General features: G+C 38.8%; 8 protein-coding genes and 1 non-coding gene across 11 annotated transcripts; 4 read left to right on the top strand and 5 right to left on the bottom strand.

Annotated features, from left to right (window-relative positions):
- Positions 1 to 33,443: 33,443 nt before the first annotated feature.
- Positions 33,444 to 34,410, bottom strand: LOC119777516 (hepcidin antimicrobial peptide). The gene is made up of 3 exons (XM_038276421.1): positions 34,133 to 34,410; positions 33,955 to 34,032; positions 33,444 to 33,790 (listed from the first exon to the last, which is right to left on the bottom strand). Exons 1-3 carry the CDS (start codon positions 34,217 to 34,219, stop codon positions 33,686 to 33,688), a joined length of 270 nt encoding a protein of 89 aa, XP_038132349.1. The 5' UTR covers positions 34,220 to 34,410; the 3' UTR covers positions 33,444 to 33,685.
- A 12,157-nt stretch (positions 34,411 to 46,567) lies between these two features.
- Positions 46,568 to 72,662, bottom strand: LOC119777446 (upstream stimulatory factor 2). Of its 3 annotated transcripts, XM_038276323.1 has the most exons (11): positions 72,446 to 72,662; positions 71,937 to 71,977; positions 71,062 to 71,162; positions 64,572 to 64,691; positions 61,777 to 61,930; positions 59,078 to 59,165; positions 56,614 to 56,652; positions 52,379 to 52,437; positions 51,756 to 51,850; positions 51,540 to 51,668; positions 46,568 to 48,672 (listed from the first exon to the last, which is right to left on the bottom strand). In XM_038276323.1, exons 1-11 carry the CDS (start codon positions 72,478 to 72,480, stop codon positions 48,583 to 48,585), a joined length of 951 nt encoding a protein of 316 aa, XP_038132251.1. In that variant the 5' UTR covers positions 72,481 to 72,662; the 3' UTR covers positions 46,568 to 48,582. The 3 variants fall into 3 exon arrangements, with proteins under 3 accessions (XP_038132251.1, XP_038132252.1, XP_038132253.1); XM_038276324.1 differs by lacking the exon at positions 56,614 to 56,652; XM_038276325.1 differs by lacking the exons at positions 71,062 to 71,162; positions 71,937 to 71,977; positions 72,446 to 72,662 and adding an exon at positions 64,805 to 64,962.
- A 1,777-nt stretch (positions 72,663 to 74,439) lies between these two features.
- etfb (electron transfer flavoprotein subunit beta) lies at positions 74,440 to 81,755 on the top strand. Its single transcript, XM_038276322.1, has 7 exons — positions 74,440 to 74,597; positions 76,389 to 76,547; positions 77,302 to 77,460; positions 77,565 to 77,627; positions 78,765 to 78,923; positions 80,846 to 81,061; positions 81,148 to 81,755. Exons 1-6 carry the CDS (start codon positions 74,544 to 74,546, stop codon positions 81,014 to 81,016), a joined length of 765 nt encoding a protein of 254 aa, XP_038132250.1. The 5' UTR covers positions 74,440 to 74,543; the 3' UTR covers positions 81,017 to 81,061; positions 81,148 to 81,755.
- Positions 81,756 to 83,019: 1,264 nt separating this feature from the next.
- Positions 83,020 to 90,765, top strand: vsig10l (V-set and immunoglobulin domain containing 10 like). Its single transcript, XM_038276321.1, has 12 exons — positions 83,020 to 83,234; positions 83,412 to 83,741; positions 84,312 to 84,584; positions 84,666 to 84,932; positions 85,084 to 85,326; positions 85,429 to 85,710; positions 87,009 to 87,101; positions 87,479 to 87,703; positions 87,793 to 87,912; positions 88,138 to 88,178; positions 89,547 to 89,633; positions 89,732 to 90,765. Exons 1-12 carry the CDS (start codon positions 83,162 to 83,164, stop codon positions 89,804 to 89,806), a joined length of 2,109 nt encoding a protein of 702 aa, XP_038132249.1. The 5' UTR covers positions 83,020 to 83,161; the 3' UTR covers positions 89,807 to 90,765.
- Positions 90,766 to 94,000: 3,235 nt separating this feature from the next.
- Positions 94,001 to 94,154, top strand: LOC119777528. The gene has a single exon (XR_005279927.1). It is a non-coding gene; the product is annotated as a 5.8S ribosomal RNA (ribosomal RNA).
- A 12,948-nt stretch (positions 94,155 to 107,102) lies between these two features.
- Positions 107,103 to 114,815, top strand: lim2.5 (lens intrinsic membrane protein 2.5). Its single transcript, XM_038276320.1, has 5 exons — positions 107,103 to 107,260; positions 110,552 to 110,764; positions 112,804 to 112,953; positions 113,149 to 113,283; positions 114,661 to 114,815. Exons 2-5 carry the CDS (start codon positions 110,587 to 110,589, stop codon positions 114,720 to 114,722), a joined length of 525 nt encoding a protein of 174 aa, XP_038132248.1. The 5' UTR covers positions 107,103 to 107,260; positions 110,552 to 110,586; the 3' UTR covers positions 114,723 to 114,815.
- Positions 114,816 to 116,850: 2,035 nt separating this feature from the next.
- Positions 116,851 to 118,323, bottom strand: LOC119777419 (free fatty acid receptor 2-like). The gene is made up of 2 exons (XM_038276289.1): positions 118,238 to 118,323; positions 116,851 to 117,886 (listed from the first exon to the last, which is right to left on the bottom strand). The coding sequence occupies exon 2, from the start codon at positions 117,877 to 117,879 to the stop codon at positions 117,001 to 117,003; it is 879 nt and encodes a 292-aa protein (XP_038132217.1). The 5' UTR covers positions 117,880 to 117,886; positions 118,238 to 118,323; the 3' UTR covers positions 116,851 to 117,000.
- Positions 118,324 to 123,599: 5,276 nt separating this feature from the next.
- LOC119777424 (free fatty acid receptor 2-like) lies at positions 123,600 to 124,511 on the bottom strand. Its single transcript, XM_038276293.1, has one exon. It carries the CDS (start codon positions 124,509 to 124,511, stop codon positions 123,600 to 123,602), a length of 912 nt encoding a protein of 303 aa, XP_038132221.1.
- Positions 124,512 to 137,702: 13,191 nt separating this feature from the next.
- LOC119777420 (free fatty acid receptor 3-like) lies at positions 137,703 to 138,614 on the bottom strand. The gene has a single exon (XM_038276290.1). It carries the CDS (start codon positions 138,612 to 138,614, stop codon positions 137,703 to 137,705), a length of 912 nt encoding a protein of 303 aa, XP_038132218.1.
- Between the last annotated feature and the right edge of the window lie 5,565 nt (positions 138,615 to 144,179).

Here is a 144,179-nt window from a genome sequence, read left to right as displayed (position 1 = left end):
TTTAGAGAAGCCAATTAACCTAACAGTCATGTTTCTGGACTACAGAAGGAAGCTGGAGTAGCCGGCGTGAACCCATGCATGCTCCCTGTAGCTAGCATTTGCCGTTCAGTGAAATTACTGCTTATAGTACATGAAACAGCCTGAAATAACTCAGCTGATTGATCCAATTGAGCTCTCTTGCACAACTACTTGGTAGCGAGTTGTTCCGTTCATTTGCTATGCTTATGTTCAAATGCTAGGCTAGGATGACTTGAATTCAAAATTAGATTACAAGACCATCATTTTTATTGTTAATATAGTGGCTGACTATATGATAAATGCTTTGAGAGTTTAATGCATAGTTTGATATTTCTAAATTTTTCCTTTTGGGCACTTTCATTTTTTTTTTTCTAGCTGATATCTGAATGGCCTATGGAACTCAAATTTAACTAAAGACATTTGATGGTGCACAATAAAAGACAATGGTTGTTCATGAATTGTGTAATAATTAATTGACCTTAATGTCAATTTAATTTACTTAGATAAAACTTGCACTTAATTTTATTTTCTTGAATGAATAATTAAATTATGTTTTTTTATGTTCAGAAATGCTTCATGAAATACAACAATAATTATATTATTTATTTACTATCAAATAACTTCTTATCGCATATGCACAAGAGATTTGTATCCTAATTATAACTTTAATATGATCATTTAAGTTTACTTTTCTGTGTTTTTATTTACACACACAAACTTAGTCCTGGTTAAGCAGATACAGCTAAATATTTGATATTGCAACTTGCATAAGTGTGACGGAACGACATTTCTTCCAGTTAGCAAGCATTTGCTACTTTGTTTTAATCTCTCACATAAACTCCCAGTAACCTTCACCAATGTTTATTTTTTTTTGACAAAATCTTAAAAAGTCTAAAGAGCATAAATCAGGTAACATTTGTAATAAAAGAACCGAATCCAAATATTAACTGAAATACAGGAGGATTAATACAATATAAGCTCTTACTAAAACTAAGTCTGGGGGGTGGAGGGGCGTCATTGTTCAAGATAAAAAGCAACACAATCTGTCACAAGAGCAGGAAGATGAATCTGAGCTGCAACATAAACATTGAACTAGAGAATAATGGTAGTAAAGGCTATTGTCCCAAAACTAAGGACTCTGGTTTTTATCTCAGTTGGGATGGTTTGTGTGAGGTTTTCTAAATTTAATCCAAGACCTCAAGCATAAGTCAAGTATTAGGTCTTTAGAGGGTCAGCCTAAGTCAGGAGTCTCCAACTCCAAAGCTTGAGGGCAATTGTCTTGTAATTTCCAGACACCTTCCTCCTCCAAAACTGGCATCAAAACGCCTAATCATTTTCATATGCAGGCAATCAGGTTTAAATCAATCCACAACCCACTTATCTGATTTAACTGTAGTATAGCATTATTTTCCCATTAGTTTATGATTAAGGCAAACATGTTTGTTTTTCTTTTTACATGAAATGGCCTTTGTGTCCATTTCAGTTGAACATTGGAAACCAAAAAAGACCTGCAAACAGACCTGAAAGTATCATTGAATTTTACCCTTTTCTTTCTTCTTTGCACACTTTAAACCCGCATACTTGCTGAAAGCCCACAGGATCAACAGGGGGCATACACATACCTGCTCAGACCAAAGTCATGTACCTGTCTTGTAGATTACCCGACATCTGTCTTCTCCATATTCCGATCTAATAACACACTCACACACATACACACAATACTACATCCCCTTGAATCTACCTTTTCCTCCCCTCTTAAGCATCCCAGGGCCACATTCCCATTCTTCACAGCTCTTTGGCTGGCTGACCTTGGAACAGCAAAGACAGACAGGATGGGGGAAGAAGATGATATTCATCTTCTGTTGGTGTGCCAGCACAACCAAACAAGCTTGGGGAAACAATGCCTTGCTAGGGAGTGCTGCAAGCATCACCAGCCAGAGTGGCACGATCCGTCAAATTACCTGAGCTATGTGGCTCCATATTGAGGAACTGGCTGTAGGCCTGTGATCGAGCATACACACACACACACACACACACACACACACACACACACACACACACACACACACACACACACACACACACACACACACACACACACACACACACTCTAACACACAAAACCGGAAGTCCCCATTGCCACATGGGATGGTGGTCTTTTTCATGGCATTTACTTTTGTTAACAACTTGTCATCTGTTTGTGAGAACTTTATGTGTTTAACCTTGCCTTACTCCAAGGTCTCAAGAAAGCTTTCTCTTCCACTCATCTTCATAAAACTGTTTTCTGTATTTTTTTTTCCAGCCTTACCATTTTTGAGAAAGGTTTTCATCTGGCTTTTTTTCTTTTATTTCATCAGTTATTTTACTCATGTTAAACAAACTCTGAATTATGCCATTCATTTTTTCCCAATTTCAAATTTCAATCTTTAGGGTTTCATAATGGTATTACACTCTATAAGTCTCATTATTTCCCTTCATCAATCTCTTCATTCCCATCTCTAATTCCTGGACTCTTTTTGACTTGCTGCTATTTCCTTTTATGGGGAAAAAATGACACCTCTTCAGATTCCTTACTGATGTTTTTTTTGTGTGTGTGTGTGTGTGTGTGTGTGTGTGTGTGTGTGTGTGTGTGTGTGTGTGTGTGTGTGTGTGTGTGTGTGTGTGTGTGTGTGTGTGTGTGTGTGTGTGTGTGTGTGTGTCTTTTTCATGGTAATCAGCTTGCAAATCAGTGCAGTGTCAGGAAAAGTGTTGAAAAGGTTTGGATCATTCTGTCTTAATCTGCAAGGCGGTAGAATAGTTTCAGACTACAGAAAGCACTGTTGAGTATGAATCTATGTTTTAAAGAAGACCAGAAGGCAATAAGGATTATATTCAAATGGAGAATGTGTTATATAAACAAATGAAAGAAGAAACCCGGTCACAACATAGCAAAGAGGCTTAAAAGTATAATACTATCCTTTAATGATTTATTGATTAATTCCAATGCAAATGTCTTGTTTGGATAATTTTATTTTCATCTATATTATTTAAAAGTCCTTAAGTAAAGTCAAAAATTGTAAAAAGGCAAGTCAGAACATGTTTACAAAGCTGAAAGTGGCAGAAGAAGATGCAGAAATGTGTGGAAAGCAAAACCTGGATAAGTAATGCTGTATACAGTACAGCGTTAGAGAGATGTTTGGCCAAGGTAATGTTTGCGGCTAGTGTCCACTGTGGAGGACTCCAGAATAGAGCACAGTGGTTAAAAGACGTAGATATACCATAATATTGTCCCAGAACATGGTCCAGTCAATACAATGTCAGTTACTCAACTCCTGACTTCTCTTTTCCAGGACATCACAACTTTTTTCTTTTGTATGTCTTTTTGTATTATATACACTCTTTTTGTATTGTCTGTCGTATTTTTATCTTTGATGGCACCTTGCTTTAACTCTTTACGCTCTTTGTAAGCTACTCGAACCAGAATTTCCCTGAAGGAGTAACCCCAAGGGTTAAATAAAGTTGAGTCTAAGTCTATGAACGCCTAGCAGCACAAATGACCCTACTTTAATGAGACAGACCCACCCTGAATGGCTTACTGAGGGGCGAACGGTCGCAAAATAAACTTTTATGATTTTATTGGTAATAAAGTGTAAAGAAAAATATGCGGTCACAGTTTATAGGTAACCCAAGTCACACTAACGTGGGTGCAATACTAATGCCAAAGACTAGATTGGAAGTGACACATTCATAATTAATCACCTCTATTCTTTGTACATTTTGAGGTCTTGATTGATTAACAGATGTATGAGGTGCAGAAAGGCATCGGTAAAATCACCAGAGGAGCTAAACAGTACACAAATAAACCTCTGCACTGTCTGGGTTTATAACAAGAAAGCCTGAAATCAATGCTGCACACATGGGTCCCGGAATGCCTAAATCTGTACAGGGTTGACAGTATTATAAGAACCTTTATTGCAAACCGCATGGGGCTAAGAAAACCAACCTTGAGGCCAATTTCAAGCCATTTGTTAAAAATCTCCATCAAACTTGGAATATACCAAGGAGATACTTACCCAGCCTGCTGTTCTGCATTGCCTCTCCGACAATTAATAAACCAGGCAGGCTATGGATAAGGACTTAGAAATGGGGCCACTGTTGGCCAAGCTATATGCAAAGAGTGTCAAGACATTAGCCCCATTTACACTACCCCCTGAAAATCAAACCATCCCAAGTTCGGACAGAGCTTTGATCAGTTAACCATGCCGACCTTGGTTCCTTATGACCATTTACACATCACGCTAGCATGGTTCCTCACCTCTTAGAGGTGATCTACAGTACTACTGCTCTCTAGTGTAAACAGGCAAACCAAAGTGGCATAGCCCATAATTTAGTAAGTTATGTTTTGTTATCATTGTGATTGTTGTGTCCACTGAGATGTTTTGGTTTGGAGTTTTTGTTTTTGTTCTCTCACCTTCATTTACAGGGTGTGTCAGGCAGGTGAATCTCCTAGCTGGCACTCATCAGCTGCAATCAAGGAAGCAGTATTTAGAGGAGTGGATTCCCTGAGGCAGATGACAGATGGTTACCTAATACCATTGTTTATCTCCTGCTTAAGGCTGGTTCCTGGCTACTCCTTCCTGGCTGTCCTCCTGATCCTCCCTCAACTGTGCTTTCCACTCCTCCCAAAAGACTTCCTTTCTAGATACTCTATGGTCGATCTAACCTGCCTGTCCACCCTGCGATGCAAATTAAAGGATCGGATCACTCCAAGGATTTCACTCTCTCTCTGTGGATACTGTTGCCCCACCTTCTCAGCCTGTTTCCAAGCCCTGTGAAGTAAGTCTGCCCTCACTGTTCATCTCATCATCAGTTGGAACTCATACTCATCACCTTATCTGTTTTGCAGTGAGACACCGCATTGGATTTCCCTCTTACTGTGCATCCAGTCAAAATAATAAAAACCCTTCAAGTACACTCTTTTTTTCCTGTTGTACGTATTACTGCTGCGCCAGAGTCATGATCCGCAATCATGTCAGTGATTGAAATAATGGTAGAGAAGCTAGTATTTTTATGAATGTCTGAAGTTTCATGGTTACAGAGACTGACAGTAAGGAGATGGCGCGGTCTGCTCATGCGCTCTTTGTTATCTGTTATCAGACCTGTGCCAAAACTGAACTGCACCGTTCACCTACTGATGAACTAGTACCATGTTAGTGCGGTGCAGTTGTGTCTGGTGCTGTCCAGTGCTGTTCTGTGTACCATTTACACTTAACAGTCATCTAGGTTACTGTGCTCAGACCGATCTCAGCAACGTTTCAAAAGGGTAGTATAAATGGGGGTGTAGACAAGGTGTGATGCTTGACACTAGGATCTATAGCAGGGACAACATAATGTCATTTGAACTGAAGGAATGCTACAGGATATAGACAAAACTGAGCGAAGGTAGTAATCCACATAGAGGGGATTACACTTACAGAGGAGAGAATAGAATACACAGAAGAGAGCTACAAGTACCTTGGACTACCACAGCCAAATGGCAACCACAAGGACACCACAAAGGAAACAGCAATAGCCAAACACCTGTAACGACTAAAGAAAGTCCTGAGAAAACAACTCCATTGTAAGAACAAAGTACTGCCAATCAAAAGCTATGCCTTGACTGTAATTAGGTAATACATTGGCCAGATAAGGAAGTTCAGGCTGTATATACCATTCAATAAGTACAAAGAAGGAGGCAAAGGCCTAATGAGCATCCTGGGCATCATTTGAAGATGACAAATACAAGTACCAAGAATACATCAGGAAGATGGCCCCAGGGGGTGAAGGGCTTATAGAATATCTCAGACAATTGAAGAAAGTGAGGTGTACCGCAGACAGATAGCTGAAGTGGGTGATATGACCAAATCCTAGCAATGGCAAGAGATGGGCAGATCAAAGGACACACAGAAGGATTGGTTATGTCAGGTTGGGAAGAGGTTTGAAGAGGATCCAAATGCAGAAACTGAAGCTAAAGTGGTTTCTTGCAGATTTAATAACAAAAAGGGTAACAGAAGCAAAAATCCACAAACATAAATCCACAAAATCCAAAAGAAAAATGAAAACCAGGAATACTCACAATAAGGGGGCAAATAAATGAAGACAAACTAGCTAACAGTGACTGAGCAAGAGGTTTATAAATGGGAGAAAGAAACAAAGACCAGGCTAATCAGCAGATTGGGAGCAGGTGTGGACAAAGGAGTCTAGAAGGGAGCTAGAAAAAAGGAGACTGGCACAAGAGGGTAATCAAGAAATACCAAATAACTCAGATACAATCAAATATTACCAGAATGACAAATAAAATGGAAATAAAATCAATGAAAACTCAAAGATAAAACTTAAACAGAAACAAAACCATGACTGATCATGGCAGGACAGGAGCAGACAGTAAGTACCAGAGCAATTTAGGCCCATATTTAACATATTTACCAAAATATATCCCATCTCCAAACTAAGAAAAAAAGGCCCCAGAAACAATTCAGCATCTGACATGACAAAACCTGAAAAAAACCATGTCGGTAGTACAATATACTGACACATATGTACAGAATACAAACTGGAGGCCCCCAGGACAAAATTGAAGCCACCTCCCAAAGTGATGGAGAATGAGCAAGCTAAGATCCTGTGGGACTTCCAGATACAAACAGACAAAATGGTTGTAGCCAACCAGCCGAACATTGCAATCATTGATAAGCAGCAGAAGGCAGCCCTAGAGATCAATTTGGTAATTCCAAATAATGGAAACATCAAGAAAAAGGAACACAAGAATTTAGACGAATACCAAGGGCTCAAGGAAGAAGTAAACAGTGCCTGGAAGGTGAGGCAACTGTAGTGCCTGTGTTCATCTGAACTTGGGGCTGTAACCTCGACAAGGGAGAAAGTGGCCCAAACAGATCCCTGGAAAAACATCAGACCTCTCTGTCCAGAAATGCACAGTTCCGGGGATAGCTAAGAAACTCTGAAGAACCCTAAAGCTCCCAGACCTCTGGTACAGGACCCAAGCTTAAGATGAAGAAGCCACCCACTCTGCCAGAAGTATGAGGAGTGGTTGAGAAAGAGTATTTAGGGTATACATTCTCTCTAAAAGAAATAAATACCAGTAACATAAAATTTCATAAGTCTAACTTTTGTATCCGTCTTCTGTGCAGAAAAAAAAAAGCATACCACAATAGAAATGTAAAAAGCACCACTCTGTGTTAGTGATAAATTTCTAAGACTGAAAAGAGCTGTCTGTGTTTGTCTTGCACTGATAGTCACTTGGAGAAATAGCTAAAGGCCATTATAGTTAACAAGAGTTGAAGCTGTTACTTTACATCCTCTGCGAGAGTAATGGAGAGTATAAAAAAGGAAGGTAAAGGATACTTTTTTACAAGTGTCTTTCAAGGACCTTTTTACCACAAAGTATTAAATGAGACAAAGTGGAGAAAAAAAGGCCATCTTGGGGATTTTTCCTTAGAGGAGTTTTGGCCTTGGCAGCTTCCACACAGCCTGTGCATAGTGGACATTGCAGTCAATTCCTTTCTGGTGTGTGTAAAAAGGAGTTGATTGCCATTTAAAGATTTTTTTAATATTAAGTCATAACTTAAATATGATAATGTTATACGGTAATAGACCTTCTCATACAGTTCATTCAACTGGCAGATTTAAAACTAAAGTAGTCTTCCATCTTTATAAGTTTAAGAAAGGACTATGATGGTACAAATCTGCTAGAATCAGTAACTTCTTTGGATGGGCTTGGAAAAATATATTTCAGTGCATCGAGAACACAGAACACAGTGTGCTACCTATTACTCTATGTGAAGCAATAGAGCTTGCTGTCTCACTGAGTGATATCATAAAAAAATACATAATAGCATCAAAGTGGTTCATTATCATGGTTACAGCATATCAAGGTGTCCAATGTGGTGTTTAACTGGTTGTGGCAGTGGTAGCTTACAATGAAGCATAGATCATTTCCTGGACAATTTTATACTAGACTGGCCCTACAATCCAAATGCAATGGTTAGAATCTTATTCACGTCCACCTCCGCTGGAAGCTTTTTAAGTTTTCATAAAACTGTTGGCACAGCAAATGCTATTCACCTGCCGTCCTGCTGCAATCAAAATTATCTCACCAAGCAGCATAGACAATCCCCAATCTCCACACCAATAAATACTGGGCTGATTTTAGAGTTGAGGCTTTGTTGCTTTTTCAGGGAGATTTAAGAAGTTAGAATTTCAGCCTTCAGCCCAAATATGTACATGCTGGGTTTGTCCCACTGTCAAAGATGGTCAGTGAGCTTAATCCCATCTGATTTTACTTACTGAAGTGTGTGCACACAGCTCTGAGATAAGTTAAAATTCCTCTCATGTATCCTCTTATGCTAACCTGATATGGATGGTGTGTTTCATTTTCCACAGAGGGACTTTAACTGATAGCAAAATCACAAAAAACTCCCCAAATAAGGGGAAATTCCTAAATTTGTGGAGAAAATTAAACTAGAGATGGAATGAGTATTGCAGCTGCAATAGTAGCCTAAAATTAAGCTTTTGAATTTAAATCTATATTGAGATTTGACTAAATAAAACTGTATCGAAAAATGTCAAAGAAGTCAGAGACTTGTGAAAGTTCATGGTTTAGTTTGAAGGAGGTCTAATCTGCCAATGACACTATCTTCTGAATTAGTAAAGAGCAATAAGATTAGAAGTGGGAATCTGTATCCCTCCAATGATCACCGGGATTTTCAATTGTCAAACAAGGGTTTAAAACTAAATTTAAGGTGAAGCAGATCCACAGATGATAAAAGTGAAACTGATGGAAAATTAGAAACATTTGGTCACATCACACACTGGATGAGTCTAAAGAGACATCATAATGTGCGATTCCCTTTAGTTTGCCCTCTAAAATTAGCATTTTTTTTTTTTTTTTTTTTTTGCTAAGATCAAGCAAAACGTATTTTTTGTTTTGCATTATGTTGCAATAGATTATTCACATAAATCTTCACAGGGCCACTTTACCAAAAATAGATGATAAATGTTTGGACAAAATGGTCCCGGTATTTGGAATTTTGCTGGAGAATGTTGCTACAGGCCTGAATCAGCAGGAAGGAGGGCTGCTTGCTGTGACTGAGGTTAATAAACTCATCCTCTGGTCAATTTTTTTATTCCTGTAACATAAAATGAACAATTTGGGAGAATTTGTTTTCATGTTGATGTAGTTCAAGTGTGTATTCCTGTGAGAACAAATACATTTCAGCAGATGATATAAGAACAAATGAAGACATTTCACAGATTTTTTTTAACTGTAAAGACAATGCTGTGATCACACATCGTTACAGATGTGTTTTCGAATGATTATTACTAGCAACACAGCTTTTGTTATGATCCTCTTCAAAGAAACACATTTCTGAAATACCTCTGAGGTCATTTGAAAAACAACCAACACTGGGTTGTTCTTATTAACGTGATGCTTTCAGGAGAAGCTAAGGGAATCCCTCTAAGGCTTTTTCTTTGGGAATCAGTTCCAAATTGAAAAAGAGGATGCAGAGAATATGGGACTTGTTTACATATGAGACCACACTAAAGAACTTAGAGATGGATTTCCTAAATCCGAGTGGATTTTCCATCAGCAGCATCTTCAAATACATTGACGCTTTGCTTATTATTAGGTCTGAAGCCTCCATGCTGAGTTTTCCAAAGATGAGATTTCTAATGGGGTTTTTGACATGAATTTTAAATCAGTATTCTCTTGCAACCTCAATGATCCAAACTTAAATTTTCATTAGGTCTGTTGTTGAGAGTTTGATCTCTCTGCCATCATCTGTTGAGGTAACAGCATCTGAGCTAATGACTTAAAGGACTTTAATAGGCTAGTGAAGGACAGATTTGTTTTGGGAATTTCTCTAGAAGCTCTGGAGATAATTTTACAAGGAAGAACTCTTCATAAAATGAAGAATACTATGGATAATGCTGAACAGTGTCTTCTCTCCAAGGCTTCTCCACATCCAATGCAAGACAGACCGCTACAAAAGATCATTCCTGCCAGCAGCCAATAACATCAACATCAACTCGTTTTAAAAAATGATAAGAACTAGTAAAAAAATGTAATTTTCCATCAGGAAAAATCAAGCATTTTTCCATTAATATCAACTGAATTCATATATAAAGAGCACACAGTTTTTTCCCAATGAACACTTGTCATTTATAATTTTATCACGGATTTTCAGGTGAAATGAATTTCATCCTTATAAGCTTATCTGTTTCGAAAAAAATATATATATTCTTATTCTTGTTTTCACAATTTTTTTTTTTGCTGTTTGTATTAAACTAAGATTCAATTGTGATTTTACCTGAAGAAAGTATAACTGGGGCATTTTGTGTTCTAAGAAAGTAAGCTAAACAATAAGGCATGTGAAAAACTTTCCCAACAGCCAAAGAGAGGAAATGGAATATGAATGCTGGATCGATGGATGGGGAAAGCCAAGCTCATTTTTAACTCCAGTAGAAGGTTATTTGTGCAAAATCCGAGGACCATAGGAGACAGGGTAAGGGAGTGCAGTGGATGCATGTACATGCATTTGCCTACAGATATGATGGCCTCAGCAGAAAACATACATCTCCTGGGACTCCAAACTGCTGCTAATATCTTTCCTTCCCTGTTCTGTATCTTCACACGTAACCTTACAAATTACCAGCCTCACAGTGCTCAAGTCACCGTGGATCTGTGGAGCATATACAGAGAGGCGGCAAATCGGAACCATCCATTACTAGGCGGCAGACTTGTTTCAGGCCACCGGCCACTCGTGGTGATGGATGTGAATGAAGGCCAAGAGAGAGACAAAGAATGAGAGAGACCTTTAGGGTGTAAGAAGAGATTAAGTAAGTCATCTACAGCATTATAGTATTACATGAAAAGGCACTGATGCATAATCACAGTATAAGTTAATTCCTGCTAGAGAACATAAATTCTGGACTAATTTAACTTCTTAAGTCTGGACATGCTCTCAGAGTTTTGTAACATAATCCTTTTCTGTAGACATGATGGTCATACAAAAAAGAATTTCCACTCAGTAATTACAAAGAGCTTTTTGGTATAAAGTTAAAATACCTTTAAGAAAAATCTTATATAAAATTAACATCTAATTAAAGGCACCTTTACATTATCAAGTAACATCTATTTTAGTGTCTCAGCCCAGAGTGGCATGTTTAAGATGAAAAGCCAGAATGATAAATCCATGCTATATGATTTTGTGGAACTATTATATTGACTCAAGGCACACAGGGGAAGCCTATACTGTTGGAAGCTGGAGAAGTACCTCTCTTCTCCAGCAGAGTCCGCCGTGGATCCTCCTGAGCAGAGCCCTCTGCACAGCTGCTGCTCGTTACCATCATCAGGAGGACCCTCTACTTAAGCTGTCTTCAGACCTTGCCTCAACGCCGCAGTGTTGAGCCAGTTGGTTAGCACCTAAGCCCAGAACCTCTGAGAACTTTGCTTACTCTGAGATTCTGACAGGATCCTAATCTTGTCTCTGTCTCTCCAGGAAAACCTGATCTTCCTTCGTGAAGCTCTGGTAGAGCTTAACCCGCCGAGCCTGCCCTCAGAGCCAAACCTGAAGACTTCCCCTGGATTCTCTTGCAGCTCTGGACCAAGAGCTGGAAATCCAAAGTCAAGGTCTGCTGCCTTTCTAGAAGCAAGACGCTGAAGCAGCTAACGGACTCAGCTAATCAGACTCTCTCCAGTTCCAACAACCTTCCTCTCCAAGATCCATTCAAGGACCCACAGGTACAAACCAGAGACTTTCAAAGGACAAACCGCTAAAAGCCCAGCTAACTAACTGTCTTCCTCACAGACTCCGGTGAACCCGTTTGCCCAGGACCAGAACCAGAACATACTACCATTGGATTGTATTCAATAAACTCTGTTAACTTTTCATCTGTTTCCTGTGTCGTGGTGTTCTGCATAATTGGGTCACATTCGTGTACCGATCATGACAGAACACTGCGGCCAAACACCAGGCCCAGCAGAACACATCCGCCGTCGATTGGAGGAGCAAGATGCACAAATTTATGGACAAGCTCAGACTCTCCGTGAGTTATACTGTCTTGTGGAAACTAACAATCAAAAGCTTCAGAGCTATGCTAATTTCATGAACAGTGCTAACGCCACACCGGCAGCGCAACCTTTTCCGGGTCCGTTTCCCCCTCCGAGGTCACCAGCAGTGACGTCATCAGAGTTCCGCCCAAGCCTTCCTGAAAAATTCTCTGGTAATATGAAGGATTGCAGAGGATTTTTATTTCAGTGCAGATTATTGTTCCAGAACTCTCCAAACAGCTTTTCGACGGACTTTAAGAAAATAACCTTTATCCTCTCTCAACTAACAGGAAGAGCTTTGGAGTGGGCCCAGGCCAGATTTCCCTCAGATGAGAGTCTCAACTGCCGATACTCTGATTTCATTTCTGAATTCTCCCAGGTTTTTAATCAGGAAACTGATCAAACAATTGACTCTCGTGCTCTTTTCAGTATTAAGCAGGGAGATTCATCTGTGGCTGATTTTTCGATCAACTTCCGGCTTAAGGCAGCAGCTTCCGGATGGAATCAAAGTGCTCTGAAGGGAGCTTATTTCATGGCCTTAAATGAGAATATTAAAGACGAACTGGCAACTCTCGACGAACCAGCCTCCCTTGAGGATCTAATTAAACTAACAATTAGATTGGATAACAGAATTAGAGCCAGAAACAGCTCTAAGTTAAGAAATTCTGGGTCTCACGCCTCTACTTCTGCATCAAATATTGTGACTGTTTCTTCTCCTCCCACAGACCGACCAAAAGCCCAGTCCCTCCCTCTGCCTTTTCAGGCTTCATATTCAGGTGGTACGGAGGTCGAACCTATGCAGGTGGGACACACTCGGCTTACTCCTGAGGAGAGACAAAGACGTTTTTTGAGCAGACTTTGCATCTATTGTGGTGAAAGTGGACATTTCATTGCTTCCTGCCCGGCAAAATCAAAAGGCAGGGCCCGCCAGAGGATCTGAGGAGTCTGGCGGGCCAAACCAACTCTAAGAAATCTCCTCGATTGATGCTGCCTGCCACCTTGTTTTGTAATAATCAGAACCTCTCTTTTTCTGCCTTTATTGACTCAGGCTGTGAACGGAACCTCATAGACTCTAACCTCGTTCAACAATTGATGATTGAAACTGTTCCTCTTTCTCAACCCCTCCGTGTCTCTGCCATTGATGGGAAAAATCTCCACCAAGTTACTCATCAAACCCAACCCCTCGAGCTCCTCCTCTCAGGTAACCATCGTGAAACTATCACATTTTTTGTTATTCCCTCCGCATGTTCCCCGTTGGTGCTTGGATTCGAATGGCTGGAGAAACACAACCCACGCATTAATTGGACTGAACGTCACGTGGAAGCATGGTCTACGTCATGTCATGAGACTTGTCTCCGGTCGGCAGCCCCCGTGGTGGGGCCTCCTAGGGGTGGGGGAGAGATGGACTCTCCTGACCTATCTTCAGTTCCCTTTGAGTACCATGACTTGGCCCCGGTTTTCAGTAAGGTCAGTGCTACGTCCCTTCCACCACATAGACCATATGACTGTGCTATTGAGTTGTTACCTGGAGCACCGTTACCCAGCAGCCGTTTATATAACATCTCCAAGCCAGAACGAGAGACAATGGAGAAGTATATTAACGAGTCTTTAGCTGCTGGAATTATTCGCCCGTCCTCTTCTCCTTTGGGTGCTGGTTTCTTTTTTGTTGGCAAGAAGGATGGTTCGTTAAGACCATGCATTGACTACAGAGGGTTGAACCAAATCACCATAAAGAATAAGTACCCTCTACCTCTCCTAGCCTCTGCTTTTGAACCTGTTCAGGGGGCAACAGTCTTCACCAAATTGGATCTGAGAAACGCATATCATCTCCTCAGAATCAGAGAAGGAGATGAATGGAAGACTGCTTTCAAGACACCATTAGGTCAGTTCGAGTACCTGGTAATGCCTTTTGGTTTAACAAACGCCCCCGCCTGCTTTCAAGCACTAGTGAATGATGTTCTCAGAGACTTTTTAAATGTGTTTGTCTTTGTCTATATAGACGACATACTCATTTATTCACGGAACTTAACTGAGCACAAGAAACATGTCCGCCTAGTGTTACAGAGGCTACTGGAGAACAAGTTATTCGTCAAGGCAGAAAAGTGTGAGTTCCACCAACCATCAGTGACCTTTTTGGGGTTTGTGCTCGAGGGCGGGCAGGTTAAGCCTGCTGAGGACAAGATAAAGGCGGTTTTGGACTGGCCGATTCCTGAAAATCGAAAACAGCTTCAAAGGTTTTTGGGGTTCGCCAATTTTTACCGTCGTTTCATTAGAAATTATAGCCAGACGGCTCAACCTCTGACCTCTTTAACTTCAGTTAAGAGGAATTTTCTATGGACTCCCGAAGCTCAGTCTGCTTTTGACAAACTGAAATCTTTGTTTTCCAGAGCACCAGTGTTAATTCAGCCCGACCCTTCTAAACAGTTCATCCTGGAGGTCGATGCTTCGGATTCTGGTGTTGGAGCCGTCCTTTCCCAGAGACTCGACTCAGATCAAAAGATTCATCCATGTGCTTTTTTCTCCCGCAGACTCTCATCAGCAGAACAGAACTACGGTGTTGGAGATCGAGAACTATTAGCCATTAAGTTGGCGTTGGAGGAATGGAGACACTGGTTAGAGGGAGCTGAGCACCCGGTTCTAGTCTGGACTGACCACAAGAACCTTGCTAGCATCCAGTCTGCCAAACAGGCCAATCCTCGTCAATCCAGGTGGTCCATTTTCTTCTCCAGATTTAATCTCGTTATCTCCTACAGACCCGGATCAAAGAATGTGAAACCAGACTCCCTCTCGCGCCTATACTCCGTCGATCAACCCGAGACACCAGAGCCAGTCCTCCCGGCCTCTTGTACTGTGGGAGTCGTTAACTGGGAGATCTCCGATCTTATTAACTCCGCCCTGGCTACGGAACCCGACCCAGGTAACGGTCCGGCTAACAGAACTTATGTTCCGTCTTCCGTCAGGTCCAGGCTCATTCAATGGATGCACACTGCCAAATTCTCGGCCCACCCTGGAGTCAGTAGAACCATCGCTCTCATCACTAGACGCTTCTGGTGGCCCACTCTCCACAGGGACGTAAAGGAATATGTGCTGGCCTGCCCCATTTGTGCTAGAAACAAGGCCTCGCATCAGCCACCCTCTGGTCTGTTACAACCCCTTCCGATTCCTTCACGTCCATGGTCCCACATTGCCATAGATTTCGTCACTGGTCTCCCCATCTCTCGAGGTATGTCCACTATACTCACCATCGTTGACCGTTTTTCCAAGTCCTGTCATTTAGTCCCTCTCAGGAAGCTCCCCTCGTCGTTCCAGACTGCTCAGCTTCTCGTGAAACACGTCTTCAGATTACATGGCATTCCCCAGGAAATCCTATCAGACCGTGGTCCTCAATTCGTTTCACAAGTTTGGAAAGCCTTCTGTTCAGCTCTGGGCTGTAAGTCTGCCTTGACTTCAGGTTATCATCCACAATCCAACGGTCAGACCGAGCGCATGAATCAGCACCTAGAATCCACCCTCCGCTGCCTAACTTCCAACAACCCCACCGACTGGAGCCAGTATCTACCTTGGATCGAGTACGCCCATAACTCCCAGAGATCAGCTTCCACCGGCCAGTCACCATTTCAGGTCAGTCATGGATACCAACCACCACTTTTCCCCGCAGATGAAAAGGAGATAGCAGTCAAGACCATCAACCAACACATCCGTCGCTGTCGAAGGATTTGGAAAGAAACCTTCACCACCCTCAACAAATCATCAGAGACCACCAAACTTTTTGCCGACTCCAGGAGACGTCCCGCTCCCGAGTACGCCATCGGACAGGAGGTATGGCTGTCCACCCGAGACATTCCCTTGAGGGGAATGTCTCGGAAACTGTCTCCCAGATTCATCGGTCCATTTAAGGTTTCCCAGGTCATCAGTCCCTCCGCAGTCCGTCTCCAGTTACCTCCGAGTCTTCGCATCCACCCCACCTTTCATGTTTCTCAGGTCAAGCCCGTAGTCTCTAGCCCTCTGTGCCCGCCATCCGACTCCCCACCACCCGCCCTGGAAGTCGATGGTCACCCGGCTTTTACCGTCCGTCGCATCGTGGACTCCCGTCGACGAGGTCGCGGCTGGCAGTACCTCGTCGACTGGGAGGGCTACGGACCTGAAGACCGTCAGTGGGTTCCCGGCTCTTACATCCTTGATCCTTCCCTGATCGAGGAGTATGAGCGTTCCTGCCCATCTACTTCCTCCGGACCGCCAAGGGGCGGTCGTTGAGGGGGGGTACTGTTGGAAGCTGGAGAAGTACCTCTCTTCTCCAGCAGAGTCCGCCGTGGATCCTCCTGAGCAGAGCCCTCTGCACAGCTGCTGCTCGTTACCATCATCAGGAGGACCCTCTACTTAAGCTGTCTTCAGACCTTGCCTCAACGCCGCAGTGTTGAGCCAGTTGGTTAGCACCTAAGCCCAGAACCTCTGAGAACTTTGCTTACTCTGAGATTCTGACAGGATCCTAATCTTGTCTCTGTCTCTCCAGGAAAACCTGATCTTCCTTCGTGAAGCTCTGGTAGAGCTTAACCCGCCGAGCCTGCCCTCAGAGCCAAACCTGAAGACTTCCCCTGGATTCTCTTGCAGCTCTGGACCAAGAGCTGGAAATCCAAAGTCAAGGTCTGCTGCCTTTCTAGAAGCAAGACGCTGAAGCAGCTAACGGACTCAGCTAATCAGACTCTCTCCAGTTCCAACAACCTTCCTCTCCAAGATCCATTCAAGGACCCACAGGTACAAACCAGAGACTTTCAAAGGACAAACCGCTAAAAGCCCAGCTAACTAACTGTCTTCCTCACAGACTCCGGTGAACCCGTTTGCCCAGGACCAGAACCAGAACATACTACCATTGGATTGTATTCAATAAACTCTGTTAACTTTTCATCTGTTTCCTGTGTCGTGGTGTTCTGCATAATTGGGTCACATTCGTGTACCGATCATGACATTTACAGCTCCATAGCGGGGCGTGAGCCAGTAAAACAATGACAAGTCCTATCTATCCACCCCAAGGTGGCTCTTCTAAAGTCTGGAGTATTAAACTGAGCCCTGAGATAAAGAGGCTTCTCTCACAGTTTAGCTGTGGGGGGAAACGTGCTTATGTATTCCATTCGTGCTGCATATTGTTTGATTTAATCAACATGGACCAGGAGGTACTGTGCAGCTCTCAAACACGTAGCCCTCCCAGGAGTAATATAAGAATGAGCACCACTGACATATGATGTATGCAGATTTTAGGACAAAGCTGTGAGCAGTAATAACTGAGGGGGAATACGATTTTGAGATTGGCTCCGAAATTCAGCAAAACTCTCAAAGACTTATACGCGAGTCAAAAGTAGACTTGTTCCGCAGTGTGTATACCAGGATCTCTAAATAAATTAAAGTGTGGAAGTAATTTATGAAAGTAATTTGGTTCAAAAGATAAAACCGGTGTACAGTATAGAATGAATTCATAACACTGAGATATATATATTACAAGGTTTAAACCTGTTCCTTTTGATGATTATTCCTAACAGCCCCTGGAACACAAAATTCACTATCTCTGACAATTTAAATATATCATATAATAAAAAGAATTATTACTCTAATCTATACAAAATCCATAGTGAAAAGAAAGTGTGTTTATTGTATAGTGCATGTTTTTAATAATTGGTCAGGGCTGCTTTTTGCATGAATTAGTGGACCAGTGTGGCCTGAAGGTGATCAGCCTTTGGAAGTGCTATTAAGGGTGAAACGGTTGATTTAATGGCTTTAAACTCATTGCGTCTGCAGTCGCTCCTCTACTTGACAGCACCTGACATGCTCTCAATGGGGCGTAGATCTGGTAAATCTAATGTGAAGCTCTATGTTAATTAAAGTAGGTATTGGTACTTTTAGCAGTGTGGGTGGGTGCCAAGTACTGTTGGAAAATGAAATCAGTATCTCCACAATGCTTGTCAGCAGGTGGAGGAAAGAAATACTCCAAAGATACATGATAAAATTCTGTAGTGGTTTTGGATCAGATAAGTCATTGTGGACCAATATTAGATATTACTATCTAATATTGGTCTAATATTAAGCATAGATAGATACTTCTGGAACCATCACTATTGAGACTTTACACTGGACTTTAAAGCTACAGTGTGTAATTTTCAGCGACATCTAGCGGTCAGACTGCAGACCGCAGCAACATGAACATCTCCCCCCCACCGCTTCTCCCCCCCAACAGTACGGCGAGCGTTACGGGACAAAATGTCTTCCATGACGTCCGCATCACCTACCTTCTCAAGTGATGAGGTTTGTTTACATAGATAATTTTACAGATAGTATTTCATTAGTCTGTGTAGGGTATAGATTTCATGTAGACTTAAGATAATAAATATACCCGTTATTTTTTCTACGTCGTTGTGACGTTTTGGTTAGCTGCTTTGCATGGTGATATAAACAGACGAAGTAATTGTAGTCATTAGTTTAACAGCGAGATTGTGTTCGCTGGAAGAATATATATTCCCCGTTTACAGAGTCCAAGTCATTTTGGTGGCACGGGGGTTACAAGGCGAGGAAGAGGGAGAGGACGAGGGCGAGGGCAGGGAGGCCGTGCAGCTAGGGCCAGGCGAGGGAGGGGTGCCAGCGGGGTGAGAGCAGAGGAGGAAAGGCTTGAAGATCTCCAAAGGAGCCGGAGAGAAGTAACCGAAGTATATATCCAGAAAATTATTTTACAGAAAATTACTGAATCATTACCTATGAAACGTCAGGGACGTTGCTGAATAAGTATACTGGAGAGTAACAGCATCATCACGCAGCATGTTATTGTTTTAGACAGGTCTGAGCATCCTGTACTCCAAAAATTGCAGTGATATTAGACAATTGTGTGTGTAGGATTAATTACCTGTCCAAGAGAAAACTGGCAACTTGAGCGTCACTTTGAAAACCTTTTTCCTCCATCAGTGACTTCCATCGTGTAAATGCCGTGCCAATGTTGATCCGTGTTTTTTGTCGTTTCTTGTCACGCTTGCGTTTATTCTCGTCGTGTTTCCGCTTCTTAGATGACGGGGGTTCGGTGTCCGCCGCTTTTCGTTGTGATACAGAGTAGGCATGATCCTCCATTCGTCTGATGTTTGGCCACACAGTGCCAAACAGTTTGCAAAGTCACTCACGCCTGCCGCCTTGTTCACCTTTCTTGTTACTGAGGCGCAGTATACCTGCTTCTTCTTCTTCTTTGGTTTCAGGCAGACTAAACGCTTCTCAGGCATAATACTGCCATCTACTGTTCAGTACCGTCTCAGTTCATCTCTGTCAACTTGCCGTAGTTATTTTCGAGCGTCATGGGAGATCTCGCAATCGCTAGTTTGTTGCCTCTGCGCTTGCCGTAGCGCAAAGATGTCAGCCTCCATGGCTGCGAGACCCGCTCCTATGTAATTATAAATAACGAATTCTAAGGCAACGCAAATATTATGGTTAAAAGGCTGAGCTCATAGGTGATGATAAATAACATAGTTATGTATAATATATTAAATTTCTGACTTTATATGCCTGTAATTATTACACACTGTAGCTTTAAGTAAGACAACATTTAAACAAGTTTATATTAAAAAATAGCATTCAACGTTTTAAATTGCATTTAACTGAATTTGAAAGGAGATACATTAATTTGATTCAGTTTAAATGGTTAGACTGGTTTAATTCAGATTAGTTGTTTGTTACAAAGCAACTTCAAAGGACATTTTTGATCCATATTAATAAACTGAATCAAAATGGAATGAGATGCTATATCTGTCGCCAATATCCTGAATATGTCTTTGCATTGTGGCTCTTACAGTCTACTGGGAATCTCTTCCAAGCTCTTAGATAGTTTCATATTTACAATCGCCTAAAGATATATGTTATTCCTTTGTATGTGGAACTTTTTTTTTTTACAAATTTTTTTCTTCCACTCAATTTCCCATCTTGCATACAGTGCTCTTTGATCTTCCACCTTCTTTAGCTATGATCTATTGCTACTTACTCTAATTGTGAAGGGTGTTTCTAACTTTCTGGTGAACAATCAGCAGTTTCTATTCATTAGACTAGGGACAGGGGACTCGGGCCCTCCAGGACCCATGTCCAAATACTTTCAGATTTGTTCCTAATCCAACAAACAAAAATAGATTATTATCAGGACTCACTGGAACCTGCATAAATGTACCCATCCCTGGTTTAATCCATTAATTACCCCAGCTGTCAGGATTTGGTTGTGGTTTGAGGACCCAAATGCAGAGGTAGGGAGGCAGAGGTGAGTTTCTTGTTGATTTAATGAAATGTTAACAGAACACTGAGGCAGGAATCCATAAATCTAAAAAATCCATCCATTATCTGACACGCTTTTCCCAGTTGGGGTCGCGAGGGGTGCTGGTGCCTATCTCCAGCTGTCAATGGGCGAAAGGCAGGGTACACCCTGGACAGGTCGCCAGTCCATCGCAGGGCAACACAGAGCCAAACAGGACATACAACCACTCACACACTCACACCTAAGGAGAATCTAGAGGAGCCAAACTAGAAAACATGGAGCAAAGTAAAACTGAATACTCAAAAGAAAACATAACAGAACCAAGACTGTAACACCAGCATAAATTTGATAAATGAAAAGTTCCACATTTTCGTGTAAAGAAATTATTCTAAAATAACTACTTATAGGGTATTTATTAGCTGTAAAACAGCTAATAGCACAGGAGAAAATATTCCTTTTTCTGTTTTCAAAGATCCACTGTGTGGGGAGTATGCTAGATACCTGTGCCTCTCCGCAGATGCATTACCTTACCCACAAAAGTCATCTCATATCTCAGTGAAAGCTTTAAGAGAGAGCATATAACAGTTTAACACTATACATTTTTCCAGTCTTCCTGGTGCTCTAGAGGCCTTGGAAAGTGAAAAATATTCCACACGTCTCAGCCAAGAAGGGACTTTACATACCAATGGGATTGTCAGACTGTTGCAGGTTTCCAAAACACTGGACTTATTTTCAGAAATAAGTCTGTCAAAACCGATGCACACCAACTCCACCTCATCCGTACATTTTCAGCATCCATGGACTGTGAGGATGAGGTGGAGCCTAAGCTATTCCAAGATAGAAGAAACTGTTGAGCGTCTGACAGCAGTGTGCTGGAAGATTTGATAGGTAATGTAAATCAAGGAGTATTTCTCTGCGGAGAGGGGTGGATAAAGACGAGCGATTCTATCTAGTCAAATCCCAAGAATGCAGGTTTGAATAAGAATGAAATGGATGAAGCTCTGAGAAGCCATTATAGAAACGGTAATCTTTCAGAAAGAAAAACAGGAAAATTGCACTACTGCTGTGTAAAATATAAGGGCCTGTCATCACTGTACACTGACTTCAGCTTTGGTTGAACTTATAGGGCTGTGTTTTCTCCTCTCACTTGAGCTTGCCAGGAAGAGGTGTACTTGTGTGGGTGGAGTGTCAGGACAGTATTGGTGACTTCAGGTCTTATCAGCACCTCAGAGCAGAACTGAGAGGGTAGGCGATTTTGAGGGGGATGCTGGAAACCTCTGCTTAACTTTCTGAAGCTGTCAGAAGCTTAATTCCATGGGAACTGTGTGGATAGATGCTGCTTGCCAAATTACATACATCTCTCTTAACTCCTCCCTTTAGGCCCCCCCCCCAAAAAAATTTTCACACTGCTCTATGCTTCAGAGTTTTTCTTAATCAGACTTTGCTCACTAACCCAACTGTCCCAATTGATATGGACTATGCTTTTTTGGGTAGGGAGCATGCATTCAAAATTTGTTATGATCTGCATCTGTTATTGCAATAAAATCCTAAATTTAAAAAGAAACATGAAAAATGAGGGAGCATTATTTGACTACGCTCCACCAACAGGAGACTGGTGGGTGGGTAGTGGTAGGGTAGAGCAGCTCTTATTACTCCCCTTGGCTAATTAAAACTAACTACTCCAGGTGCCGTATGGCGCCGGGCGAGGGAACTGCCGGGCGGCTTGTTTGTGTTGGTGGTTCGCCTTCATTACTGCCCCCATCCATTCTCCTTAGGAGCCCACTGCAATATCGACTCAAATCCCGCCACACAATGTGCAGTGTAAGAGGAAGGGAGGGAAGGCGATCTAAATGCAAATGCTTGGGTGTGATGCACTATAAAAGTGTGCAGCGAAGTGATATGTGCAAGCAGGTAGAAGATCCTTTCTTTAAGCAAAAGAGGTAATGTCTTGATTATGGTTTCTGGTCAATAACTGGATTGGGGTTTTAAATGCTCACTGAGTGCTTTGCGATGGTGGAGATTGTTTCTCGGCAGCAAAGAAGTCAATTAACATATTTTCTCCTCAACCTTTGAGTTATACAATGATCAATACAAGAAAGGAAGAGTGTAAGAGTGCTATGTCTATTCCCATCTCTGTCTTTTTAAATCACAGCAGGTCTCAAGTGTCTATACACCATCCTGACATTTCACTGACACACACACAAATGCACACTGTGCAGCATGAAACCCACACACTGTGTCGTGCATTTCCATAATGATAATAAATTGCTCCCTAATACTGCTGGCACCTTCACAAATGTAAAATATGTCTGACTTTAATTCTGGATAATCAGTTTAATTAAAAGGTACCTTGCAGATTGCATTTTTTATTCCAATTGCAGACTTGGCAAATGTACAGTACTAAAGATTTTTTTTTTCTTGTACATATTTTATCTCCACGTGTAGTTTATATTTTTTATTAATACTTCTGTATTTTTCGTAGAATATTTCCTTTTCTGAATTTTCTTTAAGGGTGATTAATATTTTAATCATTTGTGCTTTTCTTCTGATGATATTCTGTATTATTTAGGGACGTATCCTAAGGATACACAATTTTCTTAGTAATTTTAATTTGTGTTATCTATGTCCATACATCTATCCATCCATCCATCCATCCATCCATCCATCCATCCATCCATCCATCCATCCATCCATCCATCCATCCATCCATCCATCCATTTATTTTCTGAAACTGTGTTATAGGGACTTAAAAGTTTATCATTAAACATTTGAAATCTGACAAACATAGAAATCTGAAAAAAAAAATATTTTTTTATGAAGGGGAGAAAACATAATGTAACCTGGCCTGATATGAAAATGCTGTGTTATTATTAACTCCAGATTAATATTCTTTGGTTCAATGTAACTAGCCGCCAGTGGTAGGACCAAGTCAAACTTCCCAAGTGACGAACAACTGTTAACCCTATATAGACACATATCCAGTCCATTCGCAAGTTCTGTTAGATTCTATGTTTTCAATTTTTCATGTCATTAAAAACTCATAAAGTAGCATTAATGGATTGAGGAAACAGATAAGGAGGATAAATGCTTTAGTTGTACTGTTTCTATTTGTTAGGTAAAGACAATCAAATCGAAGATGAGTCACAAGTATTCATGTCAAAATCGAGATGCCTCTCTCCTTCAATTAAACCAAGTCAAGTCTCAAGTTATCAATTCTTTGGCTTGAGTCTGGCTTGAGTCAATTCCTGCATTTTGTTGCTAGGCTATCCTGCTGCTTGACATGTAAAATAGAAAAAAAAAATTAAGCTGAAAGCCTTTCAGAAAAAGGACATCATATTTACAGTCAAACATGCAACTGGTAGTGTGATGGTCTTTGGTTATTTGCCTTTTCAATATGCAGAAAACTGGTAGAACCACTGGTTCTGCTCTCTGAATAAGGTCCAGTTATATTGGTCAGATTTTGATACGATTGAGGTGTTGAGGCATGACCTTAAACATGCCTTAAAACACAGAGGTTTGGCTATATTATAATAACTCAGAAAAGAAAGTGGACAAACATTCCTTGCAGAGAAAAGTCAAAAAGGCATTAGCGATTTTTTGGAAACACATGCCGACAGTCTTTGGGGCCAAGACTGGCAAAAGTTTATTGGAATCTAGGGTTTCTATTTTCTAAAGGTGAAAAATAACTGACAGGTGACTTTTGCATTTGCTCAGGTTATCTTTGTCCAATACGATTTTACTGTCTGAAACCTTTAAGTGCGTGAAAAAGCAGAAACAGGTAAATCTGGAATTGTAAAAGTATGTTTTAATAGCATTGAATCATGCAGTCTCGAAATTCTATTGTGAGACAAAAATGTTGAAAATGACAAACTCTACTCTGACCGTAGCTTAGAAGCAATTTGTATTATTGAGAGGCAGATTGTTTTCCGAGGATTTCTTGATCACAGGATTGCCTTGGTGGGAGAGACAATGAACTTACAAAACCTAGTTGAAAACAGCTGTTTTTAAAAATAATCTCGAAAATGCCTCCAACAATGAAGGATGTTCAGGTATTTTCAGCTCTTTATGGATCTTTTGTAGTTTTCGTATCTCATACCCTGATTAATCTTCTTTAACAAATCTAAAAACATCTACTCAAATCAATATATGTGACAAAATATAAATCTGAGATATTATGTTGATTATAAATTGAATGATAATATTCAACAAACAATGCATATCCTCATTCATTATTGAAAATATGCTAGTTTTTCTTCTCTGTTTGAATGATTACAGTGAAGTAGAGTACTCCATTAGAAGCAGGAAAATTAAACAGCCCCCCTGAGAGAAAAGATGGGTAGCGGTGGACCACAACAATTCCAATTAAATGTCTAAATTAGCTTCAGTAATAATTGACTGATTGAAGCTTGGTGATGGGGGTGTGGTGGCTAGTCTTGTGGCATCTTTGTATTGCTGTGAGGACAGTCTAACCTGATCTTTTTTGGGATATTTACCCTGTAGAATTTTTGATCTGTTTAGAGTTGATTGTCCTGTGGCTCGACTCTGAGTGAATGGTTTGGATTGCTGGTTGCTGCACCTTGCTTTTGAATGTTTTAGAGGTATAGTGGAGTGTAAGGGCCAAGTCCAGTGTAGTGGTTGTATGTGGATGGTTGGATCCTGTGAATTGCTTTGTCTTGGCATTGTAGCAAAACCCTCTGCCAATGTCTGTCTTTGTGCCTGCAGCCCTCTTAGATCATGGCATCTTTCTAACCCCTATTCCACACTATGCCTGAGTTCATTGTCCTTGTCATGTTTCTCTTGTACTCTTTGCATTTTTATCTATAGATAATTGACTTACACCGTAACTTTTGTAATTAACTGTTCTGTTTTTCTCAGCAATACCTAATTGGATAATCTACAGTTTGTTCAGTACGTCCCCTAATACATATCACTCATATATTTAAAATTATTTCTTAATTACTGAACCTAATTTTACAAATTTTTACTATCTGAGAGTTAAAAAAAAACAACTGTCTACTTCAAATAACATGTGCATCCTTATGTCCAAAGCAGGTTCTTGAGGTCCAATGATCAAGGACTGTTGGTTGCACATCATAACAGGTTAGCAACTAAAGGACAAGAGTTTTTGACTGATGCCCATAAACAATACACCTATTTTAAGTCTCTGAGTTTAAGCTTTATAGACTCCCTGATTGCTATTATCAATTTGTTTTTTTGTTTTCACACCGTTCCGTGTTTTATATTTGTTTTAGGCATGTCACCCAACCATGTAGTGAAGCTTTTTGTGATATTAATCTTAAGAGGAGAAAAACATAAATAGACTAACATCCTCCCTTTAAACCCCTGGTTTTCAAAGTGGGGGGAATGACATATATCTTCCTCTGACAGACATCAAGCCCAGACTGGACAAACTGTAGAAGCCATCAGGCCCACTGCTCCCATTAGCATGGTATGTCTATGTATCTCTCATGTAGCCTACATTTGTTGTTAGGCCTGCATTATATAAAATGCCTGCATGTTTAATATGGGACAAACTTTTATTTGGTTCACAAATCTTTCTGTTTTTGCAAGGTATGAAGAGGTTCATCGTTTAAAAAAAAGTTTATAAAGGTTATTAAAATTAAAGTGGTGGGTCTGTGTTATTGTTATATTTTATTCATTAAATTAATGAATTAATGTTTAATAAAATATAACTGTGGCTTCATCTTAACAAAATAAATGTGTTTTTATTTAGGTGGTTTGTTCACTCCTTTTTTAATTCTGACGCTGTAGCTTGCACATGAGTTTTTACGCATGTTTCATATGAGGGGGGGCCTCTCATTCATGTAATCTTTGTATTGTCTTCTCATTTAGTAGCTGTTTTCTTTTGTCCAATCTGATGGCTCAACTTGATGAAAACTCACATGCCGTTCATTTGATCAAATCAGCTGTGCAAAAAGGGTAATGTCCTACCTTTACTTTTTTACAGGCAATCTAATTCTGCAAGGTAGCCACAAGCATCATACTGAGAAGAAAAGAGATGAAAACTGAAATATTATTTTTATATAAATCTTCTGAAGCCTCTGTTTTGTTTTGTTATCTCTGGAGTAGTCTGAGAATCTGGGCAAGGTTTCTCTCATTTGACATATCTGACATTCTTCTTGGCAGACATTAGATAGATAGAGGGCTGGGGGGCAGCCCCTTGTCATGTCACTCCAGTTATATTCCCATGGGTTTGGATCCAAAGATGTGCATTATCACTATAAAGCTAAATGGTTTTTTGCAGTATTCCTCTGATTGCTGTCTTGTTGAACTCTAACTTTTCACAAAAACTGAGATTCTTTGGACTGATCTCTGACAGTCCTTCACAAGATCCTTTTTTTATATAATTTCCAGTAGAATTTCATGTGCCACTGAGAGAAGAAAGTTCTGAGTCATTCTGCAAAACAATAAATCCTAAACTGGATGATCATTGTACTGAAAGTTGTCATTTCCAGGCTTTTAGGTTCACGAAAGAAACTCTAGACACTGAAACCACAAGATTGTTATTTATATGCTAAATGAGAAGGATTCCCAGAATTCTCATTTGGGCTATGTATGATACCTATAGTGATTCAAATAACTTGATTAGATTAATTTTAGAATTATTAAAATATATTCTCACACAAACATGTACCGTTGGTGTCCCGATATAAATGTATTCCCTCCTAATATATATATATAGACCCTGGACAGGTCACCAGTCCATCACAGGGCAACACAGAGACACACAACTATTCACGCACACACCCACACCTAAGGACAATTTAGAGAAGCCAATTAACCTAACAGTCATGTTCTTGGACTCTGGGAGGAAACCGGAGTACCCAGAGAGAACCCACACATGCTCAGGGAGAACATGCAAACTCCATGCAGAAAGACCCTGGGTGGGGAATTAAACTCAGAACCTTCTTGTTGCAAGGCAGCAGTGCTACCCACTGTGCCACTGAGCAGCCCACATATTTACATATGTAGGTAAATTATGGACTTATGTTGGATCTAAGCTTTCTTAGTTTTGACAGCTTGAAATATCTGCTGTTAAAGATATCACCCTGTAGTGCACATATAACTCAAGAACCTCACTTCTTCATAGCTAAATCCTTTTTCAGATTAAACATATTTTAAAAGGCACAAAACAGGCTTAAATTGGAGCCAACCAAACTTTTGTTCAGTTTTTCTGAAAACGTTTCAACACCTCTGAAGGGGTTTTTGTCAATTATTTTTCAATTCTAACTACTTATTGTGTATGGGCTATGTTAGGCTATTTATTTTCTCTGGAATTAGTTCCCTGACAGAATTGTAAATGTTGGAAGCTGAAACACAGTCCTCCTCTTCAATCTGTGATGTTTTTTCTTTTCTTTTTATGTTTTTTTTTTTTTAACAAAGATTGCTTCCTTCTCTCTCTTTCAAACCATCTGTCTTCTCTGTCCAAAATCAGAACATTTTGGATGTCAAATGAGTGTTTATGAGGTCCAGGTGTACAGCAGAATGTTACCCATAGTTCTTGGCTCTCTGGTGCTGCACCTGTGTACTTGTTGTTTAGTTTCTCCAATAGGGGTCTGAACAGGGTTTCCTGCATTGGACCACATAATACCGCTCAGCTTTGGCTTGGGTGTTCCATCTTTTGGATGAACCTGTTTTGTTTGAGAGTGTTGTTGGGCTTAAATTTCACTGGTATGTTGTCTAGGAAAAACATTTTCAGTTTCTCAGAAACTCCTGGTACATATGGCATTATGTATTTTTTGCATCTCTCTGTTTTTTTCCTCTGTCTTAGATTCAGTGTTTTTAGTCGACCTTTGCTTATTGATGTGGTCGATAAGCAAAGGTCAAAAATCTGGTTTAGTAAAGTATTCCTGTCGTTCAGAGATTGTGTTCAATGTGGGAATGCAGATGAGGAGAGAGGTTAGACTGAAGTAAAACAATGTTTTCACCTGGTGCCAGTCTCAAATGCAGGACTTTGGAAATAAAATCTGTGGAGATTTATATGTGGTGCAGAGTGTTTACAGCTAAAGGAGCCAAAATTATTGCATTGCCCACACACAACAAAAGACTCCAAAAATTCAGGCGAAGTCGGACAATGCGTTGGTCATAGATTTGAATCTGGCACGGAATGTGCTTGGGGGGACTCCATGCTCCTTGCTACTGAAAAACCTTGGCATTGCAACTACAGTACAGATTGCTCTGTGCGAGACAACAGAAAGAAACTGAATGAAAGGCTGGTTTTCTATTCCTGATATTCGATTCTATTCCTATTTAAGCCTTTTTTGGTGTTGCCATGACCCAGATAAATGATCATTTACACGAGCATCTTTAGTCAGAACAACTTCAGCAACGACTGGGGTAGAAAAATCTGTTTTCAACCAAATTTCCTTTATTTTCTTACACTGGAGGTTGTGACTGGTACACACTGCTTGCCACATCATTATCCGTCCTTACAAGCTATCTGTATTGGTTACTATCCTACCTTTCCACTAGGGGGCTTCAGTTAATTTCAGTTGACTCTTGACTGTCTTTGTGGTCGACCACCTACCTCCAAAGCAGGTCTTTATTAGGCTTCAAATGCTCTTAAAGGAACACTTTTTGATCTACATCAGCAGGTGTTATACTTTGTGAACTATGTATTCATGTCAGCATGTTTGTTGCCATCACACCTGAATTAAACTTCTTCTGAAATGTAACCCTGGTGTTTTCTTGGAGTAGGAAAACATTCTTCACATCTTCCTCCTGAGCACATGAATCCACACATAGATTATCAAACTCAGCGAGTTAACTTTAATTTAAATAAAATCCAATAAACAAACTTGCCTGAGGTGAAAATGCTAAACAAAGATGAGACAACGCAGGCACCATTGTGTCTCTAATGCCGTTAGCAGTCGTTCTTGATGGGTCATTAAAAATTCTTATTGAAGTTCTGTTTGCCCACAGCGATGTTGATTTTCTTTTGATGGCTCTTTTCTCCTTCTCAATTGACTGTCTAGGACAAATTAAAGACTCATCCTGGGCTACATTAAGTAGGCCAGCAGAGTTTATTGGATGTACTCTGACCGGCATTGGACACTTCCAGGGTTTATTTAATTCTCTACTGCCGAAGAACGAAGTTGTATCGAGCAAAAGCAAAAATACTGTGTTTGTGGTACATTTTATAAGACAAGATTTTAAGCCCTCTATATTACAAAATGTCATTTAAGACAGACTACAGAATACATTTACACCTGCATAAGCCCATCTGTTGGAAACACACTTCCACTGTGATGTAACACTGTATTCCATGCATAATAAAGACACAAATAAAACCTTGAGTTTTAAAAAGTCATGTATACTCATCGCTGTTTTTCTTGTGCGACTGAAGCTCCTGACAGATTGTCTCCTCACACATAATGTAAGCAACTGAAAACATGGTTCTGAACATGAAGAAGTGAAGGACATTTTCTAAATCATCCATTTGTGTCTGTATAGTCATATTGCTTGTGACATTGGATTGTTACTGATAAAAGGATATATCACTCATGGGAACATGTACTTAAAATGTTATTGATGCCAATTCTACATTTTAAAGTACTTTACGCATATCCCAGGGAGGTTGTGGAGTGATTGGACTTTTTCTCTGACTTTATATATAAAGGTGAATACAGTCTTGTCTCTCCACAGTTTGGTCCTGCAAACATTACATCACTCTTTTTAAAGCAAATTTGTCTGAAGTTTATGAAACTACGGCTAATATCTGCTTTTAATATTTGTGTTAATGTATAAAGAAAAAGAACAGGAAAACTTATTTTTACAAATGTTGATAAATATGAGATTGACTTCCTGTCTAAATTGAGATAATAAGCAACCTGTATAGGGCAATGTTGACAGGTCTTAGATTTTATACAAAAGAAAAAAACAAGAGGCAAGCAAAAGAGTAGATAAGATGTATAAGTGCAACTTTCTGGAAGGCTGTACAACAAAACAATATTTTTCAGCACAGGTGTTAACACTGGTTTAAAAAGATGCCTCCACCAAAGGATTAGGTTGGATTTGTAAAAAAAAAAAAAAGAAGAAGTCAAGGCAAAAGGGCAAAGAATATCTACAGTTGAATAATTGTGTGAAAAGATTGAGGGGGCCTGGGGAAATCTTGCTGCATAAAGGCCAAAGCCAGAAACTACTGTTGAATACATGTGACCTTCAAGCCCTGCCGTAGCACGTCATGGGAAACCATTTTGCAAGTGGTCAATAAAGTGACAGCTGATCTATCAACTCTGTTATACATTGTGCAAGATTGAAAGAAATGTACATTGTTTTCAAAATAAGTTAAAATCTCAAAATCTGTGATCTACAAAAGCTTTAGGTGCGATGTACTTATACCCTTTGCTACACCTGGATGTATGTATGTAGGGAACTGCTTTCAGAAGTCATGTAATTAGTAAAGAGCATAACAATGTTTATACTCAGTATAAATGCAGCTTATTTGTAAAAAAAAATGTGTAAACCAGTATCTCACCTTAAAACTGTGTGAAAAACATTAAACTTGAAGGTGTATGAACATTTGTAGGCATTCTACATCAACTTAATGCACATCTTGCAGGTCATATTTTTATTTCACATGTCGACAAACAAATTATATCCTATATTAATATTTTAAAAAATGATAAGGAAACTGTTGACTGATCTGTTACATAATTTGGCATAAAAATAAGATGACTGAGGTTGAGCTTTTCAAAACTTACTATTGGAGAAATTGACAATTAAGAACTATTCCTTCAAAATTTAAGAGATAAGAAGTTCCCCATATGATGCAGAGCATATATGCTCTAAATTTTTTTTCAAATGGAACGATAAGTGATGAGAGGCTGTGATCTATAGTTAATAAAATAAGATCAGACAGAATTCATTGGTCAAGCACTTTTAAAAACTCTTTATTATTGAACACAATCTCACATCTCAGCATTGCAAGCTGATGCAGTGCAAAGCGTAGAACTTGATGAGCGGCAGCTTTCTCTGGGCTTCTGTTCATTTCAAATGGACAGAGATAAAGTAGAAAACTTTCAGACAGTTTAAATTCTAATCAGCATGAATAACCCGTATTTCCTGAAGGATCAAAGGCTGCAGTTTTCACAAAAACACTAGCTGAAACCTACACTCCCTCTTGCATTAATTCGGACAGAAGATGTGATGCAGCTCAGCGATAAACAGACCTCTGTGTTAACTCTTAAAAATGGCTGTGAGTGAAAAACTCCAAGTAAAGATGATTTTGTCCAGAAATGTTAAACATTAGTCATGTTTGGTGATGCTTTCAGATACAGCCCTAATTTAAATCATTCATCATAATTTTATATTCTTTTTTTTTTTTTATAAAGTACTAATATTAAACCTTTTTGGAAATCTAAGCTATAATATTATGCACAGGGAAAATGTATGTCAAACAATGCTCTGAGGCAAGGGTCTTCAACATTTTCCAGGCCAAGGACCCGCAAACTAATGGCGAGATGGAGCGGGGACCCCCTAATTATATACATAGTATGAAATTGTGTTATATCAAATTGGTCCTATAGTCACCCTATTACATATGGAGTAATGTAATGAAAGTAATTTCGCCCTGGGATTATTAAAGTATTTCTGATTCCTCGTTGACGGAACAGGTGCTGTGAATGAAACGGTGCCCAGCTTAAAAGAGCTCCCGTGTGTCGCTGAATGTGTGCATTGATTACTGAAAAACATCTTCTGCCTCCATTTATCAGTTTACTACAGTGTGTTGAATTAATGTTAATGTGTATTTAAAGACATTTCAGTTAGTGGAAAAAATTGCAGGGGGGAATATAAAAAAAAAAAGTCTAATCAACCAAAACTTAAACGACCCCCATGCAGCACCTCTGTGGACCCACTAGGGGTCCTGAACCCCCTGTTGAAGACCTCTGCCCATAAGAGAAGATTTTGAAAATCTGTACATGAAAAAAAAAAAATATTTAATTGCGGTTTCTTTGTTTTTTGTGTGAACTTTCTTTATAAATTCTCATCAGAGGTAAACAGTCACCCACTGACCGGGAAAGCTCACTCTCAGTAGTTGTACATTCCTGACCCAATTTCAGTTTTGAAAATATCAACCACACGTGTTTCTGAAGCAAGTGGTAAGAATACTGGCCAGAGTTTGGTTTAAAGTTAAGCATACTGAGGTCACATATAGTTAGCCCTTTTAAAGCAAACTGTTATTATTCCTTTTTTTTGTTGTAAATCATAATTATTAATTATTTATTTATTAAAGCTGTTGTTATTTAAATCAGATTTATTAAAAACAAACTTGTAAAGCTAGTTGGGTCAGCACGTTAAAATCAACCGTAATGATTAAAAAAAACTGTCTCTTTAGTACTTTTTCTTTTTATGGAACTCCAATGAGACAGTCCATTGAAATTTTAAACTAATTTCTGACAAACAGCAACAGTATATTTACTTTTATCCAAAAATAAAAGGACTGCGGAAAAAAAAAAGGCAAATCCAAATGACTTAAAATATATTAGAGAGTCATGCAGTCTGTAAAGGAAGGGAAGGGTCTCGCCTTTTTCAGGATATACCTACTATACATCACATCAATAAAGAAACTGAAAATCCAGATATGTGACAAAAGAGGGCTTAAGTACAGATCAAAGAGGTTACAGCAGTACTTGTAAAGTTGAAATTGAAAGACGTTGAAACCTCAAGGTATGCATGGGTCTGATATCAGATAAGAGCTTGCAAGAAAATCCCTAGATTAATGTCTTTGCAGCTTCACAAAGACCACCAGAGCAAAGGCTCTCTTGAAAGATAGTTTTAAAACCATCTTTTGAGAGGTTTTATCAGAAAATGTCATATCCAGTGTCTGACAACAGATTCTTATTAAGAGATATAATTTTTGTAGTATTTGGTGGAAAGGGTCATATATGCAAAAACACAATTTTACAAATAAAGATGTACAAATCGCCTGCAATACACATTTTTTTCATTTTCACAGATATTTTACAACATTTTGTATTTAAAGTTCACCAACTATTCTCTAAGCTCTTTCACAATTTTTGTTGCATTATTTTAAATAAATGACACTATACTCTTTGGTCCATGGTTAAGATTATTTATTCAACATGAAACAATAATTTTACAGTAAAGAAAAAAAATCCCATATGTGCAACATTCTTAAAAAAGATAAAGTATACAAAATAAATAAAATAGATTCTTCACTTGATGTTGCTCCATTAATCATTTTGGTTGTCAAAATATATTTTCATAAATGCAGCGGAAGGAAAGGTAAAGAAAGATAAAACAATAAATTAGAAGTTGGTTTGCATTGCAGGTGACCCTCAGAACCTGCAGCAGAAACCGCAGCCTTTGTTCTTGCAGCATTTGCAGCAGTAGCGACATAAGGAAAGGTGACTCTGGCGCTTTTCCCTGACATGTTTTGGCATCTGTGTGGAAGACAAGGGACGTGAACAAAACTGTTATCAACAACACTTCGTTCACTATCTGTGTTTGAGGACAGACAAGGCAGCTCCGTGGGGAAAACAGCATCCACTTAAATTTTAATTTGCTCATGGTAATTGGTTTAATTCATTCAGCCAATTGAACATACCATCCACGATTCCATTGACATCTCTTGATGTGCCTCAACTGGAGTGTCATTGCCCCCTGCCTCCTCCAGCTCTCCAACCTGTTGATAAAATATGCACATTTAGAAGTCACATCTATCCTTCCTGACAAAACATTTAGAGCTTATAAGTAACTGAGGTGGGTTTAAGTCAGATTCTTACCCCAGTGAACGGGATGGCAGAGCTTTCCAAGATGCAAATAAAGGCTAGCACGAGTGTCACTGCAACTGCAATGCTGAATGCCTTCATTTTGGTTTGTTTTTTTGTTATAAATCCTTTAAAGATTAGAGCTGATGGGTCTTTCTTCACATGGGTGTTAGGCCAACACAAAGCAGCACCGTGTCCTGAATTTGTTCTTCAGCTTCAGAGATGTATGCAGATTCTCAAGTGGTTTCTTCAGATCTTTAGTTGATCCTTTCAGCTCTTCTGGCATCTGGTGCTTGAATATGCAGAGAGCATAGGTATTTATACACTCATGGGCCTAGTGTTGCCTCATCTCTACTGGAGGCCCTGCCCATTCCTGGCAGCTGTTACCTAACTCCATTGGGGAAGTTTTGGCCTTCTAATCTCTCTTCATCTTTTTGCACTTCTGCAATACTGCTGGGATTTTCCTCTGAGCTCTCTCTTTTTTTAAATATCTGTCTTTCAAATGACACCATTTTCCACAGAGAGAGCAGATAATTCCGCACTTGAACAAGCCAATCATTTGTTACTGTAATACACATTCATGGGCAATATGCATTCTCTAAAAGAGACCATTGATAAAGCAGGTCTGACAGGAGCACTGGAGATTTCCCAGCAAAGGCTGACACTGCACAGGTCAGTCTATTGCATGGATGACTGACCTGCACTCATTTCAACCAGGATATCATTCGTGACAGAGAACCAGCCACTTTGGAATATCCATAGCTCAGTCTAAAGGATGTAATTACAACCTCTCAAATGGACTAATTAGCCCAGATTTTCAACATGTTCTGTTTTTGCATAATGTGTGGGAACCTGCAGTTGAACCAAATTAAATCCCTTTGAAAGCAGCGACTGGTGGTCAGGATTAAAAAAAAAAAAAACTCTATATGAGAGTCAATGTGTTTTAATATGTATTAGTTAGAGATGAGAAAAGTAATACAATTAGGTATATTCTTTTGAAGCAGCAAAGAAATACAAAGTTCCAGGTATTTTACTGTGGAGAATGCAAAATGTTATTGTCAGTATATTTCACATAATTACGTACATCAATGGTTTGCTTTATAATAGAGCAATGCACCTGATTTCAAAGTTAGGGATCCAATGATTTGTCCTTCACTTTTAATTATGACTTCAGCAGGACCACAACAAAGCCCATAATAAAGCAAGAACGCACTAACCTAAACCTCTTATTTTATTTTGTAGTCATATCCGCGAAGTATCGTATTTTTTATTTCACAGTTACAAATTTGGAAAATAAAGAAATATAAACACATATTCAATTACTTAAAGGCTTTGGATGGATAGAGAGAGCATGAACAGAAATATTCTATTCAAATAACGAATTCAGATATCAATGGCAAAGCAAAGAAATTACCAAAACGAAAGGAAATGAAAAATAGAATAGTCTATACAGTGATGGAAAAACACCCACATCGCAAAAATAAATACTGTTCAGTTACCAAAATGGCAAGCTTAAAATAAATGCAACACAACCAGGTGAACGGAGTCCTACAACTTGTGCATCTCTGACCATGCTTGGAAAAATTAGAACTACCAACCTTTCGCAAAAAAAAAAAAAATACAACAACTGCGATTTTATCAGCATGGATTTGTACATTTACTGGGCAGACAAAATCTTAGCATATAATGGCATGGATATTAAAATGCTTATTGAGGTTATATTAGCAAAAATGGTTAGAGAGTCTAACAGCAGTTGGAATGAAGGGTCCTGTGATGCAGCGGTTTTGCACTAAAGGATCTCTTCAGCTCAGCAGCGAAAAAATTAATAATGGGATGGAAGACACAGACATGTCAGGAACACTTACATTTGCTGTGTCTTTGCTGGTCTTTGGCCATTTGATTCAGCAATCATAACAGTTAATGTCACACAATTCAATCATTCAGAGATTTCCTATCTTTGTAAAAACCTGTACACACTTAAACTGCTTGTGAATGTCTAAAGATCAGAGACGTACATCAAAAGAATGTTCCCTTTTAGACCAGCTATCACAATCTTAGCCAAGTTTGACATTTTAGACATTGCTTGGATATGATTTAAACCATAAAATGTTTACTGGTCCTCGAGCTGTGGGGTCAGGGTGGTCTCCATTGTCTGTCACCACTTATATCTGTCAGTAAGCTAAAAGTAGGCCGTGCAAAGCAGAGCTCTCCTTCAGTGGCAGCACAACTGTAATGCATGAGCACCCGAAAACTAGGCACTGCAGAGCCCAATGCAAACTCTAAATGCGCACATTTTAGTAATTCAAATGGCACTGGACACATGTTCAGGCTTTAGAAAAACTGAGCTGAACCCACATTCGGCATGGCATGCTGAAATGTGCTAAAATCCCAAAAAATCAATGAGCTTCAGCTATGCAGTTAAATAAATAGATCTATATTACCAACTTTTAAATCCTAGTTTAATGTTTATGTAGCTCAGTCATATATACAGCTCTTTTTCTGTATTTTTAAACAACACAATAATATTAACTGTTGCTAAGCTATTAGGATTTCATATTGGTTGATGACAGGTAGAAAAGGCACTAAATCAGTCAGTAGGATGAAAAAGGAGTTGGCATCTCATTCATCACTTAGATTTTGACAACTCTGCACCAGCAAATATTGGTATGTTAGAATCAGCCAAACCTGCACTGAATTATTCAATACCAACCATTGCTTTAACCCAGGCTCTAGTGCAGATCCTGACTGAATCCCAAATCAGTTCACTCTACAGGATGTGAAAACTGCAAAACTGCACCTGAAAAATATGTAAAAGTATACGTTTGAGTAATTTGTCCATTTCATCTAACAAATCTGGAGTTTTACAATAAACTAAGTGTGCATTCACAACAATTAAAGACGCTTACCATTATCCTTAAAAGTTAGACCTAACTCTTAAGGATAAAGAGCTAAAAAAGAATATTTGTTAAAAAATACATTTTGCAAGCTTTTTTCCTGCTTATTGTAGTTGTCTGACATGAACTAAGGTTGTCAGAAACTTTGCAAACTACTTGAAATTAAATCTGTAGTAAGTGACAAATAATTCAGCCCAGATCTGAGCAAACATTCTTAATTTAGATTGTGAACCGGAGCACATAAGTAAAGTTTGCCTTCTCAAACATTACAGTTTAAATTTGTTTCAATAATACATATGATATTAAGGGTGTGGCAGTAAAATATATACTGGAGCTGTGATCAGAGGGGATAGAAAGCAGAGATAGATGAAAACTTTAACTGAGTTATTGGGGAAAATATTGATAAACTATACATTAGTTGCAGCCCTGGAAGTAATAACAATGATTATCCTCCAAAGAGAGCCTGTTTATTAAGCAAATATCTTGATAATTACACTGACTGCTACAAGTTTCAGTAAAAATGTGTAATTTTGAATTTATTATATTCATTTTGTAAGGGAGAGACTAAAAGACTTGAGATTAATTAACCTTTCAGTCTAAAGAAAATCATCTAAAACAACCTTCGGTTATGAATTAATGCTGAATCAATTCGGCAAAAAAATCAAATTATACAAAATAAAAATGGCAAGTGATAAACAGGAACTGTGTTTACTGATAAAAATCAGAGACCATTTAAATTCTTATTAAACCCTCAAAGTATTTTTTTAACTTCTTCCACCAACTCAATTATGAAACGGCAAGTTGCAGGACCTCTGCGCCAGCCTGTCTCGTTCGCTGATAACCCTGCAGGCCCATGTGCTTGCTTTGGGTGACCACGACGTCAGTGTCAATAAATCCAAACAGCAATGGCTCCATGTCTTTTGGAATCTGTCCATCATTTTGTAGCATTCAGGGAGAGTCAACATGTTGTCACCACTGTCAGAGATTTAGATTGTTTCTGTGCAACAGAGATGTTTTTTTTTCTTAACTGTTGAAACTGAACGTGATGTTCATTCATGAAAAAAAAAAAAAAAAATCTGTGTGCCATGACTCACAGGGCGTGACTCACCTCACGTGATGTCATGTTGAGACTTTTCAGCTATAGAGAGACAAACCAAAATATAAACCATTGTTCTTTGAGTGTGGAAAAAACTGAAATATAAAAAAAACCACCAGAAATATAAGATCAGAGGGAATTATTTTTTTTACAAAATTGACCACTTCTCTGATCAGGCTATCATCAGCAATCTGCTGGCCAAACAAACCCAGGCACCAGAATGACGGACAGATTCACCTCAGCAGGCGCCACTCCGTCTTTTCCCTCCTGACCGAGGGCATTGCCCCCGTCTGTCCCTGTTTCATGTACCCTACACACCCATCATCCTCTACACCAACCAATCCAATATGTGTTATTTTCCCCTTAAAACAGACATAAAATGGTCATTAAAACCTGAGTCCATGAAACATGCATAACATATTATTTTCCTCCACATCCAATCACTGATTTTTTATCGTCAGCAGCATAAAAAAAAAAATAATGGCACTTTCTAAATCAAGAGGAGCAGCAGAGTTGCTGAGTTTGCTGATAATTGCTGGGATTTCAACATACTGGGTTAAATGTGCGAAATGTTGTGGTGTCTTTACTGGAATTTCCAAAATATCTTGCTGCACAAATGGTTGCCATTATTAACTAAATCAGGGGGAGAGATCCTAGAGCTGCATAACAATTTCTACATAGGAAGTCCAATGATATAATTATCTGAAAAATAAGAAATGCTTATTCATAATAGAAATTAATGAGTGTAATTTTCAATCTAAATATTTATTAATGGTAAAAACATTTTAAGGCAAAATGATCTAGTTTATTTATTTGTATTATTATATATTTATATCATATATTATTTAACCATTTATATAGTTATTTATACATGAAATTCTTAAGTTAATAATTCATTTCTTTCTTTCTTTCTTTCTTTCTTTCTTTCTTTCTTTCTTTCTTTCTTTCTTTCTTTCTTTCTTTCTTTCTTTCTTTCTTTCTTTCTTTCTTTCTTTCTTTCTTTCTTTCTTTCTTTCTTTCTTTCTTTCTTTCTTTCTTTCTTTCTTTCTTTCTTTCTGCATTAAGAACGACCACAGCAGGACATTGTGTTGGAGTGGTGAGACGCTTCTATTCAGCTCACCCTTTTCCTGTCTGGTTTAACGTTAGATTCTATGGCTAATGCATCCTTTTAGCATGTTAAAATGTAAAATGCAAAGATGAAAAGCTTTACTTAATAATTTATGTTATTATTCCAGTCAGCTGTCATTTTATTCAAACTTGGAAACCAAATGTTATAATTTACTTCTTCTAGAGCAGTTAAGCCGTTTTGATTATGCACAGGAGGCTGTTTAGAGTTGAAGGGTCTGAGATAATCTATTTAAAATGTTCTACATTTATAAAAAAAAAAAAAAAAAGCTTTCCTGGTTATCGGCACTTATTGTAGAATAATATCTTTTAAATAACAGTTTGCCTTTAATAGTTAATGAAAAAGCATGTTTCTTATAAGCTATTTTCAGTTTTGTTCTGTTTCATTGGGTGTAACAATTTTTCATTTTTACATGAAGCGGCTGCAATCTTTATAACAAATTCTGTTAAAAGCTTTTGTTTGTAAACAAAGCAATTAAATTTCTGCTTTTACTAACACAGTAGTGCAACTCCAGATGGTGCATCATCTGTATTGTAGTGCATCTAGTTTTAGGCACAATGATGCTGCAAAGGTCATTTTTGTATGAGAAAAATTATCTACTTTGAAAAACAATTAAAAGTCTAACAGGAAAAATGATTTGTTTGTTTTTGTTTTGCACTTTTAAAAAAGTTAGTAGTTTCTGAATGTGAAAAGTAGCTGCCCTTTAGTTCAATTTTTTTCTTTTTCAGCTTTTGCTGAAGGAATTTTTACTGATCCTTATGAACACTAAAGAAAATCTTTTAGTTGATTTAAAGTATGATTCTCAGCTGAGGTTTCTGGCATCTGCAGCCACCAGGGAGATCATGACTCTATGGCTCCATGAGATTTTCAATTTTTATCCCTTTGATATTGGATCAAAAAGTTGAGATTAGAATCGTATATACTTAAGCTTCAAGTTTTAGTCAAACATGTCTTTTAACATGTGCTAACAGTTTGCCCTGCCAGTTTTATCAGGGTTCAAGATCAAACACATCTCTGGTGGCTCAGTAGAAAATGAAACATTGCTCATTCCTATGCTGCAGTTCTGACAAAGCTGCAAGAGTCTGTTTTGCTAAAAGGTTAAAATTCCTCTTTTTGATGTAGTTTATAATATTTTGCACAGGTAATAAAAACGAAGAATAATAATATTTATACAATGTATGACAGAGATGGCAAAAGTACTCACTTTCCGTACTTGAGTAAAAGTACAGATACTTGTGTTAAAAAATACTCTGGTAAAAGTGGAAGTACTGATTAAACTTTACTCAAGTAAAAGTAACAAAGTACAGGCTTATAAATTTACTTAAAGTATAAAAGTAAAAGTAGAAACCACTTTTTTCATGCCGTTGCCTACATTTTAAATGGATGTCTGCCAATAGGACTAGATCTCCGTTGTGTTCATTCTTAATCATCTCGTCGTCCATACTACTATGCTAACGCCACCGCCACCAAGCTGCAATGATTTGCCACAAATGAATACCGCCGAATCTGTTGATTCATCTTGTAGTGGTGCGTCAAATGCAACGTAGATTCCCATCCAATTAGATAGAATTTGGTATTGATGACGTGAAAAATAATAACGGTAACTCCATTGAAATGATTCAAAACTAAAGTAACGAGCCAATTTTTTAAAATGTAAGGAGTAGAAAGTACAGATATTTTTGTAAACATGTAAGGAGTAGAAGTAAAAAGTCACCATAAAAATAAATAGTAAAGTAAAGTAAAAATATCAGAAAAATCTACTTGAGTACAGTAACGAAGTATTTGTACTTCATTACTTCCCATCTCTGATGTATGATGTTTAAGTTTATGTGACCCATGTTCCTTTATTTAAACAAAGTCTTATAAGGTAATTTGTTTTTAAACCCAGACTGCTCTGCCCTGGCTAGTTTTGAGGACCATGTTTCAAATGGATGGCGTCTAATAGTTATGTTTTAAGTCAAAAATCAGCAATACAGCTTATGCTATTTGATTAAATTAAGTTACTGCTTTTGTATTTTTATGTAAAATGGTTTGCTTATGTGTTGAAATTCGAATGTACCTGATCCACCAGAACCACAAACACTAGTGAAAAAAAAAACCAAAAAAAAAAAAAAATGAGCAGATAATGACAGTAAAAAACTATGCAGACAAAGTCCCAGCAGTTTGTCTATCTGTCTGAAAAGTCCTCTGGATGATCTTGACTCTTTTTAAACATCTTTCATTAAACAATATTTCATGGTGTGCTGGGATCATTGGACTATTGACCCATTTTATCCCAGGCTTCAGCTGTCAGACAGATGGCTTCACTGTCTCTAGACTCCAAAATAATTTGGGATCCAGACAAATCCAAGGTCAGTTTAATGACAACAAGGTACATCGTGTCCCGAGGCTGCAAATGAAGCTCATATTATCTGCCCCTGTTAAAGCAGTATAGAACATGTTTATTTATATTTACTACCTTTACCTCCTCCTAATATTCCGGTTGTATACACCCATTGGCCACAATATTAGGCACACTATCAAGTTGGAGCCTGTACCTGCCGAGCTGCATTTATTAATCCAGGCACAGATTTAATAAGGTTAAAGGAAAACTTCTAAAAACATATATATTGGGTGAAGAATGACATAATAACATCAAAGAGTTGGTCCATAGTATTCAGCTGTAAATCCAGTGATAAAATTTGTATTCAATGAGAAACCAAGAGTGTTTAATGTGATTCAAAGCTATGAACTAAGAGCAGCATTATATCGCAGGAAAAAGTCATCAGAAAAGGTCCAAAAGGGGACAAATATGGTTATTAAAAACTACACATGTAGACTGTAGTGTTTAAAGAATCATTTTGTCTAACAAAATCCAACATGGCAATCAATTTTCTAAATACTTTTAAAAAATTTTAATTTAATAAATGAATCTCAACCAAACCCCTGCTACTTGCCTCCATTTTGGGTCCCTCCTCCCCAACAGCCTGGCTTTTCAAGGCAAAATTAATTAATGCTTTTATTTCTATTTATATCTGATTCTGATCCTTCATTTGGTTGTTCAGTTAAGTTGAAAGCCTAAACAGAAGCCCAAGTTTCCTGTTTTTTAGTTAACAAAAGTGTCTCCCAGTGGGATTTTCTGTAGCGGATCAGAGAAGGTTTTTTTTTTAATATTTCGATCATAAGAAGCGGTTACTTAAGCTACTATCAGAACTCCATGTTAATGACGTCTGACCTCTGTCTACAACAACAAACTTTCTTCCATACGACTGGATTTTTCTGGGAGGCCATTTTACTAAATCCACAAGATGGTTGTGGTTTAAATTTAAAAAGCAGTTTATAAAATACTCACAGCACATCATTTAGCACCAAACATCCATTTATCCACCTTTTTTTTTACCACTCTGGTGCTCAGTAAGTCAGATGCCTAAATGAACAAGGTTCCTGCCCTGTGAATGTGAAACCCAAACTAGAAACACCCATTGATGAACACTAGACATGACTGGCAGTTGAAAGAGTCTGTCAAACATTTTTCTTCTCGTTTTACCTTCTCTGTGGGCCTTGGTTCTGAATTCCATGTTATACAGTTAGAATAGCTTCAGAGGGAAGATGATTCCTGCTGCCAAATTATTTAAATGTTTGCTGCCTGTTTTGTGAGTACACTGTGATGATCCGTATCATTTAGCAGCAACTGTTGTTCTTTTTTTTTAATGATCATTGCTGATGTCTTTTCCTTCCAGGCATTGCTTTAACAAATCCCCCGACTGTTACCAACCAGTAAACTGCTCGAGCTTGTTTATTTGAGGCGCTTTGAGACACTAATGATCAGCTAATGACAATTATTGGATCAAAATAATTTGGTTAATAAAGGGCTGCTGATTTGTTTGGAACAGGTAAAACTGGCTTTTGAGCTCTTCTCAATTTCTGCAGTTTGGCACAGATCTTTGTTGAAATAAATAATGACAAAAGGAAATCTTTGTATCTGAAAATCCTCAAACTAAGGACCTTTCCCATGTGTTCTTTTTATTTTGTTGTTGATGCTAATGATACGTATCTAAGGTGAAGTGCAGATAAAGAAAATGCACAAAGTAAATGTGGTATACAATACTTGATTGAAAAAGGATTTGCTTTTTTTAATAAAAATGTGAGCCAGGCCAAAGCAGCAGCCAACTATGCCCTCTCATACCACAAGCACACTCCTGTTGCTAAGGAAGCACAAAGGTAAGAAAAAGCCTGCAGGGCGTAAAATTGTTCCCTCTCACAGAGAAGTATTTCAGCCAGTATGACTATGGCAGACATCAGTCAACCATCTACTTAGGGAAATGCACCTTCATACAAACACATATAGGACTTCATAAAGCATTTTTCTAAAATGAATTTGGTTCATTCTCCATGCAAATTATCATCACTGACCTCAGCATCAAATCCAATTAAATTTAATATCAGCAATAACAATTCATAGCTCAAAGCTTCCCTCTTTCAATTAATTGTGAGTGCATTATCAGAACTAAGAGGCGAAGGTCACATTCACCGGTACTTGCCTCATATTTTATTCTCGAACAAACACTGTTCACACACAATTTAATTTTACATTACAAACTAAGTACTTTTGAAGTAATTTTGTTTTGAGGTTAAATATGAGAGTCGGAGACAGAGCACATGTATGTCCCAATCAGGATCAGAGATCATCCACGTCAAATAGACACAGCGACACACAGACGCCTGTCTGGTTGGCTGTGTGGCCTGTTTGAAAGTAGCTGTCAAAGGTAGGAATATAGGCTAAGATCAAAGATGATATCCCATCTAAATTTAACAGCAGAGAACCCTAGAAAACGTGTGTAAAAATTGTGAAGTATCAAAGGTAAAATTTGCTGCTACCATTTTTAATGAGAAACAAAAATGTTTCAGATCTACCGTTACAAATCTCGATGGCGAAGTGTCTGTTACAAAAGTCTCTGATGGGGGAGTGAACTCTGATTCTAATCCATCTGCCCTTTCCCAATGAATTATGTCGAAAGCACGGTGGAATTTATTTAGTGCATAACAAGTTAACAGTATGGGCAAACATGTTATCAGAGAGCAATGCTTGCAACTACCGCTTTTTTAGCTCTAGATCTGCATTCTAAAGGTTGTTTAATGCTGAGACCTGTTTAGCAAATAGGAGCCACTACTTGACATTTCATATCCTTACATGAGAAACAAAAAATGAGTGGAAAAACATCAGTCATTCAGCACTCATGCAGTCAGAAATCCAGTAATTAAAAAAAAAAAAATCTCTCTTCTGAGAAAAAAAAAGCAGTATGTCAAAATCTGTGCTCTCATGAAATGCCTCCAGCTCCTTAAAACATTTATACCTTTTGAACTTTTTGTCATATCACAACCACTAAATGTCTTTCACCAAAACATTGAAAGTAGTGGCGAACATTAGTCAAACAAGTAGCCTGGAGGTCCATGCAAACACTGGAGGAGCTGTGGTGAGCAACCACTCAGGTGAGAGAATCTGTACACAGCACAGATCAACTGTGCTATGAACAACTCTGACCTTTATGGGGTAGAAATGTATAGAAAAATTTGCAGGTTGCAAAAGCAATGCATGGGATGTGGTAAACCTGGAAACAATGCAGTCCGATAACATCATTTGGGTTGGCAGAGAAACTTGACAAGTAACTCAGAAAACCTATTAAAACAAGGTGGTGAGAGAATCATGCTGCGGGACCCAATCACAGAAAAGGAAACTTTTAAAAAAAAATTTTCCATTGGAGGTTGGAACACTCAAACAGAGCTCTATGAAATCTTATTTTATTCAGGTTGGCTTATTGTTGGGGGCTGATGATGAGGGGTACAAGAGAGGGGGGAGAGATATGTGGCAAAGGACTACAGGTCAGATTCGAACCCGGGTTGGCCACATCGAGGACTATGGACTCCATATATGGGTCATGCGAGCAAATCACTGCGCCACCGGAACCATGGAACTGAAGTGGTTCTTCAAATTAATGACTCAAGAGCAAAGCAAACATAAATGCATGCCACACTTCTAATCAATCCAAGTTAACAGAATACTCATAAATTAATAATTATTACTATATAATATTTGTAATTCTGGAAGTTCAAGGTAATGAAGATTTCTGAGCTTTAGAGAGTAGAATTTTGCACAAATTCTAGTGGGTCAGATTCAGAACTTCGGGTATATTATAGAGCAGAGGTCACGGATTAGCGGACCAGGGTCCGGATTCAACCTGATTTAAAACATTTATAAATTACTGCATGTAATTTATAATAATAATAAAGAACCTTTTTATCCCTGTTCATTCAAACTATTACCAAAAAAGGGTGGATCTGGCAGTGTCTAAACGTGAGTTGCGTCGCTTCTCCTGTTAATATGGTAAAGGCCTCCGGATCGTCCGGCACCAGGCTGCATGTCATACAACTTAGCCAATGAGCTGCTGCCAGTCTGGGTTGCTGCTGCTTGCTACTTTTAGACACAGTAGACGTTTAATATGTGCTTGAGAATGGCTTTGTCACCACTAAAACCCGGGTTTAAAAGCCTTGCAGCTCAGCCTAAAGCCCCCTTTCATTAAGCCATAAAAAAGAAAGGAAAAAAACATGGGTCAGTTCAGGTGGGTTTTTATAAAAAAACTTTAGTCAGGTAATTGTCTATATACCAAACTCAACGATTGTTCTCTACTTCAAAAACAATTTTGTTTTTTAAATGAATAAAGTTCTATTTTTATGTTTTTTATTATAAATTTCAATTTATAACATGGATGCATAAACACTTAATTTTATTTCAATGTTAAATGCTGTTTAAAGTAACGGATTATAATTAAAAATGTCTCTGCACCTTTACTGGTTGTTAATTTTCTTTATCCGGACCACACTGATTTTTAATTGGTTACCCCTTTTAGATGTAAGATTTTAGAGAACTGCTGTTGCACCTGCTGTAAATGTGTTACAGGTCATATTGTAAACAATGGATTTTCAATTAAGGTTGATATGCAAGACATTTAAAGTTCAAATTTAAATTAAATACATTTAATCAAAAGTGGAGATATAAAAATTACATTATTAAAACAACCCTGAATATTTTTTTTTTGCATAGATTTAGTTTTTAATTAAAAAAATACTATTAAATAAGGTTCTTTAAAAAGTTCTGCAGTCAGAGAGTTGTGAACTTGAAATTCATTTTCTTTTAACTAAGCAAAACTAATAAATTTTCATCTGTGGTGCCAATTAACAGTCTAACACATAAGAAACGGAACCTCGGAAGCACAACAGAAATAGCACATTTTAAACACCCTTTCCAAACTATGGACAATGAACCATAAAAAAATCAAGGCAATCAACAAGTCAAAGTGTAATTTTTCACTGTTTTATTAAGAAAAAATGTCTCTAACCTGAGAACAGTGAGGCTGCTACACAGAGGGAGCTTATTTTTTTCTCTTACCATTAAAAAAAGCAAAGAAAATCAAAAAGAATCACACACAAACAACCTTTCATTTGTGAAGATCCACCTTCAATAGGAAATATTTAGCTCTTTACATTTTCTGCTCTACTCTGAGTGAGGTCTTACATTAAAAGAAAAAAAAAAAAATCCTACTCCACATCTATCATTCAACTTTGGCTGAGAGCCTTGTTTGATAAATGAGCCACCTGCACTATCTCCATCAGGTTTGTAAGTAGTAGTTGCAGCAAAACGGCACTTTCAAAGCACAAGCTGTTAACTTATGAAGTCTTCGATATTTCGGCTGCTTGATTTTTTTTTTTTTTTTGCAAGGGATTTCAGTGTTGGTTTTGCTTTGCTGGATCCTGAGATGCTGATACCCGGTGGAGAAACGGCGCTTTAATGAGCAGCTCCAAGTCTTAGCTTTGTTCCCCCATTATCACTGCCATTGCCGTAAGCAAGAAAAAAAAGCAACAAAAAAAAATAATGTGTATTCATTTAGAAAAGAAAACTTGTCAACAATGTTAATATTGACTAGAATCGTTGATGTACCCAGTTATTGTTCAGAAAATGGGAGTTTCCAGCTGAATCGTTGTTTTTCTTAGAGAACAAGTTGTGCTCAGCTAAAAAGAGTAACATGATTTCTGTATGCTTTTTTTTTTATAGCAGGCAGTCTTTTAATGCTGCTCCCCAGGGTGCCTCCCTCCCTGCAAGTTGAGCTCCATCTGAAGAGTTGCAAACCAAAATAGGGGCAAACATCTTGCAGTAAAGCAAATGGGGATTATTCCTGCAATGTTGAGAAACAGCTAAATCATAGCTAATAAAATGAAAAATAAAAAGACCCAACCCACGGTACCTGAAAATGGTTTGGCAATAGTTTGTACTGCATTGCTCTCCAGCTAACAGTCCAAAGTGCTCAGTTGGAAATTATCTACCCATTTTGCTATTGTCATTTTTACTTAAATACCATTTAAACAATCGGAACTTTACAAGTGATTTGTTTTGCCTTTCTTCAATCACTCAAATGCCCAAAATTTCAAGTATGCCCCTGGTCTTTTTTTATTTTTTTCATAGCTCAAATCAAGCTTCAAGATTGCACACACTTCATGGTAATAAGTATGACGAAGGACCAGCATGGAGTTAATGAGTTATTGATTGTTGACTCCCAGACATAATCCGCTCTAACATTCTGTAACATCTGTATTAAAACATGAGAAGTCATATTTACATAAATCTGCCCGGAGGCGTTGGATCGCACGGCTCCTCATTTGTCTTTGGATGTAGGTAAAATGAGCGTGTCATAATATTCTTGTCTCTAGAATCGTGTTTATGCCAACTGACGTTTTCTGGCTTTTAAAAAAAAAATCAGACTGCTCCTCTGAGGTGGGGTGGGGGATGTTCAGCGTAAATGGTCTCCTTCAAGTCTTCTGTCAGCAAGCAGACTAATAAATTATATGCTAAAAACAACTTAATACAGAACTCAAAAACACAAGCAGGATAAAAGCAAGAACTATGACAAAATTAAGAATGGGGGAAGAACGGAAACTCACAAGGAACAAAACAAAACTCATAGTCCATTAGTGAGGCTACATAAATACTAATCACAGGAGAAGTGCAGAAGAGGTCCTGCTTCATAGCTAGTGCTGGTACAGCACTCCGACAGAGGTGAGGGGACATGTTCTTGGAGTACACTTCTACTGAGCTGCAATGGGTGGTTATCTCGATAGGACCGGAACAGTCAAGTGCAGCCACAAATGGCTGGTGAAGGGTTCGTGACCCGGAAGCTGGAGAAGGAGGCAATCACTAAAAACAGAGTGATTCTCCACAAGTCTTTTTCCAATCAGCTCGTCTGCTTTTGTCCGCCTCCCCTACAGCATCAGTGACACACTTTAAGTGGTTGGTGCTCCTTCCTGATGCTTTCGCTCGCCGTTATTGCGGTGGCGTCTCTCCGACCATCTCGATGCCGTGCTGCTGGAGCTGAGCTCTGAGTAACGCATTCTCATTCTTCAGCTCCTCGATCTTAGAAGCAAAAAAGACAGAAATCTTATTATTCATCAAACAAAACACAGTTGCAATTTCAAGAACTGAACTCATATAGGTTCGGTTAGACCTAGTCTAATTTTTCCGATCATTATTAGAACTCAAAATTACTTTTTTCAATTTTTGAGAAATGTTTTAATTTATGAAAAATAATAATTTAGGAAAGACCTGCAGCTGATACTTGAAAACACAAAGGGCATAGCTGAGGAAGCGGGCTATGTGTATAGTGCTGTGCTCATTGCCATTAATGACAACTTTGACAAAAGAAAACAAATGAGTTAAAATGAATCACAAGTAAAGTGGATAGCTGCAGCCTTGATAGAACCCCTCTTAAAGCTTTGGTTAAAATTGACAAATTATGGGGTGATCTCAAAATCATTTCGTTACAACCTTGGGAAAAGCCTCTCCTGAATAAAAGACATCACCAGTGTCGTAGATGAAATAAGGGAAAAAAGAAGAAAAAAAAAGGCATTGTTGCTTAATGGTTTAAAATCCTCTTTTTAAATGAAGTCATTTTTTTCTCCTCGTTTACCGAGGTTCCACAGCCTGAAGGGGAAAAAAGGAGGGAAAGACAGTTTTCCAGAGTCAGTGACGATTTGGGCAGCCTTGTCTGTTGGTGTTGGTCCACTTTGTTCTATTGGGTCCAAAGTCTGTGAGGCCATTTAATTTCAGAGCACCGTATGATGCATTGACGAGCTTAATGCAGATTTTTATTTTATTTTCCAGCAGAAGCTGGCCCCAACAGACCCTGAGCGATCTAGCCGCTTTCCACTGCAGCTTAAATCAAATCATGCTTTGCTTTTTCCATACAGAACTACAGACTAATTTCCCTTCATGGGGCTTTGGTGCTACAACTGACCCAGTACTTTCCTTGCTGGGTGATTTGACGGGGCAGTGTAGCAAGGAGCAAAGATTGGTTAACTGCCTGGCTTCTCTATGATTAAGTCTGTCCATCCCGCAACATTTAAGCCATTTTTTTCGGGTGTTACAGCCAGAATGCGCACACACTTTTACAGTTGTTTACATTGTCTAATTTCTTAAAACTTGATGAAACAGAAGAGGAGTAGCTAAGACCATTTAGAGGGATGATGCAGCCTCTTTTAAGCATTTTTGCTGAGGACAATTAGCGGGAGGTTAAGGCTACAATGCGCAGTGAATGCATGTACGCCATGATCGTAGCCAGACTGGCCAAAATAAAGGTTCTGTACACCAAAAGCAGGTGCGAGACAAGATTGAGATAATGAAGCTGGAGTACAAGAGGCTGAAGGACCATAGGGGATCAGAACGCTGGACGCGATTCTCGTACACATGCCCGCATACACGGTCAATGGAAGCCGCAAAAGCAGCGTCTGTGCTAGAGGCTGGTAGCCAGAACTCTCGGACACAGACTGTGGTCGGAGTAAATGGCATGTTCTTACATATATCCTGCAGGAGGAAAAGTTCATACTGAAACACGTTTGTGTGCACCAACAGCATGTTGTGCTGTGGTAATTATTGCTCTCCAAATGCTGTGTTGTTTGCGTTTTGCCTTTTTTTTGGCAATCACGTCACCATGTTGCTCTGCATGATTGTCCCCGGGTAATGGAAAAAGAACATGACAAATTAATCGGGATTCCTGTTAGCTGGGTAATACGAAGCCTGGGGCATTAAAGCCAGGAGCTCTCAGTGGAAAAGGGGCGTATAGTGACTATGCCATAACTGTGCTGAGTGGCTAGCAAAGATTTCTTGACAAAAACTCAACTGATTTTTTTAATGAAGTATTGTCAAGATAAGAGACTAATGATCCAAAGAGGTAGACAATCTTAAAGGCACTGAAAGCAACCCAGGCACCTTATGGCATCAGCAGAACCACCGGCTGATTACTTCTATTGATAATGGTTCATTTATCAGGCGGCTAGAAAATATTTAATGTGCTAATATATTGATTCTAAAGTGTCGTTTTATCCAAGTTTTTTTAATAAACAAATGTTCCAAAAAATTAAAATTAACAATAAATTTATGAAGAAGTTTGACTTTTTAAATTAAATTACTAATATAAAGAAGATTCTGCATGCTGTTCTAGACTACTGAGGAGCATCTGTAAATTTGACATGCAGTTTATCCGCCTAACCCTTTTATGCATTTGCAGAGTTAAACTGGCTTATGCTAATGTGAGCAGAGCTTTGTGGAATACCTGGGATTAGGGAAAATTCAAGCATACATTTTCAAAGACACCCCCTGTCCATGATCAACCACTCTGACTTTAAAGCTTCCCCAGCAAAGAACTGAGCGGAAGATATAGGGCTTCCAGCTCTGGAATAAAAGTATATTGCTGAATGCCTTGCAGGCTTTGGATTCAACGGGGAGACAGGCAGCAACAGAGGTCTAAAATTTCAAAAATACTTTCAATGCATTGGCATGCACTTAGTTCTCACACAGCCCCTGTGTACATCATTCCCACTGCCTCTGAAAGCACTGATGTCAGGTAACACTTCTCATTATAAAAGAGTGTGAACTCTTTGATCCTCTTTGTCAGCCAATGACGATTAGCTACACATCCTGGAGTCCCAGCAGGTTTGTTTTGGAGAAATGAAGATGCATATGGGGCTTGGGTAGATTTCATGCTTCTCAGACTTTACTGCTGAATGCTGCAGCAGAGCAATCTATTCAATGCAGTGGCAATCTCCACAGCCACATATGCAGCCCACTGACTATTTGTGCACAGATTTATTTATCTGCTACACTCCACCAACTCAAAAGAAGATTCTGAATTATCATTCATAGACCTTCTTTATGTATTCTTGAACTCATCGAGACTTGACTTGATGCCACATTTGCAGCCTTGAAGTAAGGGCTGATAGGAGTACCTGCTGCCTGCACAACTCGTTGTCCACTTGTATCCTCTCCACTTCCTTCAGACTCTCCTGCATTCGCTGGTTGCTTTGCCTGAGGTCACGGATGTAGTCACAAGCTTTTGAGAGGATGCCTCCTTTGCTCTGAGGAGAGACAGAATTGTGGTCACACAGCTGAAAGGCAGAAATCTGAAACGGCTGCAGTAAAAAGTCAAGTATGAAACGGCTTACTGCTCCAGTCTTGGTGCTGTCCATAGTGCAGTCAGGTATCATCTTGGAAAGCGTGACGATCCAGTTATTGATTTTGTCTCTTCGTCGCCTTTCAACTAATCAAATTCGACAGGAAATACAGCAGAAGATTTGAAAAAAGAAAACATCCTAAGCTCCAGCCCTGTTCTATCCTATCATAATACTGAAGGTTGTTTTTGCTTGAAGAATTAAGATTTTTTGGGACAAATTTTGAAAGCTCAACTGTACCCTCTAGTGGCCATTTTAAAAATGTGTTGCAATCTGCTCTGTCATATTTTGAGAGGGGCTTAGTGATTCTTTCTAAAGAGAAAACTGTTAAACATTCTAGTGCAGGGGTGCTCAAGTCCAGTCCTCAAGAGCTACTATCCTGCAACATTTTGTTGCACCCCATTTTTAACACACCTGAATCAAATGAGTGGCTCGTTATCATGCCTCTATTTGGCTAAATGAGGGGATTGAGCCTTTCAAGGTGTGTTAGAGAAGAGATTCATCTAAAAGTTACAGGATGGTAGCTCTTGAGGACTGGACTTGAGCACCCCTGCTCTAGTGCAATGCGCAGAACTGCTAGTGAAATCAAAAACCTTAAATCATCACCAACTACCAACCTTCATTATGTTGAGCTCGTCTTCTTTCATCTCGCGGCGTTCGAGGTCCATCCATTTTCCTGCAAAAATAAATAAATAAAATCAATAAAATATTTTTTTCCTCCTTCTTTTCTTTTAAACAGACTGTGGTACCTCCCATCTCTGAGCACCACAAAAATCAGGCTAACAGTAACACTGTCCTCCAGATTCATCTACAGGTGCTGGTCATAAAATTAGAATATCATGAAAAAGTTGATTGAGTTCAGTAATTCCATTTAAAAAGTGAAACTTGTATATTATATTCATACATTACATACAAACTCATATTTCAGATGTTTATTTTGTTTAATTTTGATGATTACAAATGACAACAAATGAAAATCTCAAATTCATCATATCAGAAAATTAGAATATTACTGAAGACCAATAAAAACAAAGGATTTATAGAAATGTTGGCCAACTGAAAAGTATGAACATGAAAAGTATGAGCATGTACAGCACTCAGTATTTAGTTGGGCCTCCTTTGGCCTGTATTACTGCAGCAATGCGGCGTGGCATGGAGTCGATCAGTCTGTGGCACTGCTCAGGTGTTATGATAGCCCAGGTTGCTCTAATAGTGGCTTTTAGCTCTTCTGAATTGTTGGGTCTGGTGTATTGCATCTTCTTCTTCACAATACCCCATAGATTTTCTATGGGGTTAAGGTCAGGAGAGTTTGCTGGCCAATTAAGAACAGGGATACCATGGTCCTTCAACCAGGTACTGGTAGCTTTGGCACTGTGTGCAGGTGCCAAGTCCTGTTGGAAAATGAAATCTGCATCTCCAAAAAGTTGGTCAGCTGCAGGAAGCATGAAGTGCTCTAAAACTTCCTGGTATGTGGCTGCGTTGACCCTGGACCTCAGAAAACACAATGGACCAACACCAGCAGATGACATGGCACCCCAAACCATCACTGACTGTGGAAACTTTACACTGGACTTCAAGCAACGTGGATGAAGTGCCTCTCTTCTTTTCCTCCAGACTCTGGGACCTTGATTTCCAAAGGAAATGCAAAATTTACTTTCATCAGAGAACATGACTTTGGACCACTCACCAGCAGTCCAGTCCTGTTTCTCTTTAGCCCAGGCAAGACGCTTCTGACGCTGTCTGTGGTTCAAGAGTGGCTTGACACAAGGAATGCGACAGCAGAAACCCATGTCTTTCATACGTCTGTGTGTGGTGGTTCTTGAAGCACTCACTCCAGCTGCAGTCCACTCTTTGTGAATCTCCCCCACATTTTTGAATGGGTTTTGTTTCACAATCCTCTCCAGGGTGCGGTTATCTCTCTTGCTTGTACACTTTTTTCGACCACATCTTTTCCTTCCCTTCGCCTCTCTATTAATGTGCTTGGACACTGAGCTCTGTGAACAGCCAGCCTCTTTAGCGATGACCTTTTGTGTCTTGCCCTCCTTGTGCAAGGTGTCGATGGTCGTCTTTTGGACAACTGTCAAGTCAGCAGTCTTCCCCATGATTGTGTAGCCTATAGAACTAGACTGAAAGACCATTTAAAGGCTTTTGCAGGTGGTTTGAGTTAATTAGCTGATTAGAGTGTGGCACCAGGGGCCATCAATTTTGAACCTTTTCACAATATTCTAATTTTCTGATATGATGAATTTGAGATTTTCATTTGTTGTCATTTGTAATCATCAAAATTAAACAAAATAAACATCTGAAATATATGAGTTTGTATGTAATGTATGAATATAATATACAAGTTTCACTTTTTAAATGGAATTACTGAAATCAATCAACTTTTTCATGATATTCTAATTTTTCTTATCCTATCATATGCAGCATTCATCAACATTATCTTGCTATTCAAGGCTAATAAACGTCCCATTTATAAAAGGCCTCTTAGATAGCCTATTGCTGAAATACCTCAGGATGAAAAGCAATGTAAGGCTAAGTGTGTAGCTGTAATGCAGCCACCTGCCGCCTGGCCAAAATTCTGCTGCCTGTTCTGTTCCCAGGAGGGGCCCAAACAGAGAACACTGATCTATTAGTGTGTAAAATTACCCAGAGAGCCGTTTTCTGCTGAACCTGGGTGTTTAGAGCCTAACATGGCTACCTTGTGTGTCTCTCCTACCTCTGGCCTCTGTTTAATGAACTCAGAGATATGACTAAAAAAGTCACATCCTCATTTAGGGCTGGGTATCCTTTAATTTTTTAAAGAATCAAATTGTTTCAGATTGTCAGGATTTAGAACTGATTATTTTTTAATCCTATCTGAAATTGAATTGTTAGTGTTAAAACCTTTTTTATGTGTTACTCAAATTAGATGGCTGTGTAGTTATGGGAAATCTGACACTAGTATGTTGAACAGTTAAACAGCAAATGAATAAAGTAATGATTGTTAATAGCAGCAAAGCAAAGTGGAAAAAGATTTTTTTTTTTTTTTTTAATCTGTCTTCTATATAAATTGTTCTTGATTCAGAATTGGAGAAACTTATTTTTTCTGTTTTTTAAACACAACCCTAATCCTTCTGTTATCATAGTAAGATATGAGTGTCTCCTAAAATGTTGTATGTATTATACTTTGCAAGTGTGCAATACAATCTCTCTCTGTGGCTTATAAACTATTCAGTAAAATGGCCTGAAGCAGGAAAATAAGCCCACGGCATCACATACAATCCACCATACTTAATGTGAGGAGACTATGAGGTATAATTAGTTTTTTTATATATCCTTTAATTTAAACCGATCCTACATGTTTGTTGCCAAATAGATCACAGTACCAAGAGTTTTGAAGACTGTTTAAGTTCAGGTATTGTTTATATATTTTTTTTAATAGGTCAGAGATGCACATTTCTGTAATGCCTTCAAACAACTGTTGCCATTTAGAGCAGAAGAAGCCAGTCCTAACTGCAGCTTTTGAGGTTTTCTTTTTTACCCTCTCCCCAGTTTAGCATCCCGCTAATTGTCTGTGATGATGGAGGATTATGGGTCATCCTTGGTGGCTAAACAGAAGTGGACCTCTTTGTCGCCTTATATATGCACCCTAGGAAATCAGAAAGTATTCCTGCAAACTGTGATCAACTTGAAAAAATAAGTTTAGATTAAATAGAAAAAAGTACTTTATTTATACGGATTATTAGGGATGCTGTCGACTGTGCCACTAGGAATTTTGCTTAAAATGTTTTTTCCTCAACATTTTTTTTAACCCTGAATAAACCTACATAAATAAGGGTTGGAGCTTTTTAAAAATCTTCTGTAATGTTCAACTTTTGCATTTAAAGATCTATTTATTTTAAGGCTTTTAACCAGGAATGCTATCAATTGTCTCCATTCTGTATAAATTGGATTTCCGCTGCAAAATAAATGCTTGTCAATGAAATCTGTATGAATAACTAGATGTGCTGGTGCAAGAAATATCCACTGCTCTCTTCTCTTTACTATACAGACACTCACTGCATCTTCAACTAAACAAACCAAGAAAACAAAAAAGAAACAAAGTTTTACTGCTGAATCAGTTTATCTAGATTTTTAGTTAAAAAAACTTGAACATCTGTACAGTGGTCAAGAAACTGATTGCTACTACCCCTGTTTTTCTAATTTTCTTCTTAAGCAACAGCCTTCTAAGTACAACAGTAAATCATAAGATGAGAGCCTCCAGACAATAGCTTAGGGACCTAAGAGATTGCGACGGGTGATTTAAGGGATCAGCCTTAAGCCTTTGGTGATCAGTAGTGATCGGTAATATGTAAAATATGGCAGAAAAGCCAAACGTATATTTGAACTGATAATTTAACTGGTTCAATAAAATACAAAGCTTTTCCAACAGGGGTTAACAATAGTAATCAATTATTGCTCATATATCTTTTCTCTTTCCACCAACTTCAAAAACTAGGCTAAAAAAATAAAAGATAACAAAACTGCACTACAGCAAAGAAACACTAAAAAAAAAAAAAAAGCATGGAATGTGCATTTGTTTCCAGATGGAAAACAATGACCCAGTTTCAAGGTCCTAAAGGAAAAAATGTATTTGCCACAAGCACAACTAGCAACAATGGATCAGGGTCGGCATCGAACAAATTATCCGTGTCTCGTACATCAAGAGAACACCGGAGAATCACCAGGGAGTAGTGGATGAGAGGGGAGAGTCTTAGAGGCTTTGAGCTGCTTATTTTCTTGTGATCTTATTTGATTAGTTCATTTACTGTTTAAAAAGAAGAAAGAAAAAAAAAAGGGAGTGCGGGAGAAATGTGGAAACTGTCCTCACCAGTTTAAACCTTCATGTTGCAGCAGCTCGTTTTCATCTCTGCGAACGGCAAATAGGGTGGGAGGTTTTCATTCACTTTTTTCACATGTCAATCACACTGTTATATACATATATAACAGCACATATATATCCGCAACACTTTAAATGGATTACAGTTATTACTTAGGAGGTGATAAATAGGCACATACAAACTACAAACAGAAATCTCAGTGATGGAAATCAGATGATCTACAGTTGATTTACATAAACTCCAGCATGGTTTGTTCTTTAATCTTGGTGGAACAGCAGTGTGTTGATGCAGAAACAAAGCAGAGCTGCTGTCAGATTATCAGGCTGCTCGGCTTTCCAAGATGCCCACCAAGAAGGAGTTTGCATCTTTAAAACATCTAAAGTTCTTTGAAACGACTGAAACACAAAAACATGTTTATTCCATAGCACACACATAGCGACTGATGCTTATCATTTATAGCTCACATGGATTGTACAGTGAAATAATCAAACCTTTTGAACTTTTGTGGATTTTCAGACCCGAGTTTTAAACTGATAAACATAAATTTATACCAAAGACTCAAGTGGGAGGAAAAAATATGTTTTTTTTTAAACAGATCTGAAAAACAAACAGAGACTTCCTTTAGGTAATAATCTCTATATTAATCCAGCTGTTCTTTAAAGACCCAAGAGGTTTTAAGGAGCTCATTATTGAACAAATAACCATGGAGACGGAGCAACACATTAGAGAGGTCAGGAATAATGATGGGTGAAGTACAAAGGTGTCCACCAAAACTGATGGGCTGGTTAAGCAGCACACCAGTTAAAGAAGCAGCCAAGAGGCCAGCGGCATCTCTGGGGGAGCTGCAGCATACCACTTATTGTCCCAATTATAGCTGCTCACAAGCTCTGCAGAGGACACTGCAGAAATGTTGGGAAACACGATGATCTATATGTTTGGTGGAAAACTGAAATAATCATCAAAAATACATTATACAAACTGAGGAAGAAGGTAGTGGTAACTTCCTGCAGTGGGGCTCCTTTTCTTCAGCAGGAAATGAGAAGCTGGTCAGAATGATTGGAAAGATGATTGCAGCTAGATACCAGCCAATCATTGGAGCATGGAAAAGATTTGAGACTTTGGCGAAAGCTTTTTTAAGCAGCACAACAATGCAAAATGTACAGCAATGGCTTTAATGCAGTGGTTGGGATCAAAGCAGAGTCATGTGTTATGATCAAATGCTGTGAAAAGCTGGTAGATATCCCATGAACATCTGTAGTAACTGCAGTAAAAGATGGATGTACTCAAAAAACTTTAAAGTATTTACTCTTTTCTTCTAATTAACATTTGTGTTTAACCATCACATAAACCCAACTTGAAAACTAGAGCAAATTCCTGTCACTTTTTAAACATGACCTCCCTTCACTTCTGTTCTTAAAGATAAAACAACCTGAAGTTTCACGTGTTACAGGTTAAAGCCAAATGGACAAAAACAAGAATATTTACTTAATTCGGAGCAAACCCAATTTGATAATGAGTCATGTGTTCAGTTTGTGACCCAGAGAACAAATGACTGTGAGCCGCCTTTGACCAAACGACAGAAAAAACACATACATAAAAAATAAATAAAGCTTCTGAAGATTCAAGAATCTCTCAATTCTCAGCACTACTTAACCAATGCCAATGTGTTCTTGGCAGAGAGTGAAGATCCCCCTTTTAAGCAAGTACCTAAAGTAAGCCAGAAGCAGCCTGGTGTCATTTAACAGAAATGATGGACTCTGTTTGAGTTACGCTGCTTATAATCCTTGTGACTAAAAATACCAGCGTGTGGCTAACAGTTGGAGATGTTCTGAGATGGATCTCGTTTGATGTCTGATTATTGTTAACTGAGCTGCTTTCAGAGATAAACACGAGACTTAAACTCTGTAGGAAAAAAACTGATTAATGTGTGCCAAAACAGAGAGAAGGAAGAAATCAAGCTAAATTATTGTGTTTAGTAAACATAAAAGTAACAGAAGTATAAAGATGGAATAAATAAGGCTGAAACCTCTTTAAGTAGTCTAGATATTAATTCCCTTTTCTTTCTTTAAACCATATTCACTTCAATTAGAATATAATCTACCTGGTCAGTCTCATTTCTCGACATTTAAGCTCGGAAACGTCCACTTTTCTACAGCCTTTCCCTAAATTAGTATCTGGGTTTATATAATTTAGCTTTCTTTGTTTATTTGATGTGACCACATCATTTGAAATGCACCATAGCCTGATGGATAAAGACTGCTGATTTACAAAGGAGCAACAATCAAGGTCTGCATATTTAGTGTAAAGTATCATCAAAACAATGGAAGCAATCCCTAATTTAAATGCTCCATGGCAAACTGGAAAACAGCCTTAAACACCAGGTATCAATCAATGAGTTCTTTAAAAGTAAAGAAGCTTCTGATGTTTCCTTATTTAAGGGGAGCAGACACTTACGTAGGGTAGGACTGTGCGCGTGGGGCGATGGTTCGCTGTGTGCCAGTCTGAATGACATCAGGGGGCGTCATCATCACATAAAACTGACCTGTATAAATTATACAATCACTTTTAAGTAAGTAATGAGGATCAAGTTAATACACTTGATACAAGTTTTGAAAACACAACAAAATAGTTCCTGTTAAAAGAAAAAAAATTATAATAATTTAACGTTTGGGATTCAGGATATCACAACATAAGATCATAATATTTCTCATCTGAATGAAGTCTGTGTCAAGTGCCGCCTAGTTGCTTTCAGCTTGTAACTTGATCTAGTGAAGCAAATTTAAGCTGACATGAAGAGTACAGCTTGCGTTCAGCTTGACAACCTACTGTATTTGAGTAGGACGACTGATTTAACTGTTGCGCTTCTTGAATTGCACTGCTCTGTGGACAAAATTGATAGACAGACTGAACTTCAGGATGGCTGATGACACTCTGTGACATTAGCAAAAAAAAAGGCTTTCTGTGGCTGTGATTTAAAACAAAACCTAGAAAGATCTACATGGGATAAACTATTTGAAAGCCTCATCCATTGCAACTGGCTATCAATGCTGAACCTGACCCCTGCTTTATCGGTTCCTACTGATGCACAACTTCAACATAATTTCTTTAGAAAGCCAGTTTGATATTTATAAAGCCTTTATTCTTATTTTCAAAATATGAAATGGAAAAATTTTTTTGCCATTCAGACCACTATGGAATTGGACAAAACATACAACCTACACTAAACATAGACATAATTATTTCACAGACTCTTTGAAATCTAGTTTTCGATTCATATATGTAATATTACTGAAAATGGTTTGTATGTTAAACTGGGTGAAAAATAAAATCAGTTTAGTCAACAAAATGATCCAAACACAAGTAACAAAAAGGTTTTTGTGAAACATTTATGACAACTTTATGTTAAAAATAACCAGCTATAATTCATGTGTAATACACGGCTTACAGCAGAGGAGTTTTTAAACTTCAATGGAACCGAATGTTAAATTATGGGATATTTGTCAGATTTGGGAGAATCCACCTGTTTAAATAAACCTGAATTGGACGGAAACTCTCTGACTGAAACATTTTCATTCCAATCAGCTGTTTATTCCAATTATGTCAAAGTAAACATAGCTAGTGTTTTCCAATATCAGTCTAGAATAGCCTATTTAAACAGAATGGGCTAGAATAGAACTATTGTTTACATTAATTATCATGCACAAAAGGTGTTTGTGGCATTTATATTATTCAGCTTCCATTAGCACGTTACATCAAAGTAGTTTAAGTTCTATGGCTGCAGTAGACGATGTAATCTGTTAAGAGAGATTCATGGATGTGTTGCACAAGTCTAACAGGATACATTATCAGATGCTTGCAGGTAAGTGCTAAGATAACAGCTTTATCTGAGATAGCGCTTTTGAGTATGCATTTTCAGGATGGGTTTGAGAAACCAATCGTTTAGTTTCCATTATCAACTTTGCAATAGACTAATCTTGTTTTAAAATCTTAAGCAAAATAATATTTAATGAGACCCTTTGAAAGAAGAGTTTTGGCAAAAAACTGCAAATTATACCTTAAACTAACCAGGGCTGGGACTTCTATTCATGCAAAAACCGCCCTCTGCATCACATCACTATTTAGGATATCTCACTCTCTTTTTATAGATGGAATAAATAACTTATGCTAATCACACAAAACCAAACATAAAGCCTGAAATTATTAGGCAGACTAAAACTGTACAAATCTTGTCAAATCAAAGTTTTAGAAATTTTTAAAACATAAATATAAAATATATGTACATGAATCCCATTTCAACTATTTACAAATAAAAATAAAATTACTGAAACAAAAAACAACAGTTCTGATAGAATCAGCCCGGCCTTACTCTTTAACAGCTTGCTCACAGAATCTCAACCTGCCTGAAATCAAAGACCAAAAATGCAGATTTGTTGCACATAATAGAGCGTTTGGTCGCCTAGTTACTAATGTTTGGAAAACCTTCAAAGCAAAGAACAGGAACCCATATCAACCGATTTCCTCACATGCCTGATCTACAAAAGCACAACACGATCACACAAATGGTTAATACAGCACAACGTCAACATGTGACTGTGTGGATGAAACTGGATGGCAGCATGTGATACAAACAAGCAGTGACTGAACTATAATAAAGGCTCACATGTTAGATGACACCACCTGTGGTTTATATATTGCGTTTATTTGCTCTCTATGAAATTATCCGATTCAAAAACGACGGGCCTCCTGCAGACACGTCTGATTGCGTTTAAGTTGGTTGAGGTTTTTCAGTCATGACAGGACATATTTTACATCTTTCGTGGCAGTGGCTGATCCAGACAAAAACATGCTGTTAAAAGACTTTATGAAAATTAATGTTTAAAGCGTTTCTTTGCATCTCGTCTTTGCTGCAAATAACGCTTTATTCACAGCATGGAACAACGATGACAACTAAGTTTGCATCTAAAGCTTTTATGCTTTATTATAAACTTGCAAGAGCTTTGGAGATAATGGCTTATTTAGATCTACTAGAGACGGGGATGTTGTTCTGGTGTACTTCTAATGATGCCTTTTTTGTCAAACTAATGGCTTAATTAGCAATGTTACAGTGTGTTGTGCCTCAGCCCAGTGCAGACTGAGAGTGGGACGTGACTCACCCCCTGCCTGTGTGAGGGTTGGATCTGCTGCGGCCTGCACCGACACAGTCCCGTCGCTCACCGCGGTTGCAGGAAAGTAAGCGAAGCGGGTCTCCCCTCCCACTGCCTCTCCTGCTGGGCTTCCTCCATTACTGAAAGGGTTTTGGATCACAGCCTGTGACAGATAAGAGAGAAACAGGGGAAAGGCATGAGCGAGTGGCAATGGAGCAGTCACAGCAGGTAAACGCACACCTCATTCTCTGTCAGACTCAATAGCGACATCCCCCCCATATAGACGGCCGAGGAAGACAAGGAGCGGTGGGACGGCAGGGATAAAGAGAAAAAGGGAAGCGGCACAGATCTCGTTAGTGGTGATAACAAGGTCTGAGAAGCCAGTGGTGTACTGTGACTGAAATCAGGTTAGGAATACTGAGGCTACAAATGCATCATTGATCTTTCTAACTGTGGTACAACTTATTCTGATTCTAAAACACATTTTATCGCATGTAAAACCATAAAAAAAAAAACAGAAGAAATGAAATAAAAAAAGAAGTTTATTAAGTTTATTTAGAAATTATGACACTAATTATACTAATATGACTTTAACGATAAGCTTCTTGTTAATGTTTAAAAGTTCTAATTGTTTTTTTTTGTCTTGTTTTTCCCCTAGCCAATGCAGATTTCTCACTTTCTTTACATTTAACCTCCCATTACACATTTTGACGTACATTTTTCAAACGCATTTCACTAAAGCCCTACAGCATAAGAATACAATCTTTAAGGTTGTTTGATGGAATAATTGGTTTTTAATTCCAAAAGAAAATTGGCTATTTACAAGATGATCCCCATTAATGCAACCGTTATGTTCCTAAACCTTATTTCCCTTACACTGAACTCAGAAAGAAAAGCATCAAAGAGAATGCTGCTGTTCGCTTTATTTAGAAAGAGAATCGATGCAGAGTCCCCATTTTTAATGATAATTTTGAATCCCTATACTACAGATTACATTGCACTCTTTTCTAAGCCCTGTTTATAGATTGCTAAACAGAAGCACAGCTGTAGCGTGTAAAAATGCATGAATGGAGGATCAGAAGGGGTCAGTGGGTTAATTGCATAGGGAATGGACCCCCTCCCTTATTTCTGTTACTCCATATGCAGCTCATTCAACAGGTAGCAGAGAGTCGTCATACTGAACTCCCTGTTGGCAAATACAGCTGAACAAAAGGGAAATAAGCACCTCTGTGATCGACTTGGATAAAATTGCTAAAATAACTGAATTCCAGTGGGTTTAAGAGACTGTAGTCATATGTTAGCTCAGGGGAATTCTACTCATTTTACATCATTAAGCAGAATAAAGGTAGTATTCAACATTTATCATTTATTCATGAGAAAACTTTTTGAAAAAAATTCAGGAAAAAAAAATATTTTTTTTAATTATAGATTTTTTCCTGTAAATAATCTGAATATAAACCACTACATTCCTCCACTGTTTATCACCATCTTAATAAGATTTTAATGTCGGCTCAAAATCCCCCCTTACTGCTGGGAAGTGAGTGACTGGGGTAATATATGTTGTTAACCTGAGATCTTCAATCACTTTCTATTCTGGGCTTAACTTAGACTTAAGGTGCGATTTCGTAGATCCTAGATACAAGCAAAATGAGCTTCTTTCAGAGAAGGTCCAGATTCAGCCTTGGAGAGAGCCAACAAAGCCTCATCATCTCTTGGGTGCTAAGGGTAAATCCACTGCTTATCAGCATCGGAAGAGTGCGGGGACGGTTTGAGCATCTGATCAGAACGCCTTCCAGGCACGGAGCTTTGGAGATTTTCCAGACACATCCCACTAAAGGGAGTCCCTAGGACCGACCCAGAACTTTACTGGAAGTGCTACATATCCCCTCCTGCCTGGGGACACTAAAATACACAAAAGTGTCCGGGTTACCCCAGTGACCCACAGATGGCTCACCTGCAGGATGCTGCATTTGCAATCATTGTTTGTTTTTTAACACCATCGTAACTCTTTAGATTGTTGAGCTCAATAATTTCACCTGTCTCTGAACACACAATACAAAAAGCCAGAAAATATATCACCTCTCTTTTCTCCTTTTAAGACAATCTCAGATTTTATTCACCAACTTTTTCAAATACTTTTTTTTTAGTTTCCATGATTTAAACAAGTCCAAAATCCTAACAAATGACCGATCAGACAACCATGCGCTTCTAATATGACAAGTAGACACAAAGACTGAACACAAAGAGGTAGGGAAATCCCAAAACAACATTTTCCTTCCCAATTCAACAACAATACTGTAGCTCTGAGTATGGACCAATACAGATATTGAAAGGGATACAATATCAGTTCCAACAACACATATTTTAATCACTCGTTTTCTTAGTGTGGAATGTTAGAAAAGCCTTAATGAAGTGATATTACTGAAACAGAGAACAATAGTTAACATCAGCAGGTAAGAGAACCATTGACTCGTTTACTATTAACCAATGAGTCTCATCAACTGAAAATGAAAAATGGATTCTTATCAGCCTGCTTATATCTGAGAATTAAGATGCAGACCAATAAAGTTCCAATATCCATTTTTTGGCTGACATCGGACCAAATTCCATTATGAATATCGGATCAGGACATCCATACGTAGAGGACAGTTAGATTGCGGATAACCTTGAAATGGTGTTAGTCTCTTGTTGGGAATAAAATGAGGAATAATAACCGGTTCCAATCAACATAAAGGAAACTGTTATCCATTTAAATCCCTACATAAAACCAGTGAGCTCTGCTCAGTGAAGAAAATGACTGGTACCTGAGCCACAGCCTGAGGCGCCCCAGCAAAAGCAGCTGTGGAGACCACGCTCACCGCTCCGCCGGAATCATCTCTTCCATCAACGTGCTGGTCAGTCACCTGAACAACCCGGTACGTCACCTTTAGGATAAAAACAGATATGAGAAAAGTAGAGCGATTAGAACTGAGATGTCATGCAATAATTATCGCGTTTCAGGTGCGCCAACCACAGATTTAAAAAAAGAAAACCTCACCTGGCTCGCAGCTTTGTTTATCATATTGGTTTCTTTAGGTTAGCCAGGTACGGTATGTGAGATCCTTGTTCAAACCTTAGCAGTAAATGGATCTCACCATCCCACACAATGTGCTTATGCTGCAGAATGTGCCTGATTTAATTTTAAAGTAAGCAGTGAAGAAAATGAGCTTGTTTGTTCCAAGAATCCCTATTTGTAACCCTCCATCATGTGACTGTCCTGCTGACTGACATGTGACAGTTACCCCATGCCAATCCCAGACCAGACTGCAATCACATGACTGCTCACATTGGACCTGTTTACGCCAAATGAGCCACATGGATCACTGACTTAATTCTCCCCAGTGTAGAAGAAAAAAGAAAAAGAAAAACACACATACAAAAACCCATATCATCCACGATATAAAAACAAAACAGAAACAAACCCTCTTTAATGTGACAATGCTCTTCATGTCAAGTTTACCAACTGCTCTGACCATCTCATGGTCAGTCACAGAGAAGTTAAAAGATGCATATTAGTGGATAGAAATAAACTTAAGCAAGCCAGGAAAAGAAAACCATATTTATTCTCGTTCCAGGCCAATTAGCCCGCTTACCCTCCTGACTTGGGGATATGAGACATGAACAGCAGATATTGACTGATTAGACAGGTTTGTTATGAGAAATTCTCATTACTTGATTAACCAGCCATACATTTCTTGTTGCAGAAGATGCTGCAACTAGGGCTGCAACTAATGATTATTTTAAAAATCGATGAATCGGACGATTATTTTTTCGATTAATCGATGAATCGGACAAAAATATTTTTTATACTAACCTCTTTATTCCAAAATAAACATTATAGACAGAACAAACAAGCACAAAAGTACAGGTTGCTCATTAACTGTACTGGTGCAATATGAAAAATAAATGTTTGTGTTAAAACTACGCAAACTTACATGAGAAATGTAGCTGTACATCCACAAAATATAGGCTACTTTGTTTCATAAATCACATAAAAAGACATTTTTGTTTTTAAAAGCCCCTAAGGGGTTCAAACAATAGGCCCCCCCATTTCAACAAATGAGTTTTTTTTAGACTAGAAGAGTTCTGCCTTTTAAGACAGGAAAGTATAGCAGTTAAAGTTGCTACTTGAGAAAATACTCAACCACAGAGATAAAAATAGCCCTGTGATTCAAATTATAAATTGTATTTGGAATAAAAATGAGAGAACTAGCGGTGCTAAAAAAAACACATCCTCCAAAGACAGATATTTACATGGGAATGTGGCATATAATTAATTGATATATTACTGATCTTGCTGGATTTTATTCTGCTTTACTTCCATAAATTGCAGGATCTTCTTTACTTTATCTTTGCCAGAAGATTTAAACTTTAAAAGCCTTGCCCTCATAATTTGCAAGTTAATTTATTTATAAAGTAAATGTAAACGCTGCTTAAGCTAATTCAAATGAAATTAAAAGTAAAATAAGTAGCCAACCTTATCACTGTCTGTAACCTACTAACAAGGTAAGGAAAGCATCAGATGAGCTACCTGAGAAACTAACGTAAAGTTTCCCCACTTTAAAACCAAACAAACATGGTGGTTCCGTGCCATGTTAATTTCTTTTGACAAAAGTTGCATGTTACGACTTTTTTCGCTTTACAAAGCGCATGCTATTTTAATTATTGTGATCAATTTGCGCCGTCAATCCCGGTGCATGCGCGCTTCATTTGTAGTCTGGACGCTGAGGCTCTGACTGCAGCGCTGAGAGGGACTCCTGCGGGAAAACGCGGTTGGGATGGGGGAGGCGCCCCACGGCAGAGTAGGAACGATACATGCTTTCACGTAAGAGTCTCCAAAAGCCGCCAGGGACACCGTAAAAAGTCGCCAGATTTGTCGCTAGTCGCTTTTTTGAAAAATAGTCGCTGGAGGGGTCTGAAAAGTCGCTGAGTTGGCAACACTGCACCTGCAGCGCTGACTCGCTCTGCCGTATTTTTTTTTCCTTCCTCTTTCAGTCAAGAGGCAGTGATGACGGCGCGGCGGATGACGCAATAATCGCGCGACACAACTAATCGATGATGAAATTCGTTGCCAACGCTTTTAAAAGTCGATTTTTATCGATTCGTTGTTGCAGCCCTAGCTGCAACCAAAACCATTTCCTCTACAGCAAGATTACTCTTGGTTAAATCATAAATATACAGTGCCTGTTTCCTTTTTAAGCTTGCCTACGGATTCTTTAGCTTACATAGGCCTTTTGTTCTCCTTTTACATAAGAAAATGATTTAGGATTGGGAGGTTCCAGGTCACGAGAATCTTCTGAGACCTCAAATGGTTCGGTCTTTCAGGATGCTTACAATTTTAACTTAGCTATTAGTTCAAGCTTTCATACAGGAAAATTGATTTTTTTATGGTAAATAGATGTGAAGTAAATATATTTGTATTCTAGGTTTTCTTAAGCTCTGCAGTCATGTGGAGCATTGAAACAGATGTTCAAGAGAAGCTTTTTTTTTCTGTTATAATGTCCCAGCTCTTCCATGATCTATTCTGCCGCCAAAGGGTGGTCAAGTTAATAATCAAATGCATTTTCTACATAACGTAGATTAAATCAGGAGTTATTTAAAGTTAGCCCATTCTGTTTAAAACAGGTCTATACATTTCGGTTTTAAGAAGCAAACAAAATCATTCAATTTTTCACTAAACTGTCTAGAATTTTTCACTTTCTGCATCACTCCTAACAGAATTCTCCAAAGGCACACCGTATGTGCACATACACAAATGAATGCACTCTAATGCCAATGATTAAACACTTCCACAGGAAGAAAGATGTAAGATGTCGCAGCAAAACCAATTAATACGGCTGGACGATCTGACCAAACCTGATTTCATGATACATTTTTTAACTTTAGAGGATGTGATATACTTTTAATCAATATCAATATAAAAAGTTCTGCCAAGAATTCCCAAAAAAAAAGCCTGTAACCATCAGAAACTAAATCAATCATAGATTATAATGTATATTAAATATTGGTCATATTATTCCTGAATAAAGCTTTTTTGAGATATATATCAAGACTGAGTTACTGTCTACTCCAACATCTAAAAAATTAAATAATTTATTTTCCAATGCCCCATGGGCCGTCAAGACAACAGCACTTCAACTGCTGTTATCAAAAGAAACATAAAAATCATGATTTCTTTAGGTGCCTGCGTTGATTAGTAATAATTTTTTTTCACAAGTCTGCTGTATTCAACCCGATCAAAGCAATAACTTATCCCAAAAAAAAACAAAAACAAAACAAGAATTGATTTGAAAGAGGCATCATGTTAGCTTTTACTTAAAAATATCCTTTTTAGGGCTGAAACACTTAATCGGATTAATCGTGATTAATCAATTTTTGATAATTGTTAACTAATTTAGTAATTGACTAATCGTTAACTGAAGTGTAGAGACTTTTAAACATGCCTTTAGCTGACAGAGTTACTCACCTTTAGCACCAATTATATTAAGATTGTGAAAGAAACATGTAAAAATTTTGCATTTTTGAGGGGAGCGTTGGCCTAGTGGTTAGAGAAGTGTGCTTGTGCTCTGAGAAGATTGCAAGCACCCAGTTTGATCCCCACAGCCTCCACTTTGGGTCCCTGAGTAAGACCCTTAACCCCCCACTGCTCCCCAAGGGGATGGGTTAAATGCAGAGAGTTAATTTCTCCGCTGTGAGATCAATAAAGTTCAATGTTCTAATTTTTTTTCTATGGACCAATTCACATAACTGTGTCCCAGTTACCATGACTATTTTACCCTTTTCTCTGAATTACGCTCTCCTTGCCATGCTTGCTAGTTTAGATTGAGGACAATGTCTTGGAAGGTCTTAATGTTTACTATATTTTTTTTTTATTAAAATGGATTAAACAGTAAAAGGCTTTTAAAATAACCCTGCCTAAAAAGATTAAAGATCTTTATCAACAAACGTATTGACCATGTTTGTCCACTAATACTTTCTGGTGAATCTCAATAGGCCTGGTCACAACTGCTGTGTATACAAATCAAAACACGCAACAATGCGATCCAATTTCAGTTATACTTATTCTAAAGATTGTTGAAAGTAGGGCTGAAACGATTCATCGAGTAACTCGAGTAACTCGATTACAAAAAATCCTCGAGGAAATTTATCTGCCTCGAAGCTTCGCTAAATTTATTGTATTGTAATAAGCAATGCTGTTAAATACGCAGCACACTGGTCTAGCCGGAGGGTTTTTGTGTTGCACAACGCTACCACTTCCGTTAGCGCCTGGAGCGCTTGTGCTAAGTTTGTAGCTATGAAGGGAACCGGAGAATGCTCAGAAGGAGAACCCCGAAAGCGACAAAAAATGTCAAAAGTTTGGGAACATTTTAGGCTAAACAGAAAGGACAACACAGCGCAATGCATCCACTGCAAAGCAGAATTGGCGTACCACAACAGCACGACATCAATGTTGCAGCATCTGAAGAGAAAACACCCGCTACATGCATCCAACTCGTACACGGTTGCCAACAGGTAACGTTTATGTTCTCTTTGCTAACTACGTTGTGTAATAATCTGCCATGTGATAGATGTAAATTGAGGCACATTATTTTGCTAACGTTACATCTAAACATAGCGGTTACTTAACCGGGTGTAGTGTAAATTGTATGTGAGGGTGGAACTGAGAGAAATTATGCAGGACTTAATGTAAGTTTGTTAATAAAAATACGCAGCAACAGATTACAGGCATAAGCTGAAAAGCATTTATTTATTGGTGTCTTTCCATCCTGAAAAGTTACAGTCTTTTCTTCTCGCTACTGTTATGTATGAATTAGAAATTTTTGATTAATATTTTTTGTTGTAATTCTATATTTGTTTATACCTAAGCAATCAAGAATAAATAATAGCATCGTTTTAATAAAAATAGCAACATTTTTGCATTTTATCATGACTAGTTAAGGCTGCAGAACTCTGTACAAACTCAAACCTTTACATTTAGACATTTTTATAAGCATATTTGTGAGCCTGCCACTTTATTATTTGAATATAATTTAATATCTTATAACTTTTCATCAGGTTAAAGCAAACTACTGTTACAAGTAAACTTTCTAAACTACAAACATTTAACTGTTAGGGATGCTCAAAAAGGAGATATTGGACTGATCTGGACTAACTGGTGTTATTGCAGATTTGCCAATAGTTTATTTTATAAATTTTTTTTATCCGATTACTCGATTAATCGTAAGAATAATCGATAGATTACTCGATTACTAAAATATTCGTTTACAACAGCCCTAGTTGAAAGTATTGCCGATTCTCAATTCACAAGAACGTGAGTACGGACTTGTGTCTTCGCCAGGTATTATTTTTGAGAAGAACACAGGAAAGACTCAGGGAAAATGGGAGCACACAGCATAAATATGGGTCAATTTGAACAGAAGCGTACTGGTGATGTCAACACATGCCCGGCTCGTCTGCAGCTACATTTCACCTTCTGTTATTAATAATCTTTAGAAAATTATAAATTCTTACCATTTTTTTAATGGGGTAATAATATTGAACAGAGGCAGATAAACACAAATCAAATAAACATTTTGCGAAATAAAACAAAAAACTCTGCATCAGAGCTAGCGGTCCTTCACACACGGCTACACTGAGAGGGCTGCTGCAGACAGGCTGCGGTTAGCCTTGGCTGCCGTTACCCTCGGAGGTCCGCTGGTTGCCGTGGTCCTCTCAACTTCAGAAATGTTTTTTTTATTTTTTTTTATTACACATTAAATCGGTAAATGGACCACATAGCGACGATTAAAAGTATAATGTTCTCACCTAAAATGATCTTAAAACATACTTTTATTGAACAACAGCAACAGAAAGAAAACTTTTAACTTTCAATGGAGCGCTCCATTGAAAGCAGCTGTTGCCACAGTGCATGCTGTGACAGCTGTCAATCTCAGGACTGGACATGCTCGGTAAAGAGGGAGGGGCGAGAACAACATTCAAGGACTTCTCGGTCTGCTGTTCTTGTGAATTGGAACAGTACTAGACCTGAGGCTGATGACGTTTCAAGAGCACATGAGAACATACAAGTACACATATTGAGAAACGGCCTATTTTTATTCAGGAATATCATGGTAAAGAGGACTGGAAACAAATACTCCACACGCTTGTTACAAACCCTGTATCATTTTCTCTTAAAAGCACATGATGCATATGCCACCATATGCATCATGGTGCATCAATGCTGCAGTGTCATCCATCGATCCATAAGTTTCTTACCTGCCCCCCCTCTGTGCGGAACTGATATTGGATGTTCTGGTCTCCGAATGCTGCAGCCTGTTGAACACTGGCTATTGTTACAGCCGTCTGCTCTTCTCCTGCTGCTTTTTTGCAGGGGATAAAAAACAAAGAAAAAACACAAGATATTATAAGAAAAGGAAGAAAAAAAAACTACAAAGGAAGTATCAAGGTTATAGTAACATTGATCCATGTATTATTATGCAAGCTAAGGGATAAAATGTTTCCATTTTCTATCTTCAGTTTCAGCCAAACAGGCTTATCTTTTACTTTTTCACCCCAGTCAGGATTTCCAAACAGATTTCCATTTAATAAATGAATGAAGGGGAGTTTTCAAAATAAATACTTTATCACAGAGTTTGAATGTAATATGTTACATGCCAGAATTAAAATGTTATTTTAATTATATAAGAAAGCCAGACATAATGATAATCTGGCCTTGAAGACTTCAGAATGGCCGATTAGTAGAAATGTAGATGTATTTTGAGGCATCTAACCAAAACACACCTTAATTATGTGGCCAAAAAAACCAAAAACAAATCTGCCAATATACAAATAAATGATTTGTGAACAAGTCTAATCGTCCTTGTGTGAAATTTCCAGATGCCTGCTAGATTAATCTCTCCATTGAAGTATTCATACTGTTCAATAAGGAGATTTGTCTCTTAGAGATGTGTGTTGGAGGTTGTTTTGGGTGAAATATGTTTATCAACCCCTAAACAAAAACAAGACCTTGTAAAGATGCTTGTGGAATCCAGAGAGGGAGTTTCTGAAGGTGTGAAATAAGATAAATTTTCTTTCGATTTATTTCATCTTTGACATACATAACTTTTACAGCAAGCCAAACAAATTCTCACCCTCAGATGTCTGGACAACCTCTTCTTCTTGCTTTTCTTGGCTGCAATTTGAATGCAAAAACAACTTCAGAAACTACGAAACGCTTAAAATGCTTTAATGATCAAACAAACATCATAAAATGACCCTCAGCTTCTCTCAAACCAAACCGAGCCAAGATTTCCGCAAACCAACAATGTTATTTTAAAGAAAACCCCATCCTCACTGCGGTTTCTGTGTTTACCTCAACTGCTGACAACAATATTTTGTATTTTAACAGTTAGCTTAAGCTATCTTAGCTGCTGAAATGTTATTAGCTAATCGATGCATTCTCATTAAGTATCCTTAAGTGTCACGTGAGATGTCGTCTGTTTTAAAAGTCATTCACTTTAGTAGCTAACTCTCATATTCAAACTCTTTTTGACAGCAGTTTATCGGATCAGGCCTCGCTAAGCGCTCTAAACTAGCTTTGCTAAATAGCATGTAGTTGCTAGCTTGCCTCTGTTAGCCATTTTGACAGAGCTCCGCTCACCTTGCAGTGTCCAGACTTTGTTCGAGCATATCCATCAGGGTGAAAATAAAAAGTGATATTCGCTGTCACAGACGGAGATGGGAGTGCTGATCACGGGAACAAACACTGGGGTCATGTGAGAGAGACGGCCCAGGACACGTGAGGTGCGACTCGGTGTCGGAGTTAAAATGGAGGCCGCAGATTCTGCTGTGGCTGAGACTGAGCAGAGGAGACTCCACTGTGCTGCGAAGAAAAGCAGCCCGGAGGGTTTAATCTGCGCTTTCGTTTTCATTTATCAATGTCACAGAAATACAGAAGAGGATTAGGGTCACTAAGAAAAAAATAAAATAAAAAGTTAACTGATTTTTACATTTTATTTCAGTATTTGAGAAAAAATTCAGAATTCTGGCTTTTCAGAATTCTGATTTGAATCTCACATTTCTGATTTTTTTCCCCTCAGAATTCTGACTGTTTAAACAAAATTCTGACTTTAATCTCACAATTCTGACTTTTTTCCTCAAAATTCTGCCTTTAAACCCAGAATTGTGGCTTTTTTTTCACAATTCTGACTTTAATCTCAGAATTCTGACTTTTTTTCTCAAAATTCTGACTTTTTTTTCTCAGAATTCTGGCTTTTTTCTCACAATTCTGACTTTTTTTCCGACAATTCTGGCTCTGAATTTTGTCTCACAATTCTGACTTTAATCTCAGAATTCTGACTTTTTTTCTCAGAATTCTGACTTTTTTCTCACAATTCTGACTTTTTTTCCGACAATTCTGGCTCTGAATTTTGTCTCACAATTCTGACTTTAATCTCAGAATTCTGACTTTTTTTCTCAGAATTCTGACTTTTTTTCTCAGAATTCTGGCTTTTTTCTCACAATTCTGACTTTTTTCCTCACAATTCTGACTTTAATCTCAGAAGTCTGACTTTAATCTTAGAATTCTGACCTTTTTCTCAGGAATTCTGACTTTAATCTCAGAATTCTGACTTAAATCTCAGAATTTTGGATCTTAATGTAGATGGGCACCATGAAGGAAGAGATGTGAGAGCACTCAGCTTCACTGACAAAGATGTGGGTTGTTTGGGAGGGCCAGTAACACATTGGTGGAAAAATTATGGAATTAGGTGACTTTTTACATGCCCAAGGGGTCCCAGGTGAAGCTATACCATTAAAGGAAGAGCAGAAGGTGATTAAAACAAGAGAAAGTCTTTAAAACGGACATGGCTATGGCTTGATGCTAACATGTTAGCTGTCAGACTTCTGAGATTAAAGTCATAATTCTGAATTTTTTCTTGTATTATACTGAAATAAAATGTAAAAATCAGTTATCTTTCTTTTTTTTTTCCTGTGGCCCTAATCCTCTTCCGTAAAGATAGGCTTATCCGGAAAGCAAAAAAATAAAATTATAATTAAATTAATCAAATAATTAAAAAAAACACATTTATTAAAGAAAAAACAATAGAATAGAAGAGAACAGAACAGAAATGTATTGATCTCACAATGGAGAAATTTGGCTCTTATAAACAACAGAAGGCGCACAAAGGAGGAAAAGATGCTTGAAGTATATTCAATGCATCCAATACATACATTGTTCCAGTATATTTGAATCAGATACATATATCTCGTTTTAATTGTTTCTAATTTAACTTCCATCACAGTGAATCTAATCATGAACTTTGCCCTACATAAAGCGGAACCTTTCTTCTTTTTGTTTCCTTAACAACATATATGAATGAGCACCGCAAAAAAATGTCTATTAAAAACAGTTTCAGTACTTTAAAATTCGATGAACTTTTAGTATTTATTTTTGATAGCGCGCATTGCCAAATTATTCCCCTTACAAAAGTAAAATATATCGCTGTTTTATTAATCCAAGAGTGAATTATTTTGCAGCACTGTTCCGATTAATTTAGCAACATCTGTCATCGAATTTTAGCCAATCAGCACCAAAGACGTAGTTCAGTAGTTGCCTGTGATTGGCTGAAATGGTAGGCGGTGTCTTAATCGCTGGTTGTTTCACCCTCAAAAAATTCCGACTCGTCCTCCTTGGTTGAAGGTTCACTGCGGTGACTGTATTGGTGGCAGTTTGTGATCTTTAAGCGTTTTAAATCACAATGTCGGGCCGTGTTCTTGTTGGAGTAAAGCGTGTCATCGATTATGCAGTTAAGGTAAGACATAGGTTTCTATTTTAAGCTGATACAATTTCCTTTAATTGTATTTTGAGTGGTTTATTCATGGGCTGCTGGCTTTTAAAGCTAATATTAGCCGACTGTTCATACATTTTATACGTTTAACTTATAATGTGCTGTAAAGGTCATATGCTCAATGTGATTGCAACACACGTTACATTGATTAAAGACGCAGCAATGCTCTTCAGGTTCAGTTTTTTCTTTGTTGTTGTGTAACCTTTGCCTGGCTGTATGGTTGGTCTTCACAGGCTGCGGTCTAGGTTTTTAAAAATATACAGTCACTAAGAAAATACTAGTGATAAACAGGGGTGTCGCGTATTAATAGAATATTGTTGTATTGTTTATTAATCTTTTTCCTGGAGTCTGATCAGTTGAGCAAAGCCAAAATGTACTATCAGTTACATGAAGTTCATACAAGAACACTCCTGTCTCAGCTGCCCCCAACAGGATCTCTGCAGTATATTTGCACCTGCGAGTACTGGATCTGTGCAGATGGACTAGACGATCAAATATGTTTGGAAAATGCACTTAAGTTTAATTTTCTTTCTTTAGAATGAAACCATTATTTGCTAGTACATTGAAATTGTAATACCCAATATAGAAATTGTGTTTTGTTCTATGCAACTTAGATTTGTACCAAACAATATACAAGGTTCTATAGCACCTCAGCCAAAGCTACAGAATATCAAGCAAAGGTAGTTTAATCAGAATTTCTGAGTATCTATATGGCTATTAGTACTGCTAGTAGTAATATTAGTAAGTACTGCTTGGATTGCAACAAACTAATGTCCAAGTATTCAGGCACTATGCATTCAGGCCCTCTGTCATATTTGATGCCACTTGCCTTTTATTGCAGCACAGGTATGTCTTAGAATAAAGATCATTGAATTTTATTGATCTCACATTGGAGAAATTTACCTCTGCATTTAACCCATCCTTTTGGGGAGCATTGGGCTGCCATTGTGCGACCCCTAGGGAGAGTTAGGCCTTTTTTTTTTTAACATACAGGTGGTAAAATCAAGGCTGCAACTAAGATGTTTTGTTATCAAAAAAAAGTAAACGTTGGGTAGAATAACTGCATGAATTCAAGATTCACTGATCACACATCCAATCATCATTACATTTGTTAATCTCTGACCTACCAGTAACAGATTTGGCCTATTCCACTTTAGCCTTGGGTACTGTAAACAACAACATAAGTGTTTTTTTGTTTTTTTTCAACTCTGCATAATTTACAATAAAAATCTAATAGTAAACTAAATATCCAAACGCTACAGAGCTACTTTTCTGCATAGCTGAGAATGTTTAAATACAATAATGTCCTTCAGATCATGGAACAAAGGTATAAATGAAGCCAAACTGTGCATAACTATGGTATACCAAATGTAGTCCTTTAAATAGTAGGTTATCTATTACTCAGGAAGGGGGGAAAAAACAACTTCTAGATGTAAAAGTACTCTATATTTATCTAGATATTAATATTTTACCCCTGCAACGCCTTTCTAAAATAACAATAGTGTTCATCTTAATACTTCAGAGAACAAAGCTCCTATTTGCTGTTGCATGTTGCAGTCCAATGCATAAACATTAAGAAGCTATTCTATTGTAATCAGTCACTTATTATTTAGTTGAGGTCTATAAATCATGGAGCTCAAGGTGCAGATGTGAAATCTTCCGTTTTCTGCTTGATCAAATGAAAGTAGATTTGGTGGACTGCTCCTGCTACCTGGCTGCCCTTCAGTCACTCTCCTCTGGTTTGTTTCTCTTCAGATTCGTGTAAAGCCCGACAACAGTGGCGTGGTGACGGATGGCGTGAAGCACTCGATGAACCCCTTCTGTGAGATCGCTGTGGAGGAAGCAGTTAAACTGAAGGAGAAGAAGCTCATTAAGGAGGTTGTGGCTGTCAGCTGTGGGCCACAGCAATCACAGGTGATAAAAAAAAAAAAAAAACTTCATCCATCCTGAACACAACCTCTACCTCACTATATTGTATCAGAATTTTAAGCATCAGACCAATAGAACCTGGTGCAAATTGGTGAAATTAAAGAGAAAGTGACATAGGGGTCCTGCGCACATTGAGTGAGGATGGCTGCAAGGCAACTGTTTTCGGGTGACGATGGAGGGAATTACGTAGTATGAAGGCTTAAGGCCCTTCACAAAGGCTCTTCATAAATTTGGCCAAAAGTGTTAAAGACATGAGAAATATTTCATATTTACGGGTAGCATTTTTCCTTTTTAATTGTATTTCTAAATAAAAAGGAGACTCTTTTAGTCCAAGTGTACATATCCTACACAGGAAAGGGGTAAAGCTCATAATATTGCATATTCTACTGTATTGTGCATTGAAACTGATTTTTTTCAATCTTTTTTGTTATTCTGAAATTAATTTTAAGATGTTTAATATTGCAATTCAGTAAGTAGGTAAAAATACTTTTTACTTACAAAACGATTTGTTTATAGTTCCTTAGTCCGTGCTACAATAAAATAAGGATTGGGAAACATCAGAATTTGTTTAATTTTTTTATATGCCTATATGACATTCTGGTTTCTTAATAGCTACGATCCTATTTTATAAAATATGGTTAAAAGGGAAATTTGCATTAATAAGAAGATTTGATATATTGTGTGTGATAAAGTTGCAAGGACATAATTATTGAAAAGTAATTATGTCTCCTCTTCACAGGAGACCATTCGTACTGCTCTGGCCATGGGAGCTGACCGCGGCATTCATGTGGAAGTGAGTGGGAAAGATTATGAAAATCTTGGACCTCTGCAGGTTTCTAAAATCCTGGCTGCTTTGGCTAAGAAGGAGGAAGCTCAACTTATAATCCTTGGCAAACAGGTGAAAGAAGCAAATCAAAGTTCTACATTTATTTAAATAATGTTTGAACATGTACAGCTACTTTGAGAGCAGGTTCATTTATCGTATGATTATTTCTTTCATAGGCCATCGATGACGACTGTAATCAGACTGGTCAGATGACAGCTGCTTTACTGGACTGGCCTCAGGTTTGTAACCAATGAAATACATTTTAAACAAGACTGTCTCTATTGTTGTGATAAAATAATACAGGGGGGCTCTGGCCGTGCTGATAACCAGGGGGGGTTGCATGTTCACAGCGCCTTATCATGTTCAGAAGAGACTGGCTCTGGTCAGTAAGAGCTACAGCATTCCTGCTCCGATCAACACAGCTGGTCAAAGGCTGAAAGTGAATGGTGTAACATTCTGCTTGTTGTATTTTCTTTCCTTGTTGGATCATAACTTATTGCCATAATACTTGGACTGTAAACAAATCCAAAGATCGAACAAGATTATTTACAGTTATTTAGAAATTTTTATGTTAGATTACCCTAACTAGCAGAGATTATTGTTTCTTACTCAAGTAGAAGTACAAATCATACTGTTTAAAAACACTTTTGTAGAATAAACGTAAGATTTTTACTCAAGTAAAAGTGAAAAAATATCATTTTTAAAACTAAAGTACAAGATTAAAAGTAATGCAGGAAAAAATGTTAAGGACAGATGCTTTACTGCACTACCCTATTTAAGGAAAATTTTCTACAATTCTGGATGATAACTTCCTTAGACTTAATTTTCTTAGTTTTTATAAGTAATGGTAACGGTGTCAAATTTATCTTGAAAAGCTATTTTTATTTTGGTGTGTGGAGAATAACAAGTTGCTGCAGCACCGACTTAAACTTCAAAGAAATTGTCTGGGGAAAAAAAAATATTTTTATGGTTTTGGATTTTTGTTAAATACCAACAGGCCATTACAAAAACCACCTTAATGAAAGAAAATGAAGGAGTCTTTTTTTTTAATGTAAGGAGTAGAAATTAGAGATAACTTCAAAAAATGTAAGAAAGTTGTCTAATAAATAATTAGTCTAGTAAAGTATAAATAGCCAAAGATTCTTCTTAAGTAAGGTAACAAAGTATTTCTACTCTGTTAATTGACACCTCTGCTAATTAGCAACTAGTTTTTTTCAAGTAATACTGTATTGTATGTAGTCTTGTAGTTCTATCTATTGACCAGCAGGTGGAACACAGTAAACAGCTTTTCTAGTTACAGGACTTTTTTTTTATTAAAACACAGGTATCTCTGTTTTCAACATGCACTGTTTTTAATATTGTTACTCCTTCTTCAGGGTACCTTTGCATCAGAAGTGTCACTGGAAGAAAATCAGATTAAGGTGGTCAGAGAAATCGACGGTGGGCTGGAAACTATTAGGATCAACACACCGGCAGTGCTGACCGCAGACCTCCGACTCAACACCCCCAGATATGCCACCCTGCCTAATATCATGGTAGGTAGCAGGAAGTTGTGCTCACAAATGCAGAATCCCAAACCATGCAAAGACTGCCCACCACTTGTTGAGTAGTAAGATCCTTTTAACATTACTAGCATTTTATGGGATTGTCCAAGTTATTGTGGCACATAATGTAGAATTAAAACAACACACTCTATTTAACATTTTAACAAATTAAACCCTGAAAAATGTGCTATTCTTTTCCATTCAACTAATTCAGAACTGTATGTAATTTAATCTCGCTATAAATTCAGCTGTTTTCGTAAATATAGGGCATAGAGCGTGGAATCCAGAGGTTGTGAGTTCGAAACCCACTCCCACAGACTGCCACTTTTGGTCCCTGAGCAAAAGACCCTTAACCCCACACTGCTCCCCGGGCGCCGCAAATAGCAATCCGATGCTCCCCAAGGGGATGGATTAAATATAGAGAGGGAATTTTGTTGCGCTCTACTTGTGACAGAGTAATGACAATAAATACTAGAAAAAAAAAAAAATTATATACACCGGATATAACTTTTTCATTCCTAAGACAATTCAGAAACATCAGTTTTGAGCATTGATTGGCCAGATACCAGATTATGGAGGACCTAGACTCTAGAAAGTCTCTGAAAAAGAAAACCAGTCATTCCAAATTTTATATTTAAGTCACGCAAATAGAAATCAAATTTGAAAAGCATTTTAGACATTTCAAATTGAATTATTAAAGAGGAATTGTAAATTATATTAATTGTTCCATTATAAAAATTCAGGAATTTTAGGATGTATTTTCAAATCCTATTTCCAAATGGATATTAGAAAAAAAAATCATAAATCTTATCATAAATACCTTTCCTAATCATACATTTAAAAATGCTATTCCTTATTCCATTTCCATTTTCTTTTTCAACTTGTATTTTCAAGTCCTATTTGAAATTGCATTTTGTTTTTGCTTTATCTGCCACTTTGACCTCTTTTGTAACCCCTTTAATGCTAGACAGCATTAGAGAACAAAGAGGACCTTGATGGCCAAGGAAACCGTGTGGAAGGTTTATCCTTCAGCAGGAGAGCTATTATAGAGCTGCATACAGCCAGAGCTGTGATGGGATGCTTTAGATCAAAGCATACAGATGTGTTAGAATTACCCTGTAAATACCTGGACCTTAAATCAGTCCTGTGACAAGAAACTTACTTGTTAATCTGACTAAACTTAGCTGTTTTGTAAAGAATACAGACAAAATAAAGACTCTTAGATCTGCATCTTAAAATCTAACAAATAAGGGGCACTAAATTTCATGTGCAATAGTTATTTTTTTAAAATATTTTTGTGCTTTCATTATGTGGGTATGTTGTAGGTGATCTGCCAAGATTTCTGTGCAGATGTTATTTAATTTTTCTTTTGTTTCTAATCTCTTCATGCTCTGGCATTGTAGCAATGGCTCCTTTGTGGAAACAATGACTGCAGAAATGTTGGACCTCACTTTAAGAAGTGCTAAAAACGATGCAAAAACTGCAGCAGAGTTTCAAATTTTGAAAATCACTTAGCACATGGTAATTGTTTACATTTGTAAATCCTCCACCCATGAATCTACGCAGTTTGATCATTAAAATATGATCTACGTATCGAAGCAGGCACACAAGCAAACCAAGGTTTACATGTGCAGCCTGCTGAAATCCAAATCACTTTGGGCCTTTGTTAAAGAGCTGCTCTGTGTGTATGTAAACATTTGCATGTGTTTAAGACGAAGAAGTTAGCAGATGCCTACACCCCATTAACATTTCAGCTGTTTTCGTAGTTATTCTCTCTTGAAAACTGGTTAAAAAAACCACACCATACTGAATAATATTAATGTTTGTAGATTGTGGAAAATCTCAATGAAAATTGTCAGATATCACTTACCTCCATCTAAACAAATACACTTTTTTTTCCTTCTTTTTTTCAGAAAGCAAAGAAGAAAAAGATTGCCAATGTTAAGCCTGCAGACCTGGGTGTGGATCTTACATCACGGTTGGAGGTGCTGAGGGTTGACGAGCCCCCACAGAGGGAGGCAGGGATGAAAGTGGAGACAGTTGAAGACCTGGTGGGAAAACTAAAGGATGCAGGAAAGGTATAGAGCCTAGAAGATCAAGAGGACAGGAGCACACAACCGAGCAGAGTGGTAGGTGTCTACTTTTTTTTTATAGAGAAAGTTGAAACTTGTGAAATTCTGGCTCTTCATGTCTACCTTTTCTTTTCTCGTTGCAGGTTTCTAAAGAATTAGGACTGTACTGCATACACACACCCACCAAATGAGTTTATGTATCAGTCTTGTCCTTCTGTTTGAGACTGTTGTTTCTGAGAATGTGCAGTTTGGTACCAACAGTTGAAGATGGTCACTGAGACACACTGTCCTGCAGTCAAACTATCCCAAAAGATATTTTTTTCAATGTACATTTTACCATAAATACTAATTTTGTCTCATTTAACTCCAATGTTAATATACTTTATGCAGTGAGTGAAATTTGAATAATCATACTTTTTAGATTGCTAATTGTAAGAACTGTTAAGAAGCATCTTATAGAGGCTTTACATACAGCTTTTATCTCCTAATGTAGTCATACATTTTCAGAGGTGTAAATTGTATTTTGTAAATATTAATCTATGTATGTAGAAATTATGTCTTTTAGGATCATTCTCATTACAATTGCTAATCTGCAAAGTAAATGGATATGTGACTATGGGAATGGCTGGACAATGTGTCTCAGTAGAGGAAGGGAGAGATTATAATTCAGAATTTTACCATAAGCGCCTCAATTTTCTGGTTGTACAGAATATCACAGTGACAATAAAGCAGCCAGTCTTTTCCATATTAAGAGCAGTGTCTGTTATTTTTTTTGGTACTCATTTTTTGTTTAACTTCTAATGCATTATTTAAACTTGTGTATGATATATATATATATATATATTTTATTACTATTGTTTTGTTTAATCCATGCATCACTGCAGGAAAAAGCATTTATACCAACCAAACATGATAAGAAAATTAAGGGGGGGCAAGGGTGATGTCAAAAATAACATATAGTCTTCAAAGAACATTGTTTAAAGGTGTAGCAGAGGATTTTTGCAAATTTTTTTAAAAGACCCACCCTCTCCACTGTTTAAAAAAATGCACATGCACAACCCTTTGCCCGCTCCCAAGAAGGAACGCCAATTAAACGTGCACAAGCTAATTTTTCCTCGTACACGCTCTGTTTAAAAGTTGCTGTTCGCATTGCTAATACAAGCTTACTTTCCAAATGAAGATTTGCAATTTTTCTACTTTATCAGACTCCCCACCGGTAAGTAAAAATGGGGACAAGGACGTAGGACAGCCTTAAACATATCACCATAATGATTGACAATTAGGAGTACCACTTATTTTGATTATTCACTCTGAATATACCTTTAAATTTGGTCTAAACTGTGAGGTCCATTAAAGTTGGAAAATTTATTTTGTATTTTTTTATGCTTACCACTAGAGGGAGCTGGTAGAGGTTGCTCTAATGGCCCTTAAAAATACATAATTTTAAATGTGTAATTATTCTTTTATCGTAAAGCATTATTGCAAAGTTATAGGTGAAGTAACTGAGACCAGTTATCATTGAATATTTTCATTATAATATTAAAGGAAACTAATGTTCTAGAGCTATTGTTAGATGAGTAGGCTGAGGCAGGAGTAATGAAAAACGGTAACTGAGGGGTTTCCCTTTTAAACAGAAGAAAATGTTAAAACCAAGGGTGTAGCTTTGTAATAAAGTTGGTGGGGACTGATGGACCTACAGTTACTCGACCCGAACACTTTCATTTGGTTCTTGTATTTTCCAAAAGTGAGCTCAAACATATATTTGTTGAATGCTTTCCTATTGTTGAACACAAGAGAACCTTAATACACTGATATTTATATTTATAGATGGAGAGATGCCTTTTAGCCACAAAGCACTAGATCAACAGGTAACAAATGGCAAAGAAAAGCCAGCGTCATCTATTCACATACTTTCCTGCTGAAATTGGGGATATAAAGCCCCCTGTGTTTAACGTAAGGAGGGGGCGTGGCCCCCATGGAACAATCAGGGCTTTGACAGCACAGGTGAGCTCCTCACGAGGCGCCGCTCGTGCGCACCGGAACCTGCGCACCTCACTGCTACCTGACGCTTCTTCTTCACGCACTGGATCTAACGGGGCAATAATTAAATTGTCTCCAAACTGCCAATAAGCTGGTAAATTCTTCTGTTCGTCTGAGATGAAGCAGCTGGAATGGTTTCAGAATTTAAGCGCTCTGGTCCTGATTGTTTTATCATTCTCAGCATTTCAAGGTGAGCCTGTGGTTCTGTAGGGAACATTTTTATTTTTTAAAAGGACAATGCTGCTGTGAATTCTTTTTTTAGTTTTATTTTTTATAACTAAATAAAATTTCTATTAATTTCTAATGAAAGCAGGTAAAATGGATACATTGTTTCACAATTTGAACTAACTTGAATTCATCCCAGCAGGTATTAAAAGCCAACTAGTGGTGTCTCCAGTTGGTCCAACCCTGGTGAATGTTTTAGCTGGCAGCAACGTGACTCTGGCTGTGTCCTTCAGTGGAGCAACTGATCCAGTGGTTATCTGGTTTAATGGATCTTTAACTGTGGGGACATGGACTATAAACGCCAATTTTCCTCCAGACATAGTGGATGACAGCAGGGATGTACTCAGTATTGAAAAGGATGGATCCCTTACCTTTACAAATGTGCCAAAGCACTTCAGTGGCATTTATACTGTTAATATGACAAAGTCTGGACTGGGAAAAGTATCCATGACCTTCAATCTCAGGATATATGGTGAGCAAAGGAATGTGGAGATGTGTTGCACTAAATATGCTTGACTATATGTGGTCTTCAGCGGGATTTTGGCAATATCATGCGAAACAGACCCGTCTATAAACAGATTATATAGCTTAATAAATTAATTTAAACCAATCTGGTTAGAAAACCTTTGGACAATTATGAAGCAATGTTTTTCTGAGGCTTCAAAAAGTTGCATGCAAAATAAGACAATATCTGTGTGTGTGTTTTTTTTTTTTTTTTTTTTTATAAGAGGACTAACTTTAAACCGCAGTTCATCTCTCCCCAAAAGTTTTTAATGAATTTCACTTTACAATCCTCTTAAGGCTGCAGCTATCCTTCTTGACTAATTTTTCCTGCTGAAATTTCCATTAATACATGAAAGGATACAACACACTGTAAAAAGCCAAATTCTTTGGCATTTTGTGACTTGCTATCAATTAATAAGAATAAAAATGTTAGTTTTGAAGTAGTTTTATGCCCCAATTATCAACACTCACAGCCTTAAATGTTGAAATATGAACACAGTTGGAAAGTTTATTCAATCCAAAAACATTTTGTCTACAGAGGTGATCCAGGTCGTGACTCTGAGCACACAGACTGATTTTCCCCAGGAGGGAGCTGAGCGGTTCACCTTACAATATAGCATGCTTCAAGGTGTTGTTGGGCAGGAGATCTGGAGCTTTAATGGAAGAAAACTGGAAAATGGCTCGCACTATTTGATAGAGGGAGGCAGCCTTGTAATACGTGGACCTAATCGGAGTGACATCGGGTCATACTCTGTGTTACTGATGAACCCTTTCAGCAATGCAACGGCTCAGAAGAATGTGACTGTTCTCTGTAAGATTCATAATTTACCAATACCTTCTTAAAGCTGTTAGTGTATCCCTCCATTTTTCTGGACAATATATTTTGTTGTAGATGGACCGGATGAACCTATAATTGAGGCACTGCCAGCTCAGCCTTTCTATGAAGTTGGGGACTCCGTGATTATCTCCTGCAATGCTGAAGGCTTCCCACAGCCTGCTGCTGAGTGGGTCTTTGGGGGTCAAACTCTTTCAGAATTTCACCAAGGAATCCTAAATTTAACCAATGTGCAGACCAATCAGGGAGGTGTTTATACATGCTCTGTGCTCAATGAGTTGAGTGGAAAGAAGCGGGAGAAGAATGTGACTATAACTGTCTATGGTACGTGGAAAAACTTCTAATTTTATGTAAATATGTCATTTATTTCTTAATTAAAGCTAAAGTGGTTTTAATAGTTGAAGTACCTTAAAAAATGCTTTAATTATTATATGAATCTGTGATTAAGAGCGTTTAATTTTTATTCCCGTAACAGAGAGGCCATTGGGTGATCCAACGTGCTCGGTGTTGTCTGTGAACAATACTGATCTGCAGTATCAGTGCAGGTGGGCAGGGGGAACACCAAATGCCCAGCTGACTTTTCCCCACTTAAGCACCACAAGCACTGGAGCAGGAATCTTCAGTCTTACTGTCACTGATGCCAGTAGCTTTGATGAGAAAACTGTTGTTTGCAATGCAGAGCATCCAATAGAACATAAAACTTGCAGCGTTACAGCAAGTAATATTTATTGTCCTTCCTTTTGTTTGGAAAAAAGAACAGTCAGTCAAAATGCGCTTTAACATTGAACACAACCCTAACAAGAATCTGCTTGCTTAACAGGTCGTCCCATGAATTTCCTCCCAGCTGTAAAAAACACTGTTGACCCTGATGGACAAATTGCAGTTACCATCTACTGTGTCAGTGATGCATCCCCTCAGGCTGTGGTTTCATGGTCTAGAGGAGGTGAGGAGGTCATCAACGGGACCCCATACCAGATCAGCAGTAATACCACACAACTGAAGATTCGAAGTTATAACATCTCCACTTTCCTGCTTACACCAAATTTCACCTGTACTTGTCGTAATCCACTGGGCAGTCAGAAAAAGCAGATCCAACTGCAAGGTAAAGCAGCATACAGGTTATGTCTGTACTTTAGAAGTGCTTTAAAAATTCACTATAATCTGGTTTGATAGGCTGAACTGTCTGTTATTTAGTAAGACTTCTCCAATTGGCAAGAGTTTTTATAAAAGTGACCTTTTGTTTGTTCTTAGCTTACCTAAGGAAAGTTTTCTATGCAGAAAAAAGTAAACATTTGGCCCCCCTCTTTTAAACATGCAATGTGTGAAATCTCTTTGATTCACAGTGTTTGACAGATCCATCGTTATGTTCTTTAGATCAGGCTTTGTTTCATTAAAATTCTAGGAGAAATTATGAAAAGTTACTAAAGATTTTTATGATATTGCATCTTAAAAAACAAAATCATCTTTGCTGAAGAGGGTTTTTGTTGGATCTCAAAGTGCCCATTTTAAATCTTTTAACCTTTAAATTCAGATCTGTTTTATGATGCAGTACTTGTCATGTGGATTAATACTTGATCTGAAATGGCATGTAAATGTTTTACAGCCTCAATTTATATACAGGTAAAAAAATTAAAGCATATTGTACCATAAACTGAACATGATGCCCTTTTGTAGTAAGTTATTTGTTTTATTAGATTTTGAAAAAAAAAATAATAATAAAAAACTAGAGTATACTCAGGAGAGAATATGCAGTTAAGACACTCATATCAGAAGAATTATGGCTAACTAATTAAACTGAAAAACTACTATTCAAATGGGCCTTACGTAGTTTGTTCATTGACTAAATGACTACTATAAATAGGACTGAACCAATTATCCCCATTGATCATGATGAACCACTTATTAACATAATTATTAACTAATTTAGTAATCGATTAGTCTTAGCTGGAGTATACAGACTTTAAAACATGCCATTAGTTAAAAGAGAAAACAGCTTGCAAAAATGTTAAAAGTAGAAGCAAAAACAAACTATATTTTAGAAAAAATTATACAGTCTAACAGATTTCATATAAAAATGTGAGTCTAGAATGTTTTTCTTGCTTATTGAGGAGTGTCTTTACCAACATTTTGAGAATTGCTATTTTATGTGTAATCCATTTAAATTTAAAGGAATTTTTGTACATCATTACTTTTTCTTACATGATTTTACAATAGTCAATACCTCTGGTTTACAGAAGTTTGAGAGCTCCATTCCATTTACCTTTATTTGCCAGCATGACTTGCATTACTAAAGGGGCACAATGGTCCCTTAGTGAGGGAGCTAAGGAGTGCTTTCCTTTAAACAAAGCTCTCCAGTCTTTATATCCCATTAACTCCCTTTCTCCCTCTGTCCCTTTTCAGGCCCGTCTATCTCAGATTCTAGTTTGTTCCCTAATCAAGATGGGTCAATCATCACATTGACCTGGGAGGTCCCACCTACATCTATTGTTACAGGTAAAGCAGAAATAACGTGGAGTTTTTAAGTAAATTTGGAAAGTTCTGGGCTGAGTCCTTTTCCCAGACAAATTTCTTAGGAAAAAGCAGAAACTGTAGGCCTAAGCAGAAAGTGCTCAGGAAGAATGCAGACTAAATGTTGAACATAGAAACTGTTCAAAGAATATAGGGGTGTAAACACTGAGTAATGTTCAAACCTGTCAGCTGAGCAAAACTGTATTTTGGGAAAACATCTTAGAGCAGAAGTGCTTGGAAAAGCAAATATCTATGTACTTATTACCACAGACTAGATTGCTTCATAGATTGACTGAAATCTGGAGCTTTATTACTGCTAAAGGCTCTGGTGCAATAAAGTCTAACATTTTCTTTTATCAAAGGTTTTGACATCCAAATGAAAGGACCAGATCTTCTGAGCAATAATGAGAAAAATGCCATGACGAAGGGCAACTCAAATGAATACCGCATAATTCAACAGAAACCTGGATCTGCTAGGAGTGCAGACATATTTTTCCTTGATCCCGACTTGACCTACAGGTTTCGAATTATTCCCAAAGCTCGACTAACTGATGGAGAGCCATCTGAGGTTCACAGGATTGGTCCAGGTAGGGGAATCTCTTTTGTCAGAGACTAAAATTAGGTTAATATCAGTTTGTGTTATTTAAACTACTAATGGCTTTCTGACTGACTTTAGGTGAAGGGCTGAGTGGGCCTGCCATTGCTGGTATAGCAGCTGGAATTCCATGCAGCATTCTGACCCTATTCCTAATAATAGGCCTCATTGTTCTAATATTCTACCTTCACAAGAAAAAAAGTAGGTGAATTTAGGAATCATGTTTTCTATTCATATTCTGTTGTTATGGATCAGTTTTACTTTCCTATGTAACGTGGTCCGGGCACAAAGCACAATAAGAATTAATTCATTTTAACAACATCACCTTATATACTTAGTCTTTGCATTTTAAGTTGTTGGATTGAAACACCAGAATCATACTTGAAGCACGTCATCATGTGTCCTGTTTGTTTTTTTCCCCTGTAGGTCGTCAGACAAGATATCCAGTCTCCAGAGCAGTTGAGAAGGTTTGATGTATTTATTTTTTGTTCATAAATGAATATAAGTAAACGGATAGCCTAATGGTGCTACCTTTCTCCTACCTTATCCTGAGCTATTTTCTATATTGAAGCTGCTATAGGTTTAGACTGCTGGAAGACATAGGAACCACTTTTCATCAACCTTCTTCATTCTTTTCCTATTCCCAAATTCTACAGTATTTGTTAGTTGCACTCATAAACATGTATCTCTCAGCTTTTTCTTGTCATAGTAGTTTCATCTGGTTTGTTCCTGTTTGACTGTGACTTCGTCCTGGAAAGAGATGTCAGCCGGGCTGCTGCCATAAACACCATTTTTTTGTATACATTTTGGAGTTTGGCTTTTTTTACATTGTAGTCCTGTTTCTCTTACTATATTTACACCAATCCTTTGGAACCGAGCCGCACCAAATCTAATACTCGGTCAACAGTAAGGCTTGGGCTGATAACAAAGAGCGCATGAGCAGACCGCGTCATCTCCCATTTACAGTCAGCTGACTCATTTTCCTGCGTGTCCAGCTTTGCAATTCATCCATTTCTTCACCTGTTCACAACAAAAATTTCTTTTTCCAGGCACATAAATTCATAGGCACATAAATTCCTTGAATTTTATGGGTCATGCCTTTTGTGTTTGCATGAATCCCCCCTTGAGAGCTGTAGTATCATGGACTCCGGGTAGGAGGCCTTCAGAGGGGTAGTTGGGCATATGACTTACTGTAACTGCTCTCTTAACATTGGGGATTGCTCAAAGCTTTTATGCTTGACTGTGTCATTCCTGGATGGTGGCCACCTGCAGAGCTGGTTAACAGTCACCTTTTGTATAACTGCTTCTTTTTGTATGTTCGCTTCCATCACCTTGAACCCCTGTCAGCCTCGGCAGTGGCCGCTCACACTGAGCCTCATTCTCTTGGGTTTTTTTCCTGTTAAAAGGGAGTTTTTTCTTCACTGTCATTGCATGCATGCTTGGTGTAAAGAATTAATGAAGACTAATCCATCTGCGTATGATCTGATTAAATTGTATCTGTTTAGTGTAGTTTAGTGTCGTTTAGTAATTCATGCTGAATTAAAAGTTAAAATTGGGATATATATATATATATATATATATATATATATATATATATATATATATATATATATATATATATATATATATATATATATAGAGAGAGAGAGAGACATATTTTTTTTAAAGTCTGCATATAAACTTGTGTCAAAACATTTTCATGACCATCTTGTAAAACCTTGAATTAGAAGTTGCAGCATCAAGGCGATTAATTTGCCAGCCTTAGAACATTTTGTATAAATTTCTGTTTCTTTATCTACTGATTGACACTATTCTAATATATTTGTCCTTCTCAGGTGAAAAACATCCAGACCAACTCTGCTCCACACAAAATGCTGAATGCAGGGCTTAGGTCTCCACCTGACTACAATAGGTTGCACCAGGTAGTTTTACTAATGCAAAATTATATTATACAAATTGTATAATATGAAATCTACTAATCAGATTAAAATTGACCTTTGTTTTTTTACTTTTATTCCAGACTCCCTCAGAGAGATCTGGGACTCTTCCAACGTTTGTCCCACCTCCCCCAGTCAGAGTTGCAACAACAGTTTAAACTTAAAAGTACAGTAGATGTGTATAAAACTGACTTTATTTTATCATAGTACTTAGGTCAAGTGTCTTCATTAGACTGTTTTTTTTTAATCCTATTTTTTGTTAACATTTCTAATGAAGGGAATCATAATGAACTTTTATTATCTATTAAAAGAAAATCATTAAAATAACTGAGTCTGTAAGTGAACAACAATATGTAGGAGGAACAAGTCAACAGAGAGCAGCTACCTGGGCTAGAGCTACTGACACAAGTGTCTCTGGGAAAGCTAATAGCAAAAAATCAGATGCAGAAATTTTATTTCAAGCTGAGGAGGATGCCAACCAGACAGTTTTACACTCAAAAGCAGGATTTCAACAGATGTAAACTGTGCTGTTAGAATAATGCAGGGACATGTTAAACCTTAATGGCTAAATATTTCAGCTGTGACTTAAATTAACAAATCTAGTTTTGCAAGACCATGTCCTTGTGTTTATACTACAACTTTAATGGTTTTCTCATGAGCATAAAATCCACAACCATAGATGTATCCAGGACAAGTTCAACTTGGCTCAGCCATAGTTACATTTCCTATCCAATGAATGTTTTGCAAAATTGAATCATATAATCTTAAATCTGCCATTGGTGGAAGTAATTATATTTTTAATGATTTTACTACTTTTATCATTTTATCTTTGTCCTTTCCATCTGGAGAATTTGAATGTCCTGAAAAGTGCTCACAAGTCCCTTTCGCTGCTCCTCTGTGCAGGAGTCACCACGGCAAGTCATTATATCTTGCACACAGATTTCATTAAGGTCTGACTCCCTTCCCAGAGAACCTAGGATTCAAATCTTGCCCCTCAATATTAAAGACGTTTTTTCTCTAAAGTTGCAATTTTACTCAATGCGGTTGAGTACCCACTGCCTTTTTTTGTCTGTGTTTGTGCTTGAAACTTTACGCATCCTTCAGTTAAAGATAGAAGGGTAAAAAAAAGCCAGGAAAATGACAAAAGTAATAAAAAATACAAGTTATAAAAAATGGAAATCATGACATAGACTTTGTATATATGTATACATAGTATACATACACACTGTATGTTAGGCTATAGATTGATAAATAAAATAAGTAAGCAAGCCTGATGGAGCTCATGGACTTGAATTTTGCTGAGCAACCCTTTGAGGCCATCAGTGAAACAGATGTTTTCTGTAATGTTCAGAAAATGATGGCTGAATCACAACCTGGTCCTTAAATACAAACAATAAGCACTAACCTTTCATTTGTGCGTTCACTCAGAGGGTGCGCCATATTAAGAATTGTCCCAAAGCCCATAGTGGGTAGGGCCAGTAGACCATTTATCAGAGCAGGCTCGCTGGAATTTGGCAGTATTGTTAAAGTGAACTAGTGAAGGAGGAAACTCGTTCCTCCAAATGTAAGTTCTGCTGGTTTTCTGCATCCTCATCACACGGAAATAGCATTCCAAGTTAGGTATAAGAATAAAACATAATTAATTCCAAAAAAGTTTTGTTTTAAGAAAGAGGCAAATGTTTGATTTTATGTCACACTGTGGGACAGAGTTACAGCCACACACGGGGCATCATTGTGTTGCAATAGCAATAACTGCTTTCCTTTTCTGTTGGAGGGCAGAGGCTGTGCCATTCACGTTTATTCAATAATAATTAAATAAAAAATGCTCTATTAATCCCAAAGGGAAATTTGGAAGCTCTTGGCTAAATCCCCCTCAGTACATGTCATTTCAATTGATTGCTGGTGATGACAGGCTTTTGCTGAAGTATAAACATCTGCAACGCTAACCCTATTCTAAAGCGAGGGGAAAAATCTAAAAGTTCCAGCACCCGGCCTCTGGGGAAATGGAGTTGAATATCCCTGACCTTAAGTATTCTGTTTTCTATTCTTCAGTGGTTCCTGACCCTGTTCCTCTTGTACCCCTGTCTTGCATGTTTTAGGTTGCTCCTTGATGACACACACCAGATTTGTATGAATGGGCGTTAAACAGGCTAGAGTCTTAAAACGTATGCAATCATTTGAACCAGGAATCTCAAATGGGGCAAGTAGCTACTTCTGTACGGTTTTGCAGTGGTTATTAACTATTGAATTCAAGCAGATGTGACATATGAAGAAATGATTGGATTATGTACTTTCACTCGCATTTGTTTCATCTCTAGTCAAGTCATTAATTCACTGTTATTGGTTGCAGTGTGACATTTTTGGCCCTTGTCAGTTGTTGTCCGACAAGCTGTTGTTTTTGTATCAGATTTTTTTTTATTTCACACAAGTAAATGACATGTACAATGTATCCACTAATAAAATGTTTAATAAAAAAAACCTTTTTTGGTATTACAATGATCCAACATTTGTAATAGCCTAATTGCTTTTTTAGGTTTGGCTGCTAGTTCTACTAAGACATAGCAGCTAATTACAAATTTCTCTCTAACAGAAAATTATGTCTAAACTCCTTTGAGGTTTTATACTAAAGTAAATGACTTATTTTAATCTTTGCAAAGTGTTTATCAATCATAGGAGGATGGGTTATCTGAAACAACCCAGTCTCATGGGAAAATGTACCCCCACTACGTTGGTCCACACTGCAAAACGTAGTGGAGGTACATTAATGGCCATTTTTTTGTGGTACTGTTACGTTTCTTCTACCTATACGCTTTCTATTGTTTTACGTCCTAGTCACGTGACTTTCAAGATTCCAGCTGGGAGAAGAAAAAAATATATATAGATGGCCGACATTCGCTCATTTTTTGTGGAAAGATTAATAACTTGAGTTTGTTTTTGCATTAAAATGAGTTTTGATTACATTTCTAGTGAGAAATGTATAGTTTGTTGCCAGAATATTTACTCAGGGAATGTACATATTCACTTGCTTGTTCGTTTCTTGCAAAGATTTTTCAAGATAATGTGAAACTGTAACATTTTGGTATAAACATGGCTGAGATTTCTCTAACTTTTAGTGGGAAAATCAATCATTTCAATCAGTTTCTGCATTTAAATGGGTTTTGATCACATTTATAGCGAGAAGTGTAGGGTTTATTTACATAATATTTACTTAGTGAACATACATAATCACCCGCTTGCTAGTTTTTGCTACGGTTTTTCGGACCTCGTCAGGATTATGTGAAATTGCAACGTTTAGGCTGCTACCCATCGCCTAGCATTTAGCTGCCGCCCCGATTCAACATTGAATTCTTTGTGATTTAACTCCATCTGACGGATCAAACCCTCGCCACTGCGTGCGTTGCGTCTGAGGTGGATTTTCACTGCGGTAAAGGTAGCCCCTCTTCGAAAATAACAGCCCGCTCTCGATTTTCACATGCGCGACAGCTCCAGACATTATGGTACCACCATTTACATGCTGCTTTCACAATAAAAGCGCGCATCCAGTCCATGTTTAATCTACTGGAAATAGATTTACAACGGCTTCGAGTTTTAGACTTTGTATTTATGCTGAAAGACATTTCAAAATAAAACACAATTAAAAAAGCCCTTTTTGACTTTTTTTAACCTAAGTTGCCGTGCCTATTGCTGGAAAACTCTCTGTTTCCAATGACTTCCAGCACATCTGGTTGACAGAGGGACACCTCTAGAACACAACCACAAACTGACAGCAACATCTGATGTGTCATTTCAAAATAAAACACAATTAAAAAAGCACTTTTTGACTTTTTTTAACCTAAGTTGCCATGCCCATTGCTGGAAAACTCTCTGTTTCCAATGACTTCCAGCACATCTGGTTGACAGAGGGACACCTCTAGAACACAACCACAAACTGACAGCAACATCTGATATGTCATTTCAAAATAAAACACAATTAAAAAAGCACCTTTTTGACTTTTTTACCCTAAGTTGCCATGCCCATTGCTGGAAAACTCTCTGTTTCCAATGACTTCCAGCACATCTGGTTGACAGAGGGACACCTCTAGAACACAACCACAAACTGACAGCAACATCTGATGTGTCATTTCAAAATAAAACACAATTAAAAAGGCACTTTTTGACTTTTTTTAACCTAAGTTGCTGTGCCCATTGCTGGAAAACTCTCTGTTTCCAATGACTTCCAGCACATCTGGTTGACAGAGGGACACCTCTAGAACACAACCACAAACTAACCCTAACCCCCGCCGGTTCCTCGCCGTCAGGCGTGTCAACCCTCCCGTCTCCGAACTTGTCCACACCGAACCACGAAACCTGACAACTCTTAGCGGTGGATCACTCGGCTCGTGCGTCGATGAAGAACGCAGCTAGCTGCGAGAACTAATGTGAATTGCAGAACACATTGATCATCGACACTTCGAACGCACATTGCGGCCCCGGGTCCCTCCCGGGGCCACGCCTGTCTGAGGGTCGTTTTGCAATCAATCGGAAAGGGAGGGCTCCGGCCCTCCCTCTCCGCGGCTGGGGCTGTCGCAGGCGGCCTGGACCGCCTTCGTCCCCCTAAGAGCAGACGAGACTGGGACGCCTGACGCGACGCGCGAGTACCCGGCCCCGGGTGCCCGTCGCTTCCGCTGTCCTCCCTTTACTCAGCGCTCCCTCCTTCCTCCCCGATAGGTCAAACAGCCGGGGGGGTGGGGCGCCGTTCTCCGTCGAGGAGGCCCTCTCCCCGCTCACGTGCGGGGCGCGGCTGGCGGTGGGCTCTGGCTCTCCTTGCTGCCCGCACCCGGCGTGCCGGCGGGGTAGGTGTCTTTCCGGCTGGCGGAGGCGGGCAGTCCTAGCGGGGGGAGCGCCGGGGTCTGAAGGGGGAGGACGAACCGGGTGACGGTGGCGCGGTCCGGGACCGGCCTCTGCCGTCGCCGCGTCGGGGAACCCGGTCGCCTTTTCTCCGAGCTCGTCGTGAGCCTCCGTGGGAGCCACCCGCCCCTACGGAGCCACGCACACGGGGGCCCGGCGCGTCCGTGGCGACCTCCGAAAGGGGGCCGTGGCGGCGCCCAGACCCTCCGCTCCATTCGACTGCGACCTCAGATCAGACGAGACAACCCGCTGAATTTAAGCATATTACTAAGCGGAGGAAAAGAAACTAACCAGGATTCCCTCAGTAGCGGCGAGCGAAGAGGGAAGAGCCCAGCGCCGAATCCCTGTCCGACCGGCGGGCGTGGGAAATGTGGCATACAGAAGACCGCTTTGCCCGGTGTCGCTCGGGGGCCTGAGTCCTCCTGATCGAGGCTCAGCCCGTAGACGGTGTGAGGCCGGTAACGGCCCCCGTTGCGCCGGGGCTCGGTCTTCTCGGAGTCGGGTTGTTTGGGAATGCTGTAATGATCTCAGAATGTAGGACCCAGAATTCGAGGCGAGACAGACAGTGGGAAAGTTCAAAGCGTTTATTTAACCAAACAGGTGCGCGGGGCTGCTCGTCTGCTGCGGGGCGGCTCTCTGCAGAAATGGGAGAATACAGATCAGTGACTGGATATGGAGTTTAACACGACTTGGAGCAAAGTCACTGACCTGATTCAAAGTTCAGTCCGTTTGCTGAGGTTTGACCGCAGACGCCCCCAGAGTTCCTTGAGAGCGCGCAGCAGACGCCGAGCAGCAACAGAGTCCAGAGGGGAAATCCAAGGCCGAAGTCAGACGACAGTATCAGGTTCAGAAGCCGGTAGAATCCAGGATAAGACAGGACAAACAGAGCAGACAGGGGCAAGGCAAAAAACTCGAAATCCTCAGGGCAGAAACTGGTCAATATCAGGGAAACAGGCAGACTACAGATTGCTGGGGAACGTATCTCAAAAACACAAGAATAACCCGGCGCTGATGGGAGGCAAACGCACAACTTAAATAGTAGGGGAACCAGGTGGAAATGATCGGCAATAATCAGCCGCATAACCAATTAGACAGGAAAGCAAGGAGCAAAGGAAAAAACCAAACCATCAGCGCCGAGATCATGACAAATGCAGCCCAAAGCGGGTGGTAAACTCCATCTAAGGCTAAATACCGGCACGAGACTGATAGTCGACAAGTACCGTAAGGGAAAGTTGAAAAGAACTTTGAAGAGAGAGTTCAAGAGGGCGTGAAACCGTTAAGAGTTAAAAGGGTGGGGTCCGCGCAGTCTGCCCGGGGGATTCAACCCGGCGGGCCAGGGTCGGCCGCACGGTGCGGGAGGATCCCCTCGCGGGACCTCTCCCCGGCGTGCGCCAGCCCCTGCCGGGCGCATTTCCCCCGAGGCGGTGCGCCGTGACCGGCTCTGGATCGACCAGGAAGGGCTTGGGACGAAGGTGGCTGGCGGCTCTGGCCGCCAGCTTTACAGCGACCCATCGTCCGGACCTCGTCGCTTTCCGGGGCCGTGGAACAAAGTGCTCACTGCGCCCTCTCTCCCCGTGGGGAGGGACGGGGCCCCCTCGCCCCCGTGGCTGTCGACCGACACGTACTGTCCTCAGTGCGCCCCGACCGCGTCGCGCCGCCAGGGCCCACGTACACAGGCGCAAGGGGTCAGTGGCGATGTCGGCAACCCACCCGACCCGTCTTGAAACATGGACCAAGGAGTCTTAACACGCACGCGAGTCAAAGGGCCGAACTAAACCCCGTGGCGCAATGAAAGTGAGGGCCGGCGCGCGCCGGCTGAGGTGGGATCCCGGGCCCCCCCGTGGCTCCGGGCGCACCACCGGTCCATCTCGCCCGCCCCGTCGGGGAGGTGGAGCATGAGCGTGTGTGATAGGACCCGAAAGATGGTGAACTATGCCTGGGCAGGGCGAAGCCAGGGGAAACTCTGGTGGAGGCCCGTAGCAGTCCTGACGTGCAAATCGGTCGTCCCACCTGGGTATAGGGGCGAAAGACTAATCGAACCATCTAGTAGCTGGTTAAGGGTTAGGGTTAGGGTTTTTTCAACTTAGGTTAAAAAAAGTCAAAAAGTGCTTTTTTAATTGTGTTTTATTTTGAAATGACACATCAGATGTTGCTGTCAGTTTGTGGTTGTGTTCTAGAGGTGTCCCTCTGTCAACCAGATGTGCTGGAAGTCATTGGAAACAGAGAGTTTTCCAGCAATGGGCATGGCAACTTAGGTTAAAAAAAAGTCAAAAAGTGCTTTTTTAATTGTGTTTTATTTTGAAATGACACATCAGATGTTGCTGTCAGTTTGTGGTTGTGTTCTAGAGGTGTCCCTCTGTCAACCAGATGTGCTGGAAGTCATTGGAAACAGAGAGTTTTCCAGCAATGGGCATGGCAACTTAGGGTAAAAAAGTCAAAAAGTGCTTTTTTAATTGTGTTTTATTTTGAAATGACACATCAGATGTTGCTGTCAGTTTGTGGTTGTGTTCTAGAGGTGTCCCTCTGTCAACCAGATGTGCTGGAAGTCATTGGAAACAGAGAGTTTTCCAGCAATGGGCATGGCAACTTAGGTTAAAAAAAGTCAAAAAGTGCTTTTTTAATTGCGTTTTATTTTGAAATGACACATCAGATGTTGCTGTCAGTTTGTGGTTGTGTTCTAGAGGTGTCCCTCTGTCAACCAGATGTGCTGGAAGTCATTGGAAACAGAGAGTTTTCCAGCAATGGGCATGGCAACTTAGGTTAAAAAAAGTCAAAAAGTGCTTTTTTAATTGCGTTTTATTTTGAAATGACACATCAGATGTTGCTGTCAGTTTGTGGTTGTGTTCTAGAGGTGTCCCTCTGTCAACCAGATGTGCTGGAAGTCATTGGAAACAGAGAGTTTTCCAGCAATGGGCATGGCAACTTAGGGTAAAAAAGTCAAAAAGTGCTTTTTTAATTGTGTTTTATTTTGAAATGACACATCAGATGTTGCTGTCAGTTTGTGGTTGTGTTCTAGAGGTGTCCCTCTGTCAACCAGATGTGCTGGAAGTCATTGGAAACAGAGAGTTTTCCAGCAATGGGCATGGCAACTTAGGTTAAAAAAAGTCAAAAAGTGCTTTTTTAATTGCGTTTTATTTTGAAATGACACATCAGATGTTGCTGTCAGTTTGTGGTTGTGTTCTAGAGGTGTCCCTCTGTCAACCAGATGTGCTGGAAGTCATTGGAAACAGAGAGTTTTCCAGCAATGGGCATGGCAACTTAGGTTAAAAAAAGTCAAAAAGTGCTTTTTTAATTGTGTTTTATTTTGAAATGACACATCAGATGTTGCTGTCAGTTTGTGGTTGTGTTCTAGAGGTGTCCCTCTGTCAACCAGATGTGCTGGAAGTCATTGGAAACAGAGAGTTTTCCAGCAATGGGCATGGCAACTTAGGGTAAAAAAGTCAAAAAGTGCTTTTTTAATTGTGTTTTATTTTGAAATGACACATCAGATGTTGCTGTCAGTTTGTGGTTGTGTTCTAGAGGTGTCCCTCTGTCAACCAGATGTGCTGGAAGTCATTGGAAACAGAGAGTTTTCCAGCAATGGGCATGGCAACTTAGGTTAAAAAAAGTCAAAAAGTGCTTTTTTAATTGCGTTTTATTTTGAAATGACACATCAGATGTTGCTGTCAGTTTGTGGTTGTGTTCTAGAGGTGTCCCTCTGTCAACCAGATGTGCTGGAAGTCATTGGAAACAGAGAGTTTTCCAGCAATGGGCATGGCAACTTAGGTTAAAAAAAGTCAAAAAGTGCTTTTTTAATTGCGTTTTATTTTGAAATGACACATCAGATGTTGCTGTCAGTTTGTGGTTGTGTTCTAGAGGTGTCCCTCTGTCAACCAGATGTGCTGGAAGTCATTGGAAACAGAGAGTTTTCCAGCAATGGGCATGGCAACTTAGGTTAAAAAAAGTCAAAAAGTGCTTTTTTAATTGCGTTTTATTTTGAAATGACACATCAGATGTTGCTGTCAGTTTGTGGTTGTGTTCTAGAGGTGTCCCTCTGTCAACCAGATGTGCTGGAAGTCATTGGAAACAGAGAGTTTTCCAGCAATGGGCACGGCAACTTAGGTTAAAAAAAGTCAAAAAGTGCTTTTTTAATTGTGTTTTATTTTGAAATGACACATCAGATGTTGCTGTCAGTTTGTGGTTGTGTTCTAGAGGTGTCCCTCTGTCAACCAGATGTGCTGGAAGTCATTGGAAACAGAGAGTTTTCCAGCAATGGGCATGGCAACTTAGGTTAAAAAAAGTCAAAAAGTGCTTTTTTAATTGCGTTTTATTTTGAAATGACACATCAGATGTTGCTGTCAGTTTGTGGTTGTGTTCTAGAGGTGTCCCTCTGTCAACCAGATGTGCTGGAAGTCATTGGAAACAGAGAGTTTTCCAGCAATGGGCATGGCAACTTAGGTTAAAAAAAGTCAAAAAGTGCTTTTTTAATTGCGTTTTATTTTGAAATGACACATCAGATGTTGCTGTCAGTTTGTGGTTGTGTTCTAGAGGTGTCCCTCTGTCAACCAGATGTGCTGGAAGTCATTGGAAACAGAGAGTTTTCCAGCAATGGGCACGGCAACTTAGGTTAAAAAAAGTCAAAAAGTGCTTTTTTAATTGTGTTTTATTTTGAAATGACACATCAGATGTTGCTGTCAGTTTGTGGTTGTGTTCTAGAGGTGTCCCTCTGTCAACCAGATGTGCTGGAAGTCATTGGAAACAGAGAGTTTTCCAGCAATGGGCATGGCAACTTAGGTTAAAAAAAGTCAAAAAGTGCTTTTTTAATTGCGTTTTATTTTGAAATGACACATCAGATGTTGCTGTCAGTTTGTGGTTGTGTTCTAGAGGTGTCCCTCTGTCAACCAGATGTGCTGGAAGTCATTGGAAACAGAGAGTTTTCCAGCAATGGGCATGGCAACTTAGGTTAAAAAAAGTCAAAAAGTGCTTTTTTAATTGCGTTTTATTTTGAAATGACACATCAGATGTTGCTGTCAGTTTGTGGTTGTGTTCTAGAGGTGTCCCTCTGTCAACCAGATGTGCTGGAAGTCATTGGAAACAGAGAGTTTTCCAGCAATGGGCATGGCAACTTAGGTTAAAAAAAGTCAAAAAGTGCTTTTTTAATTGCGTTTTATTTTGAAATGACACATCAGATGTTGCTGTCAGTTTGTGGTTGTGTTCTAGAGGTGTCCCTCTGTCAACCAGATGTGCTGGAAGTCATTGGAAACAGAGAGTTTTCCAGCAATGGGCATGGCAACTTAGGTTAAAAAAAGTCAAAAAGTGCTTTTTTAATTGTGTTTTATTTTGAAATGACACATCAGATGTTGCTGTCAGTTTGTGGTTGTGTTCTAGAGGTGTCCCTCTGTCAACCAGATGTGCTGGAAGTCATTGGAAACAGAGAGTTTTCCAGCAATGGGCACGGCAACTTAGGTTAAAAAAAGTCAAAAAGTGCTTTTTTAATTGTGTTTTATTTTGAAATGACACATCAGATGTTGCTGTCAGTTTGTGGTTGTGTTCTAGAGGTGTCCCTCTGTCAACCAGATGTGCTGGAAGTCATTGGAAACAGAGAGTTTTCCAGCAATGGGCATGGCAACTTAGGTTAAAAAAAGTCAAAAAGTGCTTTTTTAATTGCGTTTTATTTTGAAATGACACATCAGATGTTGCTGTCAGTTTGTGGTTGTGTTCTAGAGGTGTCCCTCTGTCAACCAGATGTGCTGGAAGTCATTGGAAACAGAGAGTTTTCCAGCAATGGGCACGGCAACTTAGGTTAAAAAAAGTCAAAAAGTGCTTTTTTAATTGTGTTTTATTTTGAAATGACACATCAGATGTTGCTGTCAGTTTGTGGTTGTGTTCTAGAGGTGTCCCTCTGTCAACCAGATGTGCTGGAAGTCATTGGAAACAGAGAGTTTTCCAGCAATGGGCATGGCAACTTAGGTTAAAAAAAGTCAAAAAGTGCTTTTTTAATTGCGTTTTATTTTGAAATGACACATCAGATGTTGCTGTCAGTTTGTGGTTGTGTTCTAGAGGTGTCCCTCTGTCAACCAGATGTGCTGGAAGTCATTGGAAACAGAGAGTTTTCCAGCAATGGGCATGGCAACTTAGGTTAAAAAAAGTCAAAAAGTGCTTTTTTAATTGCGTTTTATTTTGAAATGACACATCAGATGTTGCTGTCAGTTTGTGGTTGTGTTCTAGAGGTGTCCCTCTGTCAACCAGATGTGCTGGAAGTCATTGGAAACAGAGAGTTTTCCAGCAATGGGCATGGCAACTTAGGTTAAAAAAAGTCAAAAAGTGCTTTTTTAATTGCGTTTTATTTTGAAATGACACATCAGATGTTGCTGTCAGTTTGTGGTTGTGTTCTAGAGGTGTCCCTCTGTCAACCAGATGTGCTGGAAGTCATTGGAAACAGAGAGTTTTCCAGCAATGGGCATGGCAACTTAGGTTAAAAAAAGTCAAAAAGTGCTTTTTTAATTGCGTTTTATTTTGAAATGACACATCAGATGTTGCTGTCAGTTTGTGGTTGTGTTCTAGAGGTGTCCCTCTGTCAACCAGATGTGCTGGAAGTCATTGGAAACAGAGAGTTTTCCAGCAATGGGCACGGCAACTTAGGTTAAAAAAAGTCAAAAAGTGCTTTTTTAATTGTGTTTTATTTTGAAATGACACATCAGATGTTGCTGTCAGTTTGTGGTTGTGTTCTAGAGGTGTCCCTCTGTCAACCAGATGTGCTGGAAGTCATTGGAAACAGAGAGTTTTCCAGCAATGGGCATGGCAACTTAGGTTAAAAAAAGTCAAAAAGTGCTTTTTTAATTGCGTTTTATTTTGAAATGACACATCAGATGTTGCTGTCAGTTTGTGGTTGTGTTCTAGAGGTGTCCCTCTGTCAACCAGATGTGCTGGAAGTCATTGGAAACAGAGAGTTTTCCAGCAATGGGCATGGCAACTTAGGTTAAAAAAAGTCAAAAAGTGCTTTTTTAATTGTGTTTTATTTTGAAATGACACATCAGATGTTGCTGTCAGTTTGTGGTTGTGTTCTAGAGGTGTCCCTCTGTCAACCAGATGTGCTGGAAGTCATTGGAAACAGAGAGTTTTCCAGCAATGGGCATGGCAACTTAGGTTAAAAAAAGTCAAAAAGTGCTTTTTTAATTGCGTTTTATTTTGAAATGACACATCAGATGTTGCTGTCAGTTTGTGGTTGTGTTCTAGAGGTGTCCCTCTGTCAACCAGATGTGCTGGAAGTCATTGGAAACAGAGAGTTTTCCAGCAATGGGCATGGCAACTTAGGTTAAAAAAAGTCAAAAAGTGCTTTTTTAATTGCGTTTTATTTTGAAATGACACATCAGATGTTGCTGTCAGTTTGTGGTTGTGTTCTAGAGGTGTCCCTCTGTCAACCAGATGTGCTGGAAGTCATTGGAAACAGAGAGTTTTCCAGCAATGGGCATGGCAACTTAGGTTAAAAAAAGTCAAAAAGTGCTTTTTTAATTGCGTTTTATTTTGAAATGACACATCAGATGTTGCTGTCAGTTTGTGGTTGTGTTCTAGAGGTGTCCCTCTGTCAACCAGATGTGCTGGAAGTCATTGGAAACAGAGAGTTTTCCAGCAATGGGCATGGCAACTTAGGTTAAAAAAAGTCAAAAAGTGCTTTTTTAATTGCGTTTTATTTTGAAATGACACATCAGATGTTGCTGTCAGTTTGTGGTTGTGTTCTAGAGGTGTCCCTCTGTCAACCAGATGTGCTGGAAGTCATTGGAAACAGAGAGTTTTCCAGCAATGGGCACGGCAACTTAGGTTAAAAAAAAGTCAAAAAGTGCTTTTTTAATTGTGTTTTATTTTGAAATGACACATCAGATGTTGCTGTCAGTTTGTGGTTGTGTTCTAGAGGTGTCCCTCTGTCAACCAGATGTGCTGGAAGTCATTGGAAACAGAGAGTTTTCCAGCAATGGGCATGGCAACTTAGGTTAAAAAAAGTCAAAAAGTGCTTTTTTAATTGTGTTTTATTTTGAAATGTCTTTTAGCATAAATACAAAGTCTAAAACTCGAAGCCGTTGTAAATCTATTTCCAGTAGATGAAACATGGACCGGATGTGCGCTTTTATTGTGAAAGCAGCACGTAAATGGCGGTACCATAATGTATTGAGCTGTCGCGCATGTGAAAATCGAGAGCGGGCTGGCTTTACTGTTATTTTCGAAGAGGCGGCTAGCTTTACCGCAGTGGATTTTCAGATCAATGCATTACGTCGTGGCATACGGGAGAAACTAATTAAACTAGTTAAAAAAAAGGATCATGGGTTAAGATCGGATGTGTTTTATTTGGAAATCTACCCAATCCTTTGTGCATTTCACTTCCGGTTTGGTGCGATCTCATTGATGGGTTTTGACCAGATTTTGACCAAAGAGGAACTAAAAAAAAAATAAAAAACAATTTAAATACACAACCAGCATATCTGGAATCAATGACAGAGAGCGACTGGGACCAGAAGTTTATTAATTTCTCCCCATTGATTTCCATTCAAAATGTTTTCGATCCCACCGGGCTCTAGGGAAGGGGCGGGCATACCGCCACCTACTGTTCATGAGTGTGTAGCAACATTGTTTTACATCTATTAAATTCTATTTTTTAATTTTGTATTCTAAAGATAAATAAATAATGCTTTCCTTAATCTATAAATATCTTTTATATTTCCTTTATTTCCCAATAATCCTTTAAGACTCCATTCTTGGCCTGTCCTCTTTTCAATTTCTTCCTTTCAGGTTCATATGTTTTGCAGTTCATCAATACGTGTTCTATATTTTCTATCTCTCCACATCCTTCACATTTATCATTATTTTTCCTCCCTATTAAGTATAAATTGTCATTTAAATAAGTATGACCTACTCTTAATCTGATCATTATTATTTCTTCCCTTCGGTTTCTCTCATTAATATTTCTATTTAATACTGACTTTTGTACTTTATATAACCTTCTTCCTTTTTATCTTCATTCCACCTTTTTTTTTGCCATTTTTCAATTTCTTTCCTCTTAATAAATGATTTTCCTTCCCCTTTCCCTAAAGGAATTGTAATTGTTATTGCCTCCTCTAATTGCTAATTTGTCTACTACTACTACATTTTCCCACTTTGACCTTTTAAGGTTAGCATATTGACCAAAAGCTGACACCAAAAATAAAGCAATCGATTATTTACAACAATATGCTACATTTAATGAAGACTAATACAGATTTTACTCTCTTATAAGAATTAGTTTTAGGTTTTATAGGGGAGAGTTTGTATCGGCAGTCATCTGGGAATCTTTTATGTATTTACTGGTAAAGAACAACCTCTCAACCCATTTAATGTAAATGTTGCGTCGAACCAGAAAGTTATTTGAAGAGCATAGATGCATAAATATGTGCATAGCTTTAACAAGGGCCTCATGAAGGTCTGTTCTGTTATTCTCTTTTGGAGAATATAGACATTGTGGGCATTCATTTCCCTGATAAGCTGGTGAAGATTCTTAGACATCCAGGTCATAATCATTCAAAAAAAAAAAACCCAAAAAAAAAACTTTGGACTTTGTTTTTCAAGTTTGAAGACTTCCCATTTAGGACGTTTTTCAATTCAAAATTACAGTAGCCCAACAAATCCTTGTTTTGGCTAAGAAAATATGCAAATTGAACCTGATGCCTGATCCCAATAGCTTGACTCTGAACCGAATTTGATCCCTATTACTTTTTGGCCACATGCACATTATTGTGCTGCCTGGTCAACCCTAAGAAAATGTTCTGGAACTGCCACTGAACTGACACCCAATGCATGGAGGGTAACCCAAAAAGGGCCATTGTTAGAGAAAGTGGGTGCCTACAAAGTGCTGTTTTCAAGCTAATTAATGGAAAGTTAGCTGGAATGAAAAGTAGACAAATAACAATTACAATTCCTTTAGGGAAAGGGGAAGGAAAATCATTTATTAAGAGGAAAGAAATTGAAAAATGGCAACAAAAAAAAAAGGTGGAATGAAGATAAAAAGGAAATCAATGTCTGAAATCAGTCTATATGATTAAACATACAGGGCTGCTGATCATAGATTTGTGCAGCAGATGGTGCTGCTGGACAGGGCATGATCATGTCATATGAATATCCAGTCAGACAATCACAACTGATACTCAGAACCCTATCCTGCATGTTTTGGGTGTTTTCCTGCCTCAATGGAGTCATCTGTTTTCTTTATGATTGGTCACCATATTAAGGAAGCCTAAAAAATCCCAAATATATGCTGTTTGTAATACTGTTTCAAAGCTGATATCAATTAGCTTTGCAAGTCATTTAAGTGGTTTAAAGGAGTCATAACCTCATAAATTCTCTTTAATTTCATGATTAATTATTCTAAAGAGAAAAAGAGATCTAATTACGAGCCCTTTTCATACACCGTTTGCAAGGGTACACACGAATCTGACTTGCATCTATCTGCATTAATAACAGTGATTTCCTATGGTTTGTTTACCGTTGCTTTCAGTATCTTACACAATAAGTAAAAATTTACTGAAGCACCAACATTTACTGATTGCCTGCAGGTGAGTCCCTGATTTTTGGAAGCGCCTCACTTTGTGAAACAGGATTTTGTTGAGAGCACCCTCTTGTGGGCTTTTCTGGTTTTAACAAAGATCCCGCATAAAAAGAACATTAGTCCACTTTCACACATGCTTTAACATGAAAAAGTCAGATTTTCAGGTGATGACCCTTTAAGGGAATGGTTTTCTCTGTATAAATTACATGAGAACATTTCAAATGCATCCTAATACACTGGCAGTCATTTAGGTTTACTTTAATTTAACATCTTCTGTATGATTAGAAGGTTCCACTTTTCTAAGGAGGATGGATCACAGTGTTTAGAGTAGCAAGAGCCAGGGATGGAAATGTTATGCAGAATCAGACTCGTAAAAGAGGATCAGTTCCTGAGACTGCAGCTGATTTTGAGTGAATAGACCCCAGAGTAAATCATGGGAAAACATTTGCATCTTTACCAGTTTCAGAGAGATATTCAGTATTATGAAACATAGGTGAAGTTAACAATACATTTATTGTATGGCCATCTGTCATGCAATGCAATGTGAAGGATGTACAACTAATTTCCTGTTGAACTTTGATAGGTTGGCCTTGATGTATGAAATAAGTGTTGACTAACGTCATTTGACTGAAGCCAGTTTCCCCAAACTGCAGCGATATAAAAGTTCATGACCTAAAATAAAATGTGTGAATGCCCATCTATATTATTAGAACATTAGACTATATTTAATATTGACCATTCCAAAACCAAAAATGTGCAAGAGAAGTAGTGGTGGTTAGTAAAATGCGGAAATGGCTTTAATAAACCACACCATAATAGGACTGCTAAAATGTTAAACTAAACTTTAACCTAGTGTTACGTTTTTTTTTTTAGGATATGGAAGCCTTGTAACAATAACTGTTTAAATGCTGTCAATATATCACTACTTTTAAAACATATTTGAAGTATCTTTAAAATACTATGTGTACCAACTTTCAGATTAAACTTTCAGAAAACAAACCTCTATAAGAAAAGAAACTTTAAACATTTAACATAATGAGGCACCAAGCAAACATGATGCAAAGGACAACTTACTGTACATTGCTTAGCAATGTGGTCCCTTTTGAAATTTAGTTTTGCAAGGTCATTATTACTCAACTTGTAATTGAAAACACACACAGGCTGTTGATCCATTTATCTTAAAATTTCAATTATCTTCAAAGATCAGCCAATAAAATTTTTTTCTTACCATCAAAGTGTCACTTTTCAAACCTTGCAGCAATAGACTATAAATATCAATGCATCGGTTAAAACAGAGGAAACACCCTAATTGCTAAATATAAAGGATTTGTCATCAACTAAGATCTGAAAACCTTCACCAGGCCTTTACATTACCAGAGAAAAAGTCAGTTTTTATTTTACTTCAATACACAACCATGTTTCCAAATGGGCAGTTTTGCTTTGACTATTTGGCATTTTCAACATAAAAAAGACCATTGTAAAATATGGAGAAGCTAAGCTATGGTTATTTTTTAATCTACAGCTCAATCACAAGTTATTTATGCTATAGAAATGAAAGTAGATGTTTAACTGCTAATATTCCTCTATTTAATGGTCTGTGCAGCGGATTTATAGCATCATCACAAAATGTGTCATGTTTAAACACTTCTCGTAAACAGTATGTGTCTATTATTTTTCTCAGTTTGTTGGTCATGCGTCTGTTCCAAGCGTGCATGTGTCCCTGTGACCACACCCCAACTACGCTAAAAGAAACTGTGCACTTCAGCATATTCCTTTGACCACAGCAGTACTGCAAGCATTTGCACATCCACAGTTCCAGAATAACTGATAGAACAACAGACAAGGACTGTAGAGCAGTGGCCTCGTATCCCAGAGCCTCCCCTTCCCCCTACACCCCCCCTCCCCTCTTCCCCTGACCCCCCAAAAAGACTCCCATTTACTTCTATGGGAATATATCACGTGGCTTGCGGGCCACCAGCTCAAGTGCATTTGTTCTGTGCTGATTGTTTTAAAGGATTTTGCCTCCATCAACAGAAAGTTGGGGGGATAACCTTTTGGAATTTAGCCTAGAGCTTCCTCTTTGACATTTGGCTCAGTCCTGGCTTGCACTCTCTCTCACTCTCTCCCTGAGGAAGGGCTGATACTTAAGAGGGTTCATATATCCTGAGGAATTCAGGTAGGTTGATGTGAAGTAGTTGATGTGATTATTTGGTTTTTAGCAATGGCGGCTTCAAGTTTGTCTCTGTCAGAAAGATACATTAGTGGAATATAAGTACACTCAAGAAAACAAGCACATGTCTTTTGTGGAACTGGAATATGGAGTATGTTTTCATCAAATACTTTCTAGGCTTTAGCTTAAAAATCTTTGCATTAAGATGTTGTGAAAGATGTTAGAATGACCAGAAACTCAGAGCGTAGAACATTCACTTGGTGTGAGAGATAATGACCAACCTGAAATGGTTACTTTATTACATATGCATCCTGTTTTAACATCAATATAATAGTTTATTTTTTTTTTCATTTGTCAGTATGGAAAGCTTTTTATGTGCTTACTGTCATATTCATAGGTGCTTTTTTTTTTTTTTTTTTTTTTTTTTTTTTAAATCAGATTTTAGTTTTGCATCTGGAGGTGGATTTAATAGGTTTGTGAAACCTGGCTGCTCTCATGAGAGACATATAAACAATCCACAATCCCATAAACCCTCATGAAAGTTGAACTCTTGTAGATGATAATTTAAATAAATCCCTTTTTAATTAGGAATTTGCCTGACTATGCAGCAATTCCTCCAGGCTGTTTGACAAGGCTGCCTTAATGTTAAGGAAGGGAAAGTGGAACACATTCAAATCTGCTGCAACAAACAAAAGTACAACAGAAAACATGCTATTTGAATAAAGGAAAAAGATGAAAGCATTCAATTTGTATCCAATTTAGCATTTGACATAGTGATGCACACAAACAGTTATATTTTACAGGAAATTATAAGATAGTTTGTGGCTAGAAGTGGGACCCCAAGTCGAAGTCAAAAATTCAGTTATACAGTATCTGGAGTCATATGCTTTCATCTAGTCTGTCTGTTTTTGTATTTGTCTTTTTTTTTGCTTTACCTCTGAATAATGTTAATAATAGGTTACTGAAAACAAAGCTGGACTTTGCTATTCTTTCCCAAATCAGTCAAGTCTTGAGTCAAGTCCCCGGTGGAACATTAAATCCTCAAGCGAACTTTAAAGTCAAGACAAGTAAATCCTGAGTTAATACTGAGTCTTACACTTTAAATTTTGATGCCTACATGTTAGGTGGCTAGAACTGAAATTTAATGAAAAATTGATATGATACTGATATCTTTTCGAAAAGGTAATAAATAACAAAATTCACAAAAATTCACAAACCTAACAATTTGTTGCTTTTCAATTTATCAATGTTTTATGTATTTATTTTTAATCAATATTGTATAACTCTGAAGAAATATTGTGGTATTTCAATGTCATAATCCTCTGGTACAAAGTCTTTTTTCCACTACTGGTAGCGTGTGTAACCTGACTCTAAGCAGTTAAAATGCTAAACATTGTGTAGTGCAAGATTCGATCTGATTTTAGTCTAAATATCAAATCAAAACATTTATTCATAAAGCCATTTTACAATTATATGGTACCCAAACTGCTTTACACATCTGTAGAAATACAAGAAAGTAGTCTCACAACTGGAAAATCAGTAAGCGATTAAAATAAATGACTTTAATACAATTGAATCAAGTTTATTTATATGGCAACAAATCACAACACGTGTCAACTAAAGGCACTTTACAGGTGCCTTACAATCTGTAAAGTACCAACTCATTGACAGCAATCCCTCACATCTAGCATGCATGCAGCAAGAGTGGAAAGGAAAACTCCCTTTGACAGGAAGAAACCTCCAGCAGAACCAGACTCAGTGTAAGCGGCAATCTGCCGAGGCCTTCTGGGGTGAAAGGAGATAGAAGCAGACAAAGCAGGAATACAAAAGTTAACTAATAACTAGTTCTACAGGTGGCCCAATCCAGGAATGATACAGCCAGGCAGATGACTTCGATGTCAGCTCCCGTGTCAGAAGATGAAATAGAGCACATACAGTTAGTCACAGTACGAGAAACAGAGCTACCCTAAAAAAGGCCAAGCTTCAACATCTATAAACAAAGGTGTCGATGGTGTCACAGCCAAAAAAAAAGAAAAAAAAAAAAGAAAAAGCAGAGAGCATAAAGTTAGAAGTTCAACTAACAAATACTGCAGGATGGGAGAATAGAGATAAAATGAAGCAGAACTATTAAAAAGTGGTCCCTATGCCCTCCAGCAGTCTAAGCCTATAGCAGCATAACCATAGAGATAGCTCAGGATGACCTGATCTACTCTAACTTTAAGCTTTAGAAAAAAAAAGCTTAAAAACAGTAAAATGGCATGTACTTATATAGCACCTTTATTCAAGTCAGGAGACATGACCAAAGCGCTTTACACTATATTCATTCACCGATTCACACACACACACACACACACACACTCACACACTGATAATGGAAAGCTACCGGTACATTGTAGCCACAGCTGCCCTGGGGCTCACTGACAGAAGCGGGGCTGCCGTACACTGGCGCCACCGGGCCCTCTGACCACCATCAGTAGACAATGCAGGTGAAGTGTCTTGCCCAAGGACACAATGACACTGAAAGTCAGAGTCGGGGCTTGAACTGTCAACCCTTTGATTTCAGGGCAAACTCCTACATCCAACGCCACTGTCGCCCTAATAAAAGGCAAAAGACAAAGAAATGGCTGACCAATTGTTCATACTCTCTGGAGTTAAGATACAGATTAAATTTAAACAAGGTACAGGTCTATATTGGGAGAGTTTCAGTGAGTTATGGAAGACTTCAAAGAAAAAGAAAGACCCCTCCACAGTTTAGCAGCTACCATTAAAAAGCCTCTACTAGTCACAAGGGGAGTTCTAGTACCACCATGAGCATTTGAGCTTCAGATGTTAGAGCTCTAAAAGTATGAAAACAAACTAGGAGTTGGAGAATGTGAAGGAGAGACTTGTCAGTCCATATAAAAAAAGAGAAAACAAAAGAACTAATTGCTTTTTTTAATGGGATCATGAGGAAGAAATGTGCTCTGACCTTTCTTTCAAATTTCAGGTGTTAAAATAACCATAATTACCCTTACACAAAGAACAGTCAGATAATCCAAATTAGCCAACAGTGCTGTTACATCTTATCAGCTGGTAAGTTTCCCCAAACACTATGACCTCTGTATTATTGTTCACTTAGGCAGAGGAAGTTTAGCTTCAGCCATATTTGCATATCAGCCAAGGAACAAGTCTGTTTGGGTCAATCAGCGTGATTCTTCAGTAATAAAATTTGTAAGATGTGTCTGACTTAAATCCACACATTAGACACCAGGTGCACTTTTACAATCAACTTCCATATTTGTCCCTTGTTTCTTGCAGTGCATAAAGCCTTTTCCGGCATCTTAGTTTCACTCATGATGTACAGCTTCATGGGAGGGGGCCTGTTTTGTGCCATTGTGGGGAACATCTTGCTGGTGGTCTCCACAGCAACAGACTACTGGATGCAGTACCGCCTGTCAGGCAGCTTTGCCCACCAGGGTCTATGGAGGTACTGCATGTCTGGCAAATGCTACATGCAGACCGACAGCATCGGTGAGTTGAGAGTTCTAATTGAATTCCCTAAAATGCTTTGATTTATCGTCCTTACTTTTATAGTGTGATTTAAATAAAAAACATTTCACAACTTTTTTTTTGGATGAAAATAAAGTTATTTAGTTTGTGAAAAAAAATATGGCTTACTAAAAAAAAAAAGAATAACAGCTTTCCTGTTAACAAGCTTATGTAAGTTTTACGAAAAAAAAAAGCTTTAAAGATTTTCTCATCATTCATTAGGCTAAGCTGTGCTGTCTTCGAAGGTTTTCTGTTTTCTACCTTTGTGCTGAGTTCAAGAGAATGCGTTTTTTTATATTAACTATTTCAATCAGGAAGACAATAATTAAAGCTTTTTTAAAGAGCAGAGCATCAAATTAAAACGACCAGTAACACCTACAGGGATAGGTCATATAAGACAACTTTTATGATTTCTGAGGTTTCATCTTTATTTCAGACACTCACAGAAAATATACAATAAATGATAGTATATGTCCTTGTTAGGGATGCATGATATTGGGATTTTGGCCAATATCCGATATGCCGATATTTTAAAACTCATGTAGCCGATAACCGTTATCGATACCGATGTTAAAGCTGAGCAAAAATAAGAATTCATTGAAAATAGCAGTATTGTTATCCATTTCTGACACTTTGAAAAATAATATACTCAAATATATTTTCCTATGCTGATATCAAATAGATCTTTAAAAACGTGGTATCGATCTATTTTACTTTCAAAATGTCGTGAAATTTCATTGTTCTGTTACAAACTCTCGTGATATTTAGCAAATTCTTGTGAGATTTTGACAGTAAAATAGATCGATACCGCGTCAATATATCAACATATAAAAATATGGCAACATTTCGTGAATTTTCGGGGGATTTTGTAGCATAACGGTGACATATAGCAATATTTCATTAGTAAAAGAGATTGATATGGTGTTTTTAAATGGCAATATATCAGCATATGAAGATATTGTGATATTTTAATGTATTAATATTTTTTCCCTCGTCTTTAGAAGTTTTTAAGTCTGTAAAAAAGAAGTTTTTGAGGAAGAAGAAGAAGTAGTATTTTTTTTTTTAGACCTTAGAAACTCAGAAGCTGATCAAATATCGGGTTAAATATTGGTGGGGTGGCCGATGTCTTATATTCAGTTTTAAGGCCGATACAGGCCGATACTAATACTGATTATATCATGCATCCCTAGTCCTTGTTACATAAGTTTTAAAAAAAGTCTGAAAACGCTGTATTGGCAGAAGCAATAAGCTTATAATGCCCGCCCTCCAAAACCAGGTTATAAAAAAAAATGGCTACATTTTATAATACATACCAAAATATGATAGTAAGGAAACAATTATTCTACGATAGCATTTTGAAAAAAGGTAGTACGTCAATATGTTACTGCTATTAATTACATTCACATAGTGGATAATGTTTAATCATATTATTCTTAGAATGTTTTTAAACCTTATTAATCTCTCCCAACAAAAGAAATACAACATTGTTTTACATTCTAACTTTTGGTTTTCTGAATATTTTATACCCTCTAAGATCATAAGCACTGTCCCTGATCAAAAACAGACCCTGAATATGAACTAAAAACCAATTATTCTTTATTCTGTACATGAATTGAGCAGTTTTAAAGTCAACCAAATCTTTGAATTTTAGTCGATTTGTATGCTCTGTACAATCTGCTTCATTAACAATAATGTAAATTATTTTATGACCCTGACTATAAATAAATAACTATTCCCTTCTAAAGTGTAGATATTCCAAAGAAGAAAAGTATTAAATTTAACATTTCTAAAATGATTTAGGTGACAGTTTGAAATGCACCCACAGTTTTTCCACCAGAATGAAAAAATGCACGAAATGTATTATTTATTTAAACAATAGTTTTGAATTTCCCCATATAAACACATAGGGTGTTGTTAGATCACAACATTTATAGAAGGAACCATCTGGTTAATCAAACATGGATACTTTTTATATGCAACTTATACAGATCCTTTCTTAAGCTTGTCCTTTTTCGCCTTAGCCTACTGGAATGCCACTCGAGCTTTCATGATCCTGTCCGCCATGACCTGCTTTGCTGGCATCATCGCAGGAATCCTGTCCTTTGCTCACTTCTCTGCATTTGAGAGGTTCAACCGCTCATTTGCTGCAGGAATCATGTTCTTCGTCTCCAGTAAGTCATCAACACAATAAGCCATCACAGAATATGGTATAACACTGCCTTTATGAGAGGATTTAGTTAGAATTCAAAATACAGCAACCAAATTTACTGCTTTGACCAACAGTTGCTAGGTAACATCCAAATGAAGACACCATAATCATTTTTGATAAGCCTGTTATGATGAGTCACTCTTTGTCTTCACAACAGCTCTCTTTGTTCTGCTTGCAATGGCCATTTACACGGGGGTGACAGTGAACTTCCTTGGAAAGCGTTTTGGTGACTGGCGTTTCTCTTGGTCCTATATACTAGGCTGGGTGGCACTGCTCATGACCTTCTTTGCAGGTTTGTTAACTCTTTCAAGTTGACAATATTTGATGAAACATCTTAGTGATTATAATAATAAAAAAGATAAATGTGTAGCTTTCAAAACCGTAGTCAGTATTTCACACAGACAACAATATTATCCTATTAGTAACAAGTTTATGTTTTCATTCAAATTGACAAGGCCATTTTTATAAACACAGTTTACACTTTACATTCTCCAGTTTCATGTATCATAATCAATAATACATATAATACTATTGAATCAATTATACACAAACCAAACTTTACAGAATTTCCAGTGAGTTCCTACTTCAGAAAAACAGCAAGAGACCTTATTTCTGTTACACCTGAATTTTAAGAAAATAAGAAACACATTTTTTTTTATTTAACTGATTTTACAAAAACATAACTTAGCTTAAGCTAAACTGAATGAACCAAAGAGATAAAGAATGTAGAAATTATTAATTATCATGTTTGTGAGGTGCACATATTTATGTAAACATGAATGTTTATTGATACAAACAGATCCGACAGAAAAAAATACAACCAAAAGTAAATAGACCAAGCCAAAAAAAAAAAAGAAAAAAAGAAAATAAATATCACTGCTCTGCTTGTAGAACTTAATGCGGTTAAGGGATATTTTATAAAAAATGAGACAACAGGGTTCCCAAAGAGATAACTTCACACAGACATTTGCATAGTTTTTTATTCAAAGCTCAACTAGTGTGGTAATGAAATATAGGTGTGTGGGTTATGCATGTTTATTTATCCTTCATGCAATAAAGACTGGAGAAATAAAAAATTACATATCTAATCAAACTAAAAGTAAACCTAGCCACACCACACCCAAAAATCTGTTATCTCTACTAGTTTAGTCAACAAGCAGGCACTGAAGCTGTAGCAGCTGTGTCTTTATAGTATGATATGACTAGGCTCAGGTGGTCTTTGTAGGGTGAACATATCTAAACAAATACCCAAAACAAATGTGCGACAACTAGAATGTTTATGAGGGACAATGCAGTACAGCACTGGCTTTTACAGCTCTACGTTTCTTTTGAGAGTCACTTTTACAGCATCGCTTTACATAGCATCCCCTTCGTGCCAAAATTTAAAAATGTCTGAAAGACACCTGTAGCTGGCCTCTTCAGTTACCGTAGTTCAACTGTCCCACACAAATTATGACATCTGATCACCGTAGCACCTAGTGAAGGCTTGAATACAGAGCTCTCCCACCTGACAGATATAAAGCACGTACATACACACAGTGAATTTGACACTTGTTTTATGCTGTTTTTAACAGAAACGTTTTCTTTGCTTGCATGTGTGTTGAGCAACTGTCTCAGTAAAATAATTGATTCTGTTTTTACAGTTGATGTTTAATGTTTTTTTTTACAGGTATATTCTACATGTGTGCCTACAGAATGCATGAGTGCAGAAGAGTGGCAGGCCCGCGTTAATGCAAACAAGAAATCACATGTCAAAGCGAGAAAACAAAACACTGACATAAAAATGGACAACCTTTGAACACTAATAAAATGTTGAAGTATTTACCGGAAATATGATGTGTTTTTTTTAAACATGAATCAACAAGAGTTTGAGATGAAAAAAAGTATATTTTTAAATATCCAGGTAAATAAGAGCTCCAATACTCATCTTTTGGCTTACATTGGTAAGGTTTTGTTTTACTCTTTAGTTAAATTAAGATTAATAAAAGCTTACAGAGACTTTTACAATAGAAGATGAAAGGCAGGCATTTTATAGTCTAAGAAGCAGAGGGTAGATCCTCCATCCACAAGAATCCCAATTAATTAGGACAAGCTTTTGGGCAGAGCACAAAGGAAGAACACGGCACAAGTTCCTAAAGTCATGCCAACTCTCCTGTCCATATAAAGAAGAAAAAGGATCAAGAAGAATAGATTAGACAGGATCAAATCCAGCAGAAGTAGAATACAGAAGAGGTTTAAAGGTGATCTTGGCACTAAATTAATCAGCAAGCAAATTATGCATACTAAAAATAACATCACTTCTTACCAGCAACTCAAATATGATTCTTAGGAAGAATAACGAAACAAAGCAAAGATTATTTAAAGACGAGTCATAGCTATTTCATTAGAATGTAGGAAATTAATTGCTCATTCTTGATGCCCAAACATTGTAAAATGCAAAGACTCTTACACCATATCACTCATATCAGTATAATGCACCACAAAGCAATGCCTGAATTCTTTAATAAAAAGATAATATATTGAGGGCAAATTTGCTTACTGGAATGAAAGTAATTAATTTCAGGCTCTATTTTTTTTTTTATAGTTTTAATCATGGTAAACACAAAATGTTAAATTCTTACCCTTTAGTTCCAAGGGTTTAAAAATAAACTTTTATCAACCTTTGATGAATAGAGGATTTTACAGTCTATAAAACAATGTAGGCTGGAGTCAACAGCAGAAGACACGTTTGTTTTTTTTTAAACCTAATTTAAACAAGTAGCTTATTATTCAAACTATCAAGTAAATCTAAGTAATAAAAAAAATATTTGCCTAAAATGTTCCAGTGTATTTTAATTGTCTCTGTTTAATTTTTTTCTTCTACAATCTGCCTCTCCCCTCATTGAGCTCAGATTCAATGGGTCCTCGTAGTCATGTACTATTTAGTTGACTTTGGTTACAAATGTCTTCTGTTTTCTTATTATTTATGTGCTTAGTACTTTATTTTAGCTCTCTTTATTAGTAAAAATTTGTACTTTTTTTGCACATTTCCATAACAATGTAATGTGACCGGCGATACAATACTGTGTATTTGCAAAATAAGCACACGATGAGAAATAATTCATGTCTATAGGAGAAGCAATGGAAACCAAGTGAGTCAACAAAACAAAGCAGGGTGGCAAAGAAGTTCAGAAGTAAGAGTCACATCCCACAACCACTTGGCTTACTGGTAGCCAGGTTTCAGTAGCTGGCTTGTTAATATCCTTTTAGAAACATGTATGGTTTAACTGATGTCTGATTAGCTTATATGCTAGGATTTTACCTTATTATTACTTTGTATTTATCTGCAGGGTCCTATCTGTCAGAGGCTTCAGATAATTAGAATCTGTAAATGTGCTTTCTACGTTCCACATACCATCAAGTATTACATTTGAGCAGGTTTCTGATTAAATAAAGCTGACTTTATTAGATGAATTGTTTATAATAACAATACAGATTCAAGTCCTATGGGTGTCCTTCATGATCTACACCATTGTCTGTATGAAGGACATTGCAATGGTAAATTTTTTTGTTAGAGAGCAAAGCAAAACAAAAGAAAAATATATTTAACTAACAGATGCCAAACTAAGTTAACACAAAATTAATTCCATTACAAGCCACAAATGATTGTGAGATTATTAATTACTACAGCCATTAAAGAGCAAGGTACCTTCTTCACTATGAAGCCGTGTGACTATGAAAAAGTCACATGAGAAAGTCTTTATTAAAGTGTAATTCAACAAAAAATATAAATGATATTATATCAAACCAGTTGCGGGCCACTACCAAAGATACACATTTATAATTTTCCTCTCTATATATTTGCTCTATATACTTCAGGTTAATCACAGTTGTTAATAATTGTTGTTTTTACAAGTGTATTCTTAAAATGTAGTTAATTGTCAACAGCTTCCCGTTGACAATTAAAGCACATCATGTGGGGAGAGAATGAACATCGCCTTTGAATTATAATTCTGAATTATTGTTTTTTTCACCTTAATGAAAAAAGATTTCTGAAAATTGATTTTTTGCTTGTGAGGTGAAAGATAGAGGATGAAAAATAGAATATGATGGGATCAATACATGTGTTTAATGTGCTGAGAAGCAATGTGTAGTACCTCCATTTAGGGCTTTGACCCTGAAAGAAACCCAGTACATGAGATAAATTGAATGGGAGAACACAAATGAGAAACACAGCAAGAGTTCCCAAAGCCATCCCAATAGCCTTCCTCTTTTGCATCCAGGATATCGTGGGACGGCTGTATAGAATCAAAATCAATCGCAGATAGCAATAAATGGAGATTACAAGAGGTACAAGGCACAGCACAAAGAAAAACTCCAAATGAAGTGGAAGGAGAACCTCCAGCTGCTTCTCTGTGAAATTCTCATAGCATACAGAAGAATTTGAGTTTGACAAGGATGGGTGGTGCTGGACAATGAAAGTAATGCTGCAGTGTGCAGCTGAGATCAGCCAAGTAACAGCACTGATAATGATCGGGTACAATGTTTTTTGCAGTTGTTGATAGGTCATAGGATAGGCAACAGCTATGTAGCGAACCACACTGATTGCCATCAGCAGCAAGGAGCTGGTGTAGATCGTAGAGAAGAATATAAAGGAGTTTATGGAGCACAAGAAGCTGGGCAGAGTCCGCTTCATCCCTGATGCTGCCTCATGCATTTTAAGAGGAAGCGTGATTAAGAAGAGCAGGTCAGACACAGTCAGATTCAGTAGCAGGATGTCTGATGGAAGCCGACTTCTGTGGACTTTGATGCTAAAAGCACAGAGTGCCACTAGATTGGCAGGAAGGCCCATCACAAAGGAAATTATGTAAAATGAGAGAATAACCTCACTTCTCACCACTGACTCCATCTTGCTTCTGAAAGTAGTAAAATAGAATATGTCAAAATATAAAATATAACATTGTATAATATATTGCCAAAGGGATTTTTTTAGAGAACATTGTTCATACTGACTAAAATATTTTGCTTGGGCGTTATTCCTAAAAATTAAACAAATGTACTCATTGTATTCTATTCATCTTAATACATTTCCAGCTACAATTGGAAACCTGACTGACTTTGTATTTTTCTTTATGTTGACTGAGTTTAATAAAAGAAATTGAACAAGATTATCTAAAGGGGAGTTTTTAGTCTAAAACGCATATATTACGTTTTCATAACACAAAACTCAACACTTATTCATTTACAAGATAAAGACATGTACTCACCAAATGCAGCTGTTAATGTCAAGTTTCCCACACAGTTGTCTTTGAAAATTATAGAAATGTTATGACTTAGTTCTATGTTGAGTTGGAATGAAATCAACAGGAAGCAGCAATTCATAAAAGGATTTTATGATTCATAGCTTCGATCATCATCAACACACACTACGTGTTATAAAAAGCTGCGAGGGAACGAGCACGTAAGATAGCCACATAGGGGAGTCTGCTACAACCCCCCCACCCCCCACCCCCACCCCCGGTTTTTGTATTATGATGACATATCCTAAATAAAAAATATGCATCTTGGGGGGTTGCTACTTCATAGTAATATGCAACCAGTCCAAAAAATCTTACACAGTACAGTTTGATTGTTTGTCAGAGGATGTTATGGTCTCTTTGCTTTTTCTCATAGTAATACAGTAGCTTCATCTGGACTGTTCCTGTTTGGCTGTGACACCATCCCAGATATAAATATCAGAAAGGCTTCTGCCTCCAGCAACTTTGTTTATGGATGTTTTAGTTGTGCTTGCTTTTACTCTTATCCTGTGTCTTTTACTGTGACTGAATATGTTCTCTCTTTCATCGTCTGACATGGGAACTAGCTCAGAGCTTGTCTGCTTGGTTGTGTATTTCCCTGGACTGCCATCTGTGGAGGTACTTAACAGTTACAGTAACCTTTGTGTACCTGCTTTTTGTATGTCTGCTTGTCTCCTTGAACCCCAGCCAGCCTAGGCAGAGGGCAATGCACACTGAACCTCTTTCTGCTTTTTTCATGATGTTCTTCCTCTACACTGTCGCTACACACATGTTCGATTTGAGGGATGCTGTTGAGTCACTAAGTCGATGGTATCAGCAGGTTTTCCTTAGTGGAAAAAACTTTGAACTAATCTGACTATATGACCTTTTGGAATTGTCTATGTAATATGCTTTAAGATGATGTGTTATGACTTAGACATAGACTTACACGTATAGCAGTGATCAAAGTGTAAACAGTGGAGGAGAGACATAGCCACATAGCCACTAAAGGCATTGGATGTGGAAGGTTCAGAGCAGTGCAAAAATAAATCAATAAATATGGTGCAAAATGCAGCAGAAACATTGAGTTGAACTCTATTTTGAAGATTCACCATGTAGTGTAAGTATGATGTTATTTGGGTAATGTAGACTCTCCATTTGTGACTTGATTAGTTTTCAACAGTTCAACAAGACATGAGCAAGTGTGGCTACTACAGTCTGTCAGTTTTACAGAAATAACTCCATTTCACTTGCACCCCTGCAATGGCTCTGTGTTTTGATCTGAGAGTAAGAAGAAGAAGAAAAATCCTTGTTTGTGCATGCCCTCTGAGCGATTTACCACAACGGCTGACTGAAAATCAAACATGGTTGAATTTCTCCTGACCTTATGATTGCTGATCGGGAGGTGGTCGTGAGAGGCTGATCGCCCCTCGTTACCCCCCTGTATACTACACGGCGCAGGACACACAATCAGGCTGAAAGTCAACCTGATCAAAAAATTCTGGCACATCCTACTGTTCATAACCAATCTTCAGTGTACTATACCAACGCTCCTAGACACAATTTCTCAGTTTGGCAGATTTTCGGGTTATAGGATCAACTGGTCTAAGAGTGAATTGTTGCCAGTTAAGCTCAAAGACTCTTCGATCTTGGAAAGTATGCCATTTAAAATTGCTAAGGATAAGTTCACTTATCTTGGAATAGAGATTACAAGGGACTTTAATTTACTCAACGAAGCTAATTTCCCCCCTCTTGTGGTGAAGCTACAAAATAACATTTAATTTTGGAAATCTCTTCCTATTTCCCTGATGGGAAGAATCAATGCAATAAAAATGTTTTTTCTCCCTCAGATACTTTATCTGTTTCAAAATATCCCCATCTTTTTACCTAAGAAATTTTTTAAGAAACTCGATTCTATAATTGTTCCATTTTTGTGGGACTATAAAACGCACAGAATTAGCAAAGCTCACCTTTGCAAGGCTAAAGTGGAGGGTGGACTGGCCCTCCCAAATTTTTTATTTTACTATTACTCTTGTACGCTTCGCATCATTAGAATTTGGTTAGTCCGCAATTGTACACAATCCAACTGGATCACAATGGAAAAAGAAGACTGCAGCCCTCATGAAATTGGTGCTCTTGTTCTGTCACCCACAAACATAGACACATTGGCATACAAGAATAATTGCATCATCCACAGCACTATACGTATTTGGAAACAGATAAAATCCCAGTTGGGTATCGAATCTACATCTACCTTATTACCAATAGCAAAGAATCCCTCATTTGTCCCCTCCACTTTAGACTCAGGTTATACACAATGGAAAGATTTAGGTATCAGGACTATTGGTGACTTGCTGGTTGGTGGTAATTTTGCATCTTTCTCTCAACTTCAAGGCAAATTTGGTCTCCATAAACACAATCATTTTAGATACCTGCAGGTCAGGGCATATGTCAAAAAACACATGCGCACTCTAGAGAATATTACCTAACGAATTTGACGAACTCTTTAAGCTGGGTGGTGGAGAACGACATCTAATATCCCAGATTTATAATCTGTTACTATCCAGTTCCTTGCCGTCCATGCAGGGCCTTAGAACAGGCTGGGAGCAGGAATTAGGAATGGAGATAAGGGACGAACTCTGGAAGGCTGCACTAGAAAATATTCACAAATGTTCTTGATTTTGTATTGTCTTTATGTTTTTTGTTCATATAAAAAAGAGGACAGATGTGTATTGTTGATGTTTCAATTTTCATGTATGATTCCTCAATAAAAAACTGTTAACAACAAAAAATTCTGGCACGACTGGAAAGTTGGACTGAAAAGAGCAAAAAAATCACACAGTGTAAGCCAGGCTTTAACATAATTTATGGCCTCATTGTGATCGATTCCATGTCACTGGCCTGAACTCTTTTCCATATACCTCTGTCTGGGCCTCCCATTGCCTGTCCTGTTTGTTTCTTCATTGTTGTATTTCTGCTCTGCTTTTTTGGAACACCCTTTATCTGCTTAAACCTTCATTCTTAATTTTTTTTTTAAGAATTGATAAGTCCTGGTAGGTCTACTTGGACTAGGATTTTTGTTAGCTGTTATAATTTCAAAACTTTGTTTCTTATTTCAGTTTTATATTCACAATCACCTCCTGGTGAGCTCCATACGCTGGAAGAAGAGGAAGCCAGACAGTCTTTGCTCCTCCAGTGGAGCCCTTGGTCAGGAACATGTTCAACTTTCACCTCCGCAAGAGCTTCTCCCAGATTCCATGGAAAGCTGGAAACATGAGGTGTAAGTGGACCATATTCATTGCCTCCATTGTCGATGAGGCTGCCCGTAACTGTGGCCATAAGGTCTTCTATGCCTTTTGTAGCTGCAATCCCCATACCAGGTTGTGGGGTTGGGGATTGTGGAGAAAGACTATCACGTGGCCTCGAGGTCATTCTGGTAATCCATCTTCAGATGGGGAAGCAGTGCTTAGCTTACACTTTTCAATAGGAGTGGGGAGCTGCTGACCTTGAAAAAGGTATTTGGACATTAGACGTACACTCCGAGGATCTCCTCAATCTCGCTAAGATGCCCTACATCGTGGAAGGCAATGCTCAGGGATGTATCTTTTTATTACACAGGCAGAAGTCAACAAGGCAATAAAAAACTCCATGGTGGCAAGGCTTCAGGGGTGAATGAGATCTACCTCAAGTACCTTAGAGCTCTGGATGTTGTCCGGCTGTCGTGGCTGACATGCTCCTTTAACATCATGTGGAGGTTGGTGAACGGTGCCCCTGGATTGGCAGATTGGGGTGATCGTTCCCTTGCATTGGAAGGGGAACCGGAAGATGTGCTCCAACTATCGATGTATCTTTCTTCTCAGCCTTCCTGGGAAAGCCTATGCCAGGGTGCTGGAGAGGAGTGTCTGGTTGATTGTCAAACCTCAGCTTCAAGAGGAGCAGTGTGGTTTTTGTCCCGGCTGAGGAACATTGGGCCAGATCTACACTCTGCAAGGTACTTGATGTTTGCCAAACCAGTCTACCATGTCTCTTGTGGTGCCCGGTGGGGGAAGCTATAGGACCACTGAGCTGTTGGGTATTTACTATGCTCTATCACGCCTTCCTGTCACCTTCTGGGATGATGTTAGATCTGTAGATGCCTGTGGGGAAGTAATTTACTCTTTGAGGTGGCCAATGATCTTCTGGGTCCTGATGGCTCTAAGTGCTGCCATCTAATCCTTACTGTCTTACTAGGAAGAGTTTAAATTTGCATGACCACACTAACCACTGCCAATATCTAATATAGGTTTGCTTACCAGCACATTTACCTGCTAACAAACACTGTGCTTTTATGTTGCTATTGCTATGCGTTGCTAAGGTTTACAATACGCTGTTCAAGAATATTTATATTTCCAGCTTGTTTATTAGTAGTTTGGTTATCTTAAGCAGTTGCCCCCTGTAGATTTACCCCTACCTCTCAGACTATGTCACTCTGAGATGCCACAGCTCTATTTTGAACAAAACAAGGATGATCTTGGATGCCTGGAAACAGAAAATTCCTACTTTTCAAAGTAGACTGAAACGCTGTGTACCTGAAAGAAAAGGCTTTTACAAATGTAATACATATTACTTAGAATTAATGCAGCTCTGTAAAATTCAGAGAAAAGAATAACCTCTCAGTTGCAGTTGTTATTTCTTATTTATTTATAAATTTTGGTTGCCACAGAACATTTGACATTATGACTTATTATTCAGGAAACCGAATTTACATCAAACCAATAATAAAAAATAAAAAATTATGGTGGCAGTCAGAAGGCTACTCAGGTATATTGTTTATTCAGAGAAAAAAAAAACTTAGTTGCAGCTGTTGTTTTATATTTTCTATTGATAAATTTCAGTTGCTAAAAAACATTTGATTATTATGACTAATCATTCAGGAAACTGGTTTCACATCCAACCAATAATAAAAACAGAATTTTGTGATTTCAACATTTCATTTTGATTGTAAAATGAATAACTGAATTAATAAAATGAATAATGCTTGTTAACTACATATAAATTATACATATAAGTCGACAGATTGTATTAGTATGGAACAGATTACTGGCTTTATGACAGAGGAAAATAACTCTGTGCTGAATAATTAATGTTCAAGGTTTAAACTGACAGCTTCCAAGATTCTACAAATTATAGCAGTCTTGCTGTTTTCTTATGAAAAGGTGAATCATCCTTTATAGCTAAAACATAGTAAATGATAAAAAAAATAAATTATCTTAACACAGCAGACTAGGTGAATCAAGAAACTTAAAAGTTTTTCTAATAAAAGTTATATATCGTTATTAACTTCTGTGTTCACATTAGAAAACTGAATTCACTTTCAGTTTGAATTTAATCCCTGAATTTCCATCGTTACAACTTTGATAAAATTCTTTCTGAAAATAGATTTGCTGCTTGTGCAGTGGAAGATTGAAGAGGAAAAATAAAATATGATGGGATCAATACAGGTGTTTAATGTGCTGAGAAGCAAGGTGTAGTACCTCCATTTAGGGCTTTGACCCTGAAAGAAACCCACTACATGAGATAAATTGTATGGGAGAACACAAATGAGAAACACAGCAAGAGTTCCCGAAGCCATCCCTATAGCCTTCCTCTTCTGCATCCAGGAAATCATGGGACGGCTGAATAGAATCAAAATCAATCGCAGATAGCAGTAAATGGAGATTAGAAGAGGTACAAGGCACAGCAAAAAGAAAAACTCAAAACGACCTGGAAGGAGAACCTCCAGCTGCTTCTCTGTGAAATTCTCATAGCACACAGAAGAATTTGAGTTTGACAAGGATGGATGATGCTGGACAATGAATGTAATGCTGCAGTGTGCAGCTGAGATGAACCAAATCACTGCACTAATGGCGATTGGGTACAAAATGTTTTGCAGTCGTTGATAGGTTATAGGATAGGCAACAGCTATGTAGCGAACCACACTGATTGCCATCAGCAGCAAGGAGCTGGTGTAGATGGTGGAGAAGAATGTAAAGGAGGTTATGGAGCACAAGAAGCTGGGCAGAGTCCACTTCATCCCTGATGCAGCTTCATGCATTTTCAGAGGAAGTGAGAGTAAGAAGAGCAGGTCAGACACAGTCAGATTCAGTAGGAGGATTTCTGAAGGTCGTGGCTTGCAGTGGATCTTTACACTGAATGCATACAGAGCCACCAAATTGGCAGGGAATCCAATAAGAAAAGAAAGGATGTAAACGGTAAGAATAACTTCACTTCCGAGCACTGATGCCATTATTGACCTAAGAAAAGGAAAAATAAATATTAGTAAAAATACCTGTTCTATTTAAAGCCAATGATTTGCATGCAGAACAAACAGTCAGCTGCTAATCCATAAATGTAAAACATAATGAAACCTCTGAACTACTTTCAAAGTTTTATCCCCATGTGGTGTTGATCACTGAAAAGCCAGATTAAACCTCATCAGAATATAATCAGATACAAGACAGAAATCCAATGTTAAGTCATCAATATGTTTTTTCACTGTTATGACTCGATGCACCTTTAAGTACAATTGCAGAAAGTTATAGTCATCCTGACAACAGATCTTTGATAACAACATAAAATATTATTTGTAATAATATATAAATAAACAAAAGAACACTCACCCAAAGGTACATTAAATGTTAACACAATATTTCAGTTGTGTTTTCTTAGTCATTTCTAAGATAACCTGGCTAAAACAAGAATTAGCAGGACGTGCGAAGCAGTGGTAGTTACACTGAAGCCTCATATGACACACTATGAAACACATTAAAACCATATTGAGCACTGAGCAGTCCAGTCTAGTTAATATTAACTGAGATGCAAAACTTCAGTATATCATGGCTTTAATCTTTGGATCTTAAAGTAGAGTGTTGATCAGAGTGTAATGCAAAGGTGTTGACCGTGAAGAGGGATGGACAAATAGTGAGCCAGCCGATGGATCTCTTCAACCTCTTTAAGGCATGTTTATTAAAAACTTGCAACATCACTGTAGGGTCTCGCTTCTCTCACAGAGCACCATCACCAGAACAGGTTACAATAATAAAAAGCATGAAAGTCACAATGAAATGAGATACTGCCTATGCACACCAAAAACAACATCCAGGAACACAACAGCAGGTGGCAGTAGTGGAACAAATTTCTAAGTAAGAGATTATACAACAGCAAAGTTTGCCACACCCACTAGGTTTTTTACTCAGTTGGTTATTAAGGTCTATCTTTCCACCATGACAAAATGAAGTGTCTCCATATATTTATATGCCAAATCTTTTTTGATTTAATCTTTGTCATCAAATTTGCTAGAATTTGTTGAATTGGACAGTTTTATAGTATTATTTTTCCAGCATTCATAATATCTCTACAGTATCAAAAGCCAATGAGTATACTGTGGCCATTGATTGATCACCTAACTTGTTGAAAATTCCACTCTAATTTTGTGACTTTGTACAAAAATATCAGACAATAATAAGACCTAGTATTTCCAAGGACAAATCGGTTTTTTATACAAAAAATATGCATTAGAGTTTGTATTAGAATAGCTTTATATTTGTATATATTTTTGGAAATTGTTAAAAAATCCTACTTTACCTCCACTGTGCTGTATATATAAATTCTTATTAATTCTGTGAAACAATGAACTTGGTAAGTGCACGTTGACATTTGTCTACCTTTGACTGGGACATTCTATTTCTGCCTGCCTCGGCGAAAACAAAGGGCAGTGATCGGGAGCTGCCAGCCTCTGAGCCAACCAGGCTACCTGTATCGTCACGGTCATCTAAATCTAATGGAGAAGGCATCCGTTTAATAAAAAAGCATTACTGTACAATTATTGTAATTTTGGGAAATAAGGACATCTCCTCCTGATTTAAACAAACCTTTCTCTCGCTCCCTGAATTGCGGAGCAACTTTGTAGCATGCTTCGTTACATCCATTGCAATAGCTAGAATCATGTAAGAATTCCAGCTACCATTAGCTCTAATTAAACATGCTAGCACCCAAGGGCTGGATTAACGAGAAAGCCACACTCCCTTAATAACCCCAAAGAGAGGTAGGAACTCGATTTACTAGGAACCACATTAAGCACAGCCAGTGATATAAAACTAGCTACTTACCACCAGAGTTGCCTTCCATGCTGGTCGTAACTTTAGCTTCTGTCTGGAAGGCATCAATAAAACGGCAGTCGATAAAATTAATGCCATGTTCTGTGCGCAGGTGTTTCTGCATGTTGATTATATTTCCTCCACCCGATATAATAACCACTTTGCCATGATTTGCAAAGTGCCTGTTGCCAAACATTTGATTGCTTTACCCGATGGGACACCATTTTTGTTGTTTTGCTATTCTAGACTTACGCCTGGTCACGTCGTACTTGCTTACTGAATGCCGTGTGCGTAACTTGTATAAAAAATAAGAAGAAGAATTGCAATGGGCTCTTGCCGCGCTTCGCTGCTCGGGCGTTGCTAACGCCGTTACCTTGTTTTAGTAACGAGTAATCAAACTAATTACTTTGACTGTAACTATAACGCAGTTACCATTGCAGACACCCCGTTACTGCGCGTTACTCAGGTCGCACAATGAACCTTTTTTCATGATAGGACTCGTGCGCAGCTGCGTGAAGCTGACACCCCACCCACGTCAAAAAACTCTGCAAATAGACTGAATGGTTAGTGCAACGTTAGTGAAGATTTGTGCAGAAAAAAATATTGTTTGTGCTACTTTTGTTTAAGAGATATTAAAGATTATTTTTTAGGTCATCCAGAGGTACGCGCGTTGTCATGAGAGAGGGGAGGATGAGAATGGCTGATGTATAGTGAGATTCCGTCTGTCAGTTGGGTAGGTGGGTGTTTCTGCTGGCAGGTGTTAACGTCCAGCACACACAGAGAGATGGAGAGTGAGGATGACTCCAGCAGCAAAACAGCGTTTTCCTGATGGAAATACCGGTGTTACGTCGAGCTGCGTTTCCCCATCACATATGGTTTCCTCTGCATCTCCGCACAGCGCAGGCGGCACGAGTCACCGCGCAAGCGACAGGAAACGCGCATGCCCGCTAAAGGCGCGCAACAGTCGCCCTGTGCTCGCGCCACAGGAGAACTATGGAGAGCGTGAACGATCAAATGATAGCCTCTATGGAGAAAGGGAGAAATCTGGATGGATGGATGGATGGATGGATGGATGGATGGACGGACGGACGGACGGACGGACGGACGGACGGACGGACGGACGGATGGATGGATACTCTGCCTTCTCAACCTACTGGATTTTTTATTTTAAACATTATTTGATGGCCTTTGTGGCAGGGATGGAGATCCATATTTTATGTCACACACAGAGTATACATCTAGATAGATAGATGGATAGATAAATGTTGCAGTATCTATATCAACCCAAACACACAGGATATCAGAATTAGACATCCCCAGTTATTAATTTGATATACTCACCAGATCTGAATGCCCTGTTAAAAAACTTCACATCGCGTTCCCCCCTGATGTCATTTACGTTGAGTTGCAATAAATGCAAAACTCTCTGCAGGTTCTTGTCTTTGTCGTCCGCTCTATTCAGCTGGCTTTGGAAACACACGGCGAGAAGGTGGGGGCTGGGTGGCGAGGGTTACGGGGGCGAGAAACGCAAAAGTAACGCAATAGTTACTTTTACTAGTAACTAGTTACTTTTATTGTGGAGTATCTCAGTTAGTAACTCAGTTACTTTTTGGGAGAAGTAACTAGTAACTATAACTAATTACTTTTTCAAAGTAACGTGCCCAACACTGCTCAGGGCACAGTGCACTGCTCTGACCACTAAGCCAATACTCCCCAAAAAACATGACGTAAGTCATGCTTCCCACAGTGGCTCTGGTGCTGCCTGAAATCGATAAGAGATTTGTTAAGCGAGCTGCCAAATGGTGCCATGGAATTGGAACACACAGAACCGATTCTGACCAGGAACCGGTTTTCGATTCCCCTCGCTATAGGCGTGGCCGGAAGCCATTCGATGAGACGGATAACCACTAATAACTGTCTAGTAACTGTCTAGTGCTGATCTTTCTGATCTTTGGGGCCTGTTCACTTCCTGTTTGGATTAATTGAGTGTTGCAGCTGTTGCAGCTGTCCAGAGGATCTCCATCTGAAGTTATTTTTTCTGTGATATCTCTGTATCTAAGTAACTCTAACTGACCACAACTACTTTAAAACACAGCACCTTCTGCTGCACTTTTCTACTGAGCACTTGTCAGTTTCACACGGTTTTATTTCTGATAGCAAGGAGTAGCTAGAATAGGCTAGCGCTAGCTTAGCATTGCTATGGCTTCTCTCACTCCCTCCCTTGACTCTTTTCCAACTCTTCCTTCTTCATCTCCTCTCTCCTGCTCTCTGTGTCAGATGTTCAGTTATTCCTCTGCCTCCTTTAGTGATAATGGGATGTGTAATAAGTAGTGTTGTGCCGATGCCATTTTTTGACCCCGATACCTATACCCGATACCTGGCTGTGCAGTATCGGCCAATACCGATACCATAATAATGTAAAATAATTGCCATCATGGCTTTGTCAAGCTGCTGCCTACCTTTCTGAAGCAGGAAAAAATCTAATACAAAGTGAATCCAGTAGAACTTTTTATTGCCTACCTGTAATGGGTGACAATAGTTGAAGAAACTTTTGGCTCAAAATGGTATTGGTGCCCTATTTGTTGGTACTCGCCGATACCGATACCACCATTTTAGGGCAGTATCGGGACCCCGTCCGATACTGGAATCGGTATCGGTGCAACACTAGTAATAAGTGCAGTATTTTTGTAGCTTTGGAGGCGAGGGTGTCAGAGTTAGAATCCAGGCTTCAGGCTGTTGAACATCCAGAAGTTAAAGTAGGCCCCCCACGTGGCTGTCCTCCAAAAGTGCCTGAGCAGCCAGGCGATTGGGTAACTGTACGCAGAAAGCGTAGTCGTGGATCTCTGCCCACTGGTCACCACGAACCCGTTCACGTTTCTAACCGGTTTTCCCCACTCAGTGACACACCCACTGAGAAGCCCAATCTCGTGATTGGCAGCTCCATAGTCAGAAACGTGGCATTAGAGACCCCAGGGACCATAGTCAAATGTTTGACATCAAATCCTACCTGAAACTGCTGGCTAAGGATAAGGTTATATACAATAAGATTGTTATTCACGCTGGTGGTAATGACACCCGGTTACACCGATCGGAGGTCACTAAAATTAGTGTTGCTTCGGTGTGTAATTTTGCCAAAAAAATGTCGGACTCCGTAATTTTCTCTGGTCCCCTCCCTGATCTGACCAGTGATGACATGTTTCCCGCATGTTGTTATTCAACCGCTGGTTGTCTAGGTGGTGTCCTGAAAACAACGGGCACTACATTAATAATTGGCAATCCTTTTGGGGAAAGCCTGGTCTGATTCGGAGAGACGGCATCCATCCCACTTTGGATGGTGCAGCTCTTCTTTCTAGGAATCTGGCCACATTTATTAGTCCTCAAAAACCCTGACCACCCAGGGTGCAGACCAGGAAGCAGAGTTGTAGTTTAACACACATCTCTGCAGCTTCTCTACTGTTACCCACTCTTTACTCCATCCAGACAGTGTCTTGCCCACGACCAAAATCTAATAAATTAGCAAAGATTCCCAAAGGAGTAAATCATGATAATCTAATTAAAAGCAAAATAACTCCAATAGGGGAAAAAGTTAAAACAATTAAATGTGGTCTGTTTAACATAAGATCTCTTTCCTCTAAAAGTCTGCTAGTTAATGACTTGATTTGTGATAATCACATTGACTTGTGCTGCCTTACAGAAACCTGGCTGCAGCAAGAGGATTATGTGAGCATAAATGAGGCAACTCCTTCAAGCTATTTAAATTTTCACATACCCAGAGGTTCTGGGCGAGGAGGAGGAGTAGCAACAATCTTCCAGTGTTACTTACTGATTACTTCCAAAATAGTTAATACCTACAACTCTTTTGAACATTTAACCCTTAATTTCCCTGATCCAAATTTCAAGGCAAGAAAACCTCTTCTTTTTGTAACTTTGTATCGTCCACCAGGTCCTTACTCTGAATTTTTAGACGAGTTTTCAGAGTTCCTTTCTGATTTGGTACTAAAAACTGACAGGGTCATCATAGTGGGAGATTTAAACATCCATGCTGACATTGAAGGCGATAGCTTAAGAGCAGCCTTTAATGCTATCTTAGACACTATTGGCTTTGTTCAAAATGTGAATAGTCCCACGCATTCTCATCTTCATACTTTGGATCTTGTGCTGACATACGGCATAGAATGTGAAGAAATAACAGTATTTCCTCACAACCCTGTCCTCTCTGACCATTTTCTAATAACCTTCAAGATTACTTTAACAGAGTTCTCCTCCCTCAAAAGAAGATTCAATTTTAGTAGATCTTTGTCAGATAGTGCAGTTATACATTTTAAAGAATCTGCTTCACTTTCTCTCTCCTCTGTGTTGCTGAGCAGTGCTGCAGAGTGCAAAGGCATAGCTTAATCCCCTTCACAGGTTGATGATTTTGTTGATGGGGTTGCTAGTTCTCTGCGTACTGCCTTAGACAACACAGCTCCTTTGAAAATGAAAACCGTTAAAAATAGAAAGCTTGCTCCTTGGTTTAATGCAGAGCTGCGCACTTTGAAGCAAAATGCTAGGAAACTGGAGAGAAAATATCGCTCTGCCGATCATCCAGAGACACCTGAACCTGTCCTCCCAGCCTCATGCACCGTTGGAGTAGTCAACTGGGAAATAACGGACCTAATCAACTCAGCCCTAGCCACCGAACCAGATCCAGGTACCGGTCCGTCAAACCGCACATATGTTCCTTCTTCTGTCAGGTCCCGTCTGATCCAGTGGATGCACGCCGCAAAATTCTCCGCCCATCCAGGAGTGAGTAGGACTGTCGCTCTAATCTCCAGGCGCTTCTGGTGGCCCACGCTCCATTGTGATGTTAGAGAGTATGTGTTGGCCTGTCCCACATGTGCTCGCAACAAGGCTTCGCATCAACCTCCTTTTGGTCTCCTTCAACCTCTACCTGTTCCCTCGCGTCCATGGTCCCATATAGCCATTGATTTCGTCACCGGTCTCCCTGTCTCCCGAAGTATGTCCACCATACTAACCATTGTCGACCGTTTCTCTAAGTCTTGCCATCTAGTTCCCCTGAGAAAACTTCCCACGGCCTTCCAGACAGCCCAGCTTCTTATCAAACATGTGTTCCGGCTTCATGGCATCCCCCAGGAGATTCTATCGGACAGAGGTCCCCAATTCATATCCCAGGTATGGAAGGCCTTTTGTTCTGCGCTCGGCTGCAAACCATCTCTCACCTCAGGTTACCATCCCCAAACGAATGGCCAGACCGAGCGTATGAACCAGCATCTGGAATCCACTCTCCGCTGTCTAACGTCCAATAACCCGGTGGATTGGAGCCTATACCTTCCCTGGATAGAGTATGCCCACAACTCTCTCCGTTCTGCTTCCACTGGACAGTCGCCCTTCCAGGTCAGTCTTGGATATCAACCACCTCTTTTCCCCGCAGATGAGAGAGAGATATCGGTGCTGTCCGTTAATCATCACATCCGTCGCTGTCGAAGGATTTGGAGGGAGACCATTGCCACACTCAATCAGTCAGCTGAATCAACCAAGCGTTTCGCTGACGCCAAGAGACGCCCCGCCCCTGAGTATTCTGTGGGCCAGGAAGTGTGGCTTTCCACTCGAGACTCGAAAACTTTCCCCGAGATTCATAGGCCCATTCAAAATCTCCCGTGTCATCAACCCGTCAGCTGTCCGTCTCCAACTTCCTCCTTCCCTCCGAATCCATCCGACCTTCCATGTCTCCCAGATCAAGCCTGTTTCCTCGAGCCCCTCAGTTAACTTACCATTGGACAAATGGCCAGCACTTTGCCCGTTGGTCATGTAACTCTGCCTCATCACATCTTTGTTATTTGTCACTGCTGTCACTACCCAAAAGCGGGCCGCTCTCACAACAAATCCCTTGATGCTTTGCAAGGTGAGCTCTCGCAAAGCATTCTGGGATATAACTGCTTATCTAGTGACCATGAATGATTGTCTTTACCCGATTCGTAATGGAAGCACAATCCGTATTATCATCTCATTTGCCCATGAGCAACGAGATATACATCCGGGTTTCCATAAATAATGTAATTATGGTACTAAAATGACTTATTTCTATGCTTAACTCACATAAGAATGCTAATACACACATTTTTAAAAAAAATGTTTTATTACTTTTCAGAGACAATTTTGATACTTTTGACATTTTCTACATTAAACCGCTTGTCTGAGGTCACCATCCAATATGCTCAGAGTAGTCAGGCGAAATATGATTAAACCATGTTTATGTGCAATGTAGTAGTTTCTTTGCTGGTCCTTAAGGTGTCTGAATAGGGTGTGTAACATTGGTTGGGCTGAAAATTGCCTATTTGCTGTTCTATGAGCCCTAATGCAAGCCTGGTTAAAAGCACCAGAATGAAACGACAGGTTTTCTTCATTTTATGGTATACTCATGAACATTTAGATGAGCTGTGTTCTGCTGAGCAAAGACGCATCATAGCAACATGCACTAGCTCACTGAAACATCAAATTGTTGATATGGTAGTGTGACCAGACGTTACCAGACACCCCCTCCTTCCAGTGGAAAATTTCAAAATCGGGCAAGATTTTGGTCAACTACAGTGCAGCAGAAACGAGCCCTGAGGTCCAGGGCTGGTCCCCCCCCCCCAAAAAAAATAAAGTGTCATTCTTTTTAGAAACCCAAATCTGGCCACCATAGATATGCTAGCATTGCTGTCAACAGCTTAGAAACAAAATAATACTTACAGCTTGCGGTTGTGATGGCCTTACGGTCGTAACAGCCCCTCGTTTCAGTTAAAGAAGTTTAGCAAATCCTGCTTTGAACTGTCCAACATTTTGAAAGCTGTCATTGGTAAAATGCTTAGAGCAAATGAACAGCTGAGCATCAAACTTTGCAGGGATCTTCTGATACCCAAAAATAATCCATGCCTTTCGAGTCTTCGGATCGTTGGGAAGACTGTGAGAATTTTCCCCTTTCTCCATGCAGCCTCGAACACTGCATTTATGCCTGTGGCCCTGTCTCATTTTCAATAGAGAAGCTACCTGCTTTGTAATTCTTGTAGAAGTAAACCCAACGGTAGGCTAAACACTTAACCTGGTGTCTTACATCTACCTCTATTCTTACTCTTGGGCCAGTGAACCAGTGGGTTGGTCTGTATGTCAATTTCGAGGTGTAACAAAAGTACAGGCCAGAAACAAATAAGGCAACATCCCCAAATTGACTTCAATTTGGGGCTTCGTTTGGATTCGCTGTTTTATGGTGGAAGTTTAGAATTGTGAGATTTGCAGAGAAAGGAGGTGTTGATGGGGTTTGAACTTCTCTGTACGTCCATTTCACCCACTGAACTATCTTTATTCATCTATGACAATGTAAACACGGTTTTGCATTCTGTGACCCTTTTAAAACTGAGCTTGTACACATGTCTAGAGGCTGTTTCCTGCACTCCACGCCTGCCGACAGGGGGTGACAAACGGGTTGATTTTCCCAGGTCCAGGACAGAGGGGGCACAAAATTGACACTCATTCAACATTAAAAATACAGGCTGAAGGAATTTTCAGAAAATACTATATATATATATATATATATCTATATATATATATATATATATATATATATAGAGAGAGAGAGAGATATATATCTATATATATATATACATATGTTTTCTTAAATACGGGGCCATTAGAACTTCCCCCACCCCGACATAAAATGTTTTGACCAGGAAAATGGCAGGCTGCAACTTGAGCAAAAGGAGGACAGCTTATCAGTTCTCCCGTTGCAGCTTTGCTCCCCGAAGCTGCTCCTCAAACACTTGGGGGGAGCTTATGTTTGAGGAGGAGAGAGAGAGCCATCCCTACCAATAACTGACAGTGCAGGTGAAGGGGCTTGCTGCCCGACTGGAGAGTCTGAGCATAGTGGCTCAAAGAAGGATGAGCCACTATGATGAGACACCTTTAATTTCATATATCCTGTGTTGTGGCCAACAAAAAAGTCTGATTCTGATCAAATGATCAAGTTTTATAATACACTGCACACTATTTACTCTCCCTGTGATTTTTTTTTAACATGATGGTTGGCATATATAATTCACCACTGGCCAATATTCAGAACACACAGTGCATGCTCAAAGAACAGACACTGTCTGTGAAGCAGACAAATTTGAACTCCCTTGTTATTTTTTCAGCTACTTTAAAAAATGATACTTGAACCAAGCGTTCCTCAAATAGACTGTTTATTAAATATACAACCAGAGAGGATTTGGTTGAGGTTTGTGGACCCAAATGCAGAGGCAGGGAGGAAGAGGTGAGCTTCTTGATGATTTAATGATGAGTAAACAAACAAGTGAACAAGGAGGCGTCAGGCTGACCCGCCGGAGAGGGAGTGGAGGCGTCAGGCTGACCCGCCTGAGAGGAGGTTGTTGGGTTTTAATCCAGAGAAATGTGAGTTTAAAAGATTAAAAGGAAATAATCAACACAGAGACAGGGTCTGCAGAGCGGAGATAAGCTGCTGGCTCGGAAAACCAGCACCTTCTCACACAGATCCCTTCATGGCAAAGCCTTTTATTAAGAGTTTACAACATCATAAGGCGGGCCTAAAACAGAAGACCCAGTAATGATTATCTGGGAGGATGCAGGTAATAAGATAGTGTGAATTGACTAACTGGCTGGATGGAAGTCACACAACCGTGTGATTCTGCCTCATGACCTACAGGAGGTCATAAAAGTTTATGACCCTTCTGGTTGAAACACAGGATAGTTATCACTCTAACAGAGGTGGAGGCGTCAGGCTGACCCGCCGGAGAGGCCTTCTTTCCCCGGCGGCAGTTCCGATGCCTGGAGGAAGTAGATGGGAGGGGAGGACCAACAGCTGGAGATGGTGGAGGAGCCAGGTGGGAGGTTATTGACTGCTTGGGAACGTCATAGAGTGATGGTTTGGGTGGTGAAGGTTTATTGAATAACTGAGCGAAGGTGTCCTGTACGTTCAACTCAACTTGGGCAATATATCCTGCTTGAAGGAAGAAGGTCCGAAGCTCTGGATATTTCTGGAGTCCACTGAGTACTATTTCTGCTTTTCACACCAGCTCCCAAAGTGGAGAGATTGTGGAAAGAATGTCTATTGTTTGTCTTACTAGTCTGAGAAAATCACTTGCCTGTACCTGTGGTGGCTCTGCTGGGTCCATGTTGGCTGGTTACTTCGTCTAACTTCCTCCAACTCCGTCTCTCCGAGCCTTCCTCCTCATGATAGTATCCCCCCTGATGTCTTCATAGTTTCTCGTTTGTTTTGACTTTGTTTTCATGTTTGATTTTTGTATTTTGGATTCCTGGTTTCCGGTTGATTTGGACTTTGTTTTCATGTTTGGATTTTTGGATTTCCTGCCTCTGTGATCAGTTAATGTTTCATTAATCATCTCTGCCTCCCTGCCTCTGCATTTGGGTCAAGAAACCACAACCAAATCCTGACAGGAAAAACTTTGGATCACTGTTACAATATTTTCCAGTGGTTCCTATCATGCTGAGCTGCTTTGGGTCATTCTGATCATGTGATGGTCTAACCTGGCCAGCCAGACTGAGTTACACATTGCTTTTTATGGCCCTTTTAAAACTGAGTTTGTACACATGTCTAGGGGCTGCTTCCTGCACTCCACGCCTGTCGACAAGTGGTGAAAAATGGGTCAATTGTCCCAGGTCCAGGACAGAGGGGGCACAAAATTGACACTCATTCAACATTAGAAATGCAGGCTGAAGTAATTTTCAGAAAATACTATTGATATATTTTTATTTATATTTATATATATATATATATATATATATATATATATATATATATATATATATATATATATATATATATATATATATATATATATATATATATATATATATATATAAATACACAAGGTTTAACTCTGATAAGTCATTGTGATTTCAAACAGACTGGACCCATTACAGCAAAGGAAGCTAGCCCATAATGACACAGCGCTTTTCTGTGAAGATTGCTGTTCCAATGAAACAACATTTTATCAATGCCTTTTATTATGTCATGAAAGAGCTGTTTATATAATAAACAACTGGCTGCTTTTAGAGCCTTTTCCATCTGTTTTTGCATTACATCCATGGCTATCTGATCCAAACACTCTGAGTCTGTTCGTCCTACTTTGAGACCACATTGGGGTCGCCCCTCTATCACCTTCAGGATGATGTCTAGATGTGCAGATGCCTGTGGAGAAGTCATTCCCTCTTTGGGGTGGCCAATGATCTTCTGGGGCCTGAGGGCCCTCAGAGCTGCCCTCTAATCCTTACTGTCTTACTGGGCAGAGTTTACATTTGCATGACCACACTAACCACTGCCAATATTTAATATAGGTTTGTTTAACAGCAGATTTACCTGTTAACAAATATTGTGCTTTTATGTTGCTATTGCTATGCTTTGATAGGGTTTACAATACGTTGTGCAAGAATTTTTATATTTCCAGCTTGTTTATTAGTAGTTTGTTGATCCTAAGCAGTTGCGCCCCTGTAGATTTGCCCCTGCCTATCAGACCATGCCACCCTGAGATGCCAGAGCCTCTATTTTGACCAAAACAAGGAAGACCTTGGATCCCTGGAAACAAAAAATCCCTACTTTTAAAAGTAGACTAAACCGCTGTGATATTAATCACTTTGGCGTGATCTGACCATAACCACCTGCTCTCAAAGCTGAAGTAGCAACCACAGCAAGAAAGAGCAAAGGCTTTTATCAATGTAATACATATTACTTGGAATTAATGCAGCTCTGAAAAATTATGGTGGCAGTCAGTAGGCTACTCAGGTATGTTGTTTATTCAGAGAAAAAAAAACCTCAGTTGCAGTTTTTGTTATATTATTTATAAATTTCAGTTGCAAAAAAACATTTGAATATTATGACTAATCATTCAGGAAACTGGTTTAACATCCAACCAATAATAAAAACACAATTTTATGGTTTCAATGTTTTATTTAGATATTTAAATGAATAATTTAATAAATAAAATGAATAATGCTTGTTAACTACATATGAATTATACATATAAGTCAACAGATTGTATTAGTATGGAACATATTACTGGCTTTTTAACAGAGGAAAATAAGTCAGTGCTAAATAATTAATGTTCAAGATTGAAGCTAACAGCTTCCAATATCCTAAGATTTAGTGTACACTTGTAGTTTTCCTATGAAAAGGTCAATCATGGTTTAGAGTTATTACATAGTGAATGACGAACAAGAGAAATTATCTTAATGCAGCAGAATTTGGGTAAATCAAAAAACTTAAGTGTTTTTCTAATAAATTGTTATATTTTTTTATTAACTTCTGTGTTCACCATTAGAAATTGAATTCATTTTCAGTTTGAATTTGTTCCTTGAACTTCAATTGTTACATCTTTGACAAAATTCTTTCTGAAAATAGATTTGCTGCTTGTGCAGTGGAAGATCGAAGAGGAAAAATAAAATATGATGGGATCAATACAGGTGTTTAATGTGCTGAGAAGCAAGGCGTAGTACCTCCATTCAGGGCTTTGACCCTGAACGAAACCCACTACATGAGATGATTTGAATGGGAGAACACAAATGAGAAAAACAGCAAGAGTTCCCAAAGCCATCCCAATAGCCTTCCTCTTCTGCATCCAGGAAATCATGGGACGGCTGAATAGAATCAAAATCAATCGCAGATAGCAGTAAATGGTGATTAGAAGAGGTACAAGGCACAGCACAACGAAAAACTCCAAACGAACTGGAAGGAGAACCTCCAGCTGCTTCTCTGTGAAATTCTCATAGCACACAAAAGAATTTGGGTTTGACAAGGATGGATGATGCTGGAAAATGAATGTAATGCTGCAGTGTGCAGCTGAGATGACCCAAATAGCTGCACTAATGGCGATTGGGTACAAAATGTTTTGCAGTCGTTTATAGGTTATAGGATAGGCAACAGCTATGTAGCGAACCACACTGATTGCCATCAGCAGCAAGGAGCTGGTGTAAATTGTAGTGAAGAAGGTAAAGCACATGATGGAGCACAAGAAGTTGGGCAGAGTCCACTTCATCCCTGATGCAGCTTCATGCATTTTAAGAGGAAGTGTGATTAAGAAGAGCAGGTCAGACACAGTCAGATTCAGTAGGAGGATGTCTGAAGGTCGTGGCTTGCAGTGGATCTTTACACTGAATGCATACAGAGCCACCAAATTGGCAGGGAATCCAATAACAAAAGAAAGGATGTAAACGGAAAGAATAACTTCACTTCTCAGCATTGATGCCATCATTGACCTAAGAAAAGGAAAAATAAATATAAGTAAAAATGCCTGTTCTATTTAAAGCGAATGCTTTGCATGCAAAACAAACAGTCAGCTGCTAATCCCTAAATGTAAAAAGTAATGAAACCTCTGAACTTCTTTCAAAGTTTTATCCCCATGTGGTGTTGATCACTGAAAAGCCAGATTAAACCTCATCAGAATATAATCAGATACAAGACAGAAATCCAATGTTAAGTCATCAATATGTTTTTTCACTGTTATGACTCGATGCACCTTTAAGTACAATTGCAGAAAGCTCTAGTTATCCTGACAACAGATCTTTGATAACAACATAAAATATTATTTGTAATAATATATAAATAAACAAAAGAACACTCACCCAAAGGTACATTAAATGTTAACACAATATTTCAGTTGTGTTTTCTTAGTCATTTCTGAGATAACCTGGCTAAAACAAGAATCAGCAGGACGTGCACAGCAGTGGTAGTTACACTGAAGCCTCATATGACACACTATGAAACACATTAAAACCATATTGAGCACTGAGCAGTCCAGTCTAGTTAATATTAACTGAGATGCAAAACTTCAGTATATCATGGCTTTAATCTTTGGATCTTAAAGTAGAGTGTTGATCAGAGTGTAATGCAAAGGTGTTGACCGTGAAGAGGGATGGACAAATAGTGAGCCAGCCGATGGATCTCTTCAACCTCTTTAAGGCATGTTTATAAAAAACTTGCAACATCACTGTAGGGTCTCGCTTCTCTCACAGAGCACCATCACCAGAACAAGTTACAATAATACAAAGCATGAAAGTCACAATGCAATGAGATACTACCTATGCACACCAATAACAACATCCAGGAACACAACAGCAGGTGGCAGTAGTGGAACACATTTCTAAGTAAGAGATTATACAACAGCAAAGTTTGCCACCCCCACTAGCTCTTTACTACGACGGAGTATTAGGGCCACACATGAAGAGAAAAAATATTTTTGCCATGACGAGATTAAACTCGACATGTCGACTTTAAAGTCGACATATCGACTTTAAACTCGCCGTTTCGAGAATAAAGTTGAAATGTCTTGTTGAGTTTAATCTCGACGTGTCGACTTTAAACTCGCCATTTCGAGAATAAAGTTGATATATCGTGGCGACTTTAATCTCGACATTCCAAAGTTTGGAGAAAAGAGCAACCGCGCTCCACAGCTGCAGTCTGCGTTTTAAGAGTGAAGGTAGTCTTTGACGTGCTGCAACTGTATAACTGTATAATCATCACAGAAAGTACAATTTGACCAAATCATCTACACAAGGCATGTCTGATTCTGGATTCTGTGCATGTAACCTGTGCAGCGGTTGGCTCTCTTGAACTAATTTCAACTTTATTGTCGACACGTCGAGATTAAACTCAACATGACATTTCAACTTTATTCTCGAAATGTTGAGTTTAATGTCGACATGTCGACTTTAAAGTCGACATGTCGAGTTTAATCTCGTCATGGCAAAAATATTTTTTCTTTTCATGTGTGGCCCTAATACTCCGTCGTACTTTACTCAATGGGTTATCATTAAGGTCTATCTTTCTACCTTGACAATGTATACAAGTATTATAAAACTTGATCATCTGATCAGAATCAGACTTTTTTGTTGGCCACAACACAGGATAATTGAAATTAAAGGTGTCGTCCTTCTCTGAGCCATTATGCTCAGAATCTCTGGTCGGGCAGCAGGGCCCTCCACCTGCACTGTCTGTTATTGGTAGGGATAGCTCTCTCTCTCCTCCTCAAATGTAAGCTCCCCCGCATGTGTTTAAGGAGAAGCTCCGGGGAGCAAAGCTGCGACGGGAGAACTGCTCTCCTCTTTTTCTCAAGTTGCAGCCTGCCATTTTCCTGGTCAAAACATTTTACTGTATGTCGGGGTGGGGGAAGTTCTAATGGCCCCATATTTAAGAAAGCATATATATATACACTATATTGCCAAAAGTATTTGCTCACCTGCCTTGACTCACATATGAGCTTAAGTGACATCCCGTTCCTAATCCATAGGGTTCAATATGACGTCGGTCCACCCTTTGCAGCTAGAACAGCTTCAACTCTTCTGGGAAGGCTGTCCACAAGGTTTAGGAGTGTGTTTATGGGAATTTTTGACCATTCTTCCAGAAGCGCATTTGTGAGGTCGCACACTGATGTTGGACGAGAAGGCCTGGCTCTCAGTCTCCGCTCTAATTCATCCCAAAGGTGTTCTATCGGGTTGAGGTCAGGACTCTGTGCAGGCCAGTCAAGTTCATCCACACCAGACTCTGTCATCCATGTCTTTATGGACCTTGCTTTGTGCACTGGTGCACAGTCATGTTGGAAGAGGAAGGGGCCAGCTCCAAACTGTTCCCACAAAGTTGGGAGCATGGAATTGTCCAAAATGTCTTGGTATGCTGAAGCATTCAGAGTTCCTTTCACTGGAACTAAGGGGCCAAGCCCAGCTCCTGAAAAACAACCCCACACCATAATCCCCCCTCCACCAAACTTTACACTTGGCACAATGCAGTCAGACAAGTACCGTTCTCCTGGCAACCGCCAAACCCAGACCCGTCCATCAGATTGCCAGATGGAGAAGCGCGATTCGTCACTCCAGAGAACGCGTCTCCACTGCTCTAGAGTCCAGTGGCGGCGTGCTTTACACCACCGCATCCGACGCTTTGCATTGCACTTGGTGATGTATGGCTTGGATGCAGCTGCTCGCCCATGGAAACCCATTCCATGAAGCTCTCTGCGCACTGTTCTTGAGCTACATGAAGTTTGGAGGTCTGTAGTGATTGACTCTGCAGAAAGTTGGCGACCTCTTCGCACTATGCGCGTCAGCATCCGCTGACCCCGCTCCGTCAGTTTACGTGGCCTACCACTTCGTGGCTGAGTTGCTGTCGTTCCCAAACACTTCCATTTTCTTATAATACAGCTGACAGTTGACTGTGGAATATTTAGGAGCGAGGAAATTTCACGACTGGATTTGTTGCACAGGTGGCATCCTATCACAGTTCCACGCTGGAATTCACTGAGCTCCTGAGAGCGACCCATTCTTTCACAAATGTTTGTAAAAACAGTCTGCATGCCTAGGTGCTTGAATTTATACACCTGTGGCCATGGAAGTGATTGGAACACCTGATTCCAATAATTTGGATGGGTGAGCAAATACTTTTGGCAATATAGTGTATATATGTAGTATTTTCTGAAAATTACTTCAGCCTGTATTTTTAATGTTAATACATTTACTCTCCCTGTCATTTTTTTTTTTAACATGATGGTTGGCATATATAATTCACCACTTGCCAATATTCAGAACACACAGTGCATGCTCAAAGAACAGACACTGTCTGTGAAGCAGACAAATTTGAACTCCCTTGTTATTTTTTCAGCTACTTTAAAAAATGATACCTGAACCAAGCGTTCCTCAAATAGACTGTTTATTAAATATACAACCAGAGAGGATTTGGTTGAGGTTTGTGGACCCAAATGCAGAGGCAGGGAGGCAGAGGTGAGCTTCTTGATGATTTAATGACGAGTAAACAAACAAGTGAACACGGAGGCGTCAGGCTGACCCGCCGGAGAGGGAGTGGAGGCGTCAGACTGACCCGCCGGAGAGGGAGTGGAGGCGTGAGGCTGACCCGCCGGAGAGGCCATCTTTCCCTCGTGGCGGTTCCGACGCCTGGAGGAAGTAGATGGGAGGGGAGGACCAACAGCTGGAGATGGTGAAGGAGCCAGGTGGGAGGTTATTGACTGCTTGGGAACGTCACAGAGTGATGGTTTGGGTGGTGAAGGTTTATTGAATAACTGAGCGAAGGCGTCCTCTATGTTCCACTCAACTTGGGCAATACATCCTGCTTGAAGGAAGAAGGTCTGAAGCTCTGGATATTTCTGGAGTCCACTGAGTACTATTTCTGCTTTTCGCACCAGCTCCCAAGGTGGAAAGATTGTGGAAAGAATGTCTATTGTTTGTCTTAGTAGTCTGAGAATATCACTTGCCTGTACCTGTGGTGGCTCTGCTGGGTCCATGTTGGCTGGTTACTTCGTCTAACTTCCTCCAACTCCGTCTCTCCGAGCCTTCCTCCTCATGATAGTATCCCCCCTGATGTCTTCATAGTTTCTCGTTTGTTTTGACTTTGTTTTCATGTTTGATTTTTGTATTTTGGATTCCTGGTTTCCGGTTGATTTGGACTTTGTTTTCATGTTTGGATTTTTGGATTTCCTGCCTCTGTGTTCAGTTAATGTTTCATTAATCATCTCTGCCTCCCTGCCTCTGCATTTGGGTCAAGAAACCACAACCAAATCCTGACAGGAAAAACTTTGGATCACTGTTACAATATTTTCCAGTGGTTCCTATCATGCTGAGCTGCTTTGGGTCATTCTGATCATGTGATGGTCTAACCTGGCCAGCCAGACTGAGTTACACATTGCATTCTATGGCCCTTTTAAAACTGAGCTTGTACACATGTTTAGGGGCTGCTTCCTGCACTCCACGCCTGTCGACAAGTGGTGAAAAAAGGGTTGATTGTCCCAGGTCCAGGACAGAGGGGGCACAAAATTGACACTCATTCAACATTAGAAATGCAGGCTGAAGTAATTTTCAGAAAATACTACATATATATATATATATATATATATATATATATATATATATATATATATATATATATATATATATATATATATATATATATATAAATACACAGGGTGTAACTCTGTCTGGTAAGTCACTATGATTTCAAACAGACAGGACCCATTACAGCAAGGGAAGCTAGACCATAATGAAACAGCGCTTTTCTATAAAGATTGCTGTTCCAATGAAACAACGTTTTATCAATGCCTTTTAGTATGTAATTAAAGAGCTGTTTATATTGCTAAAAAATCAACAACTGGCTGCTTTTAGAGCCTTTTCCATCTGTTTTTGCATTACATCCATGGCTATCTGATCCAAACACTCGGAGTCTGTTCGTCCAACTTTTGAGACCACATTGGGGTCGCCCCTCTATCACCTTCAGGATGATGTCTAGATGTGCAGATGCCTGTGGAGAAGTCATGAGGGCCCTCAGTGCTGCCCTCTAATCCTTACTGTCTTACTGGGCCGAGTTTACATTTGCATGACCACAATAACCACTGCCACTATCTAATATAGGTTCGTTTACCAGCACATTTACCTGTTAACAAATACTGTGCTTTTATGTTGCTATTGCTATGCTTTGATAGGGTTTACAATACGTTGTGCAAGATTATTTATATTTCCAGCTTGTTGTTGTACAGTTGTGCCCCTGTAGATTTGCCCCTGCCTATCAGACAATGCCACTCTGAGATGCCAGAGCCTCTATTGGACCAAAACAAGGAAGACCTTGGATCCCTGGAAACAGAAAATCCCTACTTTTCAAAGTAGACTGAACCGCTGTGAACATAATCGCTTTGGCGTGATCTGACCATAACCACCTGCTCTCAAAGCTGAAGTAGCAACCACAGCAAGAAAGAGCAAAGGCTTTTATCAATGTAATACATATTACTTGGAATTAATGCAGCTCTGCAAAATTATGGTGGCAG

The sequence above is a fragment of the Cyprinodon tularosa genome, unplaced genomic scaffold (assembly GCF_016077235.1).
Source record: "Cyprinodon tularosa strain WSP-4 unplaced genomic scaffold, ASM1607723v1 ctg124, whole genome shotgun sequence".
In the NCBI taxonomy this organism is placed as follows: Eukaryota; Metazoa; Chordata; class Actinopteri; order Cyprinodontiformes; family Cyprinodontidae; genus Cyprinodon; species Cyprinodon tularosa.
The sequence above is the reverse complement of the archived record's forward strand: the minus strand, read 5'-3'. Positions and strand labels throughout refer to the sequence as shown.

What these genes read in the sequence shown, in the direction of transcription:
- LOC119777419 (XM_038276289.1), bottom strand. Translation starts at nt 117,879, where the DNA reads ATGGAGTCAGTGGTGAGAAGTGAGGTTATTCTCTCATTTTACATAATT.
- etfb (XM_038276322.1), top strand. Translation starts at nt 74,544, where the DNA reads ATGTCGGGCCGTGTTCTTGTTGGAGTAAAGCGTGTCATCGATTATGCA. An exon ending in TCATCGATTATGCAGTTAAG is followed by an intron (nt 74,598 to 76,388) that starts GTAAGACATAGG and finishes GTTTCTCTTCAG; the next exon opens with ATTCGTGTAAAGCCCGACAA. An exon ending in TTATAATCCTTGGCAAACAG is followed by an intron (nt 77,461 to 77,564) that starts GTGAAAGAAGCA and finishes TTTCTTTCATAG; the next exon opens with GCCATCGATGACGACTGTAA.
- LOC119777424 (XM_038276293.1), bottom strand. Translation starts at nt 124,511, where the DNA reads ATGGCATCAGTGCTCGGAAGTGAAGTTATTCTTACCGTTTACATCCTT.
- LOC119777446 (XM_038276323.1), bottom strand. Translation starts at nt 72,480, where the DNA reads ATGGATATGCTCGAACAAAGTCTGGACACTGCAAG. An exon ending in CAACATGAAGGTTTAAACTG is followed by an intron (nt 52,438 to 56,613) that starts GTGAGGACAGTT and finishes TTATTTTTGCAG; the next exon opens with GAAAATGGATGGACCTCGAA. An exon ending in ACGAGTTGTGCAGGCAGCAG is followed by an intron (nt 48,673 to 51,539) that starts GTACTCCTATCA and finishes TTTGCTTCTAAG; the next exon opens with ATCGAGGAGCTGAAGAATGA.
- LOC119777420 (XM_038276290.1), bottom strand. Translation starts at nt 138,614, where the DNA reads ATGGCATCAATGCTGAGAAGTGAAGTTATTCTTTCCGTTTACATCCTT.
- vsig10l (XM_038276321.1), top strand. Translation starts at nt 83,162, where the DNA reads ATGAAGCAGCTGGAATGGTTTCAGAATTTAAGCGCTCTGGTCCTGATT. An exon ending in AAAGCAGATCCAACTGCAAG is followed by an intron (nt 85,711 to 87,008) that starts GTAAAGCAGCAT and finishes GTCCCTTTTCAG; the next exon opens with GCCCGTCTATCTCAGATTCT. An exon ending in GGTTCACAGGATTGGTCCAG is followed by an intron (nt 87,704 to 87,792) that starts GTAGGGGAATCT and finishes GACTGACTTTAG; the next exon opens with GTGAAGGGCTGAGTGGGCCT.
- lim2.5 (XM_038276320.1), top strand. Translation starts at nt 110,587, where the DNA reads ATGATGTACAGCTTCATGGGAGGGGGCCTGTTTTGTGCCATTGTGGGG. An exon ending in CATGCAGACCGACAGCATCG is followed by an intron (nt 110,765 to 112,803) that starts GTGAGTTGAGAG and finishes TTTTCGCCTTAG; the next exon opens with CCTACTGGAATGCCACTCGA. An exon ending in GCTCATGACCTTCTTTGCAG is followed by an intron (nt 113,284 to 114,660) that starts GTTTGTTAACTC and finishes TTTTTTTTACAG; the next exon opens with GTATATTCTACATGTGTGCC.
- LOC119777516 (XM_038276421.1), bottom strand. Translation starts at nt 34,219, where the DNA reads ATGAAGGCATTCAGCATTGCAGTTGCAGTGACACTCGTGCTAGCCTTT. An exon ending in CTGCCATCCCGTTCACTGGG is followed by an intron (nt 34,033 to 34,132) that starts GTAAGAATCTGA and finishes TTTTATCAACAG; the next exon opens with GTTGGAGAGCTGGAGGAGGC. An exon ending in TGTCAATGGAATCGTGGATG is followed by an intron (nt 33,791 to 33,954) that starts GTATGTTCAATT and finishes TCTTCCACACAG; the next exon opens with ATGCCAAAACATGTCAGGGA.